The 144179-nt window shown below is 45.3% G+C and overlaps 1 pseudogene; it reads left to right on the plus strand.

Annotated features, from left to right (window-relative positions):
• Window positions 1–54044: 54044 nt before the first annotated feature.
• Window positions 54045–116515, plus strand: LOC136480825 (disease resistance protein Pik-1-like; annotated as a pseudogene).
• The last annotated feature ends 27664 nt before the right edge of the window (window positions 116516–144179 follow it).

Consider the following 144179-nt stretch of genomic DNA (forward strand, 5'->3'; position numbering starts at 1 on the left):
TGTTATAATCTGTACCATAGTGTCGACACAGAATTTTCGTCTCTGTGTCGAGGACACAGGCAGCAAGCTGGAAGGATTCGCTCAATGGAGCAGATCCAACTGGCTTCAGCGCAAGGGTGGTCGATCCTGTGCAATCATCCCGAGACGTGGTAGTCAATTTGACCCTGCAATTGACAAGGAGATAAACCTTATCAGTAATTAAGGGCGGAACGTGCTGGTGTTGCCAGACAGTCCTGAATGTGTGGCTCTGAGAGCCAATATGAGAGGAAATCGACTAAATAGCTGATCCTAGCATGTTCACAAGAATGAATCGATTAAAGCTCCAGGGGTTGTATAAGAAGGATCGGTTATCATTCTAGATAAATGTTGTTTAAGCAAATATTAATCAATGGCAATAAGATATCAATGATGATTGGTTTATACTGAGCCAATGATTACAAGTACCCGAACTCCTTTTATTTAAAGAAACAACTCAACACTTCTTAACCATTTAATAAAGGTAAATCTAATGAACATGTTAGATCTCATCTATCGCCATGACCAGTGGGGCATGAGGTAGAATCATGCAGGCCATAGAAACAACAATAGACTCGATGACCCTAACTCATTACTAATATCAGTGGGGCATGATGCAGAATCATGCAGGCCATAATACCATAACAAGATCATGGGGCTAACAAGTCTTTCAACTTATCTCTACTTCAATGATCTCGTAATGTGAACTATTCGTGAAAGCATTCGATATCGGATAAACAGCCGATTCGGGCATAGCACACAGTTAAGGTCATGCCTTCTCAGGAATAGGTCTACTAACTAACAATCCCCACTCCACGGTGCCAATAGTGGGGTGAGAGGTAGAATCCCATAGGCCGTGATGACGGGCCATGGAACAGTTTTCATTAACTAATAGATCTACTCAAGATCGGACATGCCTTAACCACACACTATGCACAATTAAGATTGACGCAAAACAGCCGATAAAAAACTTAACTCATCGCTTAAGATGTAGATTAGATCAGTTTTAGACTAGCAAACGATGAGCTAAACAAGATATAAGGCCGATCCAGATCAATCTCAATCGGGCATAGTGATATTGCTATAATTAGATAAACAATGAAAGCAATAAGCAATATCGGTAACTTAATGAATCTACCAAAGACTGCCATACTAAGGTAGAGCCGATGAGTTGACCTTGATCTAATTCAAGCAGTGGGGTGTGAGGCAGAATCACACATGCCATACTTGAATTAGACAAGAATCGATAACTAGCCTATACCAGAGTCGCAGTGGGGGTCGACCGGATTGATGCAGCCATACGAACAGAGGTATAAACCATGACAGTACTTACAGACAAGCAATGGAGGTTGACTGGATCGATGCAGCCATACTCGCTGAAGAACTCGCCGAGATCTACTCTACTCCTACTCCTAAGGAGTGGCTGGAGCCGAAAAAAGTAATTGACTTTGTATTTGATTGATTGATTGATTTTACAATAGCCGAGTTTTGGTATTTATACCCGGAGTCTAAACATGAACCTTACTCGAGTATGACTCAATACAATCTTTGGTATAATGAAAATATTCCTAATTTAAGATAACTTGGACTCTAATCTTTCCCTTTTTGTAGAGTCCAGTATGTCTCGTCCCAGCGCCGATCGTAGCCTCTGTCGTCATCTGCTGGCGCTATCTGAAGAAAGCCGACTCTAGTGCATCCGAATCAACTAGTTCCGATCTCCACGCAGCTGATTCCTTGATGATGACATGATTTTTGTTAGCTTCCGAACCCCTGTAACTCTTCTTCCAAATTTTGGTGTAAACACATGCCCCCCAATTTTGGAATAAAAAATAAATTTATTCCAAAATTATCACGTCATCATCTTCGATGGGTCTACAGTCATGGGTAGAGAATCTTGATCTGGGGTCTATTGTTTGTCGCTGCCTATGTCAGCTCATGAGCCCATGCTTCACAACTTTTATGAGAGCATCATCGCTTCACGGGCACTTGGATTCATCCTTCAATATTGTCTTCAATATTGACTCATCGCCAGCTTCCCAGTTGTCCGAGGAGGCAGATCGATAATGATGATATAATCGCTTCCATTGATCAGACTGATCAAAGTTTAACCAACTGTCTTTCCCTCGCGGAGTCGGCTTTGGCCATGATTCAAATCCGATCGTCCTCCGAGGCCGATCTGAGGGAACGGTTGGCCAGGGCTGAAGTCAGAATCACAGGTAAGATGGCTACCGCAACTTCTTTCGCTTTTCCTTAACTTTGCCTCCGAGACCTTCTGATCAATCCTTCCTTTGAATTTTTTAGATCTAACTGCCCAGTTGGAAAGCCTTCAATCAGCCACAGACCACGCGGCGGGATTTGTCAATGCTAGGGGCGCCGTTCCGGTAATCCGCTTGCATGACATCCCAAACCGCGTTAGGGAGTTTGCTCTCCATGGCGATTGTCATGGTGCTGCCACAGCGTTGCCTACTGCACAAACCCGCTCAGGTCACAATCTTCGGCTCCTTCCTCATGGTTTTCCAGATGCAGTGCCTCCCGAGGATCATGAGCATTGGATTAAGGAATTCTTTAGTGCCGCCAACTCTGTAGCTTTCAATACTTTGGCCGATGATGTAGTGAGCAAATTGTTTTCCGGCCCGTAGCTTGTAATAGGTGATTTTTAGCAAACAATTCCCTCATCTCTTATTTCATATTATACGTATCACTTCATCCATGTTTGCTTTCCCCCTATAGGCGATACGCATCGTACCAGCTTCTTTTCCTTTGCGCTCAATTTTTTTTGTACTAGAGGCGATACCTTTCTGATATTGGCTATTAGAGCTGTTGACCGAACAAATCAGCTACTTAAGTGTTAATCCAAACGCTAGGATAATATTTCTTTAGATATTTCCCATTGATTGCTCAGCCGAACTCTTCTTCTCCTCCTAGTGTCTCCAAAATATAAGCATTACCGGGTACACAACGTTTGATCCGATAAGACCCTTCCCAATTGGGTGACCATTTGCCAAACTTACTGTCCTTTGACCCGATCGGCAATTTCACTTTCCACACCAAATCTCCTTTAAAAATTGCTTATTCTTGACCCTTTTATTGTAATACTTTGCGACCTTCAATTTATTGGCTTCAATATTTTCAAGAGCGCGCAGCCGAAGGCAACTTAAGTCTTCTAAGTCGTCCATAAGACCTTTGTAGACTTCGACTGTCAAATCATTTTGTAGCATAACATGCCTCGATCCGGTCTGCATTTCCCAAGGAAGGACTGCGTTATGGCCATACACAAGCTCATAAGGTGATGTTTTAATTGATCCATGATAGGTCATCCTGTATTCCCATAGTGCCTCATTAAGCGTTGAATGCCACTTCTTGGGTTGTTCCTCAATTTTCTTCTTGATCAGCTTAATCATAGTCTGATTGGACGCCTCTGCCTGACCATTAGCCTCAGCATAGTAAGGAGATGAATTTAGCAGCTTGATCCCCATACTGGCAGCAAAATCTCTAAATTCTTCTGATGTGAACATGGTCCCTTGATCGGTAGTGATGGTTTGAGGAATCCAAAACGATACACAATATGCTCCTTGATGAAATCAACCATGTTTTTTGAAGTTACTGCTTTCAAGGGGACTGCTTCAACCCACTTGGTGAAGTAATCTGTTGCTACCAATATGAACTTATGTCCCTTGCTCGAGGGTGGAAAGATCTGGCCAATTAAATCAATTCCCCAGCCCCGAAACGGCCATGGCTTGATTATTGGGTTCATGGCCGATGCAGGCGACTTCTAGATATTACCAAAACATTGACAGTCTTGGCATCCCTTGTAATATTCAAAACAATCTTCTAATATTGTTGGCTAGAAATATCCAGTTCTGCGGATAATCCATTTCATCTTATAAGCCGATTGATGAGCTCCACATGTCCCTTCATGCACTTCGTCCATCAATCCTTAGCCTCTTCTTGATTCAGGCATTTGAGTAAGGCTCTGTCGATCATTTTATAATACAGCTAATCATCCAGCAAAACATATTTAGTTGATTTATACCTTAGCTTTCTGGTAACTTTTCGTGATAGATCTCTAAGGTAGTCTACTATCTCAACTCTCCAGTCATTATCCAAGGTTTCATTGCTCAAGATTTCTTGAATTACTCGATAACCTGATGCACTTTGAGCCAAACGGTTAGCTTCTTGATTTTGTGCCCTCGGAATGTGCTAAAATGAGACATGAGCAAACTCTTGGAGCAACCTCTGACACTTGTCATAATATCTCCTCAAAGTGTCTTCCTTGCACTCGTATAGGCCGATCAACTGATTAATAATTAATAGTGAGTCTCCAAATATTTCAATTGCTTCGGCCTTTACCTCATGAAGAAGTTGAATCACTCTTAGAACAACCTCATATTCTGCCCGATTGTTGGTAACCATTGGCTCGGTTGGAAAGGCAAACTCAAAATTTGCCCCTCGAGGCGAAATAATAACAATACCAATGCCACCACCTTGCTTGCAAGATGATCCATCGAAGAATAACAACCAAGGTACCAGTTCTATATAATTCATGCTTGGTTTATGATGTCGGGTGACAAAATCGGCTATTACCTGCCCTTTGACTGCTTTAGCCGATTCGTACCTCAAGTCAAGCTCTGATAACACGAGAATCCATTTTCCCACTCTCCCATTTAGTATTGGCAGTGATAACATGTGCTTAATTACATCAGCCTTGGAAACAACCATACATTCGGCCGACAATAAGTAATGTCTCAACTTGGTGCAAGAGAAATATAAGCACAAGCATAACTTTTCGGTGGGAGAATATCTTGTCTCTGGATCTAGAAGTTTCCTGCTTAGATAGAAAACCACTCACTCCTTTCCTTCAAACTCTTGCATCAGGGCCGAGCCAATTGTTTTGTCATCGGCCGATATGTACAACTTGTAAGGCTTACCCTGCTGCGGAGGAACTAGCACGGGTGGACGCTTCATATACTCTTTTATCTCTTCAAACGCCTTCTGTTGTATGTCACCCCATCTGAATTCTTGATCATTTTTTAATTTCAACAAGGGAGAAAATGGAGGAACCCTTTCCGACAAATTTGAAATAAACCTTCAGATGAAATTAATCTTGCTAAGCAAAGATTGCAACTCTGTCTTAGTAGTCGAGGGCACCGCATCGTCAATTGCTTTCATGCTCTTCTGACCGACCTCAATCCCTTTCTCATGGACCATAAAACCCAAGAATTGCCCAACTGATACCCGAAAGGCATACTTATTAGGATTCATCTTCAGACCATGTGTTCTTGTGCATTCTAGAGTCTCCCGCAAATTAGCTAGATGCTCTTTGTATCCTTTTGATTTTATCATCACATCATCAATGTAGATTTCAACAATCCTGCCGATCAACTTATGAAAAATATAATTCATTGCCCTTTGATAAGTGGCACCAGTATTCTTCAGACCGAAGGTCATCACAACCCATTCGAACAAGCCGATTGCGCCAGGGCACCTAAAAGCGGTCTTCGCTACATCCTCTTTAGCCATGAAAATTTGGTTGTACCCTGCATTGCCATCCATGAAGCTAATAACCTTGTGCCCGGCTACTGCATCTACTAACATATCGGCTATCGGCATTGGATAACCATCTATGGGTGTGGCTTTGTTCAGATCCCTGAAATCAATGCAAACTCTTAATTTTCCATTCTTCTTGTATACAGGGACAATATTCAATATCCACTCTGCATATCGGCATGGTCAGGTGACCTTCGCCTCTAGTAGCCTTTCTGTCTCTTTTTTAATATCATTAAGCACATTCGGATTGAATCTCCTTGGAGCTTGCTTGAATGGCCGATATCCAGGTTTGATTGGCAACCGATGCTCAACAATTGACCGGTCTAAACCAGGCATTTCATAGTATTCCCAAGCAAAGCATTCTTTAAACTCTTTCAATAAATTAATTAATTCCTGCTTATACTTCGGATCTAATTTAGCACTTACATACGTCGGCCTAGGTCTGTCTCCAGAGCCAATATCCACTTCTTCCAATTCATCAGCCAACGTGAAGCCGTGCCCTAATTTACCATCTGTACCATCTATTGGATTATCCATTAAAACAAACTTTCAAAGCCGACTGCTTGGATCGTCTGTGGGCTTTCACCATTGATTCTGAACTCTGACGACAACAGAAAAACCATTCGAATATTAGTCGATGGTTGCTTTCTATCGGCTATTTGCTTGGCATGCCATACTTGAGCTTTACTGGATGCCAGAGTCCGTTCCAACTCCTTATTCCTTAGGCGTTGCATTCTTCTCTTCTGGCTCCTTGTTAAACCTTTGGGGCACCATTGGCCTTCCTGCCAAACATGTTCCCTCTGATTGTTTCCTTCTTCATGATCAGCCCAGTCTTGGTCAACAACTCTCTTTCCCAGTTGATGATGAATACTTTTATTTTTTAAGCGTCGATCCATGCTATTATGATGATATGCATTCTGGGCATGGATAGACCGGCGGTTGATTTGAGATTGCCTAAACTCCCAATATTGATTACTACATTCTGGACCGTTATGTCTGGTAGGCAATTTTAAACTTTTGTTCCAGCAGTATCTGAAGAAAGGACAATTCCAGTGCGATTTGGCTTGCTTCCTTTCATACCCCTCTTCTTCCAATTGACGCTGGTATTCTTGATCCGCTAACCATTGCTGATAATCTTTTTCCTTCTACCGCCGCCACTTATTCAATAGGATCCGAGATGTGACTCGCGGCCTCGTCGCTCCATCCTTTGATGTTCCCCCTGCTCGTATTGGCTCTTCTGCTGATCACGATGTTTTTTAACCTCTCTGTATTCATTAGCCGATATTTGCATCTTGGGATCGACTGTTCCATCTTTTCTTGATTTGGCCGATGTTAGGACCTTAGTTTTTCCTTTGAATATCCCAACATCAACCATATTTTGATCTCCTAGGAAAGGATCATCATCAACTTTCATCTTCCGAGGCGTATCGAACTTGAGTCTCCCTTGCTGAATAGCCCTCTGTATATGCTACCGGAAAATTCTGCACTCATTAGTGGAATGAGAAGTAGCATTATGGAACTTGCAGAACTTCTTATTCTTCAACTGTTCAGGGGACAACATAACATGATTGTCCGGCAATTTGATCTGGCCCTTCTCAAGTAAAAAGTCAAAGAGCTTGTCTGATTTCGTGACATCAAAGTCATAGCTCTCATCGACTCCTCTTCCCCAAGGATTTTGCACCATAACTGTCTTCTTGCTCTAATTCCATTCAGCTGTAGCAACCTCCTCTTCTTCATCTTCATAGCCGTCATCTGCTGAGTATGGATCATAAGCTTCGGCTACGGTGGTATTTTTCTAGAATCGAGTGTCTCTGCACATACTCTGGAATTGGCTGTTGAGCGCTGCTACTCGTTGAGCCAATTGACCCAAGTTGTCAAATTCTTGTCCTAGCAGCTTTTCCTTCCACATTGGCAGCATTCCTTGGACAGCTAAAGCAGCTAGCTAATCATCGGCCAAAGTCAATGAGAAGCACAAATTCCTAGTCTCTCGGAATATTTGAAGAAACTCAGTGCCTGATTCATTAGTCCTCTGTCTCATGGTCGTCAGATCGGTGATCTTCTTTTCTCTAGTCCCATTGTAAAAATATGTATGAAACTTCTTCTCTGGGTCAGCCCAATTGGCAATGGAGTTTATTGGTAGTGACGAGAACCAAGTGAACGCTAGCCCTGACAGGGATAAGGAGAAAAAACGAACCCGATGGGCATCCTCAACTGATGCTTCACCCAATTATGTAAGATACCGACTGACATGTTCTATTGTGGTTGTACTGTCTTGACCAGTGAACTTGGCAAACTCTAGGAGCCTACAATTTGTAGGAAGAGCGACCAAATCATACCATTCTGGATATGGACATTTGTATGAAAAGGTCAGCCCCTTCGGCTTCAAACCGAACTGATTCTTCATCATCTCGGTCACCTTTAGCAGCAACTCATCAGCTTGCGGATTTGGATTTCTTGGTACTTGCTGACCCATCTATGGATTGAAATCTCGCGTGCCTTGATATCCTGGATTTGGCATCATGTGGAGGGTGTTATAATCCGTGCCATAGTGACAGCCTTGTGGAATCTCAGTCTGTTGGGTCCTTTGCTGGCTTGCTGCTTGAAGTCTCTGATTATAGACATAAGGATCTATATCTCCAAGGATCTTTTGAATTGATGGTGCTATTTTTTGAGCTGACGATGGTATGTGGCCTGATGTGCCAAAATTGATCATCTAGTTTTGACTTTGCCCCGTTGGCTATTGTACATGTTGTATTGACGGTCCAGGATTGCCTGGAGTTTGTTCAGATGAACCTTGAAGTGTCTAGACATCACCATTACCAGCTGGTACTGCTTCTTGATGGCTGGTACCAAATTGATTAGTCCCTTGAGTCGACAGATCTGGAATGTTGTAACAAGTTGATCCAACCTGACCAACTGGAATCCCATGAATCGCCTCTTTCATGGCGTTGTGAAATGCGTCAATGAAAGCTTCATTGCGGCTTGATATGGCATCACGAACAGATTTGTCTATGGCTTCTATAAAGAAACACCTGTCTTCAGCTTCAACTGTATCTGTCTACCCATGTAGTAGAACCTTTGGTACTGGAAATTTCTAAATAATTGTGCTGTCACGTGTTTTGGTGTAGGACAACAAACACTTCTTCTGAAATTCTTCTATAGCCTTGCTAATGGTATCCTTATTCTCATCAGGTAGGTCTTCATAGTGTACCATAAGGATGTTGTCATTGTTGTGAGCCGCCATGACGATTGTGGTGTCCCACCGGGCGTGCCAGAAACGTGCGTCGACATAGAATTTTTGTCTCCGTGCCGAGGACACACGCAACAAGCCGAAAGAATCCGCTCAATGGAGCAGATCCGCCTGGCTTCAGTGCAAGGGTGGTCGATCCTACGCAATCCTCCCGAGACGTGCCCGTCAATTTGACCCTGCAATTGACAAGGAGAGAAAGCTTATCAGTAATTAAGGGCAGAACGTGCCGGTGTTGCCAGACAGTCTCGAATGTGCGGCTCTGAGAGCCGATATGAGAGGAAATCGACTAAGTAGCCGATCCCAGCATGTTCACAAGAATGAATCGATTAAAGCTCGTGGGGTTGTATAAGAAGGATAGGTTATCATTCAGGATAAATGTGTAACACCCAAATTTTCAGTCTTTTTGAAATAAGAAAACTCGATTTAATTATGTTATTATGTGAACATTGAAATATAGGAAAGAAATAATTTTTGTGAAAATAAAATCAAATATAAGGTTAATAACATGTTGATGCACTCATGCTGGAGCATTGTATTTAATATGTTGAGTGGTTTTTGATTTAAACTCAAAAGGATTCAAAACTTATTTGAAAATACATTTGGAAATTTGGTTTGGAAAAAGAAAAAGGAAATTACCTTTCCTTTCCCTCCCTTCCTCAATTTCGGTCCATGGCCTTTTTCTGCCCCGCGCTAGCCCAGCAGACCGCCGCCATGCGCGCCTTCCCTTTCCCCCTCTCCCGTTCCTGCTTGGGCCGGCCCAACCGGGCGAGTTGGAAACCGCCGCGCCCTCCTCTTTCCCTCAGCGGCTGACGTCCTGGCCCCGCTTGTTAGCTCCTCCCCCGACCTCCTTCCGCGCGTCCCGCAACCGCCCGCGCGCGCCTAGAGCAACCGCCGCCCCGCGCCCGCTCTTCTCGCGACGTGGGCGCGTCCTCCCTGCGCCCGGCCTCTATAAAACGGCGCCGAGCCCGTCGTCGCCCCTCTCTGTTGCCCCTGCTCCCTCCTTTGCGCTCGCTGTGCACGGAAGACGCAACCGCCGCGACGCCGAGGTCCGCCGTTGTAACATCCTAAAATTTGCATTCTTTTAAAATAGCTAAATATGATTTATTTATGCAAATATGTGAGCATTAAAAGATAGGGAAATAATAAATTTTGTGGAATTAAAATTTAAAAATAAGGTTAGAAACTTTTTGATGCATACATGCTGCTGCATATCATTTTGTGAATGTTAGGAATTTATTAAATATTTCAAAAAGAATTGAAATTTGAATTTAAAAAGGGATTTGGAAAATTGTAGAAAAAGAAAAGAATCATTTTCCCCCTCCCTTCTTGAATTTCGGCCCGCTGGCCTTCTCTCCTTCACCCGCAGCCTAGCTTTTCCCCGGCCCAGCTCGCCTCCCCGCATCGCTCGGGCCAGCGCCGCTGCCAGCCCAGCCCAGCCGAACGGCCTGGCCGCAACCGCCGCCCACGCTCCTCCCCTGCCGCTGACGCCCGGGCCCCACTTGTCGGCGCCGTCCCCTTCCCCGCACGGCTCGACAACCGTCCGCGCCCGGCGCTGCAGCAACCGCTGCCCACGACGGGCGTCGTGGGAGCATCCCCCCCCCCCCCCCCGCTCCTCGGCTCTATTAAATAGCAGCCGAGCCTCTCCCCCGCACGCCCCTGCTGTGCCCCGCTCTCTCTCGCGCTCGCCATGCTCGGGAACCACCGCAGCAGCAGCGCCGAGGATCGCTGACCGCCCCTCCACGCGGATTGCCGTCCCTGAGCCGCCTCCGTCTCCTATTTTCTCCGGGGTGAGATTCGTCGTGCCCTCCTCTCTCTCCCCTACCTTTTCCCTTGGTATTTTGTGGCGTGTATGGCCGTGTCAAGTGCGTCGGCGAGCTCCTCGTCGTCGGCAATGGCGCCCCGCCGCAGAAGTCACTGTTCCGGCCGGCCACCTTCATCTCTCCCTCCTCTGATCAAATCCGATCCGTTCGTTTCTAATCCAACGGCCGAGATCATCCGATACCCCTTCGCGTGGCTGATTTTCTAAAGAGACCCTCGGTTTTCATCTAATAGAACCCGCAGACCAAGGCATAGTTTCCCGAATGCGCATTCTCGTTTGGAAAACGTAAACCTCCCGGCTTAAGTCAAAATTATGTTTTCAGTATTTACAGAAATGCCATTTGAACTGTTTCGCTTATAAAATTGTCGTTTTAGCTCCAAATTGATCCATTCAAATCGCGTTAGCTTCGTAATTTCATAAGCTACATGTTAGAACTACTGTTAGTCAAGTTTGGAACTTTTTAATTTCATGATTAGATTTAATTAAATATATGGCTATAGGAAAACCCGTTTAAATCATAACTTTCGCATTTTAGCTCCGTTTTACGTGAACTTCGCGTTGAAGTGATTGTAGCGAGACGTAGATTATTTCTACAAACATTTTATCTTGTTTTCAATACTGTTGGTGTACTGTTCTAATGATAGGAATGTTTGCCTTGCATGAATGCTTTTGGAATGTTGTATGTTGCCGTGTTGGTCGCGTTCAGACGGTGAGGAAAACATTGGAGACCAAGAACTCTTCGACGACCAGCAGGACCAGGACGAGTTTGTGAACCAAGGCAAGTATAGCATGGGCCTACCTTGATGTCCTATTTCACTTTAATCAATTACTCATTTGCATGTGTCTAATTTTGATACCCGTAAGGACATCCTAGTGATTGTTTATCCTGTTCCTTGTCTCCTATGGGTTAAATGCATATGGGTAGATTGCTAGTGCTCTAACTGAACTTGATATACATGATGATGAATGATTCTATGGAACTAAGAGTTTAACATGATTTATAACAACTATTCCATAGGGCGAAAGTGCAAATGACCTTTGTTCATGTTGCTCCCAGCCCTCCATAAGGACTTATCTGTCGGCAAAAGCTGGGACTGACAGTGCAACCGGGAGAGTCATATGGCTCTGACTTTAGCTCAGTAATAGGAACTTTTCTAGCTAGTTAGAGGTTACCTTTTTGGCACAAATGGGGCTTGCCACGTTGGGTATAGGGCTGCCGCTATTCCTATGAGTATAGCCGCGATGGATATGTGCCATAGGAAAGGGGGGTTCCTACATCTGCCTGCCAAGGAAACCTAGCGGCCCTAACTGGTTAGCAAAACCTATGAAATGGCTTCATAGTGTACCCTGCCTGCTCACCTTGGCAGTGACATGGGAGTAATTAACCCAGGCATATGGGGATCACGACTCGCGGTGAATGTGCACCACCTCTGCAGAGGGTAACAAACTGTTGTAACAACCGCGCTCACAGTCACGAGCGGCTCGAAAAACTCACAGAGTAACTGGATACTTGATGATGTTCATTTAAGATGTTCTATGATGATATACGATACACTTTACATTGATATATGTTCTTATGGGATTAAATGGGAGCTTAAGCATAACTTGATAATATCTGATAATAAAAGCTTGTCGTACTAAAAATGCTAACTGTAGTAAACCAGAGTCAATCCTTTTTGAGCTTCATAACCCCATGTTAGCTTGTTAAGTACAGAATGTACTTACACTTGTTTATTTTCTTTATTTGGATAAAAATCCCGGATGGGTAACAGATGACAACGGGTATGAGGAATTCCCCGAGGATTTTTAGGCTTGTGGTCAACCAGTTGACCTTCCCTGTGATGGTGTTCCACGAGAGTGTTATCCTTTACTATTCCGCTGTGTTGTGTAAGACTACTTAATGTTATTATTTGTGATGTAAGAGACACTGTGATGATACTTTATATGATTTGTCGACTTGTGTGTGTGACTGATTCCTGGGCACACATGAGTATTGTGCATTCAATTTTATCCTTAAAATTGGGTGTGACAGCCGTTCGTCCTCCGCGTGGTCCGCCGTCCTCGAGCCGCCTCCGTCCTCGTTTTTCCCCACGGTGAGAACCCCCGTGCTCCCCTCTTTCTCCCCATGCCAGTAATTCTTTGTTTCACGACCTCTAGGGCTCTAACCGCGTACGTCCGTGAGCTCTTGCTCACCGGCCATGGTGACCGCCGCGTCGGCTCTCTCCTCCGGCCGCCGTATAGGCGTAGCCGAGATCCCCTACTCCCCCGCTGACCCCCGGTGCTTTTGGTTGCGCCAACCGTGGCCCGAGGCCCGAGATATCCGCTCGTCGGCGTGTTCTTTGCCGCCGCCCATGGAGCTTGCTGCCAGAGCTACCGTTCTTGGCCAGTTCCTCCTCTCTCCCCCTCACTGATGTAATCTGAGCCGTTCATTTCAAATCCAACGGCCACCAGAGGCTGATACCCCTTCACGGGTGGATTTGCTAAAGAGCCCCCTGATTTCGCTTAATAGAACCCACCATCCTTAGCACATTTCCCTGAGTATGCTTTCCCCTTTTGAAAACGTAAACTAAACTGTTTTAGTCCAAAGTACGTTTTCAGTATTTATAGAAACGCCATTTGTACTGTTTTGCTTATAAAATCGTCGTTTTAACTCCGAATTGATCCGTTCAAATTGCGTTAGCTTCGTAATTTCATAATCTATGTGTTAGTACCACTGTTAATCAAGTTTGCAACTTTTAAATTTCATGATTAGTTTTAATTACATAAAGTGCTATAGAAAACCCCGTTTAATTCATAACTTTCATGTTTTAGCTCTGATTTTCGTGAACTTCGCGTTGACGTGATCGTAGCGAGACGTAGATTATTTTCATAAACATAAGGACCAGTAGGACCAGCAAGAGTTTGTGAACCAAGGCAAGTATAGCATGGGCCTACCTTGATGTCCTATTTACTTTAATCATTTCCTCATGTGCATGTGTCTAATTTTGATAACCATAAGGACATTCTTGTCATTTGATGACTTGTTCCCTTGACTTCTATGGGTTAATTGCATATGGGTAGACTGCTAGTGCTCTAACTAAACATGAACTATTCAATGGTTAATGGTTCTATGGAACTAAAAGTATAACGTGATTTGTAACAACTGATCCATAGGGCGAAGGTGCAAATGACTTTTGATCATGTTGCTATTGGCCCTCCATAAGGACTTATCTGTCGGCAAAAGCTGGGACTAACAGTGCAACCATGAGAGTCATATGGCTCTGACTTTGGCTTAGTAATAGGACCTTTTCTAGCTTGTTAGAGGTTACCTTTATGGCGCAAAAGGGGCTTGCCACATTGGGTATAGGGCTGCCTCTGTTCCTATGTGTATAGCCGTGATGGATATGTGCCATAGGAAAGGGGGGTTCCTACATCTGCCTGCCGAGGAAACCGAGCGGCCCTAACTTGTTAGAGAAACCTATGAAATGGCTTCATAGTGTACCCTGCCCGCTCACCTTGGTAGTGACATGGGAGTAATTAACCCGGGCATATGGGAATCACGACTCGCGGTGAATGTGCACCACCTCTGCAGAGGGTAACAAACTATTATAACAGCCGTGCTCAGCGGCCCGGAAAACTCACAGAATAATTGGTTACCCAATGTTGTTCAATTATGATGGTTTATGATGATATGATCCAAATGATGCTGATATCTGATTAAGTGGGTTTAAAAGGGAGCTTAAGCATAACTTGATTATACTTGTTAATAAAATTTGGACATACTAAAAATGCTAACTGCAGTAAACCAGTGTCATCTTTTTTGAGCTTCATAACCCCATGTTATCTTGTTAAGTACGGGAAGTACTTACGCTTGTTTATTTCTATATTAGGATAAAAATCCTGGATGGGTAACAGATGACAACGGGTATGAGGAAATCCCTGAGGATTATTAGGCTTGTGGTCAACTAGTTGACCTCCCCTGTGATGGTGTTCCACGTGAGAGAGTTATCTTTTATTTTCCGCTGTGATGTATAAGACTAAGTATTGTTATTATCGTGATGTAAGATACACTGTGATGATACTCTCCTATAATTTGTCAGCTTGTGTGTGTGATTGATCCCTGGGCACACATGAGTTAGTGCATTCAATTTTATCCTTAAAATTGGGTGTGACAAATTGGTATCAGAGCCAGGTTGACTGTAGGACGCAAGCCCAGTTAGAAACGGTCGTTTTAGCATCTTTGCTCCTCTGGTTTCTTGCTTACTGTCTTATTCTTGTTATTTTATTAAAACATTTATGCTTTTCATACCTTAATCTATTATATAAAATTGTTGATTCTAATTCTATCTCACTTTAAATCTATAGATGTCTCATAACCCGAAGACTGCCCGCCTCAGCACTGCTGGCTATCATGCCTTGTTCACCCCACGTGCTCCACAGGCGGAGAAGGAGATTGTGATCATCTCCGACGATGAGGAGATGGCTACCCCAACACCTTCATCTGCTCCTACTCCAGCTGTTGCACCGGTCTATCCTGTTGTAGCTACACCTGAGGAGTCATTGGCTACTTCACCTACACCTGCGCCATCCCCAGCTGTCCCTGTGGTGGATGAGGAGATAGGCTGGAAGTGCAAGTACTACTTCAAGCCAGCCCCAGAGACGGCCTACTAGCACACCCTCCTCACCCATGTGCTGGACGACTACTACCCCGATCTACACGCCTCCATCAGCTATCATTGTGCAGAGTACCAGCATCCTTTGGAGGCAACGTTTTGGAAGGTAGAGCTGGTGGTTACTGCATGGAATGATATAAATAATGGACATGAGGTGGAGACCGTCCACCGTGCCACTGCCAGGAGGGCCCATGCCTTGGATGGCATGGAAGATGCAGCGCAGGACGCCTACATCTACTACCATGGTCGTCGCTTTGAGGCCATGAGGGAGGATCGTTTTAGGTTCCTTCCTCGCAATGATCATGAGGGTGTTTGGCAGGTCTTGGCTCCACCAGAGAGTGACCCAACTCTAGAAGCAACGGTGCAGCATGTCCATGCCATGCAGGGGGTGGATGAAGAAGTCAAAGGAGAGCTGCGTGCATCACAGAGGGCCGAGAGACGCCTCCAGAAGCAAGTTGATGAACTACGTGCTCAACTTGGGCAGCCATCGATCTACAAGAAGAAGCGCCGGTCGTTCACCATGATTGACACCGCCCCATAGGTGTTAGGTGCCTTGATTTGGATTACAACGTCGTTAGTTCGTGTTTCATATTTAGTCTTGTTTGGTCTTGTGAACTTGGATGATTAGATGTTTTAATTTGTGAACTTGGTTGATTTGGAGTTATTGTTTGCTGGAAGTTTGTGGGCATGTCCACAACTTCCATAGATTGGAACCTTAAGTTTAGAGGAAATCTTAATGCAGATGGTTTGCTTTATCTTATCGCTGATGTGCTGTTTTCTGGAGCAGCCTGTGTTCTTTATCTTGTATCTTAAAATCTAGGCTGTCAAAAATTCTGAAATTTTTGTGGAGATAACTAGACTTCTGTATCTTTCTAATGTCTCTAGAATCACGTCAATAGCTGTCACACCCAATTTTAAGGATAAAATTGAATGCACAATACTCATGTGTGCCCAGGAATCAGTCACACACACAAGTCAACAAATCATATAAAGTATCATCATAGTGTCTCTTACATCACAAATAATAACATTAAGTAGTCTTACACAACACAGCGGAATAGTAAAGGATAACACTCTCGTGGAACACCATCACAGGGAAGGTCAACTGGTTGACCACAAGCCTAAAAATCCTCGGGGAATTCCTCATACCCGTTGTCATCTGTTACCCATCCGGGATTTTTATCCAAATAAAGAAAATAAACAAGTGTAAGTACATTCCGTACATAACAAGCTAACATGGGGTTATGAAGCTCAAAAAGGATTGACTCTGGTTTACTGCAGTTAGCATTTTTAGTACGACAAGCTTTTATTATCAGATATTATCAAGTTATGCTTAAGCTCCCATTTAATCCCATAAGAACATATATCAGTGTAAAGTGTATCGTATATCATCATAGAACATCTTAAATGAACATCATCAAGTATCCAGTTATTCTGTGAGTTTTCCGGGCCGCTCGTGACCATGAGCACGGCTGTTATAACAGTTTGTTACCCTCTGCAGAGGTGGTGCACATTCACCGCGAGTCGTGATCCACATATGCCCGGGTTAATTACTCCCATGTCACTGCCAAGGTGAGCGGGCAGGGTACACTATGAAGCCATTTCATAGGTTTCGCTAACCAGTTAGGGCCGCTAGGTTTCCTTGGCAGGCAGATGTAGGAACCCCCCTTTCCTATGGCACATATCCATCGCGGCTATACTCATAGGAACAGAGGGTAACATACAACATTCCAAAAGTATTCATGCAAAGCAAACATTCCTATTATTAGAACAGTACACCAATAGTATAGAAAACAAGTTAAAACATTTGTGAAGATAATCTACGTCTTGCTACGATCACGTCAACGTGAAGTTCACGAAAAACAGAGCTAAAATGTGAAAGTTATGATTTAAACGGGTTTTCCTATAGCAATATATTTAATTAAATCTAACCATGAATTTTAAAAGTTCCAAACTTGACTAACAGTGGTTCTAACATGTAGGTTATGGAATTACGAAGCTAACGCGATTTGAATGGATCAATTCGGGGCTAAAACGACAATTTTATAAGCGAAACAGTTCAAATGGCATTTCTGTAAATACTGAAAACGTATTTTTGACTTGAGCCGTGAAGTTTACGTTTTCCAAACGAGATTGCGCATTCGGGAAACTACGCCTTGGACTGCGGGTTAGGACTTAGAAAAGTCCAGGGTCTCTTTTGCAAATCAGCCACGCGAAGGGGAATCGGATGATCTCGGCCGTTGGATTAGAAACGAGCGGCCAAGAATGATTCCGGGGGAAGGGAGAAGAAAGTGCCGGCCGGAACAGTGACTTCCGCTGCGGGGCGCCATTGCCGGCGGCGTGGAGGTCTCGGACGCGCGTGGTTAGTGGGCTAGGGTTCACCAAATGAAAAACCGAGCTCACCGAGGTATGCGGGGGAAGAAGGGGGTCTCAGCCATGCCGATACGGCGGCCAGGAACAGCGGGTAGCGCGGTGGCTGCCATGGCCGGCGGCCAAGGCTTGCGGAGCTCGCGGCCAGGGCTCTAGAAGACAAGAAAAACGAAAACAACGGTACCGAGAAATAGAGGGAGGCCAGGGGGTTCTCACCACGGGGAAGAAGGAGGCTGGGGAAGCTCGGCAGCGGCGGTCCGTGCGAAGGCATGGTCGGCGGCCGGCGGAGATCCTCCTTGCGGCGGCTGTGGGCTGCCAAGGTGTGAACGCGAGAGAAAAACGGTGCGGGGACAGCAGGGGGCGCGCGGGGGCTCGGCTGCTATTTAACAGAGCCGAGGAGCGGGGGGGGGGGGGGACGCTCCCACGACGCCAGTCGTGGGCGGCGGTTGCTGCAGCGCCAGGCGCGGACGGTTGCCGAGCCGCGCGGGGAAGGAGACGGCGCCGACAAGTGGGGCCTGGGCATCAGCGGCTGGGGAGGAGCGTGGGTGGCGGTTGTGGCCAGGCCATTCGGCTGGGCTGGGCCGGCAGCGGCGCTGGGCCGAGCGAGGCGGGGAGGCGAGCTGGGCTGCGGGGCTGGGCCGCGGGGAAAGGAGAGAAGGCCAGCGGCCGAAATTCAAGAAGGAAGGGGAATAAAAATGATTCTTTTCTTTTTTTCTTTTTCTACAATTTTCCAAATCCCTTTTTAAATTCAGATTTCAATTCTTTTTGAAATCTTTTACAAATTCCAAGCATTCACAAAATGATATGCAGCAGCATGTATGCATCAAAAAGTTTCTAACCTTATTTTTAAATTTTAATTCCACAAAATTTATTATTTCCCTATCTTTTAATGCACACACATTTGCTTAAATAAATCATATTTACTAATTTTAAAAGAATGCAAATTTTAGGATGTTACAATTCTACCCCCCTTAAGATGAATCTCGTCCTCGAGATTCGGGTGATTGCTTACTCAAACAGTTGGGGATAAGTCTTTCTTAGATCCTCTTCTCTTTCCCAAGTAGCCTCATCCTCTGTATATCGATTTCACTGCACCTTGCACATCTTTACTGTTCGGCTTCTTGTAACTCTTTCGGCAGTTTCCAAGATCGTTATCGGATACTCTTCATAAGTAAGATCTTCCTTGACAGCAAGTTCTTCCAAAGGAATCTGTTCTTCTGGTACCCTCAAACACTTTTTCAATTGGGAAACATGGAACACGTCGTGCACACCTGACAAACTCTCAGGCAGTTCCAACTGATAAGCTACTTCTCCACGTCTCTCTAGGATCTTAAAAGGTCCTATATACCTTGGTGCTAATTTTTCCTTCATATTGAATCTTCTCACACTTCTCATTGGTGACACCTTCAAGTACACATAATCACCAATCTCGAAAGTCAGCTCTCTTCTGCGGGTATCAGCGTAACTCTTCTATCGGGACTGAGCTACTCTCAAATTGTCTCTAATCATTCTCACTTGTTCTTCCGCGTCTCTAAGGACATCGGGACCAAACACTTGAGTTTCTCCAGTCTGATTCCAAAACAAAGGCGTTCTACACTTACGTCCATACAACGCCTCGAAAGGTGCCATCTTGAGACTCTTCTGATAACTGTTGTTATACGAGAACTCTGCGTAAGGCAGACTCTTATCCCAACTATCACCATACTGAAGTGCACAAGCTCTCAACATATCTTCCAAAATCTGGTTGATCCTTTCAGTCTATCCATCAGTTTGCGGGTGGTAAGCAGAACTGAAATTCAACTTTGTTCCCAAAGATCTATGTACTTTATGCCAGAATTGCGATGTAAATTGGGTGCCTCTATCCGACACAATTTTCTTGGGAACACCATGTAAGCACACTATTCTTTCCATGTACAACTCTGCTAATCTTGCACCATTATAGGTAGTCTTGACTGGTAAAAAGTGAGCAACCTTGGTGAGTCGATCCACTATTACCCATATTGAATCATAACCTCTTTGAGTGCGGGGCAGTCCTACAATAAAATCCATATCAACTTCTTCCCATTTCCATTCAGGAATCTTCATTGGTTGTAGTAACCCTGCAGGTCTTTGATGCTCAGCTTTCACTCTTTGACAAGTGTCACACAAAGCCACATATTCTGCCACATCTCTCTTCAAACCATACCACCAATACTTCTCCTTGAGATCCAAGTACATCTTGGTACTTCCAGGATGTATAGAGTAAGCAGACTCATGGGCCTCTTGTAGAATTGCATCTCGGATAGCTTTCACTTCAGGTACACATATCCTTTTCCCGAACCAAAGAGTACCATTCTCATCCATTCTGAATCCGGGTGCCTTTCCAAGCACTACATTCTCTGCTATCTCTTTAAGTTTTTCATCCTCCAATTGACCTTTGCGTATCTCTTTTTCCAAAGTAGGCTCTATCACCAATTCCATAGCATTAGTGACCAGGCCCAAGTTGAGATACTCCATTTCAGCACATAACTCTGCTGACATAGATGTTATCTGAAGTCCATTGGCATAGCTCTTTCTGCTAAGTGCATCCGCTATGACGTTTGCCTTTCCCGGGTGATAATGCACTTCCAAATCATAGTCTTTGATCAATTCCAACCAACGACGTTGTCTCAGATTCAAATATGATTGGGTAAAGATATACTTCAAACTCTTACGATTAGTATAGATATCACTCTTATGTCCAATCAGATAATGTCTCCAGATCTTCAAAGCATGAACCACAGCTGCCAATTCCATGTCATGAGTAGGATAATTCAACTCATGCTTCCTCGATTGTCTAGATGCATATGCCACCACTCTTCCTTCTTGCATAAGCACACATCCAAGACCCAAACGGGATGCATCACAATATATAGAGAAGTTCTTGCTTAAATCAGGCAAGATTAATACTGGAGTTGTAGTCAATCTCTTCTTTAGCTCTTCAAAGTTTGTCTGACATTTATCCGACCATACATACTTAGCATTCTTTTCCAACAGAGCTGTCATAGGCTTGGCTAGCTTGGAAAAACCTTCAATGAACCTTCGGTAATATCCAGCTAATCCCAAAAAGCTTCGTATCTCACTTACAGTTGTTGGTGTTTTCCAATTCAGTACATCTTGCACTTTGCCTGGATCCACTGCTATTCCACCATTGGAAACAACATGACCCAGAAAAGAGACTTCCCTTAACCAAAACTCACACTTGCTCCGCTTAGTGTACAACTTATGTTCTCTAAGCTTTTGCAAGACCAACCTTATGTGTTCAGCATGTTCTTCTTCAGTCTTAGAGAATATTAGTATGTCATCTATGAATACTACCACAAATTTATCCAGAAACTCCATGAACACCTTATTCATCAGATACATGAAGTATGCCGGTGCATTGGTCAATCCAAAAGACATAACGGTGTACTCATATAATCCATACCGTGTAGTGAATGATGTCTTGGGTATGTCCGAGTTCCGAATCTTAAGCAGATGATAACCAGATCGGAGATAAATCTTGGAGAACACATGAGATCCTCTCAACTGATCAAACAAATCATCAATACTAGGCAAAGGGTATTTATTCTTGATGGTAACCTAATTAAGTGAGCGGTAATCCACACACATCCGTTGACTACCATCCTTCTTATCCACAAAGATCATAGGTGCCCCCCATGGGGAAGAACTGGGGCGTATGAAACCTTTTTCTTGCAACTCTTTTAGTTGTTTCTTAAGCTCTTCTAATTCATTAACTCCCATTCTATATGGACGTTTAGCTATTGGTGCAGTTCCAGGTAATAATTCAATAATGAATTCAATGTCTCGGTCAGGTGGCATACCTGGCAAGTCATTGGGGAAGACATCCGGGAGCTCCTCCACGACATGATCTTGTTCATTGACTTCACCATCTAGCTGGTTCACTGTGGCTGTAGGCTAAGCTTGCACTACCACTTCTACACAGATTCTATCTCCCTTGAGTGATGTCACAACCACAGATTTCTCCTGACACTGAATCACTGCCCGGTGTTGTTTCATCCAATCCATTCCCAGAATAAGATCAATTCCCGCTGTTCTCAACACAATAGGCTTCACTTTGAAGTCTACCCCCCTTAAGGAAATGCTAGTTGAGGGGCTCCAATAAGAAGCGGGCATACTACCTCCCGAGGAATTTACTAGTATGGGGTTTTTCATGGCACACAAAGGTATGCTATGCATTCTAACAAAAGCTTGGGAGATAAAAGAATGCGAAGCACCAGAATCAAAAAGTACGGTAGCAGAAATAGAGTTGATGCTGAACGTACCCAACATGACCTCAGGCGTCTCCTGAGCTGCATCAGATGACACATAGTTCACCTTCGTAGTGTGAGGTGGTCGGGCGTTGAACTTCTGATTGCTGGTCTGGTTCTGAGGTGCTTGTTGGTTCTGCTTCTTAGGGCACTGATGAGCATAGTGACCTACTTCTCCGCATCGGTAGCAGGCATTGGGATTGTTGGGTGCACCACTCTTCATAGGAGCATTGTTGGGCACTCCTTGGCGTGTTGCAGGATTGCTGGTCTGTTGCGGGGGACGCTGATTTCCAAACTGTTGCTGGTACTGAGGGCGTTGCTGGAACTGGTTCCGCTGAGGATACTGACCACGGTTTCCCTGGTGTGTTGGTCCTTGATTCCTCTGCTGGAAACCTTGCTGGGGATAAGCACGTGGGCGAGTGTTGCTTCCAGAAGCTTGCCCTTGGAGCCTTCTCTTCTTAGCTTCCATCTCCTTGCGCTTATCGTCAATCACGATTGCGCGATTCACCAAAGACTGGAAGTTAGGGTAAGTATTAGACATCAGCTGGAGCTGTAGTCCATCATAGAGTCCCTTGAGGAAACGGCGTTGCTTATCCTTGTCATCCGCTACATCATTAGGAGCGTAGCGTGATAGTTGTGCGAACTTGTCCTGATACTCCGCCACAGTCATTGATCCTTGCTTGAGAGATCTGAATTCTTCCTGCTTCAGTTCCACTAGTCCATCAGGAATATGGTATGACCGGAAATTGTCCTTGAATTCCTGCCAAGTGATAGCAGGAGCATTGTTGGGACGTCCAAACGGGAATGATTCCCACCAATCCTGAGCAGCTCCTTGGAGTTGCCCGGAAGCGTACAACACCTTCTCAAGGTCGTTGCATTGTGCTATGTTCAGTTGTTTCTCCACAGCACGCAACCAATCATCTGCCTCCATAGGATCTGAGGCATGGGTGAACACCGGTGGTCGACCTTTCATAAACTCTCCATGCTTATCTCTGACCTGAACAGGCGGTGGTCCTCTTGCAGGTTCATTGTCCAAGCGCTGCATCATAGCTTGCATCAGCTACGCTTGCATTCCCAATATCTGTTCCATGGTCATAGGTGGCGGTGGTGGATTTATGAGAGCATCACGCCCACGACCACGGCCTCTGCCTCTTCCTCCTCTTGCGGCCATTTGTTCTCCAACAAATGTGCAAAATTTAGAGATTTTTCCAATTATAGAGAGCTTACAAAAGATAAGAAACAATGCTGAGAATTTTCTGGACAAGATTCAAATTCAGCAGTTCAGTAAAACTGTTATAACTCGAGTTTCAGAGATCCAACAGAGGTGCACAAAGATTCGTTAGAAAGCTTAGGACATCAGCTACAACTTTCATTTAGATCACTTTTACAGATTCTGACACACACATGGTCAAAAGTAGAGCTAAACTGAAACTGTTCTGAGTTCCAGACAGTGCAGGAACTTCAACTTGTGTCAGCTAGATCTTCCAAACCTGAGCAGCTATTGACGTGATTCCAGAGACATTTGAAAGATACAGAGGTCTAGTTATCTCCACAAAAATTTCAGAATTTTTATCATCCCAGATTTCGAGATACCAGATAAAGAACACAGGCTGCTCCAGAAATCAGCACAGCAGAGATAAGATAAAGCGAAACATCTGCATTAAGATTTCATTCTAACTTAAAGTTCCCATCTAAGGAAGTTGTGGACATGCCCACAAAGTTCCAACAATCAAGCAAATACCAAATCAACCAAGTTCACAAATTAAACATCTAATCATCCAAGTTCACAAGACCAAACAAGACTAAATAAGTAACACGAACTAACGACGTGGTAATCTAGATCAAGGCACCTAACACCTATGGAGCGGTGTCAATCATGGTGAAGGACTGGCGCTTCTTCTTGTAGATCGAAGGCTGCCCAAGTTGTGCTCGAAGTTCATCCACTTGCTTCTGAAGACGTCTCTGCGCCCTCTGAGATGCACGCAGTTCTCCTTTGACTTCCTCATCCACTCCCTGCATAGCGTGGACATGCTGCACCGTTGCTTCCAGAATTGGGTCATTCTCTGGTGGAGCCAAAACCTGCCAAACACCCTCATGATCATTTCGAGGAAGGAACCTGAAGCGATCCTCCCTCATGGCCTCAAAGCGACGACCATGGTAGTGGATGTAGGCATTCTGTGCTGCATCCTCCATGCCATCCAAAGCATGGGCTCTCCTGGCAGGGGCACAGTGGACAGTCTCCACCTCATGTCCATTCTTGATATCGTTCCAAGCGGTGACCACCAGCTCTACCTTCCAGAAGGTAGCCTCCAATGGATGCTGGTACTCGGCGCAGTGGTAGCTGATGGAGGCGTGCAAGTCGGGGTAGTAGTCGTCCAGCATGTGAGTGAGGAGAGTGTGGTAGTAGGCTGTCTCTGGAGCTAGCTTGAAGTAGTACTTGCACATCCAGCCAATCTCCTCCTCCACCACGGGAACAGCTGGGGAGGGTGCAGGTGTAGGGGAAGTAGCCGTCGACTCCTCAGGTGTAGCTACAACAGGATAGACTGGCACGACGACTGGTGTAGGAGCAGGTGTAGGCGTCGGTGTAGCCATCTCCTCGTCGTCGGAGATGATCACAATCTCCCTCTCCGCCTGTGGGGCACGCGGGGTGAACATGGCACGATAGCCAGCGATGCTGAGGCGAGCAGTCTTCGGATTATGAGACATCTATAGATTTAAAGTGAGATAGAATTAGAATCAACAATTTTAAATAATAGATTAAGGTATGAAAAGCATAAATGTTTTAATAAAATAACAAGAATAAGATAGTAAGCAAGAAACCAGAGGAGCAAAGATGCTAAAACGACCATTTTCTAACTAGGCTTGCATCCTACAGTCAACACGGCTCTGATACCAATTTGTCACACCCAATTTTAAGGATAAAATTGAATGCACAATACTCATGTGTGCCTAGGAATCAGTCACACACAAAAGTTGACAAATCATATAAAGTATCATCACGGTGTCTCTTACATCACAAATAATAACATTAAGTAGTCTTACACAACACAGCAGAATAGTAAAGGATAACACTCTCGTGGAACACCATCACAGGGAAGGTCAACTGGTTGACCACAAGCCTAAAAATCCTCGGGGAATTCCTCATAACCGTTGTCATCTGTTACCCATCCGGGATTTTTATCCAAATAAAGAAAATAAACAAGTGTAAGTACATTCCATACTTAACATGCTAACATGGGGTTATGAAGCTCAAAAAGGATTGACTCTGGTTTACTGCAGTTAGCATTTTTAGTACGACAAGCTTTTATTATCAGATATTATCAAGTTATGCTTAAGCTCCCATTTAATCCCATAAGAACATTTATCAGTGTAAAGTGTATCGTATATCATCATAGAACATCTTAAATGAACATCATCAAGTATCCAGTTATTCTGTGAGTTTTCCGGGCCGCTCATGACCGTGAGCACGGCTGTTATAATAGTTTGTTACCCTCTGCAGAGGTGGTGCACATTCACCGCGAGTCGTGATCCCCATATGCCCGGGTTAATTACTCCCATGTCACTGCCAAGGTGAGCGGGCAGGGTACACTATGAAGCCATTTCATAGGTTTCACTAACCAGTTAGGGCCGCTAGGTTTCCTTGGCAGGCAGATGTAGGAACCCCCCTTTCCTATGGCACATATCCATCGCGGCTATACTCATAGGAACAGAGGCAGCCCTATACCCAATGTGGCAAGCCCCATTTGCCCCAAAAAGGTAACCTCTAACTAGCTAGAAAAGTTCCTATTACTGAGCTAAAGTCAGAGCCATATGACTCTCCCGGTTGCACTGTCAGTCCCAGCTTTTGCCGACAGATAAGTCCTTATGGAGGGCTAGGAGCAACATGAACAAAGGTCATTTGCACTTTCGCCCTATGGAACAGTTGTTATAAATCATGTTAAACTCTTAGTTCCATAGAATCATTCATCATCATGTATATCAAGTTCAGTTAGAGCACTAGCAATCTACCCATATGCATTTAACCCATAGGAGACAAGGAACAGGATAAACAATCACTAGGTTATCCTTACGGTTATCAAAATTAGACACATGCAAATGAGTAATTGATTAAAGTGAAATAGGACATCAAGGAAGGCCCATGCCATACTTGCCTTGGTTCACAAACTCTTGCTGGTCCTACCGGTCGTCGAAGAATTCCTGATCCACAACGTTCTCCTCACCGTCTGAACGCGACCACACGGCAACATACAACATTCCAAAAGCATTCATGCAAAGAAAACATTCCTATTATTAGAACAGTACACCAATAGTATAGAAAACAATTTAAAACATTTGTGAAAATAATCTACGTCTTGCTACGATCACGTCAACGCGAAGTTCACGAAAAACAGAGCTAAAATGCGAAAGTTATGATTTAAACGGGTTTTCCTACAGCAATATATTTAATTAAATCTAACCATGAATTTTAAAAGTTCCAAACTTGACTAACAGTGGTTCTAACATGTAGGTTATGGAATTACGAAGCTAGCGCGATTTGAATGGATCAATTCGGAGCTAAAACGACAATTTTATAAGCGAAACAGTTCAAATGGCATTTTTGTAAATACTGAAAACGTATTTTTGACTTAAGCCGTGAAGTTTACGTTTTCCAAACGAGACTGCGCATTCAGGAAACTACGCCTTGGACTGCGGGTTAGGACTTAGAAAAGTCTAGGGTCTCTTTTGCAAATCAGCCACGCGAAGGGGTATCGGATGATCTCGGCCGTTGGATTAGAAACGAGCGGCCAAGAATGATTTTGGGGGAAGGGGAGAAGAAAGTGTCGGCCGGAACAGTGCCTTCCGCGGCGGGGCGCCATTGCCGGTGGCATGGAGGTCTCGGACGCGCGCGGTTAGTGGGCTAGGGTTCACCAAATGAAAAACCGAGCTCACCGGAGTATGCAGGGGAAGAAGGGGTCTCGGCCATGCCGATACGGCGGCCGGGAACAGCGGGTAGCGCGGTGGCCGCCATGGCCGGCGGCCAAGGCTTGCAGAGCTCGTGGCCAGGGCTCTAGAAGACAAGAAAAACGAAAACAACGGTACCGGGAAATAGAGGGAGGCCAGGGGGTTCTCACCGCGGGGAAGAAGGAGGACGGGGAAGCTCGGCGGCGGCGGTCCGTGCGATGGCGTGGTCGGCGGCCGGCGGAGATCCTCCTTGTGGCGGCTGTGGGCTGTCGAGGCGTGAATGCGAGAGAAAAACGGCGCGGGGACAGCAGGGGGCGCGCGGGGGCTCGACTGCTATTTAACAGAGCCGAGGAGCAGGGGGGACGCTCCCACGACGCCAGTTGTGGACGGCGGTTGCTGCAGCGCCGGGCGCGGACGGTTGCCGAGCCGCGCGGGGAAGGAGACGGCGCCGACAAGTGGGGCCCGGGCGTCAGCGGCTGGGGAGGAGCGTGGGCGGCGGTTGCGGCCAGGCCGTTCGGCTGGGCTGGGCCGGCAGCGGCGCTGGGCCGAGCGAGGCGGGGGCAGCGAGCTAGGCTGGGGCTGGCGCTGGGCCGCGGGGCTGGGCCGCGGGGAAAGGAGAGAAGGCCAGCGGCCGAAATTCAAGAAGGAAGGGGAATAAAAATGATTCTTTTCTTTTTTTTCTTTTTCTACAATTTTCCAAATCCCTTTTTAAATTCAGATTTCAATTCTTTTTGAAATCTTTAACAAATTCCAAGCATTCACAAAATGATATGCAGCAGCATGTATGCATCAAAAAGTTTCTAACCTTATTTTTAAATTTTAATTCCACAAAATTTATTATTTCCCTATCTTTTAATGCACACACATTTGCTTAAATAAATCATATTTACTAATTTTAAAAGAATGAAAATTTTAGGATGTTACATTAGCTGTTCAGGTTTGTGAGATCTAACTATCACAAGTTGATGTTCCTGCGCAGACTGGAACCCAGAACAGATTCGGTTTAGCTCTATTTTTGACCATGTGTATTTCAGAATCTGTAAAACTGATCTAAATAAAAGTTGTAGCTGATCTCCTAAGATTTCCAACCATTCTTGGTACACCTCTGTTGGATCTCTGAAACTCAAGTTATGATAGATTTACTGAACTGCTATTTTTGGAATCTTGTCCAGAAAATTCTCAGCATTGTTTCTTATCTTTTGTAAGCTCTCTATAATTTGGAAATCTCTAAAATTTGCGCATTTGTTGGAAAATAGATGGCCGCAAGAGGAGGAAGAGGCAGAGGCCGTGGTCGCGGGCGTGATGCTCTCATAAATCCACCACCACCGCCACCTGTGACCATAGAACAATTAATGGGAATGCAAGCGCAGTTGATGCAAGCTATGATGCAGCGCTTGGATAATGAACCTGCAAGACGGCCACCACCTGTTCAGGTCAGGGACAAGCATGGAGAGTTTATGAAGGTTCGTCCACCAGTGTTCACTCATGCCTCAGATCCTATGGAGGTAGATGATTGGTTGCGTATTGTAGAGAAGCAACTTAACATAGCACAATGCAACAATCTTGAGAAGGTGTTGTATGCTTCTGGACAACACCAGGGAGCAGCTCAGGATTGGTGGGATTCTTTCCAGTATGGACGTCCCAACAACGCTCCTGCTATCACCTGGCAGGAATTCAAGGACAACTTCCAGTCATATCATATCCCTGATGGACTCGTGGAATTGAAGCAGAAGGAATTCAGGTCCCTCAAGCAAGGATCCATGACTGTGGCGGAGTATCATGACAAGTTTGCTCAACTGTCTCGTTATGCTCCAAATGATGTAGCTAAGGACAAGGATAAGCAATGTCGTTTCCTCAAGGGACTCTATGATGGACTGCAGCTTCTGCTGATGTCCAACACCTACCCTAACTTTTAGACTTTGGTGAACCGCGCTATTGTGATTGACGATAAGCGCAAAGATATGGAAGCCAAGAAGAGGAGGCTTCAAGGGCAAGCTTCTGGAAGTAACACCCGCCCGCGTGCATATCCACAGCAGGGTTTTCAACAAAGGAATCAAGGACCATCTAACCAGGTAAATCGTGTCAGTATCCTCAACGTAATCAGTTCCCGCAACGCCCTCAGTACCAGCAATAGTATGGTAATCAGCGTCCCCCGCAACAGACTGGCAATCTGGCAACACACCAGGGACCATCCAACAATGCTCCTGTGAAGAGTGGTGCACCCAATAACCCCAATGCATGCTACCACTGTGGAGAAGTAGGTCACTATGCTCATCAGTGTCCAAAGAAGCAGAACCAGCAAGCACCTCAGAACCAGACTGGCAATCAGAAGTTCAATGCCCGACCAGCTCACACTGCGAAGGTGAATTATGTGTCATCTGATGTAGCTCAGGAGACGCCCGAGGTCATGTTGGGTACGTTCAATGTCAACTCTATCTCTGCTATAGTACTTTTTGATTCTGGTGCTTCGCATTCTTTTATTTCCCAAGCTTTTGTTAGAATGCATAGCATACCTTTGTGTGCCATGAAAAACCCCATACTAGTAAATTCACCGGGAGGTAGTATGCCCGCTTCATATTGGAGTCCCTCAACTAGCATTTCCTTAAGGGGGTAGACTTCAAAGTGAAACCAATTGTGTTGAGAACAGCGGGAATTGATCTTATTCTAGGAATGGATTGGATGAAACAACACCGGGCAGTGATCCAGTGTTAGGAGAAATCTGTGGTTGTGACATCACTCAATGGAGATAGAATCTATGTAGAAGTGATAGTGCAAGCTCAGCCTACAACCACTGTGAATCAGTTGGATGGTGATGCCAATGAACAAGATCGTGTAGTGGAGGAGTTCCCGGATGTCTTCCCCGATGACTTGCCAGGTATGCCACCTGACCGAGACATTGAATTCATTATTGAATTATTACCTGGAACTGCACCAATAGCTAAACGTCCATATAGAATGGGGGTTAATGAATTAGAAGAGCTTAAGAAACAACTAAAAGAGTTGCAAGAAAAAGGTTTCGTACGCCCCAGTTCTTCCCCATGGGGGGCACCTATGATCTTTGTGGATAAGAAGGATGGTAGTCAACGGATGTGTGTGGATTACCGTTCACTTAATGAGGTTACAATCAAGAATAAATACCCTTTGCCTAGGATTGATGACTAGTTTGATCAGTTGAGAGGAGCCTATGTGTTCTCCAAGATTGATCTCCGCTCAGGATACCATCAGCTTAAGATTCGAAACTCAGACATTCCCAAGACAGCATTCGCTACACGGTATGGCTTGTATGAGTATACCATTATGTCTTTTGGATTGACCAATGCACCTGCATACTTTATGTATCTGATGAATAAGGTGTTCATGGAGTTTCTGGATAAATTTGTGGTGGTATTCATAGATGACATACTGATATTCTCCAAGACTGAAGAAGAACATGCTGAACATATAAGGTTAGTCTTGCAAAAGCTTAGAGAACATAAGTTGTACGCTAAGCGGAGCAAGTGTGAGTTTTGGTTGAAGGAAGTCTCTTTTCTGGGTCATGTTGTCTCCAATGGTGGAATAGCAGTGGATCCAGGCAAAGTACAAGATGTGTTGAATTGGAAACCACCAACCAATGTAAGTGAGATTCGTAGCTTTTTGGGATTGGCTGGATACTACAGGAGGTTCATTGAAGGTTTTTCCAAACTTGCTAAGCCTAAAATAGCTCTGCTGGAAAAGATTGCTAAGTTTGTATGGTCGGATAAATGCCAGGCAAACTTTGATGAGCTAAAGAAGAGATTGACTACAGCTCTAGTATTGATTTTGCCCGACTTAAGCAAGAACTTCTCTATCTATTGTGATGCATCCCGTTTGGGTCTTGGATGTGTGCTTATGCAAGAAGGAAGAGTGGTGGCATATGCATCTAGACAACTGAGGAAGCATGAGTTGAATTACCCTACTCATGACTTGGAATTGGTAGCTGTGGTTCACGCTTTGAAAATCTGGAGACATTATCTAATTTGGCATAAGAGTGATATCTATACAGATCATAAGAGTTTGAAGTATATCTTTACCCAATCAGATCTGAATCTGAGACAATGTCGTTGGTTAGAATTGATCAAAGACTATGACTTGGAAGTGCATTATCATCCAGGAAAAGCAAACGTCGTAGCTGATGCACTTAGTAGGAAGAGTTATGTTAATGGACTTGGGATGACATTTATGTCAGCAGAGTTGTGTGCTGAAATGGAGCATCTCAACTTGAGTTTTGTCACTAATGCAATGGAATTGGTGATAGAGCCTACATTGGAACAAGAGATACGCAAAGGTCAATTGGAGGATGAAAAACTAAAAGAGATAGCGGAGAATGTAGTGCTTGGAAAGGCACCAGGATTTAGGATGGATGAGAATGGTACTCTTTGGTTTGGGAAAAGGATATGTGTACCTGAAGTGAAGACTATCTGTGATGCAATTCCGCAAGAGGCCCATGAGTCTGCCTATTCCATACATCCCGGAAGTACAAAGATGTATTTGGATCTCAAGGAGAAGTATTGGTGGTATGGTTTGAAGAGAGATGTGGCAGAGTATGTGGCTTTGTGTGACACTTGTCAAAGAGTGAAAGATGAGCATCAAAGACCTACAGGGTTGCTACAACCAATGAAGATTCCTGAATGGAAATGGGAAGAAGTTGGTATGGATTTTATCGTAGGTTTGCCCCGCACTCAAAGAGGTTATGATTCAATATGGGTAATAGTGGATCGACTCACCAAGGTTGCTCACTTTTTACCAGTCAAGACTACCTATACGGGTGCAAGGTTAGCAGAGTTGTACATGGAAAGAATAGTGTGTTTACATGGTGTTCCCAAGAAGATTGTGTCAGATAGAGGCACTCAGTTTACATCGCAATTCTGGCATAAAGTGCACAGATCTTTGGGGACAAAGTTGAATTTCAGTTCTGCTTACCACCGCCAAACTGATAGATAGACTGAAAGGATCAATCAGATTTTGGAAGATATGTTGAGAGCTTGTGCACTACAGTATGGTGATAGTTGGGATAAGAGTCTGCCATATGCAGAGTTCTCGTGTAACAACAGTTATCAGAAGAGTCTTAAGATGGCACCTTTCGAGGCACTGTATGGACGTAAATGTAGAACGCCTTTGTTCTAGAATCAGACTGGTGAAACTCAAGTGTTTGGACCCGATGCCCTTAGAGACGCGGAACAACAAGTGACAATGATTAGAGATAACTTAAGAGTGGCTCAGTCCCGACAGAAGAGTTACGCTGATACTCGTAGAAGAGAGCTGACTTTCAAAGTTGGTGATTACGTGTACTTGAAGGTGTCTCCAATGAGAAGTGTGAAAAGATTCAATATGAAGGGAAAGTTAGCACCAAGGTATATTGGACCTTTTAAGATCTTAGAGAGACGTGGAGAAGTAGCCTATCAATTGGAACTGCCTGAAAGTTTGTCAGGTGTGCATGATGTGTTCCATGTTTCTCAATTGAAAAAGTGTTTGAGGGTACCAGAAGAGCAGATCCCTTTGGAAGAGCTTGCTGTTAAGGAAGATCTTATATATGAAGAGTATCCGATAAAGATCTTGGAAACTGCCGAAAGAGTTACAAGAAGCCGAACTATAAAGATGTGCAAGGTGCAGTGGAATCGGTATATAGAGGATGAGGCTACTTGGGAAAGAGAAGAGGATCTGAGAAAGTCTTATCCCCAACTGTTTGAGTAAGCAATCACCCGAATCTCGAGGACGAGATTCATCTTAAGGGGGGTAGAATTGTAACACCCAAAATTTCAGTCTTTTTGAAATAAGAAAACTCGATTTAATTATGTTATTATGTGAACATTGAAATATAGGAAAGAAATATTTTTTTGTGAAAATAAAATCAATATAAGGTTAATAACATGTTGATGCACTCATGCTGGAGCATTGTATTTAATTTGTTGAGTGGTTTTTGATTTAAACTCAAAAGGATTCAAAACTTATTTGAAAATACATTTGGAAATTTGGTTTGGAAAAAGAAAAAGGAAATTACCTTTCCTTTCCCTCCCTTCCTCAATTTCGGCCCATGGCCTTTTTCTCCCCCGCGCCAGCCCAGCAGACCACCGGCCCGCGTGCCTTCCCTTTCCCCCTCTCCCATTCCTGCTTAGGCCAGCCCAACCGGGCGAGTTGGAAACCGCCGCGCCGTCCTCTTTCCCTCAGTGGCTGACGTCCTAGCCCCGCTTGTTAGCTCCTCCCCCCACCTCCTTCCGCATGTCCCGCAACCGCCCGCGCGCGCCTGGAGCAACTGCTGCCCCGCGCCCGCTCTTCTCGCGACGTGGGCGCGTCCTCCCCGGGCCCGGCCTCTATAAAACGGCGCCGAGCCCGTCGTCGCCCCTCTATTGCCCCCGAACCCTCCTTCGCGCTTGCTGTGCACGGAAGAAGCAACCGCCGTGACGCTGAGGTCCGTCGTTCGTCCTCCGCACGGTCCGCCATCCTCGAGCTGCCTCCGTCCTCGTTTTCCCCCGAGGTGAGAACCCCCGTGCTCCCCTCTTTCTCCCCATGCCAGTAATTCTTTGTTTCATGGCGTCTAGGGCTCTAACAGTGTATGCCCGTGAGCTCTTGTTCACCGGCCATGGCGACCGCCGCGTCGGCTCTCTCCTCTGGCCGCCGTATAGGCCTAGCCGAGATCCCCTGCTCCCCCGCTGACCCCCGGTGCTTTCGGTTGCGCCAACCGTGGCCCGAGGCCCGAGATATCCGCTCGCCGGCGTGTTCTTTGCCACCGGCCATGGAGCTTGCCGCCGGAGATACTGTTCCTGGCCGGTTCCTCCTCTCTCCCCCTCACTGATCTAATCTGAGCCGTTCATTTCAAATCCAATGGCCACCAGAGGCCGATACCCCTTCGCGGGTGGATTTGCTAAAGAGCCCCCTGATTTCGCTTAATAGAACCCGCCATCCTTAGCGCATTTCCCTGAGTACACTTTCCCCTTTTGAAAACGTAAACTAAACTGTTTTAGTCCAAAGTACGTTTTCAGTATTTACAGAAATGCCATTTGTACTGTTTTGCTTATAAAATCATCGTTTTAACTCCGAATTGATCCGTTCAAATTGCGTTAGCTTCGTAATTTCATAATCTATGTGTTAGTACCACTGTTAGTCAAGTTTGCAACTTTTAAATTTCATGATTAGTTTTAATTACATAAAGTGCTATAGAAAACCCCTTTTAGTTCATAACTTTCGCGTTTTAGCTCCGATTTTCGTTAACTTCGCGTTGACGTGATCGTAGCGAGACGTAGATTATTTTCATAAACATTTTATCTTGTTTTCTATACTATTGGTGTACTGTTGTAACCATAGGATTGTTTGCTTTGCATGAATGCCTATGGAATGTTGTATGTTGCCGTGTTTGTCACGTTCAGACGATGAGGAGAACGTTGGAGATCAAGAGTTCTTCGACGACCAGTAGGACCAGCAAGAGTTTGTGAACCAAGGCAAGTATAGCATGGGCCTACCTTGATTAACTATAAGGACATTCTAGTCATTTGATGACTTGTTCCCTTGACTCCTATGTGTTAATTGCATATGGGTAGACTGCTAGTGCTCTAACTAAACGTGAACTATACGATGGTTAATGGTTCTATGGAACTAAAAGTATAACGTGATTTGTAACAACTAATCTATAGGGCAAAGGTGCAAATGACTTTTGATCATGTTGCTCCCGGCCCTCCATAAGGACTTATCTGTCGGCAAAAGCTGGACTGACAGTGCAACCATGAGAGTCATATGGCTCTGACTTTAGCTCAGTAATAGGACCTTTTCTAGCTTGTTAGAGGTTACCTTTATGGCGCAAAAGGGGCTTGCCACATTGGGTTTAGGGCTGCCTCTGTTCCTATGTGTATAGCCGTAATGGATATGTGCCATAGGAAAGGGGGGTTCCTACATCTGCCTACCGAGAAAACCGAGCAGCCCTAACTTGTTAGAGAAACCTATGAAATGGCTTCATAGTGTACCCTACCCGCTCACCTTGGCAGTGACATGGGAGTAATTAACCCGGGCATATGGGAATCACGACTCGCGGTGAATGTGCACCACCTCTGCAGAGGGTAACAAACTGTTATAACAGCCGTGCTCACGGTCACGAGCGGCCTGGAAAACTCACAGAATAATTGGTTACTCAATGTTGTTCAATTATGATGGTTTATGATGATATGATCAAAATGATGCTGATATCTGATTAAGTGGGTTTAAAAGGGATCTTAAGCATAACTTGATTATACTTGTTAATAAAATTTGGACATACTAAAAATGCTAACTGCAGTAAACCAGTGTCATCTTTTTTGAGCTTCATAACCCCATGTTATCTTGTTAAGTACGGGAAGTACTTACGCTTGTTTATTTCTATATTAGGATAAAAATCCCGGATGGGTAACAGATGACAACGGGTATGAGGAAATCCCTGAGGATTATTAGGCTTGTGGTCAACCGGTTGACCTCCCCTGTGATGGTGTTCCATGTGAGAGAGTTATCTTTTATTTTCCGCTGTGATGTATAAGACTAAGTATTGTTATTATCGTGATGTAAGATACACTGTGATGATACTCTCCTATAATTTGTCAGCTTGTGTGTGTGATTGATCCCTGGGCACACATGAGTTAGTGCATTCAATTTTATCCTTAAAATTGGGTGTGACAAATTGGTATTAGAGCCAGGTTGACTATAGGACGCAAGCCTAGTTAGAAACGGTCGTTTTAGTATCTTTGCTCCTCTGGTTTCTTGCTTACTGTCTTATTCTTGTTATTTTATTAAAACATTTATGCTTTTCATACCTTAATCTATTATATAAAATTGTTGATTCTAATTCTATCTCACTTTAAATCTATAGATGTCTCATAACCCGAAGACTGCCCGCCTCAGCACTGCTGGCTATCATGCCTTGTTCACCCCACGTGCTCCACAGGCGGAGAAGGAGATTGTGATCATCTCCGACGATGAGGAGATGGCTACCCCGACACCTGCATCTGCTCCTACTCCAGCTGTTGCACCGGTCTATCCTGTTGTAGCTACACCTGAGGAGTCATCGGCTACTTCACCTACACCTGCGCCATCCCCAGCTGTCCCTGTGGTGGATGAGGAGATAGGCTAGAAGTGCAAGTACTACTTCAAGCCAGCCCCAGAGACGGCCTACTAGCACACCCTCCTCACCCATGTGCTGGACGACTACTACCCCGATCTGCACGCCTCCATCAGCTATCATTGTGCAGAGTACCAGCATCCTTTGGAGGCAATGTTTTGGAAGGTAGAGCTGGTGGTTACTGCATGGAATGATATAAAGAATGGACATGAGGTGGAGACCGTCCACCGTGCCACTGCCAGGAGGGCCCATGCCTTGGATGGCATGGAAGATGCAGCGCAGGACGCCTACATCTACTACCATGGTCGTCGCTTTGAGGCCATGAGGGAGGATCGTTTCAGGTTCCTTCCTCGCAATGATCATGAGGGTGTTTGGCAGGTCTTGGCTTCACCAGAGAGTGACCCAACTCTAGAAGCAACGGTGCAGCATGTCCATGCCATGCAGGGGGTGGATGAAGAAGTCAAAGGAGAGCTGCGTGCATCACAGAGGGCCGAGAGACGCCTCCAGAAGCAAGTTGATGAACTACGTGCTCAACTTGGGCAGCCATCGATCTACAAGATGAAGCGCTGGTCGTTCACCATGATTGACACCGCCCCATAGGTGTTAGGTGCCTTGATTTGGATTACAACATCGTTAGTTCGTGTTTCATATTTAGTCTTGTTTGGTCTTGTGAACTTGGATGATTAGATGTTTTAATTTGTGAACTTGGTTGATTTGGAGTTTGATTGTTTGCTGGAAGTTTGTGGGCATGTCCACAACTTCCTTAGATTGGAACCTTAAGTTTAGAGGAAATCTTAATGCAGATGGTTTGCTTTATCTTATCTCTGCTGTGCTGTTTTCTGGAGCAGCCTGTGTTCTTGTTCTTGTATCTTAAAATCTGGGCTGTCAAAAATTCTGAAATTTTTGTGGAGATAACTAGACTTTTGTATCTTTCAAATGTCTCTAGAATCTCGTCAATAGCTGTTCAGGTTTGTGAGATCTAACTATCACAAGTTGATGTTCCTGCGCAGACTGGAACCCAGAACAGATTCGGTTTAGCTCTATTTTTGACCATGTGTATTTCAGAATCTGTAAAAGTGATCTAAATAAAAGTTGTAGCTGATCTCCTAAGATTTCCAACCGTTCTTGGTACACCTCTGTTGGATCTATGAAACTCAAGTTATTAATCAATTGGGTGTGACAAAATTGGGTGTGACAAAATGTTGTTTAAGCAGATATTAATCAATGGCAATAAGATATCAATGATGATTGGTTTATACTGAGCCAATGATTACAAGTAACCAAACTCCTTTTATTTAAAGAAACAACTCAACACTTCTTAACCATTTAATAAAGGTAAATCTATTGAACATGTTAGATCTCATCTATCGCCATGACCAGTGGGGCATGAGGCAGAATCATGCAGGCCGTAGAAACAACAATAGACTCGACGACCCTAACTCATTACTAATATCAGTGGGGCATGAGGCAGAATCATGCAGGTCGTAATACCATAACAAGATCATGGGGCTAACACATCTTTCAACTTATCTCTACTTCAATGATCTCGTAATGTGAACTGTTCATGAAAGCATTCGATATCGGCTAAATAGCTGATTTAGGCATAGCGCACAGTTAAGGTCATGCCTTCTCAGGAACAGGTCTACTAACTAACAATCCCCACTCCACGGTGCCAATAGTGGGGTGAGAGGTAGAATCCCACAGGCCGTGATGACGGGCCATGGAACGGTTTTCATTAACTAATAGATCTACTCAAGATCGGACATGCCTTAACCACACACTATGCACGATTAAGATTGATGCAAAACAGCCGATAAAAAACATAACTCATCGCTTAAGATGTAGATTAGATCAGTTTTAGACTAGCAAATGATGAGTTAAACAAGATATAAGGCCGATCCAAATCAATCTCAATCGGGCATAGTGACATTGTTGTAATTAGATAAACAATGAAAGCAATAAGCAATATCAGTAACTTAATGAATCTACCAAAGACTATCATACTAAGGTAGAGCCGATAACTTGACCTTGATCTAATTCAAGCAGTGGGGTATGAGGTAGAATCACATAGGCCATACTTGAATTAGACAAGAATGGATAACTAGCCTATACCAGAGTCGCAGTGGGGGTCGACCGGATTGATGCAGCCATACGAACAAAGGTATAAACCATGACGGTACTTATAGACAAGCAGTGGATGTCGATCGGATCAATGCAGCCGTACACGCTGAAGAACTCGCCGAGATCTACTCTACTCCTACTCCTAAGGGGTGGCCAGAGCAAAAAAAAAGTAATTGACTTTGTATTTGATTGATTGATTGATTTTACAATAGCCGGGGTTTGGTATTTATACCCGGAGTCTAAACATGAACCTTACCCGAGTACGACTCAATACAATCTTTGGTATAATGAAAATATTCCTAATTTAAGATAACTTCGACTCTAATCTTCCCCTTTTTGTACAGTCCAGTATGTCTCGTCCCAGCACCGATCGTAGCCTCTATCGTCATCTGCTGGCGCTATCTGAAGAAAGCTGACTCTAGTGCATCCGAATCAACTAGTTCCGATCTCCACGTAGCTGATTCCTTGATGATGACATGATTTTCGGGAGCTTCCGAACCCCTGTAACTCTTCTTCCAAATTCTAGTGTAAACACATGGTGATAACCCTATGGGATCTCTATCTGCTGGGTCCTTTGCTGGCTTGCTGCTTGAAGTCTCTGATTATAGACATAAGGATCTATATCTCTACGGATCCTTTGAATTGAGGGTGCTATTTTTTGAACCGACAACGGTATGTGGCCTGATGTGCTAAAATTGATCACCTAGTTCTGACCTTGGCCCGCTGGCTGTTCCACATGCTGTACTGACGGTCCAGGATTATACTCTATCTGATTCGTAGTAGTACCTTGAGCTTGTTCAGATGAACCCTGAACTGCATGGACATCACCATTACCAGCTAGTGCTGCTTCTTGATGGCTGGTACCAACTTGATTAGTCCCTTGGGTCGACGGATCTGGAATGTTGTAATAAGCCGGCCCAACTTGACCAACTGGAATCCCATGAATCGCTTCTTTCATGGCATTGTGGAATGTGTCCAAGAAAGCTTCATTACGGCTTGATATGGCATCACAAATAGATTTGTCTACAACTTTCGTAAAGAAACATCTGTCTTTAGCTTCAGTTGTATCTGTCTGCCCATGTAATAGAACTCTTGGTAGTGGAAATTTCTAAACAATTGTGTTGTCGCGTGTTTTGGTGTAGGACAACAAACATTTGCTCTAAAATTCTTCTGTAGCTTTGCTGATGACACCTTTATCTCCATCAGGTAGATCTTCATAATGTATCATAAGGATGTCGTTGTTGTTGTGAACCGCCATGACGATTGTGGTGTCCCACCGGGCGTGCTAGAAACGTGTGTCGACACAGAATTTCATCCCGTGCCGAGGACACACGAGCAAGCCGGAAGGGTCCACTCGATGGAGCTAGAGATCTGCATAGCTTCAGCGCAGGGGTGGTCGATCCTGCACACTCCTCCCGAGACGTGCTAGTCAATTTGACCCTGTAATTGACAAGGAGAGAAAGTTTATTAGTAATTTAGGGCGAAACATGCCAGTGTTGCCAGACAGTCCCGAATATGTGGCTCTGAGAGCCGATATGAAAGGAGATCGACTAAATAGTCGATTCCAGCATATTCATAAGAATGAATCCATTAAAGCTCATGGGGTTGTGTAAGAAGAATCGATTATCGTTCAGGATGAATATCATTCTTTAGACAAATATTGGTCAATGGCAATAAGATATTAACAATAATTAGCTTATACTGAGCTAATGACTGCAAGTAATCGAACCCTTTATAAAAGAAACAGTTCATCATCATTCAACCATTTAATAGGGATAAATCTAATGAACATATTAGATCTCATCTATCGCTATGACTAGTGGGGCATGAGGCAGAATCATGTAGGCCATAGAAACAACAATAGACTCGACGACCCTAACTTATTACCAATATCAGTGGGGCATGAGGCAGAATCATGCATGCCATAATACAATAATAAGATCATGGGGCTAACACATCTTTCAACCCATCGCTACTTCAACGGTCTCATGGCGTGAACTGTTCGTGAAAGCACTCGATATTGGCTAAAACAACCGATTCAGGCATAGCGCACAGTTAAGATCATGCCCTCTCAGAAACATATCTACCAAACAGCGATCCCCACTCCACGGTGCTAACAGAAGGGTGTGAGGCACAATCACACATGCCGTGATAACGGGCCATGGAACAGTTTTCGCTAGCCAATAGATCTACTTAAGATCAAACACATCTTAACCGCACAGTATGCACGATTAAGATTGGCACAATCTTGGAAGCCTACGAGTTCCCGCGCTCTTCTCCCAAATTTTGGTGTAAACAGAAATATAGGAAAATAAATTTTTTCATTAAATTAAAATTTATCATAGGGCTTAGGAACATGGTTGTGCATACATGCCAGTGCATTTGATTTATTGTAATGAGTGGTTGAATTCAAAATTTGAAATGAATTTAAAATGCTTTTAAACTTGGCTTTGAAGTAAAAGAAAAGAAGGAAAAGAAAATTTGGAAATAAAAGGGTTTAAAAAGGGGTAAACTTTATTTTTGAGAACTTACCAAAATTTATTATTTTTAATTAAGTTGAAAAGTGTATTTGAAACCCTATTCAAATTTGTTTTGATTCATGTTTGAATTCGGTTTGAAAATTAAAAAGGAAAATAGAAAAGAAAATTTGGAAAAGTATTTTCCATTACTCTCCCCACTCCCCTCCTATTCGGCCTGTTGGCCATTTCTCCGCGCGTAGGCCCAGTTCACTCACTTCCTCTCCTCCTCTTCTAGCCCGAAGCAGCCCAGCTCCTCCTCTTCTGACCTCGGCCCAGTTCTTTCTCTTTCCCAAGTGGCCTGTTTCCATTCTCCCGCAGCGGCCCAGCGTCATCCGCTCCCACTCTGCTCGTGGGCAAGCCTAGCCCCGAAGCTGCCGTGCACGTGTCTCCTTCATCTCTCTGTTTGTCTAGCGAACCGACCCCACGCCCTGTGTCGCTGACGATGCGGCCCCGCATGTCAGCTAGTTCCTCTTCCTCCTATCGTCGCTGCTCTAGACTCCGCCGCTGCCATGGACTTCTTGTCCTCGCCGCTCCCGACTCCTCCCCTGCCTTGCGCCCTATGCTGCCCAGCCCCGTATAAGCTGAGCCTCACCCTGCGCCGCCTCCCTACTCCACCCTCCAGCGCTGCAGCCACCTTCACTGAGCCGCCCATGCCCTATGTCAGCGTCGCCGCGAGAGCTGCCGCCGCGTCAGGCCCCGCACCCGCCTTGTTCTGTCTTCGCCTCCGAGGTTGCCCTAGGTGAGTCCGTCGTCGCCCCCTCTCTCTCCCGTTGTCTTCGGTTCATCAAACCGTGGCTCATAGGACCTTTTACGTGAACTCCGGCGAGGCCGTGCTCACCCGGCCATGGCGCCGCCGCCTGGAAACTGCACGCCGGCGACTTCTTCTTCCCGTCTCACTCTCGGCCGTCCATCTAGAAATCTATGGCTCTGATTAGAAGATACCGATTCGTGGACATTTTTGCTAAAGAGTCCCTCAGTTTCTTCAAAATAGAACCCGCGGTCCAAAGCGCCATCACAGATTACGTTTTCTTCTTTGGAAAGCGTAGTTTCTTCGGTTTAGATCTAAAATACGTTTTCACTTATTTACAGATTTGCCACTGATTTTGTTTTAGCCGTAACTTCTCCGTTTTAACTCTGATTTCACCCGTTCAACTTGCGTTAGGTTCGTAATTTCATAATATACATGTTCATACTACTGTTAGGTATGTTTTCAACTTTTGAAATTCGAGGTTAGATTTAATCTATTGTTTTATTAAAGGAAATCTTATTTAATTCATATCTTCTACGTTTTAGCTTCGTTTTGACCCATTCATATTGCGTTACATTCGTAGTGATGAGATCGACGTGTTAGTAACAGTGTGTACTATATTACTATTTCTAAAGTTTCATGGTTTAAATCATATCTTGATTAATAATTATGCAACTGGGTTTTATAAATAAAACATGATTTGTTTTACTTTAGTTTTATAATTCAAATCTAAATTTGACTTAATTCAATTTATATTATGTATAAAATATCTTATATATATTTAAGATGAATGAAGCCTATAGTTTTCTTTTCCATGTATAAAGTAAATCTCTAGGTAGTTGTATCTTTTCAACCGTAGCTCCGATTAGAGTGCTTCTCGCGACTGTGTGTTCATAGCGATGCGTATAATCGTGTTTCAAACTCTTTTACTTATTTTTCTATGATTGGCGTATTGTTCTGATTTAGTTCTATTGTTTGCTTCGTGTATGATTGCATGGATGCTTGTGTGGTACTTTATGATCTTGTCCAGTCGGTGAGTTATACTTGGTGAATCAAGAAGCAAATCTTTGAAGTTTTGGACTTAAAGAAGGATCTAAGTTTAAGGCAAGTATAGCATGAGATCTTCCTTGTTGTCCTATACAACTTTAATCATTTAATTCATGCTACATGTGTCTACCTTGACTGCCACTAAGGATTTCCTAGTACTTTGTTACCCTATACCTTTATACCTTTGGGTTATTGCATTGGGTAGTTTGATGCTAGTGCTCAACTACAACCATGATATTGTAACTTGACTAATGGTATATGCAATAAACACTAAAAGATGCTTTTTTGCAACATGGAAACAGGGGGCTGGAGTGTTAGCTACTTTCTAAATGCTCTAGATTCCTCTCCCCAAGGACTTATCTGTAAGTGATCATCCGGGACTTACAGTACAGTAGTGAGGGCTATATGGCTCTGGCTTTAGCTCCGTATGAGGACCTTTTCTAGCTTGTTAGAGGTTACCTTTATGGCACAAGAGGGGCTCCGGTCTGTATGATCTCGGCCTGCTAAGAGGGTGCACTTTGGTTTCTTTGTATTTTGTTAGTCACTCCTTGGAGGGGGCTTCATGCTTAGTAATTGGGAAACCTTAGCGGCCCTAACTTGTTAGACGAACCTTTGAAAGGCTTCATAGTAAACCCTGCCGACCTTCCTTGAAAGTGGATCAAGAGATTAGCTACCTCGGGCGAAAGGGTAAATCATGACTCACAGCGAAAGTGTACAACCTCTGCAGAGTGTAAAACTGGTATATTAGCCATGCTCACAGTCACGAGCGGCCTTGGAACATTTCTGGAATAGATGATCATTAATGGTTAATGATGATGAACACTGATGATAAAGATGCTCCCTAATGATTAATTGTTTATGCTATTCATTATTCATGTTTACCTGATCATGTGTTTATATGGGCTTGAGATAAACTTGTTGCTACTCCTATGCTAAAATTGTGACCATTAAAAGCTAATTGCAGTTAAACCAGTGTCCGCCTTTTGAGCCTCATGAACCCTGTGTTATATTTGTTGAGTACGACATGTACTTACGTTTGCTTTATTTTTCACATATTTGGATAAAAATCCTAGATGGGTACCAGATTGCTAGAGTTGGGAGGAATTAGGCTTGTGGTCAACTAGTCAGTTATCCCTGTGGATTTGGAGTACTCGCCTGAAGATCGGAGTTGTCTTTCCGCTCTCTATACTCTAAGGTTATAATCTTTATACTAATACGCTATATATTTAAGCATTGTCTTTTGATATTACCCTTATTTGTAGCTACATGTGAGATTTGATTTCCTGGGCTCACATATGGTGTGTATCTGGTTTTGTTCTTAAAATCGGGTGTCACAAAGTGGTATCAGAGCAATGCTGACTGTAGGATGCAAGCCTAGTAGAAACTAGTCGTTTTAAGGTTTAGAAGTTGCTACAAAAACCCTTGCTCTATGAACCTTGATATTTTCTTCTCTACTATGTCTGTGCCCAGCCTTGTTATTCATCTCTACCTTGTGCTTATTTTAAAGTCTTTGTTCTCATCTTCACTCCTTAGTTTGATATGCTTTTAGAAATGTCCCTCACCACCTTCTTGCGTAATATGAAGATAAGTCTTAGGATTATTACCCCTAGCATAAAGAGGACGATAGTATCATAAGTTGAGTCAATGATTGAATTGTGCATCTTTATTGCTTGTTGAATTGTCATTATGCTTATGATTGTTTTGAATCTTTGTAATGATTGCAATGATCTTGTTTGGTGTTCCCACAATTTCATTTAGTTTACAGGCCTAAGGTATAAGGATTAGTGAAATAAATAGTGGGTTGTGGTATTCTTCTCTTTCCTCTATCCTGTCTTTTCGGAGCAGTCTGCACTCTTCGGCTTATATCTCTATTCTTGGACAATCAAAAATCATAAGAAAATTCTGGACAATAGTAGACTTCAATATCTTTCTCTGAGAGCAAGAATCAGCTTGATAAATATCTTGGTTATGGAGATACAAAAATCACAAAGCGATACATTTGTGCTGTTTGGAACCTGGAACAGTTTCTCTTGTGCACTATTTTCGACCAAGTTAACTGCAGAATTTGGAAAAGTGTTCTATAAGGAAGTTGTGGAAAATTTTATAAGATTTAAAGCAGTATAAGATACAACTTAATTGAATTAACATAATGAGAGTTACAGTTGTTTTACCGCACTGCTGTTTTTTCTGCTCGCGAGGAATTTTCAGATTTCTTGTTTTTGCCCATACACACGAATCTCATTGGGATGTCAGAACATCATGATACTAGTTAGATCATCTGGAAGATGGTGCAAGCTACCATTTTTGTGTCCCCTAGTTGATCTTTTCTTAAGGGGGTAGCTAAGTTGAAGGATTTGTAAGATGAAGTTTCTGATATTCTAGCGCTTCGTTTGAAAGTATTAGTTATCTCTAGGGTTTGTTGTTCTCTTGTCTCAATTGCCATCGATCCTATCTTGTCATCTCTTGAAGCTACAATTAAGGATGTTATGAATGACTGAATTCTAATTCGTACATGTTGAAAACAGATGGTTGCTACTAGGAGAAGTGCTTCACAAGGTGCTGGAAGGAATCCTACCAATTCTAATCCACCGCCATCCAATTCCCCATCTGTAGAGCAAGCCTTGATGACGCGGACTCAGTTATTACAGGCTATTGCCCAAAGTGTGTTGGACAACCCGCATCAAACGCCACCTACTGACAAGCGTAGTGAGTTTATGAAAGGACATCCACCGACATTCTCTCATACAAGCAAACCACTAGAAGCTGATGACTGGCTTAGAGCTGTGGAGCGACAATTGGACATAGCTCGTGTGGTGACCATGAAAAGGTGCTTTATGCTTCCTATCAATTGCAAGGAACTGCCCAAGATTGGTGGGAGTCATTTGAGTATGGGCGTCCCATCAATGCTCCTGCTATCACCTGGCAGGAATTCAAGGAGAATTTCAGGTCCTACCATGTCCCGTTAGGTGAGGTAGAACTTAAGCAAGAAGAGTTCCTCAACTTGAAGGAAGGATCTATGTCAGTGTGTGAGTATCATAACCGGTTCACTCAATTGTCATGCTATGCTCCAAAAGAGGTGGATAGTGATGCTAAAAAGCAAAAACATTTTTTGAAAGGACTGAATGATGGTTTGCAACTATAGTTGATGACCGTGGTGTATGCCGACTATCAAACATTGGTGGACATAGCAATTGTAATTGAGAACAAGCGTCGAGAGATGGAAGAGAAGAAGAGAAAATGTGATCTTCAACGCCAGATAAGAAATACTCGTCTCCATTTCGCTACACAACCAGAATATCAGTCACACCCTATGAATCTGCTTGTAAGTAATGATCAAGATCAGTATCATCAACCTAATGATGAAGTGCAGTATTTTAGTTCTCAAGAGCCATGTCTGTCCTCTCCCACTATCACCTTGATAACGACAAATACTTCTAGTAGTAAGGAAGGATATGATTGTGGTGAGATTGAACCCTATAAGAATGATTGTCTTGAGAAGTTTGTTGAGAGTAATCAAAGCTAGAATCAACAGCAGTAGGAGCCAGAATAGAATGTCCATAAGGAGCAAGAGCAAGGCAAGAAGTTAAAGCAAAACTACATTCAAGGCAGGTTGAACAATGTGGATCTGATTTCCACTCATGGGGCTAAGGAGGTTGTTCATGGTTTGATTGCACTAAGCTCAAACACTGCTATGGTGTTATTTGACCCTAGTGCATCACATTCATTCATCTCTAGGGAATATGTGGAAGAACATAAGATAACTATGCTTCTGATGAGGAAACCCCTAATAATTAACTTTCTAGGAGGAGAAAACAAGGCAAACCATTTATGCCCAAAAGTTAGTCTTAACATAAAAGGGAAGAACTTCAAGGCAAACCTTATAGTCTTGGAGTTAAAGGACATTAATGTTGTCCTTGGAAATGGATGGTTATCTACTTGCAAAGGAGTGATTAAGTATGCACAGCGTTCGGTGCTTCTAACCACACCGTCAGGAGAAAGAATTGAGCATGTGGGTATTCAACCTACACCTAAGGAATACGAGAATGACCTATTAGAAGGTGCATCCTGTGAGGATAGTAAAGTGGACTATGAGTTTTTAGATGTTAGTGTAAAGGAGCTATCGGCACAAAATTTCGTCCCGTGCCGAGGGCACATGAGCAAGCCGGAAGGGTTGGCTCGATGGAGCTGGAGATCCGCCTAGCTTCAGCATAGGGATGGTCGATCCTGCGCACTCCTCCCAAGACGTGCCAGTCAATTTGACCCTGCAATTGACAAGGAGAGAAAGTTTATTAGTAATTTAGGGCGGAACTTGCCGGTGTTACCAGACAGTCCTGAATGTGCGGTTCTGAGAGCCGATATGAAAGGAGATCGACTAAATAGTCGATTCCAGCATAATCATAAGAATAAATCAGTTAAAGCTAGTGGGGCTATATAAGAAGAATCAGTTATCGTTCATGATCATTATTAAACAAATATTGGTCAATGGCAATAAGATATCAACAAATATTGGTCAACTTGCAGAACTTCTTATTCTTCAACTGGTCAGGGGGCAACATAACATGATTATCGGGCAACTTGATCTGTCCCTTCTCAAGCAAGAAATCAAAGAGCTTGTCTGATTTGGTGACATCAAAGTCATAGCTCTCTTCGACTCCTCTTCCCCAAGGATTTGGCACCATTACTGTCTTTTTGCCCCAATTCCATTCAGCCGCAACAACCTCTTCTTCTTCATCTTCATAGCCATCATCGACTGAGTATGGGTTATAAGCTACGGTCACTATGGTACTCTTCTAGAATCGGGTATCTCTGCGCATAGTTTGGAATTGGCTATTGAGCGTAGCCGCTCGTTGAGCCAATTTACCCAAGTTATCAAATTCTTGTCCCAGCAGTTTTTCTTTCCACATTGGCAATAGTCCTTGAACGGCTAAAGCAGCTAGCTGATCATCAGCCTAGTTTAATGAGAAGCATAAATTTCTAGTCTCTCGGAACCTCTGAAGAAACTCAGTTACCCGATTCATTAGTCTTCTGTCTTATAGTTGTCAGATCGGTTATCTTCTTTTCTCTAATCCCAGTGTAAAAATATGTATGAAACTTCTTCTCTAGGTCAACCCAATTGGCAATGGAATGGATTGGCAGTGATGAAAACCAAGTGAAGGCTGGCCCTGATAGGGACAAGGAGAAGAAACGAACTCAATGGGCCTCCTCAACTGATGAATCGCCCAATTGTGTAAGATATCGACTGACATGTTCTATCGTGCTTGTACTATCTTGGCCAGTGAACTTAGCAAACTCTAGAAGCCTATAATTTGTAGGAAGAGCGACCAAATCATACCATTCTAGGTATAGGCGTTTGTACGAAAAGGTCAGCCCTTTTGGCTTCAGACCAAACTGATTCTTCGTCATCTCGGTCACCTTTATCAACAACTCATCAGCATGTGAATTCAGATTTCTCTGCACCTGCTAACCAATCTGTGGGTTGAAATCCCGTGTACCTTGATACCCTGGATTCGGAATCATGTGAAGGCTGTTATAATCTATGCCATAATAATATCCCTGTGGAATCCCTATCTGCTAGGTCCTTTGCTGGTTTGCTACTTGAAGTCCCTGATTGTAGATATGAGGATCTATATCTCTACGGATCCATTGAATTGATCATGCTATTTTTTGAGCCAACGACGATATGTGGCCTGATGTGCCAAAATTAATCACCTGGTTCTGACCTTGCCCCGTCGGCTGTTGCACATGCTGTACTGACGGTCTAGGATTATACTTTGTTTGATTCGTAGTAGTACCTTGAGCTTGTTCAGATGAGCCTTGAACTGCCTGGATATCACCATTACCAGCTGGTGCTGCTTCTTGATGGCTGGTACCGACTTGATTAGTCCCTTGGGTCGATGGATGTGGAATGTTGTAATAAGTCGGCCCAACTTGACCAACTGGAAACCCATGAATCACCTCTTTCATGGCGTTGTGGAATGTGTCCAAGAAAGCTTCATTATGGCATCACGAACAGATTTGTCTACAACATCCATAAAGAACCGCCTGTCTTTAGCTTCAACTATATCTGTCTACCCATGTAATAGAACTCTTGGTAGTGGATATTTTTGAACAATTGTGTTGTCACGTATTTTGGTGTAGGACAACAAACACTTGGTCTGAAATTCTTCTATAGCTTTGCTGATGACACCATTATCTCTATCAGGTAGATCTTCGTAATGTACCATAAGGATGTCGTTGTTGTTGTGAACCACCATGATGATTGTGGGGTCCCACCGAGCGTGCTAGAAACATGTGTTGTCACGAAATTTCGTCCCGTGCCGAGGGCACATGAGCAAGCTGGAAGGGTCCGCTCGATGGAGCTAGAGATCCGCTTAGCTTCAGCGCAGGGATGGTCGATCCTGCGCACTCCTCCCGAGACGTGCCAATCAATTTGACCCTACAATTGACAAGGAGAGAAAGTTTATGAGTAATTTATGGCAGAACTTGCCGGTGTTACCAGACAGTCCTGAATGTGTGGCGCTGAGAGCCGATATAAAAGGAGATCGACTAAATAGTCGATTCCAGCATATTCATAAGAATAAATCAGTTAAAGCTAGTGGGGTTGTATAAGAAGAATCGGTTATCATTTAGGATCATTATTTAGACAAATATTGGTCAATGGCAATAAGATGTCAACAATAATTAGTTTATGCTAAGCTAATGACTGTAAGTAACATAACCTCTTTTTATATAAAAGAAACAGCTCGTCACCATTCAACCGTTTAATAAAGATAAATCTAATGAACATATTAGATCTCATCTATCGCTATGACCAGTGGGGCATGAGGCAGAATCATGCAGGCCGTAGAAACAACAATAGACTCGATGACCCTAACTTATTACTAATATCAGTGGGGCATAAGGCAGAATCATGCAGGCCGTAATACAATAATAAGATCATGGGGGCTAACACATCTTTCAACATATCCCTACTTCAATGATCTCATGACGCGAACTATTCGTGAAAGCACTCGATATCGGCTAAAACAGCCGATTTAGGCATAGCGCACAGTTAAGGTCATGCCCTATCAGGAATAAATCTATCGAGTGGGGTGGAGGCAGAATCACACAGGCCGTGATAACGGTCCATGGAATGGTTCTCGCTAGCCAACAGATCTACTCAAGATCAGACATGCCTTAACCGCACACTGTGCACGATCAAGATTGACATAAAATAGCCAATAAAATATAACTCATCGTTTAAAATGCAGATTAGATCAGTTTAGATTAACAAACGATGGGTTAAACAAGATATAAGGCCGATCTAGATCAATCTCAATTGGGCGAAGTGATATTACTGTAATTAAATAGATAATGGAAGCTATAAGCAATATCGGTAACTTAATGAATCTATCCGAAGGAACGCCAGCCTTAGATAGAGCCGATAACTTGACCTTAATCTAGTTTGAGCAGTGGAGGTTGACCGGATCGATGCAACCTTACTTGAACTAGACAAGAATTGATAACTAACTTATACCAGAGTCACAGTGGAGGTCGACCGGATCGATGCAGCCGTACGAACAGAAGTATAAGCCATGATCGATCGGATCGATACAACCGTACTTGCTGAAGAACTCGCCGAGATCTACTCTACTCCTACTCCTAAGGGGTGGCCGGAGCCAAAAAAGTAAGTAACTTGTATTTGATTGATTGTGTGTTTTTACAATAGCCAGGGATTTGATATTTATACCAGGGACCTACGTATGACTCCTATCTAAGCATGAATCATCACAATCTTTGGCCCTAGAGAAAACATTCCTAATCTAAGATAACTTGGACTCTAATCTTTCCCTTTTTGTAGAGTCCAACATGCCTTGTCCTAGCGCCGATCGTGGCCTTTGTCGTTATCTGCTGGCACTATCTGAAGGAAGCCGATTGCAGTGTTGCATTCGAATCAGCTGATACCGACCTTCACACGATTGAGTCCTTGATGACATGATCTCGGGAGCTTTCGAGTCCCTATGATTCTTCTCCTAAATTTTGGTGTAAACAGGAGCAAACACCATTGGAGAGACGATCATGCTTATTCAGATTAGCTAACTAGGATCTTAGAATGGCTCTTAATGAAAGATATAACTTAGAAAAAATGAGGATCGAATAAAGGTAGAGTATCTCAGGGACGAGATTCATCTTGAGGGGGGGTAGAATTGTAACACCCTAAAATTTGCCTGTTTTGAAAATAGGTTTAAATTGATTTAATTTTGAATTTTGTGCTCATGAAATATAGGAAAATAAAATTTTTCATTAACTTAAATTTATCATAGGGCTTAGCAACATGGTTGTGCATACATGCCGGTGCATTTGATTTATTGTAATGAGTGGTTGAATTCAAAATTCAAAATGAATTTAAAATTCTTTTAAACTTGGCTTTGAAGTAAAAGAAAAGAAGGAAAAGAAAATTTAGAAATAAAAGGGTTTAAAAAGGGGTAAAGTTTATTTTTGAGAACTTACCAAAATTTATTATTTTTAATTAAGTTGAAAAGTGTATTTGAAACCCTATTCAAATTTGATTTGATTCATGTTTGAATTCGGTTTGAAAATGAAAAAGGAAAATAGAAAAGAAAATTTGGAAAAGTATTTTCCATTACTCTCCCCTCTCCCCTCCTATTCGGCCTATTGGTCCTTTCTCCACGCGCAGGCCTAGTTCACTCTCTTGCTCTCCTCCTCTTCTGCCCCAAAGCAGCCTAGCTCCACCTCTCCTGACCTCGGCCCAGTTCTTTCTCTTTCCCAAGTGGCCTGTTTCCATTCTCCCGCAGCGGCCCAGTGTCATCTGCTCCCACTCCGCTCGTGGGCTGGCCCTGCCCCGAAGCTGCCATGCATGTGTCTCCTTCCCCTCTCTGTTTGTCTGGCGAACCGACCCCGCGCCCTGTGTCACTGACGATGCGGCCCGGCATGTCAGCTACTTCCTCTTCCTCCTATCGTCGCTGCTCCAGACTCCGCCGCTGCCATTGACTTCATGTTCGCGCCGCTCCCGACTCCTCCCCTACCTTGAGCCCTACGCTGCCTGGCCCCATATAAGCCGAGCCATACCCTGTGCCGCCTCCCTACTCCACCCTCCAGCGCCGCAGCCACCTTCGCCGAGCCACCCATGCCCTACGTCAGCGCCGCCGTGAGAGGTGCCGCCTCGTCAGGCCCCGCACCCGCCTTGTTCTTTCTCCGCCGCTGAGGTAGCCCTAGGTGAGTGCGCCGCCGCCCCCTCTCTCTCCCCTTGTCTCTGGTTCATCAAACCGTGGCTCGTAGGACCTTTTACGTCAACTCCGGCGAGGCCGTGCTCACCCGGCCATGGCGCCGCCGCCTGGAAACTGCACGCCGGCGACCTCGTCTTCCTCTCTCACTCTCGGCCGTCCATCTAGAAATCTATGGCTCTGATTAGAAGATACCGATTCACAGACATTTTTGCTAAAGAGTCCCTCGATTTCTTCAAAATAGAACCCACAGTACAAAGCGCAATCCCATATTACGTTTTCTTCTTTGGAAAGCGTAGTTTCTTCGGTTTAGATCTAAAATACGTTTTCACTTATTTATAGATTTGCCGGTGATTTTGTTTTAGCCATAACTTCTCCGTTTTAACTCCGATTTGACCCGTTCAAATTGCGTTAGGTTCATAATTTCATAATCTACATGTTCATACTACTGTTAGGTATGTTTTCAACTTTTGAAATTTGAGGTTAGATTTAATCTATTATTTTATTAAAGGAAATCTTATTTAATTCATATCTTCTACGTTTTAGCTATGTTTTGACCCATTCAAGTTGTGTTAGATTCATAGCGACGAGATCTACGTGTTAGTAACAGTGTGTACCATATTACTATTTCTAAAGTTTCATGGTTTAAATCATATCTTGATTAATAATTATGCAACTGGGTTTTATAAATAAAATATGATTTGTTTTACTTTAGTTTTATAATTCAAATCCAAATTTGACTTAATTCAATTTATATTATGTAAAAAATATCTTATATATATTTAAGATGAATGAAGCCTACAGTTTTCTTTTCCACGTATAAAGTAAATCTCTCGGTAGTTGTATCTTTTCAACCGTAGCACTGATTAGAGTGCTTCTCGCGGCTGTGTATTCGTAGCGATGCGTATAATCGTGTTTCAAACTCTTTTACTTATTTTTCTATGATTGGTGTATTGTTGTGATTTAGTTTTATTGTTTGCTTCATGTATGATTACATGGATGCTTGTGTGATGCTTTATGATCTTGTCCAGTTGGTGAGTTATACGTGGTGACTCCAGAAGCATATCTTTGAAGTTTTGGACTTAAAGAAGGATCTAAGTTTAAGGCAATTATAGCATGGGATCTTCCTTATTGTCCTATACACCTTTAATCATTTAATTCATGCTGCATGGGTCTACCTTGATTGCCACTAATGATTTCCTAGTACTTTGTTACCCTGTACCTTTATACCTTTGGGTTATTGCATTGGGTAGTTTGATGCTAGTGCTCAACTACAACCATGATCTTGTAACTTGACTAATGGTATATGCAATAAACACTAAAGATGCTTTTTAGCAACATGGAAATATGGGGCTGGAGTGATTAGCTACTTTCTAAATGCTCTAGATACCTCTCCCTAAGGACTTATCTGTAAGTGATCATCCGGGACTTACAGTACATCAGTGAGGGCTATATGGATCTGGCTTTAGCTCAGTATGAGGACATTTTCTAGCTTGTTAGACGTTACCTTTATAGTGCAAGAGGGGCTCCGGTTTGTATGATCTCGGCCTGCCAAGAGGGTGCACTTTGGTTTCTTTGTATTTTGTTAGTCACTCCTTAGAGGGGGGTTCATGCTTACTTATAGGGAAACCTTAACGGCCCTAACTTGTTAGACGACCCTTTGAAAGGCTTCATAGTGAACCCTGCCGACCTTCCTTGGAAGTGGGTCAAGAGATTGGTACCTCGGGCGAAAGGGTAAATCACGACTCACGGTGAAAGTGTACAACCTCTGCAGAGTGTAAAACAGGTACATCAGCCGTTCTCACGGTCACGAGCGGCCTTAGAACATTTACGGAATGGATGATCATTAATGGTTAATGATGATGAACACTGATGATAAAGATGCTCCATTATGATTAATTGTTTATGCTATTCATTATTCATGTTTACCTGATCATGTGTTTATATGGGCTTGAGATAAACTTGTTGCTACTCCTATGCTAAAATTGTGACCATTAAAAGCTAATCGCAGTTAAACCAGTGTCAGTGTTTTGAGCCTCATGAATCCCGTGTTATATTTGTTGAGTACGACATGTACTTACGCTTGCTTTATTTTTCACATATTTGGATAAAAATCCCAGATGGGTACCAGATTGCTAGAGTTGGGAGGAATTATGCTTGTGGTCAATCAGTCAGTTGTCCCTGTGGATTTGGAGTACTCGCCTGAAGATCGGAGTTGTCTTTTCGTTGTCTATACTCTGAGGTTATAATCTGTATACTAATACGCTATATATTTAAGCATTGTCTTTTGATATTATCCTTATTTGTAGCTATATGTGAGATTTGATTTTCTATGCTCACATATGGTGTGTATCTGGTTTTGTTCTTAAAACCGGGTGCTACGGTGTTGTGGCCACCGGAGCTAGATCGAAATGGAGCGGGCTACCGTGAATGTTGCCACGGGTGCCTTGGGGCCCGTCCTGCAGAAGCTCACTACTTTGCTGGTCCAAGATCTGTACAGGTCTCGTCTTGGAGCTGGGATCCGCAGCGACATCGAATTCATCAAATCCGAGCTGGCCTCCCTGCACTCCCTTCTTCTCAGAATATGGGAGAGAGAGGATCTTGATACAGAGTGCAAGAACTGGATGGTAGATGCTCGGGAGCTGTCCTACGACATGGACGATGACATTGACGACTTCATCCTCAGTTTGGAGCCCAGCGATGGCGGCGGCCATGGCCGTGGAGACAGCTTCAAGAGCCTATTCCGGAACTTTAAGATCAGAGTAGTGGACGTCTCAAGGCGGTGGCGCGACGAGTGGAGGAGCACTCCTGATGAAGGGGAATTTTTGTATTTTGGTCTCTTTTGAAAACATTTTTTACAAAAAGACCTACGCCAAAACGTTTGCTGAAAATAGATCATTTTTAGGCGTCTTAGGACATGACGCCGAGGTATGAGGGTCGGCGTCGACTGACACGACGCCGAGGTCTTGCCACGTCACGGACGACCCCGGTCGACGGCGACACGATGGCGCATGGGGCCCACTATGTCGGCGTCATGTCAGCCAACGCCATAGGCCCAACCTCGGCGCGGTGTGTCGACGAAATATGGTCGGCAGTCTACCTAGGGGTATGCCCAAGGTAGTAGATTATCGGCAGACAGATGCGCAAGCCTCAAACAAGACGGTGACGCAAGACAGACACGAAGTTTTATCCAGGTTCGGCCGCCAATAAGGCGTAATACCTACGTCCTGCGTCTGATTTGTATTGCTGTATGTCAATGAGAGATATCTTTTAGAGGGGTCCCCTGCCCGCCTTATATAGTCTGGGGAGCAGGGTTACAGATCTGGAAACTAATCCTAGTCAGTTACAATATGCGTCCATCTTTTCACTGGTCGTGTCCCAGTCCTTGTTGAGTTGGTTGATGACCAGAGCCGAATCTCCGTAGACATAGAGACGTTTAACTCCAAGCTCAACCGCGATGCGTAGACCATGCAGGCATGCTTCATACTCGGCGGCATTATTAGATGCTGGGAAATAAATCCTGAGGACGTACCGGAGCTGCTCCTTGGATGGTGACACGAAAAGAACTCCTGCTCCTGCACCGTCAATGTTGAGAGAACCGTCGAAGTACATCGTCCAATATTCGTCGGATCCCGGAGAGGCAGGCGTGCTTAAGTCCGTCCACTCGACGATGAAATCGACGAGCGCCTGAGACTTGATTGTAGTACGGCTTGCAAATTCCATGGAAAGGGGGGATAGCTCCATTGCCCATTTGACGATGCGCCCGTTCGCATCCTTATTGCGGATGATGTCCCCCAAAGGATACTCGGTCATGACCACCACACGATATCCGTCGAAGTAATGCCTCAACTTTCTGGATGTTATCAGTATGGCGTAGAGCAGTTTCTGAATCTGTGGGTACCTGGTCTTGGATTCGTTGAGTACCTCACTAATGAAATAAATTGGCCGCTGTACCTTATAGGCGTGGCCCGGCTCGTCGCGCTCGACGACCATTGTAGTGGAAACCACCCGATCGGTTGCCGCAATGTAAAGTAGGAGAGTTTCGTCTTCTCTCGGAGCAGTAAGTACTGGAGGTGACGTGAGGTACTGTTTTAGCTACGTGAAGGCAGCGTCTGCTTCCTCCGACCACTCAAACTTCTCGGACGCTTTGAGCAGTTTGAAGAACGGTAGGCCTTTTTCTCCTAATCTTGATATGAAATGGCTTAGAGCAGCCATGCAGCCGGTAAGCTTCTGGACATCCTTCACCTTTTTTGGGGGCTTCATGTCTAAGACAGCTTTGACTTTTTCTGGGTTAGGGCGTATGCCGTCGTAACTGACGACGTTGCCGAGCAATATGCCAGAAGGGACACCAAAGATGCACTTCTTTGGGTTTAATTTCCATTGGAACGTATTAAGGGCAGCGAAGGTGCGTTCCAGATTGTCAACAAGGGTATGAGCTTCCTTGGTTTTGACAACTACATCGTCGACGTAAGCCTCGACGAGGCCGTCTTTTATCTCGTCGTTGAGGCAGGCCTGTATAGCGCGTTGGTAGGTAGCACCGGCGTTTTTTGAGCCCGAACGACATAGTCGTGTAGCAGTAGGCGCCGAAAGGCGTGATGAAAGATGTCTTGATCTGGTCGTCCTTTTTGAGAGCGATCTGGTGATAACCAGAGTAGCAATCGAGAAAGGAAAGCAGCTCGCAACCGGCGGTTGAATCTACGACCTCGTCTATGCGAGGTAAGCCAAAGGGGTCCTTAGGGCAGTGTTTGTTGAGATCAGTGTAATCAACGCACATTCTCCATTCATTATTCTTTTTGCGTACAAGAACCGGGTTGGCTAACCATTCCGGATGATACACTTCTTTGATAAATCCGGCTGCCAAAAGCCGTGTAACTTCTACCCTAATCGCCTCCTTTTTGTCGCGAGCGAACCGTCGTAGCTTCTGCTTGATTGGTTTGGCTTTGCTGTTGACATTTAAGGAGTGCTCAATCAAGTCCCGAGGTACACCGGGCATGTCGGAAGGTTTCCATGCAAACACATCCACGTTGCCCCTCAAGAACCTGACGAGCGCGTCTTCCTATTTGGGATCCAGGTTGGCCCCGATGAGGGCCGTTTTGCTGGGATCGCCCTCGACCAGCTGGATCGTCTTGTGCTCCTTGGATCTGATGTTCTTGCGCGGAGCCTCGAGCTCTGGGATCTCCAGGTGGTCGGCCGGGGTCTTCTTAGCGTCGAGCATGGTCTTGGCCATGCGAATAGAGAGGTCGTGGGCCTCTGCTATTTTGAAGATGTCGTCCTCGCAGGTATAAGCTGCGTACACGTTGCCCCTGAGGGTTAAAACTCCTTTCTCAGTAGGCATCTTGAGCACCAGATACCTGTAATGAGGTATGGCCATGAACTTGGTGAGCGACGGTCGACCAAGAATAGCATGGTAGGTGCCGTCGAAGTCAGCGACCACGAAGTTGACGTAGTCGGTGCGGAAGTGGTCCGGAGTCCCAAACTGCACAGGTAGCGTGATCTGCCCGAGAGGTGTGGAGCTCTGTCCGGGGAGAACGCCCCAGAACTGTGCCTCGTACGGCTTCAGGTCCGCCTGGGCTATTTTCAGAGCGGGCAGGCTGTTCTTGAACAGTATATCAATGGAGCTGCCGCCGTCGATCAGTACCCTGTCGAATTGAACCTTGTTGATACAAGGATTGAGGACTAGGGGAAAACGCCCTGGCTCGGGTATGGCGGCCCATTGGTCCTTCCTGCTGAAGTAGATTTCACGGTGAGACCACGGAGGAAGCCGTGGATCGGTGAGAAGGTTGTCGGTGTTTGCCACGTTCAAGCAAGCGCGGGCGAGCAGCTTGCGTTCTCGTTTGGTCTCGATGGACACCTTGCCGCCGATGATGGTGTGTACGCGATCAGTCGGCTTGACGTATTTGTGACGAGGGTCTGCATCGTCGTCGTCGTTGTCCTCGTTGCGTCGTTCCCCCGCGTCGTTAGGCTTGTCGGACGTATCCGGAGCCTGTTGACGCGTGTAGATAGTCTTGAGGACGCGGCAATTCTCCATGGTGTGGTTCGACTTAGGATGGAGCTGGCAGGGCCCCTTCAATGCTTTGGCGTAGTCGTCCTCGTAGTTACGGCGTCCGCCGCCCTTTTTCACGGTATTGACCTCGCCGTCGTCCTCTCGAGCGCGCTTGTTTCTGTAATCGTCACGGCGGTTGCGCCGCTGATTACGTTGATCACGGTGGTCGCGGGAGTCGTTGCGTTGGTTGCGGCGGTCAAAATTGTCGTTCCGACCATGATTACTGCGGTAATCGTCGCGGTGTGGGGGGTGGTCGGAGCGTGGAACCCTTGCTGCTTCTTCAACGATTATCTTTTTAGCGTCGTCAGCGTCCGCATATTTCTTAGCGGTGGCCAAAAGCGCTGTGACCGATTCGGGTCTCTTCCGGAGGAGCTTGTCTCTTAGGGCGTCGTGGAAGCGGAGGCCGGTGACGAAAGCCTCGATTGCTTCGTTGTCGGATATTGATGGGACCTTGATGCGCATCTCTGAGAAACGCCGAACGTACTCGCGCAGTGGTTCATCCTTTCGATCCCGGATCCGCTGCAGATCGTACTTGTTGCCGGGTTGTTCACAAGTAGTGATGAAGTTGTCGATGAAGGCCTGCCTGAGCTCCTGCCAAGAGTCAAAATAGTTCGCTGGCAAGCTAACCAACCATTGGTGACCTGCATGACCAACAGCGACTGGGAAGTAGTTAGACATGACGTGCTCGTCAGCCATGGCTGAGCGGCACGTAGTTTCGTAGAGCATGACCCATAATTCGGGGTTTTCCTTGCCGTCATACTTCTGAAGCTTCTCGAGCTTGAAATTCTTGGGCCATATGACTTGGCGCAGGTGTGGAGTGAACTGCTTCAGACCCGGCGGACCGTGGACGGTGTCATACTCCATACGGCGATAGCTTTCATGGGATGCACGATCGTCGGCTCTCTGGTTGATGCGAGCACGCAGATCACGTCCACCGAGGTGATGGCGGAGATCGTTATTGCCATCGCGGCGATCTCGATTGCCATCTGGGTTAGCCCTGCGACCGTGGTTATCACGGCGATTGTCGCGGTTATCTCGGCGGTTGTCGCCTCGAACGTCGTGGCGGTTATCCTCCCAGCGGCGGTTGTCGTCCCGACCACCATCACGACCACCGTTTCCACCTTGACGGTTGTCTGATGGGTCGTTATTGCGCGAGCCACGTTGGTTGAGTGGCTGTGAGCGACTTGAGTATTGGCGGCTGTGGCTTGATTCGACAGAAACGGATGGAGCCCGGGCTTGGTTCATCTCTACGGTCTGAGCCATAGCAGCCGTCAGGTAAGCTTGTATGTCATCACGGATTACTTGAGTCTCGGGAGTGTTGGGCAGCCGCTGCATTGTTGCCATGGCGACGGCTACGTTGGCGCTTGGGGTCCTGAAGACTTGCTTATCCCCCACCCTGTCGAAAGCATTGTTGAGGTCACGTGGTTGGACCCTCATGCGTCGTGCCTCCTGGTCTGCTTCAGCTTCGGTTTGCCGGCGATTAAACCGGTCAATGTTGCGTGCTTCACGTGCAGTCTTCTCTTGTTCTGTTTCGCCAACTGCTGGCGGCTCGTCGTTGCTGACAACATGGATCAAATCCCCCCGTCTTGGCGGGAAAGACGGAAATTGGGGGAAACCCGGGGCGTGGTCTGGTAGATTCAGATCGTATTTGACGCCTTCATCTTCGTGACGCTGAAGCTCGGTGTGGACAGATGCGTTGGACGCTATGCCGGATGAGGAGCTGGAGTCACCCTCTCGGATGGTGTGGACGGATCCTTCCTGATAATCTTCAATCCGGACCATGTTGACGATGTTGCATGACCTCGGCCGGGATCGGTGTACAGGACACAGATCCGAGCGGCGTCGCAGGTTGTACGCGTAGCTGGAGGCAGCGTTTTGCAGGCCGTAGGGCTGGACCTGGTGGTTCTCCGTCGGGGCTTCGTACTCGCAGAGTCGGGGATCCGTCGCGATGTCTGGCCGGCGATGAGCGAAACGCCCCTCAGGAGTTGATACGACCACAAGATCTGTTCCAAGTCGCACAGGACGACTGGTCCGAGCCGGTCGGATAGATCTGTTGTGGAGAGTTGTTACCTGCTCGTTAGGTTGGATTTGAATCGTACTTACCAGAGCTAGGGTTTCAGCGAGTTGGATGCCGACCCGATCAACGGAGTCGAGCAGGTCGGTGTTGTCGATCTGCTTTCCTCTGTAGTGGGGAAGCGGATGACGGGTTGTTGGCGTGGCTGTAGGCGTGGTCGGAGCCAGATGTCCCGTGGTCGGAGCCAGGTCCATCGTGGTCGGAGCCGTGTTCACCGTGGTCGGAGCCGTAGCCGATGCAGGTGAAGTAGTCATCGGCGCGGGCTGAATCCACGCCTCCTCCGCAGTCATGGCGATGGAGTCGTTGGAGCGGGTGGTCCAGGTGATCTGGCCGACGGTGAACGTGAGGCCATTGGGCGTAGCCATGGAGCCGGAGATGATGACCATCTTGTTCGCTTGGAGAGCAGTACGCACACCCCCTACCTGGCGCGCCACTGTCGACGAAATATGGTCGGCAGTCTACCTAGGGGTATGCCCAAGGTAGTAGATTATCGGCAGACAGATGCGCAAGCCCCAAACAAGACGGTGACGCAAGACAGACACGAAGTTTTATCCAGGTTCGGCCGCCAATAAGGCGTAATACCTACGTCCTGCGTCTGATTTGTATTGCTGTATGTCAATGAGAGATATCTTTTAGAGGGGTCCCCTGCCCGCCTTATATAGTCCGGGGAGCAGGGTTACAGATCTGGAAACTAATCCTAGTCAGTTACAATTGCCATATGTGGCCGGATAAGGATTCCTATTCTAACCGACCAGGATCCTGCTTGATCGCCAAATCCGTCTTGATTCCTTGTGCGGGACTCCGATCAGGTTAACTGGGCCGCACGTCATCTTTCGAGTGGACTGAACCCATCGATCCGGGCCAGCCCAAGCTTAGCCGTAAGGGTATAGGGGTTAATACCCCCACACGGTGGGACTACACGCCGAGCTATTGGCACGCGGTCCAGGCGGCCCAACAACGCTTCGTGGCCCAATAGCTTGGCGTGCGATCAGATGACGCCGAGACGCTAACCTCGGCGCGGCCCGACTCAACGCCGAGGTTCGGTCAGAACCCCACCCCACGCATCACGATTCATGAGATCAGAGAAGCATGCATGCAGCTCGATCGGTTTCATTCCACTAGTGATGGAGACATAGGTCATGACGCCGACCACTAAATTTAAATTCTAAGTTGCCCATCTTATGGTAAATTTTATATATCCATCTCACGGTAAAACTAGGGTGTTAGGTTAAATTTAGAGGTCGGCGCCATGACCTATGATGCCGAGACGTTACCTCGGCTTGCCGCAATTCCGCAACAGGCTAGGCAGCGGGCATGCACTACCTCTGGTCTCTGCCGCTCTGAATTGTCTCTCGGCACCCGCAGACAAACATGCCATGTCTCCATCACTAGTGGAATGAAACCGATCGAGCTGCACGCATGCTTCTCTGATCTCACGAATCGTGATGCGTGGGGTGGGGTTCTGATCGAACCTCGGCGTTGAGTCGGGCTGCGCCGAGGTTAGTGTCTCGGCGTCATCTGATTGCACGCCGAGCTATTGGGCCACGAAGCGTTGTTGGGCCGCTGGGCCGCGCGCCGGATGGTGGCAATAGCTCGGCGTGACTCCCCACAGCGCCGAATTTAGGCCTGTGACGTTGGCTGACACGACGCCGACGTAGTGGGCCCCATGCGCCACCGTGTCACCGTCGACCGGGGTCGTCCGTGACGTGGCAAGACCTCGGCGTCGTGTCAGTCGACGCCGACCCTCATACCTCGGCGTCATGTCCTAAGACGCCTAAAATGGTCTATTTTCAGCAAACGTTTTGGCGTAGGTCTTTTTGTAAAAAATATTTTCAAAAGGGACCAAAATACAAAAATTCCAGCTGATGAAGCCATCTCCAGCCACCGTAGCAAGGGGACCGAAGACAGGCTCCTCCACAGGGATGCGTCCGAGCTCGTGGGCATGGATGAACCCAAGGAGCAGCTCCTCAAGTTGCTGCAAGATCACGAAATGGTGTGCATCCATGGGTTTGCTGGGATGGGCAAGACAACCCTTGCTGACCTGGTGTACCACGAAATCGGGCATGAGTTCCAGTGCCGAGCTTTCATTGCACTCTCCAAAATCCCTGATATGCTGGAGGTTCTCCGAGCTGTCCTCAGGCAAGTTACTGATGGTGTACAGTCTTCAGACAGTCGTAGCACAGAAGCAGCAACCGAAGAAAATCTCAGCAATGAAATATTAAGTTTCCTCTCTGACAAGAGGTATGCAAACCTTCAAATCTCTCACTATGTACTATTCATTAGGCACTGTATAAAAATACTAATCACGTTCAATCGGTCAAAACAAGAATATGCGCTTGCACTTATAGAAAAGCTAAAAAATCCTCTATATGTTTTAATTTGAAAGGACTATAAATTATTAGACTCAACGTCAAGCCATGTAAAATGAGATCATCAGATTACTGGGTTGCTCTTTTTTATGATTTACATTAACCTATATAGGCACCCAACATATTCAATATAAAAACATTTCATGTAATTTATACATGGGTTTTTATAAATAACTAGCTGTTACGTGTTAAAACTAGTTCTTGTTCCACTATCATATAATCTATTTGTCATCAAACCAGTGAGGTTGCCGGTTTATGGTTAATTACTTGAACCATTGGTAGCTGATTTACTAGTAGTAATTAAAGGTCCTAGAAAGCCTGTAGTCATACCTCTTGTTTTTTGATGAAAAGTCATACCTCTTGTTGATGATCAAAACTGGTAGATACCTGGCAGTCTTGGAAAACGTTTTTAGTTTTTTTTTTTTTTTGAGATGAGCCCCAATGGCAGAATGGACTTCAACACCGTGTAGCTCTCATTGAGACCATCAAAATGCATATGTGGAATGCATGATTGGAGTCTAGCTGAGAGAGCTATGACAATATGTTCCATGCCGTTGTGATCCAATTCCGTGGGCTCTTCTGTCTTGGCGTCTAGGGTTTCCAAGGCTGTTCGAGTCAGTTAGTCGGCGGTTGGTGGATCCTCAGGCTTAGATCCTCATATCTCCCCCTCCCTGTGAGATCAATCCATCGTGTCCCTATTCCTCGATCTGCTCCACGTTTTGCAGTAGAACTGTGTCCACCAAGCATGTTTTGTAACACCCTAAAATTTGCCTCCTTTGAAAATAGGTTTAAAATGATTTATTTCTAAATTTTATGCTCATGAAATATAGAAAAATAAAATTTGTCAATAAATTAAAATTCATCATAAGGTAGCAACATGTTTGAGCATACATGCTTTTGCATATGATTTATTTGGTTTGAGTGGTTTTGATTGGAAATTTAAAATGGTGTAAATTGCTTTTGCAAATGAAAATGAAAATTTACTTTGAAATAAAAGAAAAGAAAATTTGAAAATAAAAGAAAAATGAGCAAAAGAGTTTCTTTACTCCTCTCTCCTTCTCTCTCTATTTCAGCCCAGCAGGCCATTGGCCCATTTTCTCTTTTTCGTCCCCCGCGCAGGCCCGCTCTCCTCTCTCGCGCATAGGCCCAGTCGCCCGCTCCTGCTCCCGGCGGCCCATCTCCTCTTCCAGTCCAGCAGCGCCACGTCGCAGCTCCAGTCCCCAGCGGCCCATTCCGGAGCAGCCCAAGTCATGGCCCAGCTGCCACGCCGCACGTCCCCTTCCTCTCCCTTGCGCTGATAGGTGGGGCCTCCCTGTCAGGTCCGCCTTCCACCTTCGTCGTGTCCTGCCCGGACTCTACCGCCGCACCGAGTGTTCGTGCTCGCCCCACCTCGCTCGCTTGCCGTGCGCCCCACGCCCTTCGGTCCCATAAATAGCGCCTGAGCTTCTCCGCCCTCGCCTAACCCTATTACAAGCCACCGCTTCGCCCGAGCGCCCGCAGCCGCACCGCAACCTAGCGCCGCCAACGAGCCGCCTGCCATCCCGCGTGGCGCGTCATCCTTGGTTTGCTTCCGCCTCCATTTTCGGCCTTGGTAAGTTCGCCCTCTCTTTCTCTCTCTCTTGGTGTCCTTGCCTTGCGCTATTGTGGACCGTAGATCGGAAACCGAGAACTCCGGCGAGTTCTCTTTGCCCGGCCATGGCGCCGCCGCCATGCAACTCGCCGTTGGCCAACATTCTCTTCCCGTTTCAATCCTGGACGTTCAAATCTAGATCAAGGGCCAGAATTAGAACTTACCCCTTCGGCGGGCAAATTTTCAAAAGAACCCCTCCCTTTTTCAATTATAGAACCCGCAGTCTAAAGCACTTTTTCCATATTACGTTTTCTTCTTTGGAAAGCGTAGTTTCTTCGGTTTAATCCAAAATATGTTTTTCACTTATTTACAGATTTGCCACTGATTTTGTTTTAGCCATAACTTCTCTGTTTTAACTCTGATTTGATCCGTTCAACTTGCGTTAGGTTTGTAATTTCATAATCTACATGTTCATACTACTTTTAGATAGGTTTTCAACTTTTAAAATTCAAGGTTAGATTTAATCTATTATTTTAATAAAGGAAATTTTGTTTAATTCATATCTTCTATGTTTTAACTCCGTTTTAGCCCATTCAAGTTGCGTTGGATTCGTAATAACATAAACTATGCATTGGTAACAATGTTTATCATGTCACTATTTCTAGAATTTCATGGTTTAAATTGTAACTTGAATAATAATTATGCAACTGGATTTTATAAATAAAATATGATTTGTTTTACTTTAGTTTTATAATTCAAATCTAAATTTGACTTAATTCAACTTATAATATTTATAAAATATCTTATATATATAATTTTATATAGTTAAAATAAATAAATCCTATAGTTTTCTTTTCCACGTATAAAGCAAATCTATCAGTAGATGTATCTTTTTCACCGTAGCACCGATTAGCGTGTCTCTCGCATCTGTGTTTTCATAGCGATGCGTAGAATCGTATTTTAAACTCTTCACTTATTTTTCTATGATTGATGTATTGTTCTAATTTAGATCTATTGTTTGCTTCGTGTATGATTGTATGGATGTTTGTGTGGTGCTTTATGATCATGTCCAGTCGGTGAGCTTTACGTGTTGATCAAGAAGGAGTTTCTTTGAAGTTTTGGACTAGAAGAACATCAGAGTTTTAAGGCGAGTATAGCATGGGATCTTCCTTGTTGTCCTATACACCTTTAATCATTTAATTCATACTACATGTGTATACCTTGACTGCCACTAAGGATTTCCTAGTACTTTGTTACCCTGTACCTTGATACCTTCAGGTTATTGCATTGGGTAGTATGATGCTAGTGCTCAACTAAAGCCATGATCTTGTAACTTGACCAATGGATTATGCAATAAACATGAAAAGATGCTTTTTAGCAACATGGAATCTAGGGGCTAGAGCATTGGGCTATTTTTAAGGTGCTCTGGATTCCTCTCCCTAAGGACTTATCTGTAAGTGATCATCCGGGACTTAGAATACAGCTGTGAGGGCTACATGGCTCTGGCTTTAGCTTGGTATGAGGACCTTTTCTAGCTTGTTAGTGGTTACCTTTATTGGCGTAAGAATGGCTTGACGGATCGGGTATAGTGTGGCCTTTGTCCCCTTATGTATAGGTTGTGCGTCATTGTGCCATCGGGAAGGGGGGCTCTACATCTATTTGCCGAGTGAATCTAATGGCCCTAACTTGTTAGACAAACCTTCGAAAGGTTTCATAGTGAACCCTACCGACCTTCCTTGGAAGTGGGTCAAGAGATTAGCTACCTTGGGCGAAAGGGTAAATCACAACTTACAGTGAAAGTGTACAACCTCTGCAGAGTGTAAAACTATTGTATCAGCCGTGCTCACGGTCACGAGCGGCCTTAGAACATTTACGGAATAGATAATCATTAATGGTTAATGATGATGAACACTAATGATACTAATGATAAAGATGCTCACTAATGATTACTATTTATGGTATTCATTATTCATGTTTACCAGATCATGTGTTTATATGGGCTTTTGATAAACTTATTGCTACTCCTATGCTAAAATTGTGACAATTAAAAGCTAATCGCAGTTAAACCAGTGTCAGACTTTTGAGCCTCATGAACCCCATGTTATATTTGTTGAGTACGACATGTACTTACACTTGCTTTATTTTTCACATATTTGGAAAAAAATCCCGGATGGGTACCAGATTGTTAGTCTGGAGGAGTTAGGCTTGTGATCAACCAGTCAGTTATCCCTGTGGAACTAGAGTCTTCACCCGAAGATCGGAGTTGTCTTTCCGTTGTTTGCTGTCTAAGGTTATATCCTTTATACTAAGTATGATATATATTGAACATTGTGTTTTGATATTACCCTTATTTGTAGCTATATGTGAGATTTGACTTCCTGGGCTCACATATGATGCGTATCTGGTTTTGTTCTTAAAACCGGGTGCTATAAAGTGGTATCAGAGCAATACTAACTGTAGGACGCAAGCCTAGTTAGAACTTGATGTTTTAGCATGCTTCCATCTTTGCTTAGTTTTTGCTTTCTTTCTAACCTTGTTATTTGCTAGAAGTTATGCTCACTGCAGCCTCCGTTCTGTTATGAAAACCTTGTCTCTATTCTAAATCTTCTCTCTTCGTCTAAATAGATGGGTCGTAATGAGGAGACCACCAGCATCAAAGGTTAGGAGGATGAAGCTACGTTGCCCATAAGCGCATTCGACAAAGAGAAGTTTGTAGCTATGCAACAAGTACTTGAAGGAATGACTCAATATGGGAGTTCTCCATAGTGCTTGCTACAAGGTCAAACCAATGTACCAAAGGGACTAGTGAAGGGACAAGTGGCAGAAGCTTGGAAGAAAATGAAGTCCAATGAAGGTGTTGATAGCAAGACTCTTGGAAGTCAGGATCCATGCCAGTGTTGTAAGCATTATGGTTTTCCCAGTCTTCAGAACAGGTGTAATAAGAGGGAAGCCAAGATGGACACGAGTTGTGAAGCTAATGTGGATAAGAAGAGAAAGGCAAACCTACTGGAGCCAGTATTGGGAAGCAATCAAGATTCAAGTTCTACTATGTTGCCACAACCAGCTCTAATACCTAGATTGATAAACTCACACTCTAAAGAGTCAGAAGTTTCTCAAGCTAAGATTACTCCACTCTTTCCACATGAGGTATGCATAGATGGGTGGATGATCACCTATAAGTAGTTTCAACCCTGAAAGATCAAGCGAGCTAAAATGCGGTCAAGTCTAACAAAGATGAACCTTTAGAGTCAGCAAGCTCGCAACACACCTAGCAACAATTCTGTGGAGTTTTAAACCACAAAAGATACTGCTAAGATCATGTGTTATTGTTGCCAACAAGAAGGACATTAAGCTAAATTTTGCCCACGGAAGAATCAACAGTTGTACCATAGAAGTGGCCAGAGTCAGATCACTACGAGGTTGCTACCAGAAAGTGTCAGTGATACCCAACCCGAAAGATGCATTCGGTGAGAGTGATGAATGAAGAAGTCATGCTAGACTACCCAAAAACCTTAGTTAAGGAATAGGAGTTTGTGCCCTTTATGTAATAAAAACGATAGTGTCGTAAGTTGAGTCAATGATTGAGTTGTGCACCTTTATTGCCTGTTGAATTGTCATTATGCTTATGATTGTTTTGAATTTTTGTAATGATTGCAATGACCTTGTTGGGTGTTCCCACAATTACATTTAGTTTATAGGCCTAAGGTATAAGGATTAGTGCAATAAATAGTTGGGTTGTGGTATTCTTCTGTTTCCTCTATCCTGTCTTTTCGGAGCAGCCTGCACTCTTCGGATTATATCTCTAATCTTAGATGACCAAAAATCATGAGGAAATTCTGGACAACGGTAGACTTCAATATCTTTCTCTGAGCGTAAGAATCAGCTTGATAGATATTTTGGTTATGGAGATACGAAAAATCATAAGGCCATGCATCTATGCTGTTTCGAACCTAGAACAATTTCTCTTGTGCACTGTTTTCGACTAGGTTAGCTGCAGAATTTGGGAAAGTTCTCTATAAGGAAGTTGTGGAGAATTTGATAAGATTTCCAATGATATAATCTATAACTCCATTGGATTAACATAATGAGAGTTACAGATGTTTTACGGCGCTGCTGTTTTTTTTACTCGTGAGGAATTTCAGATTTCTTGTTCTTGCCATACACAAGAGTATCATTGGGATGTCAGAATGTTGTGATACTAGTTAGCTCATCTAAAAGAAGGAGAAAGCTATGCTTGGAATCCCCTAGTTGGTCCTTTCTTAAGGGGGTAGCCAAGTTGAAGAATTTATAAGATGAAGTGTCCTACGTTCTAGTTTGCGCAGCAGAGGCGTGGTGGTACTCAAAGATGTGAGAGAAACTCAGAGTTTTAAGGAGGTTTGGTTAGAGGTTCAAGGAAGGTTTATCCAAGATCATCAAGATTTTGATAGAGCTACTAGAGAAGCTTTTAAGTTAGTTTGGGTCAAGAGATTAGCTACCTCAGGCGAAAGGGTAAATAATGACTCGCAGTAAAAGTGTACAACCTCTGCAGAGTGTAAAACTGGTATATCAGCCGTGCTCACGGTCACGAGCAGCCTTGGAACCCTTACGGAATAGATGATGAACACTAATGATATGGATGATGAAGATGCTCACTAATGATTACTATTTATGGTATTCATTATTCATGTTTACCTGATCATGTGTTTATATGAGCTTTTGATAAACTTGTTGCTACTCCTATGCTAAAATTGTGATAATTAAAAGCTAATTGCAGTTAAACCAGTGTCAGACTTTTGAGCCTCATGAACCCCATGTTATATTTGTTGAGTACGACATGTACTTACGCTTGCTTTATTTTTCACATATTTGGAAAAAAATCCCGGATGGGTACCAGATTGCTAGTCTGGAGGAGTTAGGCTTGTGATCAACCAGTCAGTTGTCCCTGTGGAACTAGAGTCTTCACCCGAAGATCGGAGTTGTCTTTCCGCTGTTTGCTGTCTAAGGTTATATCCTTTATACTAAGTACGATATATATTGAACATTGTGTTTTGATGTTACCCTTATTTGTAGCTATATGTGAGATTTGACTTCCTAGGCTCACATATGATGCGTATCTGGTTTTGTTCTTAAAACCGGGTGCTATAAAGTGGTATTAGAGCAATGCTAACTGTAGGACGCAAGCCTAGTTAGAACTCGATGTTTTAGCATGCTTCCATCTTTGCTTAGTCTTTGCTTTCTTTCTAACCTTGTTATTTGCTAGAAGTTATGCTCACTGCAGCCTCTGTTCTGTTATGAAAACCTTGTCTCTATTCTAAATCTTCTCTCTTCATCTAAATAGATGGGTCGTAATGAGGAGACCACCAGCATCAAAGGTTAGGAGGACGAAGCTACGTTGCCCATAAGCGCATTTGACAAAGAGAAGTTTGTAGATATGCAACAAGTACTTGAAGGAATGACTCAATATGGGAGTTCTCCATAGTGCTTGCTACAAGGTCAAACCAACGTACCAAAAGGACTAGTGAAGGGACAAGTGGCAGAAGCTTGGAAGAAAATGAAGTCTAATGAAGGTGTTGATAGCAAGACTCTTGGAAGTCAGGATCCATGCCAGTGTTGTAAGCATTATGTTTTTCCCAGTCTTCAAAATAGGTCTAATAAGAGGGAAGCCAAGATGGACACGAGTTGTGAAGCTAATGTGGATAAGAAGAGAAAGGCAAACCTACTGGAGCCAGTATTGGGAAGCAATCAAGATTCAAGTTCTACTATGTTGCCACAACCAGCTCTAATACCTAGACAGATAAACTCACACTCTAAAGAGTCAGAAGTTTCTCAAGCTAAGATTACTCCACTCTTTCCACATGAGGTATGCATAGATGGGTGGATGATCACCTATAAGGAGTTTCAACACTGAAAGATCAAGCGAGCTAAAATGCGGTCAAGTCTAACAAAGATGAACCTTTAGAGTCAACAAGCTCGCAACACACCTAGCAACAATTCTGTGGAGTTTTAAACCACAAAAGATACAGCTAAGATCATGTGTTATTGTTGCCAAAAAGAAGGACATTATGCTAAATTTTGCCCACGAAAGAATCAACAGTTGTACCATAGAAGTGGCCAGAGTCAGATCACTACGAGGTTGCTACCAGAAAGTGTCAGTGATACCCAACCCAAAAGATGCATTCGGTGAGAGTGATGAATGAAGAAGTCATGCTAGACTACCCAAAAACCTTAGTTAAGGAATAGGAGTTTGTGCCTTTTATGTAATAAAAACGATAGTGTCGTAAGTTGAGTCAATGATTGAGTTGTGCACCTTTATTGCCTGTTGAATTGTCATTATGCTTATGATTGTTTTGAATTTTTGTAATGATTGCAATGACCTTGTTGGGTGTTCCCACAATTACATTTAGTTTATAGGCCTAAGGTATAAGGATCAGTGCAATAAATAGTTGGGTTATGGTATTCTTCTGTTTCCTCTATCCTGTCTTTTCGGAGCAGCCTGCACTCTTCGGATTATATCTCTAATCTTAGATGACCAAAAATCATGAGGCAATTCTGGACAACGGTAGACTTCAATATCTTTCTCTGAGCGTAAGAATCAGCTTGATAGATATTTTGGTTATGGAGATACGAAAAATCATAAGGCGATGCATCTATGCTGTTTCGAACCTAGAACAATTTCTCTTGTGCACTGTTTTCGACCAGGTTAGCTGCAGAATTTGGGAAAGTTCTCTATAAGGAAGTTGTGGAGAATTTGATAAGATTTCCAATGGTATAATCTATAACTCCATTGGATTAACATAATGAGAGTTACAGATGTTTTACGGCGCTGCTGTTTTTTTTACTCGTGAGGAATTTCAGATTTGTTGTTCTTGCCATACACAAGAGTATCATTGGGATGTCAGAATGTTGTGATACTAGTTAGCTCATCTAAAAGAAGGAGAAAGCTATGCTTGGAATCCCCTAGTTGGTCCTTTCTTAAGGGGGTAGCCAAGTTGAAGAATTTATAAGATGAAGTGTCCTACGTTCTAGTTTGCGCAGCAGAGGCGTGGTGGTACTCAAAGATGTGAGAGAAACTCAGAGTTTTAAGGAGGTTTGGTTAGAGGTTCAAGGAAGGTTTATCCAAGATCATCAAGATTTTGATAGAGCTACTAGAGAAGCTTTTAAGTTAGTTTGGGTCAAGAGATTAGCTACCTCAGGCGAAAGGGTAAATAATGACTCGCAGTAAAAGTGTACAACCTCTGCAGAGTGTAAAACTGGTATATCAGCCGTGCTCACGGTCACGAGCAGCCTTGGAACCCTTACGGAATAGATGATGAACACTAATGATATGGATGATGAAGATGGTCACTAATGATTACTATTTATGGTATTCATTATTCATGTTTACCTGATCATGTGTTTATATGAGCTTTTGATAAACTTGTTGCTACTCCTATGCTAAAATTGTGATAATTAAAAGCTAATTGCAGTTAAACCAGTGTCAGACTTTTGAGCCTCATGAACCCCATGTTATATTTGTTGAGTACGACATGTACTTACGCTTGCTTTATTTTTCACATATTTGGAAAAAAATCCCGGATGGGTACCAGATTGCTAGTCTGGAGGAGTTAGGCTTGTGATCAACCAGTCAGTTGTCCCTGTGGAACTAGAGTCTTCACCCGAAGATCGGAGTTGTCTTTCCGCTGTTTGCTGTCTAAGGTTATATCCTTTATACTAAGTACGATATATATTGAACATTGTGTTTTGATGTTACCCTTATTTGTAGCTATATGTGAGATTTGACTTCCTAGGCTCACATATGATGCGTATCTGGTTTTGTTCTTAAAACCGGGTGCTATAAAGTGGTATTAGAGCAATGCTAACTGTAGGACGCAAGCCTAGTTAGAACTCGATGTTTTAGCATGCTTCCATCTTTGCTTAGTCTTTGCTTTCTTTCTAACCTTGTTATTTGCTAGAAGTTATGCTCACTGCAGCCTCTGTTCTGTTATGAAAACCTTGTCTCTATTCTAAATCTTCTCTCTTCATCTAAATAGATGGGTCGTAATGAGGAGACCACCAGCATCAAAGGTTAGGAGGACGAAGCTACGTTGCCCATAAGCGCATTTGACAAAGAGAAGTTTGTAGATATGCAACAAGTACTTGAAGGAATGACTCAATATGGGAGTTCTCCATAGTGCTTGCTACAAGGTCAAACCAACGTACCAAAAGGACTAGTGAAGGGACAAGTGGCAGAAGCTTGGAAGAAAATGAAGTCTAATGAAGGTGTTGATAGCAAGACTCTTGGAAGTCAGGATCCATGCCAGTGTTGTAAGCATTATGTTTTTCCCAGTCTTCAAAATAGGTCTAATAAGAGGGAAGCCAAGATGGACACGAGTTGTGAAGCTAATGTGGATAAGAAGAGAAAGGCAAACCTACTGGAGCCAGTATTGGGAAGCAATCAAGATTCAAGTTCTACTATGTTGCCACAACCAGCTCTAATACCTAGACAGATAAACTCACACTCTAAAGAGTCAGAAGTTTCTCAAGCTAAGATTACTCCACTCTTTCCACATGAGGTATGCATAGATGGGTGGATGATCACCTATAAGGAGTTTCAACACTGAAAGATCAAGCGAGCTAAAATGCGGTCAAGTCTAACAAAGATGAACCTTTAGAGTCAACAAGCTCGCAACACACCTAGCAACAATTCTGTGGAGTTTTAAACCACAAAAGATACAGCTAAGATCATGTGTTATTGTTGCCAAAAAGAAGGACATTATGCTAAATTTTGCCCACGAAAGAATCAACAGTTGTACCATAGAAGTGGCCAGAGTCAGATCACTACGAGGTTGCTACCAGAAAGTGTCAGTGATACCCAACCCAAAAGATGCATTCGGTGAGAGTGATGAATGAAGAAGTCATGCTAGACTACCCAAAAACCTTAGTTAAGGAATAGGAGTTTGTGCCCTTTATGTAATAAAAATGATAGTGTCGTAAGTTGAGTCAATGATTGAGTTGTGCACCTTTATTGCCTGTTGAATTGTCATTATGCTTATGATTGTTTTGAATTTTTGTAATAATTGCAATGACCTTGTTGGGTGTTCCCACAATTACATTTAGTTTATAGGCCTAAGGTATAAGGATCAGTGCAATAAATAGTTGGGTTATGGTATTCTTCTGTTTCCTCTATCTTGTCTTTTCGGAGCAGCCTGCACTCTTCGGATTATATCTCTAATCTTAGATGACCAAAAATCATGAGGAAATTCTGGACAACGGTAGGCTTCCATATCTTTCTCTGAGCGTAAGAATCAGCTTGATAGATATTTTGGTTATGGAGATACGAAAATCATAAGGCGATGCATCTATGCTGTTTGGAACCTAGAACAATTTCTCTTGTGCACTGTTTTCGACTAGGTTAGCTGCAGAATTTGGGAAAGTTCTCTATAAGGAAGTTGTGGAGAATTTGATAAGATTTCCAATGGTATAATCTATAACTCCATTGGATTAACATAATGAGAGTTACAGATGTTTTACGGCGCTGCTGTTTTTTTTACTCGTGAGGAATTTCAGATTTCTTGTTCTTGCCATACACAAGAGTATCATTGGGATGTCAGAATGTTGTGATACTAGTTAGCTCATCTAAAACAAGGTGAAAGCTATGCTTGGCATCCCCTAGTTGGTCCTTTCTTAAGGGGGTATCCAAGTTGAAAAATTTACAAGATGAAGTGTCCTACGTTCTAGTTTGCGCAGCAGAGGCGTGATGGTACTCAAAGATGTGAGAGAAACTCGGTGTTTTAAGGAGGTTTGGTTAGAGGTTCAAGGAAGGTTTATCCAAGATCATCAAGATTTTGATAGAGCTACTAGAGAAGCTTTTAAGTTAGTTTGGGTCCAGAGATTAGCTACCTCGGGCGAAAGGGTAAATAATGACTCACAGTAAAAGTGTACAACCTCTGCAGAGTGCAAAACGGGTATATCAGCCGTGCTCACGGTCACGAGCAGCCTTGGAACCCTTACGGAATAGATGATGAACACTAATGATATGGATGATGAAGATGCTCACTAATGATTACTATTTATGTTATTCATTATTCATGTTTACCTGATCATGTGTTTATATGGGCTTTTGATAAACTTGTTGCTACTCCTATGCTAAAATTGTGACAATTAAAAGCTAATCGCAGTTAAACCAGTGTCAGACTTTTGAGCCTCATGAACCCCATGTTATATTTGTTGAGTACGACATGTACTTACGCTTGCTTTATTTTTCACATATTTGGAAAAAAATCCCGGATGGGTACCAGATTGCTAGTCTGGAGGAGTTAGGCTTGTGATCAACCAGTCAGTTATCCCTATGGAACTAGAGTCTTCACCCGAAGATCGGAGTTGTCTTTCCGCTGTTTGCTGTCTAAGGTTATATCCTTTATACTAAGTATGATATATATTGAACATTGCGTTTTGATATTACCCTTATTTGCAGCTATATGTGAGATTTGACTTCCTGGGCTCACATATGTTGCGTATCTGGTTTTGTTCTTAAAACCGGGTGCTATAAAGTGGTATCAGAGCAATGCTAACTGTAGGACGCAAGATTATTTAGAACTCGACGTTTTAGCATGCTTCCATCTTTGCTTAGTCTTTGCTTTCTTTCTAACCTTGTTATTTGCTAGAAGTTATGCTCACTGCAGCCTCCGTTCTGTTATGAAAACCTTGTCTCTATTCTAAATCTTCTCCCTTCGTCTAAATAGATGGGCCGTAATGAGGAGACCACCAGCATCAAAGGTTAGGAGGATGAAGCTACGTTGCCCATAAGCGCATTCGACAAAGAGAAGTTTGTAGCTATGCAACAAGTACTTGAAGGAATGACTCAATATGGGAGTTCTCCATAGTGCTTGCTACAAGGTCAAACCAACATACCAAAGGGACTAGTGAAGGGACAAGTGGCAGAAGCTTGGAAGAAAATGAAGTCCAATGAAGGTGTTGATAGCAAGACTCTTGGAAGTCAGGATCCATGCCAGTGTTGTAAGCATTATGGTTTTCCCAGTCTTCAGAACAGGTCTAATAAGAGGGAAGCCAAGATGGACACGAGTTGTGAAGCTAATGTGGATAAGAAGAGAAAGACAAACCTACTGGAGCCAGTATTGGGAAGCAATCAAGATTCAAGTTCTACTATGTTGCCACAACCAGCTCTAATACCTAGACAGATAAACTCACACTCTAAAGAGTCAGAAGTTTCTCAAGCTAAGATTACTCCAGTCTTTCCACAAGAGGTATGCATAGATGGGTGGATGATCACCTATAAGGAGTTTCAACACTGAAAGATCAAGCGAGCTAAAATGCGGTCAAGTCTAACAAAGATGAACCTTTAGAGTCAGCAAGCTCGCAACACACCTAGCAACAATTCTGTGGAGTTTTAAACCACAAAAGATACAACTAAGATCATGTGTTATTGTTGCCAACAAGAAGGACATTATGCTAAATTTTGCCCACGGAAGAATCAACAGTTGTACCATAGAAGTGGCCAGAGTCAGATCACTACGAGGTTGCTACCAGAAAGTGTCAGTGATACCCAACCCAAAAGATGCATTCGGTGAGAGTGATGAATGAAGAAGTCATGCTAGACTACCCAAAAACCTTAGTTAAGGAATAGGAGTTTGTGCCCTTTATGTAATAAAAATGATAGTGTCGTAAGTTGAGTCAATGATTGAGTTGTGCACCTTTATTGCCTGTTGAATTGTCATTATGCTTATGATTGTTTTGAATTTTTGTAATAATTGCAATGACCTTGTTGGGTGTTCCCACAATTACATTTAGTTTATAGGCCTAAGGTATAAGGATCAGTGCAATAAATAGTTGGGTTATGGTATTCTTCTGTTTCCTCTATCTTGTCTTTTCGGAGCAGCCTGCACTCTTCGGATTATATCTCTAATCTTAGATGACCAAAAATCATGAGGAAATTCTGGACAACGGTAGGCTTCCATATCTTTCTCTGAGCGTAAGAATCAGCTTGATAGATATTTTGGTTATGGAGATACGAAAATCATAAGGTGATGCATCTATGCTGTTTGGAACCTAGAACAATTTCTCTTGTGCACTGTTTTCGACTAGGTTAGCTGCAGAATTTGGGAAAGTTCTCTATAAGGAAGTTGTGGAGAATTTGATAAGATTTCCAATGGTATAATCTATAACTCCATTGGATTAACATAATGAGAGTTACAGATGTTTTACGGCGCTGCTGTTTTTTTTACTCGTGAGGAATTTCAGATTTCTTGTTCTTGCCATACACAAGAGTATCATTGGGATGTCAGAATGTTGTGATACTAGTTAGCTCATCTAAAACAAGGTGAAAGCTATGCTTGGCATCCCCTAGTTGGTCCTTTCTTAAGGGGGTATCCAAGTTGAAAAATTTACAAGATGAAGTGTCCTACGTTCTAGTTTGCGCAGCAGAGGCGTGATGGTACTCAAAGATGTGAGAGAAACTCGGTGTTTTAAGGAGGTTTGGTTAGAGGTTCAAGGAAGGTTTATCCAAGATCATCAAGATTTTGATAGAGCTACTAGAGAAGCTTTTAAGTTAGTTTGGGTCCAGAGATTAGCTACCTCGGGCGAAAGGGTAAATAATGACTCACAGTAAAAGTGTACAACCTCTGCAGAGTGCAAAACGGGTATATCAGCCGTGCTCACGGTCACGAGCAGCCTTGGAACCCTTACGGAATAGATGATGAACACTAATGATATGGATGATGAAGATGCTCACTAATGATTACTATTTATGTTATTCATTATTCATGTTTACCTGATCATGTGTTTATATGGGCTTTTGATAAACTTGTTGCTACTCCTATGCTAAAATTGTGACAATTAAAAGCTAATCGCAGTTAAACCAGTGTCAGACTTTTGAGCCTCATGAACCCCATGTTATATTTGTTGAGTACGACATGTACTTACGCTTGCTTTATTTTTCACATATTTGGAAAAAAATCCCGGATGGGTACCAGATTGCTAGTCTGGAGGAGTTAGGCTTGTGATCAACCAGTCAGTTATCCCTATGGAACTAGAGTCTTCACCCGAAGATCGGAGTTGTCTTTCCGCTGTTTGCTGTCTAAGGTTATATCCTTTATACTAAGTATGATATATATTGAACATTGCGTTTTGATATTACCCTTATTTGCAGCTATATGTGAGATTTGACTTCCTGGGCTCACATATGTTGCGTATCTGGTTTTGTTCTTAAAACCGGGTGCTATAAAGTGGTATCAGAGCAATGCTAACTGTAGGACGCAAGATTATTTAGAACTCGACGTTTTAGCATGCTTCCATCTTTGCTTAGTCTTTGCTTTCTTTCTAACCTTGTTATTTGCTAGAAGTTATGCTCACTGCAGCCTCCGTTCTGTTATGAAAACCTTGTCTCTATTCTAAATCTTCTCCCTTCGTCTAAATAGATGGGCCGTAATGAGGAGACCACCAGCATCAAAGGTTAGGAGGATGAAGCTACGTTGCCCATAAGCGCATTCGACAAAGAGAAGTTTGTAGCTATGCAACAAGTACTTGAAGGAATGACTCAATATGGGAGTTCTCCATAGTGCTTGCTACAAGGTCAAACCAACATACCAAAGGGACTAGTGAAGGGACAAGTGGCAGAAGCTTGGAAGAAAATGAAGTCCAATGAAGGTGTTGATAGCAAGACTCTTGGAAGTCAGGATCCATGCCAGTGTTGTAAGCATTATGGTTTTCCCAGTCTTCAGAACAGGTCTAATAAGAGGGAAGCCAAGATGGACACGAGTTGTGAAGCTAATGTGGATAAGAAGAGAAAGACAAACCTACTGGAGCCAGTATTGGGAAGCAATCAAGATTCAAGTTCTACTATGTTGCCACAACCAGCTCTAATACCTAGACAGATAAACTCACACTCTAAAGAGTCAGAAGTTTCTCAAGCTAAGATTACTCCAGTCTTTCCACAAGAGGTATGCATAGATGGGTGGATGATCACCTATAAGGAGTTTCAACACTGAAAGATCAAGCGAGCTAAAATGCGGTCAAGTCTAACAAAGATGAACCTTTAGAGTCAGCAAGCTCGCAACACACCTAGCAACAATTCTGTGGAGTTTTAAACCACAAAAGATACAACTAAGATCATGTGTTATTGTTGCCAACAAGAAGGACATTATGCTAAATTTTGCCCACGGAAGAATCAACAGTTGTACCATAGAAGTGGCCAGAGTCAGATCACTACGAGGTTGCTACCAGAAAGTGTCAGTGATACCCAACCCGAAAGATGCATTCGGTGAGAGTGATGAATGAAGAAGTCATGCTAGACTACCCAAAAACCTTAGTTAAGGAATAGGAGTTTGTGCCCTTTATGTAATAAAAACGATAGTGTCATAAGTTGAGTCAATGATTGAGTTGTGCACCTTTATTGCCTGTTGAATTGTCATTATGCTTATGATTATTTTGAATTTTTGTAATGATTGCAATGACCTTGTTGGGTGTTCCCACAATTACATTTAGTTTCTAGGCCTAAGGTATAAGGATCAGTGCAATAAATAGTTGGGTTATGGTATTCTTCTGTTTCCTCTATCCTGTCTTTTCTGAGCAGCCCGCACTCTTCGGATTATATCTTTAATCTTAGATGACCAAAAATCATGAGGAAATTCTGGACAACGGTAGACTTCAATATCTTTCTCTGAGCGTAAGAATCAGCTTGATAGATATTTTGGTTATGGAGATATAAAAATCATAAGGCGATGCATCTATGCTGTTTGGAACCTAGAACAATTTCTCTTGTGCACTATTTTCGACCAGGTTAGCTGCAGAATTTGGGAAAGTTCTCTATAAGGAAGTTGTGGAGAATTTGATAAGATTTCCAATGGTATAATCTATAACTCCATTGGATTAACATAATGAGAGTTACAGATGTTTTACGGCGCTGCTGTTTTTTTTCCTCGTGAGGAATTTCAAATTTCTTGTTCTTGCCATACACAAGAGTATCATTGGGATGTCAGAATGTTGTGATACTAGTTAGCTCATCTAAAAGAAGGTGAAAGCTATGCTTGGCATCCCCTAGTTGGTCCTTTCTTAAGGGGGTAGCCAAGTTGAAGAATTTACAAGATGAAGTGTCCTACGTTCTAGTTTGCACAGCAGAGGCGTGGTGGTACTCAAAGATGTGAGAGAAACTCAGAGTTTTAAGGAGGTTTGGTTAGAGGTTCAAGGAAGGTTTATCCAAGATCATCAAGATTTTGATAGAGCTACTAGAGAAGCTTTTAAGTTAGTTTGGGTCAAGAGATTAGCTACCTCGGCCGAAAGGGTAAATAATGACTCACAGTAAAAGTGTACAACCTCTGCAGAGTGTAAAACGGGTATATCAGCCGTGCTCACGGTCACGAGCAGCCTTGGAACCCTTACGGAATAGATGATGAACACTAATGATATGGATGATGAAGATGCTCACTAATGATTACTATTTATGCTATTCATTATTCATGTTTACCTGATCATGTGTTTATATGGGCTTTTGATAAACTTGTTGCTACTCCTATGCTAAAATTGTGACAATTAAAAGCTAATCGCAGTTAAACCAGTGTCAGACTTTTGAGCCTCATGAACCCCATGTTATATTTGTTGAGTACGACATGTACTTACGCTTGCTTTATTTTTCACATATTTGGAAAAAAATCCCGGATGGGTACCAGATTGCTAGTCTGGAGGAGTTAGGCTTGTGATCAACCAGTCAGTTATCCCTGTGGAACTAGAGTCTTCACCCGAAGATCGGAGTTGTCTTTCCGCTGTTTGCTGTCTAAGGTTATATCCTTTATACTAAGTACGATATATATTGAACATTGTGTTTTGATATTACCCTTATTTGCAGCTATATATGAGATTTGACTTCCTGGGCTCACATATGTTGCGTATCTGGTTTTGTTCTTAAAACCGGGTGCTATAAAGTGGTATCAGAGCAATGCTAACTGTAGGACGCAAGATTATTTAGAACTCGACGTTTTAGCATGCTTCCATCTTTGCTTAGTCTTTGCTTTCTTTCTAACCTTGTTATTTGCTAGAAGTTATGCTCACTGCAGCCTCCGTTCTGTTATGAAAACCTTGTCTCTATTCTAAATCTTCTCCCTTCGTCTAAATAGATGGGCCGTAATGAGGAGACCACCAGCATCAAAGGTTAGGAGGACGAAGCTACGTTGCCCATAAGCGCATTCGACAAAGAGAAGTTTGTAGCTATGCAACAAGTACTTGAAGGAATGACTCAATATGGGAGTTCTCCATAGTGCTTGCTACAAGGTCAAACCAACATACCAAAGGGACTAGTGAAGGGACAAGTGGCAGAAGCTTGGAAGAAAATGAAGACCAATGAAGGTGTTGATAGCAAGACTCTTGGAAGTCAGGATCCATGCCAGTGTTGTAAGCATTATGGTTTTCCCAGTCTTCAGAACAGGTCTAATAAGAGGGAAGCCAAGATGGACACGAGTTGTGAAGCTAATGTGGATAAGAAGAGAAAGACAAACCTACTAGAGCCAGTATTGGGAAGCAATCAAGATTCAAGTTCTACTATGTTGCCACAACCAGCTCTAATACCTAGACAGATAAACTCACACTCTAAAGAGTCAGAAGTTTCTCAAGCTAAGATTACTCCACTCTTTCCACATGAGGTATGCATAGATGGGTGGATGATCACCTATAAGGAGTTTCAACACTGAAAGATCAAGCGAGCTAAAATGCGGTCAAGTCTAACAAAGATGAACCTTTAGAGTCAGCAAGCTCGCAACACACCTAGCAACAATTCTGTGGAGTTTTAAACCACAAAAGATACAACTAAGATCATGTGTTATTGTTGCCAACAAGAAGGACATTATGCTAAATTTTGCCCACGGAAGAATCAACAGTTGTACCATAGAAGTGGCCAGAGTCAGATCACTACGAGGTTGCTACCAGAAAGTGTCAGTGATACCCAACCCGAAAGATGCATTCGGTGAGAGTGATGAATGAAGAAGTCATGCTAGACTACCCAAAAACCTTAGTTAAGGAATAGGAGTTTGTGCCCTTTATGTAATAAAAACGATAGTGTCATAAGTTGAGTCAATGATTGAGTTGTGCACCTTTATTGCCTGTTGAATTGTCATTATGCTTATGATTGTTTTGAATTTTTGTAATGATTGCAATGACCTTGTTGGGTGTTCCCACAATTACATTTAGTTTATAGGCCTAAGGTATAAGGATCAGTGCAATAAATAGTTGGGTTATGGTATTCTTCTGTTTCCTCTATCCTGTCTTTTCTGAGCAGCCTGCACTCTTCGGATTATATCTCTAATCTTAGATGACCAAAAATCATGAGGAAATTCTGGACAACGGTAGACTTCAATATCTTTCTGTGAGCGTAAGAATCAGCTTGATAGATATTTTGGTTATGGAGATACGAAAATCATAAGGCGATGCATCTATGCTGTTTGGAACCTAGAACAATTTCTCTTGTGCACTGTTTTCGACTAGGTTAGCTGCAGAATTTGGGAAAGTTCTCTATAAGGAAGTTGTGGAGAATTTGATAAGATTTCCAATGGTATAATCTATAACTCCATTGGATTAACATAATGAGAGTTACAGATGTTTTACGGCGCTGCTGTTTTTTTTACTCATGAGGAATTTCAAATTTCTTGTTCTTGCCATACACAAGAGTATCATTGGGATGTCAGAATGTTGTGATACTAGTTAGCTCATCTAAAAGAAGGTGAAAGCTATGCTTGGCATCCCCTAGTTGGTCCTTTCTTAAGGGGGTAGCCAAGTTGAAGAATTTACAAGATGAAGTGTCCTACGTTCTAGTTTGCACAGCAGAGGCGTGGTGGTACTCAAAGATGTGAGAGAAACTCAGAGTTTTAAGGAGGTTTGGTTAGAGGTTCAAGGAAGGTTTATCCAAGATCATCAAGATTTTGATAGAGCTACTAGAGAAGCTTTTAAGTTAGTTTGGGTCAAGAGATTAGCTACCTCGGCCGAAAGGGTAAATAATGACTCACAGTAAAAGTGTACAACCTCTGCAGAGTGTAAAACGGGTATATCAGCCGTGCTCACGGTCACGAGCAGCCTTGGAACCCTTACGGAATAGATGATGAACACTAATGATATGGATGATGAAGATGCTCACTAATGATTACTATTTATGCTATTCATTATTCATGTTTACCTGATCATGTGTTTATATGGGCTTTTGATAAACTTGTTGCTACTCCTATGCTAAAATTGTGACAATTAAAAGCTAATCGCAGTTAAACCAGTGTCAGACTTTTGAGCCTCATGAACCCCATGTTATATTTGTTGAGTATGACATGTACTTACGCTTGCTTTATTTTTCACATATTTGGAAAAAAATCCCGGATGGGTACCAGATTGCTAGTCTGGAGGAGTTAGGCTTGTGATCAACCAGTCAGTTATCCCTGTGGAACTAGAGTCTTCACCCGAAGATCGGAGTTGTCTTTCCGCTGTTTGCTGTCTAAGGTTATATCCTTTATACTAAGTACGATATATATTGAACATTGTGTTTTGATATTACCCTTATTTGTAGCTATATGCGAGATTTGACTTCCTGGGCTCACATATGCTGCGTATCTAGTTTTGTTCTTAAAACCGGGTGCTATAAAGTGGTATCAGAGCAATGCTAACTGTAGGACGCAAGCCTAGTTAGAACTCGACGTTTTAGCATGCTTCCATCTTTGCTTAGTCTTTGCTTTCTTTCTAACCTCGTTATTTGCTAGAAGTTATGCTCACTGCAGCCTCCGTTCTGTTATGAAAACCTTGTCTCTATTCTAAATCTTCTCTCTTCGTCTAAATAGATGGGTCGTAATGAGGAGACCACCAGCATCAAAGGTTAGGAGGACGAAGCTACGTTGCCCATAAGCGCATTCGACAAAGAGAAGTTTGTAGCTATGCAACAAGTACTTGAAGGAATGACTCAATATGGGAGTTCTCCATAGTGCTTGCTACAAGGTCAAACCAACGTACCAAAGGGACTAGTGAAGGGACAAGTGGCAGAAGCTTGGAAGAAAATGAAGTCCAATGAAGGTGTTGATAGCAAGACTCTTGGAAGTCAGGATCCATGCCAGTGTTGTAAGCATTATGGTTTTCCCAGTCTTCAGAACAGGTCTAATAAGAGGGAAGCCAAGATGGATACGAGTTGTGAAGCTAATGTGGATAAGAAGAGAAAGGCAAACCTACTGGAGCTAGTATTGGGAATCAATCAAGATTCAAGTTCTACTATGTTGCCACAACCAGCTCTAATACCTAGACAGATAAACTCACACTCTAAAGAGTCAGAAGTTTCTCAAGCTAAGATTACTCCACTCTTTCCACATGAGGTATGCATAGATGGGTGGATGATCACCTATAAGGAGTTTCAACACTAAAAGATCAAGCGAGCTAAAATGCGGTCAAGTCTAACAAAGATGAACCTTTAGAGTCAGCAAGCTCGCAACACACCTAGCAACAATTCTGTGGAGTTTTAAACCACAAAAGATACAGCTAAGATCATGTGTTATTGTTGCCAACAAGAAGGACATTATGCTAAATTTTGCCCACGGAAGAATCAACAGTTGTACCATAGAAGTGGCCAGAGTCAGATAACTACGAGGTTGCTACCAGAAAGTGTCAGTGATACCCAACCCGAAAGATGCATTCGGTGAGAGTGATGAATGAAGAAGTCATGCTAGACTACCCAAAAACCTTAGTTAAGGAATAGGAGTTTGTGCCCTTTATGTAATAAAAACGATAGTGTCGTAAGTTGAGTCAATGATTGAGTTGTGCACCTTTATTGCCTGTTGAATTGTCATTATGCTTATGATTGTTTTGAATTTTTGTAATGATTGCAATGACCTTGTTGGGTGTTCCCATAATTACATTTAGTGTATAGGCCTAAGGTATAAGGATCAGTGCAATAAATAGTTGGGTTATGGTATTCTTCTGTTTCCTCTATCCTGTCTTTTCGGAGCAGCCTGCACTCTTCGGATTATATCTCTAATCTTAGATGACCAAAAATCATGAGGAAATTCTGGACAACGGTAGACTTCAATATCTTTCTCTGAGCGTAAGAATCAGCTTGATAGATATTTTGGTTATGGAGATACGAAAATCATAAGGCGATGCATCTATGCTGTTTGGAACCTAGAACAATTTCTCTTGTGCACTGTTTTCGACCAGGTTAGCTGCAGAATTTGGGAAAGTTCTCTATAAGGAAGTTGTGGAGAATTTGATAAGATTTCCAATGGTATAATCTATAACTCCATTGGATTAACATAATGAGAGTTACAGATATTTTACGGCGCTGCTGTTTTTTTCACTCGTGAGGAATTTCAGATTTCTTGTTCTTGCCATACACAAGAGTATCATTGGGATGTCAGAATGTTGTGATACTAGTTAGCTCATCTAAAAGAAGGAGAAAGCTATGCTTGGCATCCCCTAGTTGGTCCTTTCTTAAGGGGGTAGCTAAGTTGAAGAATTTACAAGATGAAGTGTCCAACGTTCTAGTTTGCGCAGCAGAGGCGTGGTGGTACTCAAAGATGTGAGAGAAACTCAGAGTTTTAAGGAGGTTTGGTTAGAGGTTCAAGGAAGGTTTATCCAAGATCATCAAGATTTTGATAGAGCTACTAGAGAAGCTTTTAAGTTAGTTTGGGTCAAGAGATTAGCTACCTCGGGCGAAAGGGTAAATAATGACTCACAGTAAAAGTGTGCAACCTTTGCAGAGTGTAAAACTGGTATATCAGCCGTGCTCACGGTCACGAGCAGCCTTGGAACCCTTACAGAATAGATGATGAACACTAATGATATGGATGATGAAGACGCTCACTAATGATTACTATTTATGCTATTCATTATTCATGTTTACCTGATCATGTGTTTATACGGGCTTTTGATAAACTTGTTGCTACTCCTATGCTAAAATTGTGACAATTAAAAGCTAATCGCAGTTAAACCAGTGTCAGACTTTTGAGCCTCATGAACCCCATGTTATATTTGTTGAGTACGACATGTACTTACGCTTGCTTTATTTTTCACATATTTGGAAAAAAATCCTGGATGGGTACCAGATTTCTAGTCTGGAGGAGTTAGGCTTGTGATCAACCAGTCAGTTATCCCTGTGGAACTAGAGTCTTCACCCGAAGATCGGAGTTGTCTTTCCGCTGTTTGCTGTCTAAGGTTATATCCTTTATACTAAGTATGATATATATTGAACATTGTGTTTTGATATTACCCTTATTTGTAGCTATATGCGAGATTTGACTTCCTGGGCTCACATATGCTGCGTATCTAGTTTTGTTCTTAAAACCGGGTGCTATAAAGTGGTATCAGAGCAATGCTAACTGTAGGACGCAAGCCTAGTTAGAACTCGACGTTTTAGCATGCTTCCATCTTTGCTTAGTCTTTGCTTTCTTTCTAACCTCGTTATTTGCTAGAAGTTATGCTCACTGCAGCCTCCGTTCTGTTATGAAAACCTTGTCTCTATTCTAAATCTTCTCTCTTCGTCTAAATAGATGGGTCGTAATGAGGAGACCACCAGCATCAAAGGTTAGGAGGACGAAGCTACGTTGCCCATAAGCGCATTCGACAAAGAGAAGTTTGTAGCTATGCAACAAGTACTTGAAGGAATGACTCAATATGGGAGTTCTCCATAGTGCTTGCTACAAGGTCAAACCAACGTACCAAAGGGACTAGTGAAGGGACAAGTGGCAGAAGCTTGGAAGAAAATGAAGTCCAATGAAGGTGTTGATAGCAAGACTCTTGGAAGTCAGGATCCATGCCAGTGTTGTAAGCATTATGGTTTTCCCAGTCTTCAGAACAGGTCTAATAAGAGGGAAGCCAAGATGGATACGAGTTGTGAAGCTAATGTGGATAAGAAGAGAAAGGCAAACCTACTGGAGCTAGTATTGGGAATCAATCAAGATTCAAGTTCTACTATGTTGCCACAACCAGCTCTAATACCTAGACAGATAAACTCACACTCTAAAGAGTCAGAAGTTTCTCAAGCTAAGATTACTCCACTCTTTCCACATGAGGTATGCATAGATGGGTGGATGATCACCTATAAGGAGTTTCAACACTAAAAGATCAAGCGAGCTAAAATGCGGTCAAGTCTAACAAAGATGAACCTTTAGAGTCAGCAAGCTCGCAACACACCTAGCAACAATTCTGTGGAGTTTTAAACCACAAAAGATACAGCTAAGATCATGTGTTATTGTTGCCAACAAGAAGGACATTATGCTAAATTTTGCCCACGGAAGAATCAACAGTTGTACCATAGAAGTGGCCAGAGTCAGATAACTACGAGGTTGCTACCAGAAAGTGTCAGTGATACCCAACCCGAAAGATGCATTCGGTGAGAGTGATGAATGAAGAAGTCATGCTAGACTACCCAAAAACCTTAGTTAAGGAATAGGAGTTTGTGCCCTTTATGTAATAAAAACGATAGTGTCGTAAGTTGAGTCAATGATTGAGTTGTGCACCTTTATTGCCTGTTGAATTGTCATTATGCTTATGATTGTTTTGAATTTTTGTAATGATTGCAATGACCTTGTTGGGTGTTCCCATAATTACATTTAGTGTATAGGCCTAAGGTATAAGGATCAGTGCAATAAATAGTTGGGTTATGGTATTCTTCTGTTTCCTCTATCCTGTCTTTTCGGAGCAGCCTGCACTCTTCGGATTATATCTCTAATCTTAGATGACCAAAAATCATGAGGAAATTCTGGACAACGGTAGACTTCAATATCTTTCTCTGAGCGTAAGAATCAGCTTGATAGATATTTTGGTTATGGAGATACGAAAATCATAAGGCGATGCATCTATGCTGTTTGGAACCTAGAACAATTTCTCTTGTGCACTGTTTTCGACCAGGTTAGCTGCAGAATTTGGGAAAGTTCTCTATAAGGAAGTTGTGGAGAATTTGATAAGATTTCCAATGGTATAATCTATAACTCCATTGGATTAACATAATGAGAGTTACAGATATTTTACGGCGCTGCTGTTTTTTTCACTCGTGAGGAATTTCAGATTTCTTGTTCTTGCCATACACAAGAGTATCATTGGGATGTCAGAATGTTGTGATACTAGTTAGCTCATCTAAAAGAAGGAGAAAGCTATGCTTGGCATCCCCTAGTTGGTCCTTTCTTAAGGGGGTAGCTAAGTTGAAGAATTTACAAGATGAAGTGTCCAACGTTCTAGTTTGCGCAGCAGAGGCGTGGTGGTACTCAAAGATGTGAGAGAAACTCAGAGTTTTAAGGAGGTTTGGTTAGAGGTTCAAGGAAGGTTTATCCAAGATCATCAAGATTTTGATAGAGCTACTAGAGAAGCTTTTAAGTTAGTTTGGGTCAAGAGATTAGCTACCTCGGGCGAAAGGGTAAATAATGACTCACAGTAAAAGTGTGCAACCTTTGCAGAGTGTAAAACTGGTATATCAGCTGTGCTCACGGTCACGAGCAGCCTTGGAACCCTTACAGAATAGATGATGAACACTAATGATATGGATGATGAAGACGCTCACTAATGATTACTATTTATGCTATTCATTATTCATGTTTACCTGATCATGTGTTTATACGGGCTTTTGATAAACTTGTTGCTACTCCTATGCTAAAATTGTGACAATTAAAAGCTAATCGCAGTTAAACCAGTGTCAGACTTTTGAGCCTCATGAACCCCATGTTATATTTGTTGAGTACGACATGTACTTACGCTTGCTTTATTTTTCACATATTTGGAAAAAAATCCTGGATGGGTACCAGATTTCTAGTCTGGAGGAGTTAGGCTTGTGATCAACCAGTCAGTTGTCCCTGTGGAACTAGAGTCTTCACCCAAAGATCGGAGTTGTCTTTCCGCTGTTTGCTGTCTAAGGTTATATCCTTTATACTAAGTATGATATATATTGAACATTGTGTTTTGATATTACCCTTATTTGTAGCTATATGTGAGATTTGACTTCCTGGGCTCACATATGATGCGTATCTGGTTTTGTTCTTAAAACCGGGTGCTATAAAGTGGTATCAGAGCAATGCTAACTGTAGGACGCAAGCCTAGTTAGAACTCGACGTTTTAGCATGCTTCCATCTTTGCTTAGTCTTTGCTTTCTTTCTAACCTTGTTATTTGCTAGAAGTTATGCTCACTGCAGCCTCCGTTCTGTTATGAAAACCTTGTCTCTATTCTAAATCTTCTCTCTTCGTCTAAATAGATGGGTCGTAATGAGGAGACCACCAGCATCAAAGGTTAGGAGGACGAAGCTACATTGCCCATAAGCGCATTCGACAAAGAGAAGTTTGTAGCTATGCAACAAGTACTTGAAGGAATGACTCAATATGGGAGTTCCCCATAGTGCTTGCTACAAGGTCAAACCAACGTACCAAAGGGACTAGTGAAGGGACAAGTGGGAGAAGCTTGGAAGAAAATGAAGTCCAATGAAGGTGTTGATAGCAAGACTCTTGGAAGTCAGGATCCATGCCAGTGTTGTAAGCATTATGGTTTTCCCAGTCTTCAGAACAGGTCTAATAAGAGGGAAGCCAAGATGGACATGAGTTGTGAAGCTAATGTGTATAAGAAGAGAAAGGCAAACCTACTGGAGCCAGTATTGGGAAGCAATCAAGATTCAAGTTCTACTATGTTGCCACAACCAGCTCTAATACCTAGACAGATAAACTCACACTCTAAAGAGTCAAAAGTTTCTCAAGCTAAGATTACTCCACTCTTTCCACATGAGGTATGCATAGATGGGTGGATGATCACCTATAAGGAGTTTCAACACTGAAAGATCAAGCGAGCTAAAATGCGGTCAAGTCTAACAAAGATGAACCTTTAGAGTCAGCAAGCTCGCAACACACCTAGCAACAATTCTGTGGAGTTTTAAACCACAAAAGATACAGCTAAGATCATGTGTTATTGTTGCCAACAAGAAGGACATTATGCTAAATTTTGCCCACGGAAGAATCAACAGTTGTACCATAGAAGTGGCCAGAGTCAGATCACTACGAGGTTGCTACCAGAAAGTGTCAGTGATACCCAACCCGAAAGATGCATTCGGTGAGAGTGATGAATGAAGAAGTCATGCTAGACTACCCAAAAACCTTAGTTAAGGAATAGGAGTTTGTGCCCTTTATGTAAAAAAAACGATAGTGTCGTAAGTTGAGTCAATGATTGAGTTGTGCACCTTTATTGCCTGTTGAATTGTCATTATGCTTATGATTGTTTTGAATTTTTGTAATGATTGCAATGACCTTGTTGGGTGTTCCCACAATTACATTTAGTTTATAGGCCTAAGGTATAAGGATCAGTGCAATAAATAGTTGGGTTATGGTATTCTTCTGTTTCCTCTATCCTGTCTTTTCTGAGCAGCCTGCACTCTTCGGATTATATCTCTAATCTTAGATGACCAAAAATCATGAGGAAATTATGGACAACGGTAGACTTCAATATCTTTCTCTGAGCGTAAGAATCAGCTTGATAGATATTTTGGTTATGGAGATACGAAAATCATAAGGCGATGCATCTATGCTGTTTGGAACCTAGAACAATTTCTCTTGTGCACTGTTTTCGACCAGGTTAGCTGCAGAATTTGGGAAAGTTCTCTATAAGGAAGTTGTGGAGAATTTGATAAGATTTCCAATGGTATAATCTATAACTCCATTGGATTAACATAATGAGAGTTACAGATGTTTTACGGCGCTGCTGTTTTTTTTACTCGTGAGGAATTTCAGATTTCTTGTTCTTGCCATACTCAAGAGTATCATTGGGATGTCAGAATGTTGTGATACTAGTTAGCTCATCTAAAAGAAGGTGAAAGCTATGCTTGGCATCCCCTAGTTGGTCCTTTCTTAAGGGGGTAGCCAAGTTGAAGAATTTACAAGATGAAGTGTCCTACGTTCTAGTTTGCGCAGCAGAGGCGTGGTGGTACTCAAAGATGTGAGAGAAACTCAGAGTTTTAAGGAGGTTTGGTTAGAGGTTCAAGGAAGGTTTATCCAAGATCATCAAGATTTTGATAGAGCTACTAGAGAAGCTTTTAAGTTAGTTTGGGTCAAGAGATTAGCTACCTCGGGCGAAAGTGTAAATAATGACTCACAGTAAAAGTGTACAACCTCTGCAGAGTGTAAAATGGTATATCAGCCGTGCTCACGGTCACGAGCAGCCTTGGAACCCTTATGGAATAGATGATGAACACTAATGATATGGATGATGAAGATGCTCACTAATGATTACTATTTATGCTATTCATTATTCATGTTTACCTGATCATGTGTGTATGGGCTTGTGATAAACTTCTTGCTACTCAATTGCTAAAAGTTGACTCATTAAAAGCTAATCGTAGTTAGCCAGTGTCAGCCTTTTAAGCATCATGAACCCCATGTTATATTTGTTGAGTACGACATGTACTTATGCTTGCTTTATTTTTCAATTATTTGGATAAAAATCCCGGATGGGTACCAGATTGCTAGAGTTTGGAGGAATTAGGCTTGTGATCAACCAGTCAGTTGTCCCTATGGATTGGAGTCTTCACCCAAAGATCAGAGTTATCTTTCCGCTATTTGCTGTCTAAGGTTATATCCTTTATACTAAGTACGTTATATATTGAGCATTGTCTTTTGATATTACCCTTATTTGTAGCTATATGTGAGATTTGACTTCCTGAGCTCATATATGGTGCGTATCTAGTTTTGTTCTTAAAACTGGGTGTTACATGTTTGCACCCTGTGTCCACTCCCACGATAACCAACCTGCTAACCCTAGGAATTCTGATCCACAACGAGAGTGTCACTTGTGATCGGCGGCGAGCTGTGGAGAAAGTAGAGCGCCTTATGAGGAGTTTACAGCTGTCAGAGGCAGAGAAGAAGATGGTTCGTATTATTTTGGGTGCGAAGCCAAAGGAGAGGATGGGCGCAAACCCGCTGAGGGCTTTCGAAAAGCTCCTCTCAGAAAGAAGTGTCTTGCCAGAAGCTATTGATCAAGCGGTGGGATGGATTTGGTTCCCAATTAGGGGTATTGAATGTAATGATCTGGGAGACAACTTCTTCCTATTCACCTTTGGTCAGGCGGCGGGGAAACAGAAAGCACTGGAGGAAGGGCCATGGATGGTCTCAAAGGAGTTGTTGGTCGTGGCAGATTTTGATGGGTCTAAAACCCTAGATGAGATTGTCTTCTCATTCGTCTAGGGCTGGGTTAGGGTGGCGAATCTCCCGATGGGTTTGAGGAACAATTCTACATCTAAGGTGATTGGGGATGAGGTGGGCGAGTTTATGAAGATGGAGTGTCTGATGAATGTGCAGCTATCGAGGGAAAGTCCTTATAGATTTGGACTCCTCTAAATCCTATCCAATCTTTGTTCCTAAACCGACTCTATTTCTATTTTCTCAATTTCCTTTCCTTTATTTTAGATCTCTCGGGATACGGGTGTAGGTGGCGCGGCAGAGGGCTGCTCCCCCGCTGGTCATGTGCGCGCTCCCCTGGCGGCGTGGTTGGCCACTGCATGGCCGGACTGGGCCCCTCCTGGGCCTTCCATCAGGTGTATGACAATACTCATATTTTAAAAAGTGTCCATTTCTTTTATTACATAGGTACTTGGTGATAGTTGATGATATCTGGCATTGGCAAGAATGGGAAATCATCAGAAGGGCTCTTCCCGAGGGTGTGCCGAGGTGTCGAATACTGACCACAACTCGTGCCTATGCCATAGCTGAGAAATGTCATCTCACTAAATTCGACAACCGAGGCGCATGTATCTACCGATACGCTGGTATCAATGATGAGGATTATGCTGCCGCGCTATCAAGGAGAGTACTTTATTAGAAGAATGTCCTGAGCATACTTGATAAGAAAGCCCTGAGCGGGTTTCCAGCCCTGAGCAGATTTCTAGCTTGTATGTTTGTCGATCTATTGCTGCCCATCAAGATTGCCGAGATGTCCTGTGGTATGCCACTAGCAGTTGAGTGTTTGTCGTCAGTAGTGGCAAGCAGCATAGAGGAGTGGAATGATATTATTCGACACATGGCAGGCATCCGAAATGACAATGACGTCTTGGACTGGCATGGTTTCCCACTTCAAAGGCGCCTATCACTACCGGAGGCAGCTTCTTTGCCGAGTGTTACACTCGACAAAGGGCGCTCGGTAAACAGTTTATCAGCAAAGACCTCTTTACCGAGTGCACTTTATCGGGCACTCGGCAAAGGAAAGTGGCCGTGATGGCCAGCGCCACCGAGACGGCGGCTTTGCCGAGTGTCAAGGTCAAGCACTCGGCAAAGGTATCCTCTTTGCCAAGTGTCGTTGACTTAGACACTCGGCAAAGGTATCCACTTTGCCGAGTGCCGCCGACAAGACACTCGGCAAACAGTCCACCTTTGCTGAGTGCCTGGCCCGTGGCACTCGTCAAATTTGTGATGTTTGCCTAGTGCAATGGCCATTGCACTCGGCAAAGCATGTTCCTAGGTAGTTCCCAGGTAGTCACTTTGTCGAGTGTCATGGCCATTGCACTCGGCAAAGTGACTGAAAATAGCCTTTTTATTTGTTTTTTACATCCCATCCAAACAAACAGAAGATATATATAACAAACATCACCAACATCACATATATATCATCAACAGCACATATATATCACCAACACCACATATATATCACAAACGTCACATATATAACACAAACGTCACATGTCTCACAATATATCACAAATAAGTTCACAAGTAATCCAAGTGCTCCATCATCGTCAACCACAATTGCAAATAGAAGTACCATTAACAACCACAAGTATCATCACTGATTTGGTGAAGGATTCGCTGAAGCATGAGGATCGTTCGATGCCGCCGATTGATTCTGCACAAAGAAGAAGAGATTGCATGTGTGAGACAAGATAAATATATATCATAAATGAATAAAACTTTCATACTCCACTAGATTTGACCATAAGCATGAACATACAAACTAAAACATTTATACTCACAAGAGTAGAATAGTGAGGAGTTGGAGGTGGAGGTGGAGCGAATGGCGAAGGTGGCGGAACTACACCCATAGCGGTGCCAAGACTTTGCATGTACTGAAGAATCTCCACCATCCTCCACTGCTCGGCCTCCCGCTCGGCCTCCACCCTCTCCATCTTCGCCTGCATCTGCTCCTGTATCCTCCTCTCTTGTTCCAGCTGGGCCTACAATATATTCACCCCAATGTTACAATAATGCAAAGGAAAGGTATGAAAAAACCAATGAATGATGAATAAACCAGGAATAACCTCGAGTGCCTCCACCCGGTGGTGTGAAGTGTCCTGCCAAGGTCATATGGCGGGGCTCCTGCTCGTGCTGCTTGCTCAAATCTAGGAGAGACTGGGAGTAGCATCCGAGTCGATTGCGCCATCGCCAATCCAGTACCGCCCATGCTTCTTGCCTCCTCCCACCCTCATGATGACTTCTCCATCAAGGTCCTCGGTGCTTGGATCGTACTGTGGCCCATGGACCTCCCTTGCCATCGATGTGTACTCACTAAGGCGGTTGTGGATGGTCGCATTGTTGTATACCTCGAGCCCGTCCTCTGGGTTGTAGTCGACGTCGGATGTCACCTTGCCCTTGTGGGCCATAGCAAATGCCTTGAAGATGCAGCTAGGCTGGCCACATTATGACGCCAACTGCGAGAAAAACAACAAGATGATTAGAAATCATGCAGAATTGAGCGTTAGAATAAATAAATGAATTCGCGTACCCATGTTTCTGCGTATCCGCTAAGGCTGCGACTGCCTTGATGGTGTGCTACACCTGGCATCATCAAACGCCACTCCCAGCACAAGTTGTGCGTCTCCTCCCACTCGCGTGAACACCACTTGTCCACCATCTGTTCCTAGCACTGGGGATGCGCGGCGCACCAATAAGGAATTATCTACAGGCCATCAAGTACATGACATATTAGAAGATGAAATTAAGCCTACTTAATCTCAAAAGGAATCAGTATTAATGTTCTATATTTACCTGTAGGTACTGGTCCCGGGTCAGCGTCATGCTCCTTGTGTCCCTTTTGGTGACCTTTGTTCCAAGGATGGTCCTGTGGTAAGTTACGACGGCTTGGATGCACGCCTCGTAATGCATGTCCACGATGAGTTTTTTGCAGCATTTGGTAGCCACCACATCCGCCCTGGCCTTATGTCCGTCCTGGCATCTAAAGAAATCCTGCATACAAACACGATATATCCATTCATTATTTCAAGAATGTCCAATGAATGCGATGCATAGAGCAATGTAGTGCGAGGAGGACTTACCCATAGCTCTTGCTTCACCTGCTCCGCCTTGTTGTTGAATGCCCTACGGGCCCGATCGGCAGCATCGGGGGCGGCGACGTAGTGGTCAAACGAGTAGGCCGGCCCCGTCACTCTGGCGTACTCAACCATGCCAAGGAAGTGCTCCTTGCACAGAAGACCGAGGATGCCATGGACTTGGTGTGTGTGAGCACCTCCACTCGCCACAATCGTCCAGTTCCTGCCCAAGTGATTAAGAAAAATTATTAGTTTCTATTTTGATTTTCAACATATCATATAAAGTAGTGATAACATCTAAAGTTACTTACTTTTCCCCCTCGGGTCGAATCAGTGGGCGTCTCTCTTGAGGTATCGGTCGCTGAGGGAGGCTCATAAGACCTCGCAGGTAGACACTTGACGAACTAGAGGAAGCGGAACCCCCTACTGTCGCCTCCTCCTCCTCGTCCTCATGCGCGTCCTCCTACGCCTCTTCGGTGTCCTCCTAGGGCACCTGCTCCTCCTCCTCCTCCTCACGCGACGGGGCGGCAAGCGACGGCTCCCTCCTACGGCTAGTCCTCCTCCTACTCTCCCCCGGTGCAGCGGTGCTTGTCCTTCGGTACAAGGATGTTAGCTTCCTCATCCCACCGCCCACCATCTTTGTTCAATCACATGCAATTAAAAAGAGTAAACCAATAAGCACAGATAAACAAGAAGTACTTAGAAAGAGATACAAAATAAACAAAACATAATTACAAAATAAAATAGTATTACATGTATTAGAAATAATCTTCATGATCGGGATTAGCTGCATCATAAGTCTCATCATCACTATCAATCATGTCAAAATAATCAACACTATCCGAATGAGCAATGTTGCCATTATCATTGTCTAAATTTAATCGCTCAAACATTTGTAAGTCCTTCACATTTTGCACCTCATCTCCAGCGTCCTCTTCAATAACCGTTTCATTGTCTACTTCCATTCCAATCGCTTCGGTTAAGTCTATCTCAAACCTCCCTTCTAGTCCCTCTTCTTGAAAGAACTCTCTATCATATGTATTTGGGTCTAAGTTGTAATCTTCATCATTTGGGACATACACTTTACCGTGTGGCGATACCCTGTGCACAATATCCCAACCCTTAAGATGCCTTTTGGTTTGACATGCATATGGGAGATAATAAACTTGCGTGGCCTGTTGGGCCATAATATAGACATCGTCTCCTGGTAAGATGGAATCCTGTTGAATTTTGACTAGACCAAGATTACAATATGTCTGTCTCGTTACTTTAGGATCAAACCAATGGCATTTGAATATGATGGGATTAAAAGGTTTGGAACCAAGAAACTTGAGTTCGTATATTTCTTCAATTCTTCCATAATACTCGACCTCATCAACGTCGGGCGTAAAATCTCTAGAACTTGTGGTTCTTCGATTGGGCTGACTCTGCTCGTAGCTTGTTGTGCGAAAGCGATATCCATTCATGTCATAACCGGAAAATGACCTAACCCTATAGGCAAAGCCATCGGCATCCTGTCTCAACTCGGCATGCATAGATCCATCCCTCTAGCCCTACAAGCTCAAGCAGGATACATCATTATATTATTCGCACGTACGAGTAACTTAGAATGTCAAACTAAGTACGAGCTAAATTGGACGGTACCTTCCGTTTGAACCAAGAAATGAAACCGGGCATTCCATTTCCCGCACCCTGTCTAAGAAGGGTATCTAGCTGCTGCGCGGTAGGATCCCTTCATTGACGCCAGAATTCATGAAGAAATTCCCTATACCAAGGAGAAACAAGGGGTTGGATGCAGAATAGTGACAACGTATTTAACAAGTTCGTTGAGAACTTACTGCATGTACGGCGCCACTTCGTCAAGGTTGGTCAACAGTATAGCATGATATGGCACCACTCTTCATGATTCAAGGTCTTGGGGGTCGATGCACTTGCGCTTCCGAGTTTCCCTCGGAAAAGGCTGAGGTTCGATCAATGTTTTCCTAAACGCTAAACGGTAAACAGTCGGTCACCTACCGTTTAGCCATTATTCGGGCAAAATGTCCCATTAAACGGGGTAAACGGCCAATTAAACGGGGTAAACGGGTGATTAAACGGAAACGGCGCACCACTGTGTAGCGTTTACACGGTGTTTAAACGGGCTAAATGACCGTTTAGGCGAACAGTGGGTTCGATTCATTTTTGCCAGCATTGTAACGAGGGGTTGGATTATGCACGCTAGGGAGGTTGCCACCATAGTATGTTGTTGTGAAGTTTGCCACCTCCTCTAGAATGTATGCCTCTGCAATGGAAGCCTCGATTTTGCATTTATTTCTACATTTCTTTCGAAGAACCTTTAGACATCTCTCGATTGGATAGCACCAATGGCCCTGCACGGCCCCCCCATTCAAGCCTCATACGGGAGGTGCAAAATCAAGTGCTGCATCGGATTGAAGAAGCCAAGTGGAAAGATCTTCTCCAACTTATAGAGCAACATAGGTGTCATTCTTTCCAAGTCAGCAATCATGGTCCGAGATAACTCCTTGGCACAAAGCTGGCGAAAGAAATAGCTCAACTCTGCCAGCACTAGCCAGACATGCTCAGGGACATAACCTCGAACCATCGCCGAAAGAAGCCGCTCAATCCATATGTGGTAGTCATGACTCGTCATCCCTAAGACTCGCATAGTAGATAAGTTCACTCCCCTACTTAAATTAGCTGCATACCCATCAGGGAACATTAACGTCTGGATCCATTCTAGTACTTCCCAACTTTGGGGCTTCCTCAAGACAAAATCGGCCTTAGGCCTTCTCCATGTCTTGCCGCGACTAGGAGGCTTCATATGTTGGTTTGATCTATCGCATAACATTGCTAGATCCACTCTAGCCTTAATGTTGTCCTTTGACTTGTCAGGAATGTCCATGATTGTTGCCCAAAGTGCCTCGGCGACATTTTTTTCAGTGTGCAGTACATCAATGTTGTGTGGAAGGAGAAGGTCATCAAAATAGGGGAGCCGAGTCAAGCCCGACTTATGAGTCCAGATATGTTGCTCTCCATATCCCACAAAACCACCTTTTGGATTAACCATGAGACCATCTATCTGTTCACGAACCGTGGCACCAGTCATTATCGGTGGTGCAGGGTCTGTCACTACGACACCTTTCGTAAAGTTCTTGATGTCTCGTCTGAATGCATGGTCAAGAGGGAGGAATTGCCGATGTTTGTCGAACGATGAATACTTGCCACCCTTCTGCATCCAAATGAACCTCAGACCTTCCTTGCATACTGGGCATGGGAACTTCCCGTGAACACACCAGGCGTAGAATATCCCATACGCCAGGAAGTCATGCAGCGAGTAGTGGTACCAATCATGCACTTTGAAGTTTTTCTTTGTAGCTCGGTCGTATGTCCATACCCCTTCCTCCCAAGCATGGATCAATTCAACAATCACAGGCTCTATGAACACACCCATATTATTCCTTAGGTGTCCAGGAATTATCAACGACAAGAATACGTTCTGTCGTTGAAAGCATACGCCGGGGGGGGGAGATTGAGGGGGATAACTGTGGGGGGTACGACCCCGGATACCCACGACAGGCCACATGGGCTATGCCTCTAGGGGCGGCCCAGCCCACGAGAAGGAGCCTTGCGGGGCACGATTCTGCTCGGCGACTCCCGCAAGGCACGGGGAGGATATCCTGAAGATGTTACGAGATCTGATAGGACACGTACGATCCCATGTTTCTTATAATCTGTTATTACTTTCCGGTTATCTCTTAGATCTAACCGACTTGTAACCTTGTCCCCCGGACTATATAAGGCGGGCAGGGACCCCCTATGAAATCACGGCAAATCATACGATAGCTAATACAAACCAACAGACCACAGGAGTAAGGTATTACATCATACTGACGGCCTGAACCTGTATAACTCGTGTGTCTCTGTTACCTTCTTGTTCTTGATTACACGCTCCTCTACCGATCAATCTACCATCGCGGGATACCCCTCGGTGGACTGTCGATGATATTCTATCGACAGTTGGCGCGCTAGGTAGGGGTGTGCGTGCTGTTTCCTTGTCGAACAAGATGGTTTTTTCCACAGGCTCTTCGTCCCTCCCGCAGCCCGGCCAGATCTTCACGGTCGGATCCATCACGTGGGTCATCAACACCGACAGAGTTGGAGAGCTTCTCGAGTCGGCGCAGATCCGTTCTGCGTCGACCACCCTCGCACTTGCAACCACAGATCCAGTCTCAGAACCACTTCCGGGGTCGACTTCATCAGCCACTCGCCGCTCGCTTCCTTGCTACCAGAGGAGGCATGTCAACAATGATGATCTGATCGAGTCTATCGATCGGGTCGGCCTAAAACTCGCCGATTGCCTCTCCATTGCTGAGTCGGCTCTGGACACCGTTGTTCAGCACCGACCACCCTCCGATCCCAATCTGTCGGTGTTCAATGCTCGGCAAACCTCAGGGCTCGCCGCCCTACCCTTCGGGCTCATCAACACCGCCGCTGCGTATCAGGACGCCCTGAGGGGCAAATTCGCCGACCAGCTCCCACCAACCGTCAACATGTTGCACGCCAGCCGGGGTCCCGGAACATCCCTCCAAACTATCCTAGAGGAAAATCCAGACTCCGAGTCTCAAGGGTCCACGGAGCCCCTCGCCGAGACCTTCACCGAGCAACCCCCTCTCCCGCCTTTCCGAGGTGGAGCAATCTTCAACGTCAGCATCGATAGCCCCCCTCGGAACGGCGAAACAGATGAGGAACGCGCCGCCCGAGAAAACAGGAATGCCAACCGCACGCAACGCCGTGATAACAAACGCGCCATTGCGATGGTCAAGGCTGCTCGCGATAACCAGTTCGACTCGTAGGGAAGGCCCCTCCATCGCAACCTCAACGAAGAATTCCTCCGCGTTGACGGCCACGACGTCTTCAAAACTCCGAGTGCCAATCTGGCGGTGGCCGCCAACGAACTTGCACACCTCCCGCAGACGCCCGAGCTTGCCAAGGTCGCCGCTATGCTAAAAGCGGCACACTATCAAGTTATTGAGATCCAAGAGGTTCAGAGACCTTCATGCTCCACAAGCGCGATTCGCCGGTCAACCGATCCTAGATCTAATCGCCGCCCCAGTCAAAGCCATTTCGCCGACCAATCACTACCTCTCCAGGGAGGAGTTGGAGGCCACCACACCGAGCATCATCGCCAGCACGACCAAGAGGTCGAACAAGACGCCTGAGTGCACCTCAGTAACCTTCGGGATGCACGACGGCGTATCGATCAACATCGCTTCGGGCACCATGAAGACGAAGTGTGACGCCGCCAAGATTATGAGCAAGAGTATGGTAACCCAGACTCAGCTCTGGAGCCAATCATCGCTGGCAATACTGCTGATATCGGCGCCGATAACCCGGAAGGGCCCCCTGCGTTCACCAGGGCGCTCCGAACGCTCCAGTGGCCCCGTGGTTTCAAAATCACCCGAGTTGAGCCCTACGAAGGAAGGATGAACCCAACTCAGTGGCTGCAGGCCTACACCACCGCTGTCCACGCCGCCGGAGGACACACCAACGTCATGGCGAATTATCTCCCCGTCATGCTCACGCTAGCCGCCATGAGCTGGTTCACAAGCCTTGCCCCGAACTCCATCGGATCTTGGGAAGATCTAAAGAGAGTCTTCACCGACAACTACATGGCCACATGCAGGCGGCCGGGCACCAAGCATGATCTCAACCGCATCAACCAAAAGCCGTCCGAACTACTCCGCAGCTACATCAGACGCTTCTCCGAGATGAGGAATTCTATTCCCAACATCACGAAAGCCAAAGTCTCACCACCTTCGCCCGAGGACTTCATCACCGTGAACTCCGTTCTAAGTTCAACAGAAAGCCACCTACCGGCATCGGCGAGATGATCACAACCGCCAACCAGTACGCCGACGCCGAGGAAGCGAAGATGCGTTTAAATGAAGATACGGGCACTAATCGCCCGCCTCGCCGCCACGACGACCGCAATGACGACCGACAGCACAACGTTCACCACCACGACGACCGCAACGACAACCGATAGTACAACGATCGCCACTACGATGACCGCAGTTTCCATCGGGACAGCGGATGAGATCAGCCAGATGGATTCAAACCTGGTCAGAATCAGCCGCCGACCGACCAGATCACTTTGTTGCCAACGTCAATGAGCCGCGCGCAAAGCGTAACTACGATGAGCAGTACAAGAAGATCCTCGACGGACCGTGCCCCCTGCACAAGAACGCCAAACACAAGATGAAAGATTGCCTTGGTTTGGCTAAGGAGTTCCAGGAGAAAAAGGACAGCGACGACAATGGTGGGAACGGAGGATGCCAACCACCTAGGGATAATAACAATGCCTTCCAGGACCATGACAAGGTGGTCGCCACCATCTTCGGGGGTTTCGCCTCTAAGGAGAGCAGAAGGGAACGGAAGCTCGCCGTCGACGAGTGCTCGCCATCGCTTCAGAGGAAACTACCGCCAACCCCAGCTATCGCCCGTGGTCTGAAATCCCCATCACCTTCAGTAGGGCCGACCAGTGGGCGGACATACCCTACACAGGGCGTTTTCCCCTCGTCCTTGATGCGACTGTCCAAAAGGTGCTCTTCAGAAAAGTCCTTGTCGACGGTGGAAGCGCTTTGAATCTATTATTCGCCGGGCCCTAAGGGAGCTCGGCCTCGGGACAACAGACCTCACGCCCTTAGACTCCTCCTTCTAGGGTGTGGTACCTGGCAGGGCATCCAGACCACTTGGGGAAATTACCCTACCAGTACAGTTTAGCACGGCAACCAACTACCGAGTGGAGCATATCAACTTTTATGTCGCCGACTTTCGACACCGCCTACCATGCCATACTAGGGCGTCCGGCTCTGACCAAGTTCATGGCCGTTCCGCACTACGCGTATTTGGTGTTGAAGATGCCTTCGCCTGCAGGAGTCCTGTCTCTGCGGGCCAACCTCTCCGTCGCCTACGCCTGCGAGACAGAAAGTCTCGCCCTCGCCGAAGCCACCGACCTCTCCATCCAGATGGCTAGCGTGGTCGCCGAAGCCAAGATGGCATCTGCTGACGACATGGAGATCCCAGAGCCTCCCCGTGCCTCCGCCAAGTCCAAGGAAGTCAAGGAGATCGGCCTCGGCCTCGACGACCCTTCCAAGACGGTGAAAATTGGGGCTCACCTTGACCCCAAATAGGAAAGCGCGCTCGTCTCCTTCCTACGTGCCAACGCCGATGTGTTTGCTTGGAAACCTGCAGACATGCCGGGGGTACCGCGGGAGAAGATCGAGCACTCCTTGAATGTCTCGCCGACCGCTAAACCGATCAAGCAAAAACTTCGCCGATTCGCGCCGGACAAAAAGGAGGCTATTAGGGTAGAAATAAAACGGCTCTTAGCTGCCGGATTTATAAAAGAAGTGTATCATCCAGATTGGTTAGCTAATCCTGTTCTTGTTAAGAAAAAGAATAAAGAATGGAGAATGTGTGTTGATTATACTGATCTTAACAAACACTGCCCTAAAGACCCCTTCGGCCTGCCTCGGATAGACGAGGTTGTAGACTCCACCGCTGGCTGCGAGTTGCTCTCCTTTCTTGACTGTTACTCCGGCTACCATCAGATCTCCCTCAAGGAAGAAGACCAGGTCAAAACGTCGTTCATCACGCCTTTCGGTGCATACTGCTACACCACTATGTCCTTCGGACTAAAGAACGCCGGCGCGACCTACCAAAGGGCTATCCAGACGTGCCTCGACCAACAGATCGGCCGCAACGTCGAAGCCTACATCGATGACAGTGGTCGTCAAGACTAGAACCGCCGACAATCTTATCACCGACCTTGAAGAAACTTTCTCCAACCTAAGCAAATACCGATGGAAGCTGAACCCTTCAAAGTGCATCTTTGGAGTTCCATCCGGTATCCTGCTGGGCTACATCGTCAGCGCTCGGGGCATCGAACCAAACCCTGACAAGGTCTCTGCCATCACCAACATGAAACGGCCGACGTGTGTCAAAGATATACAGAAGCTTACAGGTTGCATGGCTGCGTTAAGCCATTTTATCTCGCGTCTCGGTGAAAAAGGGCTACCTTTCTTCAAGCTCCTCAAGGCCTTCGAGCTTTTTTCTTGGTCAGAGGAGGCAGATACAGCTTTCGAGCAGCTCAAGTTGTTTTTAACAAAACCTCCAATCATGACAGCGCCACGACCAGATGAAACTCTACTGGTTTACATCGCCGCCACCTCTCGCGTTGTCAGTACGGCTATTGTCGTCGAACGCGAGGAAACTGGACACGCCTACAAGGTGCAACGTCCGGTCTATTTCATCAGCGAGGTACTTAATGAGCCCAAAACTCGTTATCCTCAGGTGCAAAAGCTGTTATATGCAATTTTGATTACCTCACGCAAGCTCCGACATTACTTCGAATACTACAAGATCGCCGTGGTCACAGAGTTCCCTCTGGGGGATATTCTCCGCAATAAAGAGGCCAATGGTCGTATCATCAAGTGGGCCGTTGAGCTCGGCACTTACTCCATTGACTTCAGAAGCAGACCAACCGTTAAGTCACAGGCGCTTGCTGATTTCATCGCCGAGTGGACCGAGATCCAAGAACCCATTGCCGCCACTTGCCCCGAGCACTGGGTGATGTACTTCGACGGCGCCCTTAACATCAATGGTGCTGGTGCGGGTATTCTGTTCATCACGCCGACAAAGGATAAACTCCGATATGTTCTTCGCATACATTTTCTGGCCTCCAACAACGCCGCGGAGTACGAAGCATGTCTCCATGGTCTCCGTATAGCCGTCGAGCTCGGCGTCAAACGCCTCATGGTATACGGGGATTCCGCGCTGGTTATCAACCAACTCAATAAGGATTGGTCCTGTTCTAGTGAGAAAATGGACGCATACTGCGCCGAAATTAGAAAAATTGAAGGGAAATTCTACGGTATCGAGTACCACCACGTGGTACGGGATCAAAACCAACCAGCCGACCAGCTATCAAAGATAGGATCTTCTCAGTGCCGTGGCTCCACCAGGGGTTTTCGTCCAAGACCTCCTGGCACCATCTATAAAAGAAGATAAGGAAGTTGTAGAAGTACCCCCCGCCGAGCAGTTGGTACTCGCGGTACCTTTGCCGGTCGCCGATTGGAGGGAACAGTTCATCAAATACCTCTCCAGCGACGAAACACCCGCCGACAAAATCGAATCCGAACGACTAATTCGCCGAAGTAAGCATTACGTGCTGGTAGACGGTAGCCTGATGAGGAAAAGTGCCAAGGAAGGAATACTGCAAAAGTGCATCATCCAAGACGACGGTGTGAAGCTACTTTCCGAAATTCACTCTGGTTCCTGTGGCAATCACGCGGCTTCGAGAACACTGGTCGGCAAAGCTTTCTGGGCAGGTTTTTACTGGCCCACGGCCATTACCGATGCAGAAGATCTCGTTCGACGATGTGAGGGGTGTCAGTTTTTTGCCAAGCAAATACATGTACCGGCACAAGAACTACAGACCATTCCAGCTTCCTGGCCATTCGCATGCTGGGGACTGGATATGATCGGGCCTTTCAAACCAGCGCCAGGAGGTTTCCGGTATGTGTACGTCGCCATTGATAAGTTCTCCAAGTGGATCGAGTACAAACCACTCGTCGCAGCTACTGCTAAGAAAGCAGTCGAGCTCTTTGAAGACATCGTACACAGATTCGGTCTCCCGAACAGCATCATCACCGACCTCGGGACAACTTTTACCGGCCATCATTTTTGGGACTTCTGCGAAGACAGGTGCATCTCTGTTAAATACGTTTCCGTTGCTCATCCTAGAGCTAACGGCCAGGTCGAGCGGGCTAATGGTATGATCCTCGACGCCCTCAAAAAAGGCTCTATCAAAGAGAAGAAAAGCATCCGGGCAGATGGCTCAAAGAACTACCAGCTGTGGTCTGGGGACTGCGCACTCAAGCTAGTCGCAGTACCGGCGTATCTCCATATTTTATGGTCTACGGCTCAGAGGCCATACTCCCAGCGGATATTGCATTCCGAGCACCTAGAGTAGAAAATTATGATGAAGAGCAAGCCACAGCTGTTCGGACAGAAGACATTGATCGGGCTGAGGAAGAACGTCTGATTACTTGCGTTCGCACAGCCAAGTACCTCGAAGGTCTGCGGAGGTATTACAACCGTAACGTCAAAGGTCATTCGTTCGCGATCGGCGACCTCGTCTTACGTCGGAAACAAAAAACCGAAGGGCTTCACAAGCTGTCTTCGCCCTGGGAGGGCCCTTACGTCGTCAAAGGTGTTACTCGGCCAGGGTCTTATCGCTTATGTGACTTAGATGGACTCGATGTTCCCAACTCCTGGCACATAGAGCACCTTATACGTTTCTACCCCTGAAATAACACAGATATGTATTCTTTACTTTCATATTAATAAAGTTCTGGTCTCCATAATTTTCCTCCATTTTTTCATCCATTATAAGTTTCACTTATCGCCATCGGGCTATACGCCACTCATGGCGATCTCCAATACGTTCGCCAAACGCCAATTCGCCGAACACGTTAACTCCAAAATCGCCGAACACGATTACTCCAAAATCGCCGAACACGATTTCTCCAATTCGCCGAACACGTTAACTCCAAAAATCGCCGAACACGATTTCTCCAATTCGCCGAACACGTTAACTCCAAAAATCGCCAACACGATTACTCCAAAAATCGCCGAACACGATTCTCCAATTCGCCGAACACGTTAACTCCAAAATCGCCGAACACGTTAACTCCAAAAATCGCCGAACACGATTCTCCAATCGCCGAACACGTTAACCCAATCGCCGAACACGATTTCTCCAAAAATCGCCTACTATGTTTTCTCCGGGTCACATAGGTTTTCCTACTAAAACAACGACGATTTTGCGCTCCAAATTTCGAAACATAGCCCGCCGATCGTCGAGCAGCACACGTTTTTCCTTCTGTTTTCTATGGAGAAGACCCAGTCTCCGACTACATCCTACACGTGCTTAGGGGCTCCGCGCTCTGCGTTACGGTTGGTCGGCTGTGGTTCCTTGGCCATGCCTGTTCATCCTACACGTGTCAGGGTCTCTGCGCTCGACGTTATGGACTATGGGCTAGTCAAGGCCTAGATTTCAGGCATGAACTAACTGCTCGGACGCCACTTTAACTATTTTTCTCGCCAAGTTACTCAAGTTGGCTGCTGGGCAGCACGTTTTTTCGCACTGATAACTCCGGAGGACACCAAGGCTCTAACATCCCACCAAACGTGCTATGAGCTCCGTGCTCTGCGTGTTGGGCGGTAGGCCACGGTCTTATGATAACGCTTGTTTTTCCAACATACGCATGGGCTCCGCGTTACGGATTACGGCCTAGCTAAGGCATCAAGTTTAGTGAAAACTAACTGATCGAACACTGCTTATATTATGCATAACTGCATCGGGTTGATAATACAACGATTCTTCATCGCCAGATAAATCAAGTGTTACAGGCGGTAATATCCGGGCAGTTTGTTAAGCTTCGCCAACAGTTTCTGTTTCGCCAAACAGGTCTATATCGCCGACAAGCATTTTTGCTACATCCTCAACATCATCCTCCAGCTGCTGGGTTTGCGCGTCGCTCAGCCCATCGGCGAACCCACCACCTATCGACTGGATGTCGACAGACGGATAATGGGACCGAACCACTGCAAGGGCATGAGTAGCGAGCGGTCAAAACAGCGTCGCGGTTGAAGTTTTTGAAGTTCTCCCACGCTGCCTTGCATCTCTGAATGATGGTGTCTGGCCCTTGCTGCCTACTATCAGGACAGGGCGCCGGTTCAACGTCGACGCAGTCGAGTACTGGTTTTATTGCGGCGGTTATAGTGTTGAAGTTGTCCTTCTGGACTTTGGCTTCCTGCACCAGCACATCGAACTGTGCCTTGGTTTTATGTCGATAATCTACAAGAATTACAATGGTTCGTCACGACAAAAAAGTATTACGACATTACTTCCGATCAGGGGGTACCTACCTTTCAATTCTTCGGCCAGTTTATCTGCTCGCTCCGACTCTTTCGCTTTCTCTTGTCGGATTTGCTCGACGGTCTGGCGAAGCTGGTTGAGTTCTGCATCTTGCTCTGCAAGCACAACAGTTAAAAAAATGAACGGCCAACTACTGCAAAGTACATTATGTGAAAAAGAATACCGGATTTCAGCTTGGATACATCCTCGAACTGCTGGCACTTCCGGTCGAGCTGCTTCGGTTTTACTTTTGAGTTCTCCGTTTTTCTTGCCCAACTGCTCGGACATATTTTTTAGTTCCTCGGATACAATCGCCAGCTGCTCGGATGTCTTCTTCAGCTGCTCGGATGCAGCCGTTAGTCGCTCGGACAGAACCCCCTTCTGATGTTCAAGGTCCCGCGAGTTCGACTCCGCAAGGTCCCGCTCGCGCTGGGCCCTCTGAATACTTTTCTTCGAAAGACTTAACGCCTCCCGGAGTCTCTTATTTTCCTCGGCGAGGGGCTCCATCCTCTTCATCAGTTGGTGCCGTTGATCGGCTGTTCGAGCTATCCCCTGCGGATTAACAATGCAAGAGATAAACCTTGATCTCCAACAACATATATCAGTGTTCCAGGTGCGGTACTCACCTCGATTTGAGTCATAACTCCAGCAACGGCGGATTTCAACCTCTTTATTTCCCTGGTGGTGTTTTCTTCCTCGACGACTACTACCTCTTCCCTGCGTTTTCGGAGAATCCGGATGGACTGGGGTTTAGGTGCGGCACGCTCGATCTCCACAACCTCAGTCCTCCTCCGCCGTCGCTTGAGGCACCACTGGGGGGCTCTGTGGTCGGACTGCTGCTCCGACCACTCCTGGCATCCCTGTGGGTGACGACGTTTGCTCCTCGGCCGTTGATGGAGTTGCATCCTTAGCCTCCGGCGCATCAACAACAGCTGCAGTTTCCGCTTCCAAAGTATCGACTTTTTCGGTCGTAGCCTCGGTTGCGGTCGCCGACGCGCCTGTCGTGTGCGCCAACGATTCACCATCGCCAGGACTGCTGGCAGCGGCGGCTGGCCCGTCCTCTGTTCGTCGAGCACTCGGGGACTCCTGGACGGGAGCAGTTGTCATTTTTTCTTCTGAGGTCACGGGCCTCGGCGTCGCCCTGCGTAATATCGGCTTCTCAGTAACCAAGAGAAATCAAGGAACAATATTATTACTCCAAGGCAAATATACTTACGGTTTGGTCTTCCGATTGATTTTCTTGAATCGGCGATGCCTGCCTGATCCCCCAGGCGCGGCTGCTTGGTCTGCTTTATGGGAGGACTCCTGCGCCTCTGCAGCGGGCTGCCGCTCTTCTTGGTGCCCGGGGCCCCCCCTTCTGTGCGTTGTTCTGCGGTTATCCCCTCTTGTTGCTCGGGGACTTCGGTAGTTTGCATCGCCGGACTTCCGTCATTGCTCGAACATAACTTTCCCTTGCTTGCTGCTTGGGAGCTTCAGCATCCGCCGATGCCTCCGTCGTGCTCGGCGGAAGCGCTGACTGGTCCTCGTCATCGTCCGACCACTCTAGCACAGCGTTCTTCGTGGCCGAACTGTTCGGTCTTCACCAAGAGAGATGCTGCCTGGTTTGTGTGCATGAGAGCTTGCGGTTTTTCTCCTTTTTTGGACCGGCTCGTCTACTGCCGGTCTTTTCCCGTGGACCTTCTCTGATACTGGGGATGGACTATCCGACGAGGAGCTCGGCTCCTCCTCTTCGGGCTGTAGCGGCCGCCGAATGTCTACTCCTTTAGGCCAATCGGCTCTCGGCACGTTTGAAAAGTATATTGCCCTATCCTGCGAATGGATCTTTTCATAAGTAAGTCAGTCCTATGCTCGGCAATTGATGCCTGATCGATGCGAAGTGAAAGGGTTACCTGAGGAGGTGGATTGCTGCAGTTGAAAGCCTTCGTTCCTTTTGGCCAGCTGAATGAGACATTGGAAGTAAATAGATCCATGGCACGGTCTATTACTTCTTTCTTCGTCAGACGGTCCGTGTTTTCCTCGGGTACCGTCGTTATCACCTTTAAAGTCGAACGCCGGGTGGGCCCTCTCTTTGCTAGGGTTGGACGCGCCGCACTATGAAGCTAGCTGCAACCAGTTCACCCCTAAGCTCCACGCCCTTAATCAAGTCCAGAAGTTCCATTACTTGCTCCATGTCAGCGTTGTTGGGTCTCTCCGACCAGTTACTATGGTTAACCGGGATGTGATGGACGTCGCATCGAATCATTGGGTGACTTTGTTTGATATAGAACCATCTGGCGTTCCAACCTTTCAGGGAGGTATTCAGCGGAACGTTGATGTATTCGCTGGCCATCCCATCCCTGAGCTATAGGTACACGCCGCCGACCACCTTTGAACCGCTGCCCCCCTTCTTCTTCAGACAGAACAGGTGCCTGAAGAGGTTGAAGTGTGGAAGAATACCGAGAAACGCCTCGCAGAAATGGATAAAGATGGACACATGCAGTATGGTGTTGGGGTGCAGATTGCAGAGGCTAATCGCCCAAAACTCCATAAGATCCCTCAGAAAGGGGTGGACAGGAAACCCTAATCCTCGCCAAAAATAATCTTCAAATACTACAGCCTCATCAGTATGAGGTGTTGGGAAGGGCTCACCAATAGCCGGCCGCCATCCGGCAGTAAGGTGGTCTGACAGCACGCCCGCCGCCACCATCCTGTTTAGATCCACCACCCCCGTTTTCGACGGCACCCATTCCTCGTCGCGGCTGGCTCCGGTGGCCGCCTTCCTCGGCTTTGCGGCTCCTTTTTCGGCGCCATTTCCTCTAGGATTGGTCCTAGGTTGGAGGCGAGTGCTCGCGTTGGTGCGGAATGTGGAGCGCAGGGAGTGCGAAGGCAGGAAGCAGGGCGGATTGACAGAGGTAGGAGGCGATGTGTGTGGCGGCGCGGTTATAAAGCACTTTCCCCACTTTCCCTTGAATCTGAGGGTTTTTGGGAAACCATTCCCGCGATCAGCGCTACTTCGACTCCTCCAAAATGGTTTAATGGGCCGCAACTTGGGCTATCACGTCACAGTAGCCCACGTCGCTCATTTATCGTCGCCACCTATTCTCCGATTTCTCCGCATTTTAATGAGGCTCAGTAACCGATACTACACAGCCATTACTCCGATTTTTTCACCACGGCTTGATTTATCCGATATCTACGCCAGAAACACGGGGACTGGCTACTTGCTCGGACGGTTTACTAATTTCTGAGCCTGGCACCACGTGACTACGTCACCTACTGTCAGGCTCGGGGACTAAGTGGGCACACTTCACCTTGCGGTGAATGTGTTTGTTTTTCATCTCGAGGCTATGCTCGGGAACTGGCTACCTGCTCGGTTGGTTCACTATTTTCTGAGCCTGGCACCACAGTGACTACGTCACCTACTGTCAGGCTCGGGGACTAAGTGGGCACACTTCACCTTGCGGTGAATGTGTTTGTTTCTTCTGAAAGACTCCGAGCCTCTAAAAGATAAAACCAGGTATCTTTACCCTCGTTGTCGGACTCTAAGTGGGCACACTTCATTTTACCATGCAGGAATTTTCAATTTTGGACTTGAGCTCCTTACACCCTTATGACAAGCCGTGCTCAGAACACACTGCTCGGCGATGCTGCACGCTGCTCGGCAGCTGCTCACAACTGCTCGGCGACTCATTATGGTGGTCGGACCATGATTTGGACAGCTTGGTTTTGGTTCGCACCTGCTTGGAAAAGCTCAAGACAGGCGTTGCACAACGGGTACAAGGCGCTCGGGGACTAGCTGTGGGGGGTACGACCCCGGATACCCACGGCAGGCCACATGGGCTACGCCTCCAGGGGCGGCCCAGCCCACGAGAAGGAGCCTTGCGGGGCACGATTCTGCTCGGTGACTCCCGCAAGGCACGGGGAGGATATCCTGAAGATGTTACGAGATCTGATAGGATACGTACGATCCCATGTTTCTTGTAATCTGTTATTACTTTTCGGTTATCTCTCAGATCTAACCGACTTGTAACCTTGCCCCCAGGACTATATAAGGCGGGCAGGGACCCCCTACGAAATCACGGCAAATCATACGATAGCTAATACAAACCAACAGACCATAGGAGTAAGGTATTACGTCATACTGATGGCCTGAACCTGTATAACTCGTGTGTCTCTGTTACCTTCTTGTTCTTGATTACACGCTCCTCTGCCGATCAATCTACCATCGCGGGATACCCCTCGGTGGACTGCCGATGAACATGGGCCAACATGTGTATGGGGCAGCCATCATTCCATAAGGATTGAACCCATCTATTGCCAGCACAACACGTACATTACGAGCCACTTTAGCTTTCTCATGATGAATGCAATCAAAGTGGGTCCATGCTTCACCATCGGATGCATGTACCATCCTGTTAGGATTGTATTGTTTGCCATTTTTGTGCCATGTCATCTGTTTTGCGGATTCCTCGGTCATGTATAGCCGTTGGATCCTTGGTATGAATGGAAGGTGTCGTAGGATTGACACGGGAATATCAAGCTGCCTCTTCTGGCCATCACCAGAATCTACCTCCAGGAACCTAGAGGATTTACACTTTGGACAATACTTTGCTTCCACGTATTCTTTCCTAAATGGGACGCACCCCTTCGGGCAAGCATGTATCTGCTCATACGGCATCTTAAGTGCACAAAGGAGTTTCTGTGACTCGTGCATGCTCTTTGGCAGAAGGTGACCCTCCGGAAGCAGGCTGCCAATAACTGTCAACATACCATCGATGGCGTCTCGAATTAGGCTATACTGGGACTTTAACTCCATTATGCGTCCAATGGAATCCAGTTGAGAAACCTTTGTCTGGCCATGAAGGGGTTTTTGTGCCGCGGCAAACATGTCATAGAACGCCTTTGCGGTTGCCTCTGGCTCCTCCTCCGTACGTCCTTCAGCGAACTGTGCCTCGTGATAGTCATTTAACATGTCTGCTACCCCCGCATCAGCATCATAATCCTCGACGCGTGGTCTCACCACCTCCTCTCTCATACGATCGGCTTCACCATGGTAGACCCACCGGGTATAGTCTGCCGTAAATCCATTCTTCCAAAGATGTTCCCCCATGACCTTCTTCGTTTGTCTTTTCCTGTTTGCACATTTGTTGTAGGGACAACAAATTTTACTCGCTCCTTTAGTAGCCACACCAAATGCCCGTTCCAAGAAAGCATCGGTCTTGTCGATCCATTCATTGGTGACCTGACCCAGACTTGCGCAGCCCGTGTACATCCACTCATGGTCCTCCATCCTCTAACATATATAGCGACGAGTAATATAAACATCAATTGCATCTACACGACGTTCCTACTATCTAATAGGTGAGGATAAGTCCTAATCCCACGCGAGGATCCATAGATGAGGTTAGTTTCCATGCTCTGCTCCTATCCGAGATAGAATTTCGGTAGCACCTCCCCGCTGTTCTCCAAATACACGTCCTGCTAGGGAGAGTGTGTATCCGGAGAACAAAAGGGAGATGATGCCAAAACTCTATCTTGGATCGGAGCAGACCATGGAAACTAACCCCACCTATGTATCTATGGGCTATCCAAAAAACGTGGACAATTCGAAACATATACGGTTTTAGATATGGAAATATCTGCATATTTCCAACCGTATCTCTTTCGAACGGGAGACGCCTAACTGGGTTACGTGATCTACGATCATGATATGGAAAGAGGGGTTATACCTAGGGTGGCGGTGGAGTCAGGCTAGCAGGGCCGTGGCGGGTCGGTGCAGTGGTGAGGCGATGCGGTGCAGGCAGACCCACAGCGGCGAGGAAGGCGATCAGGGTCACCGAGGTACTCCGGCTCTGCTCCGACGGGTTCTTCTCTGCAAAAAAAAGAAACATAAAACTATTGATACAAAATTTTGGCAGCACCTCCCCTGCACGGTGAGGTTTCCAAAACCTACAAGAAAACCAACGGCACGACATGCACATATATTAATTTATGACAAACATCAATCCATGCATCCACAATCCATCCATGCTAAACCTTAGATTTGCAACTGTGCACCATAACCAGCGTCCACGAAGGCACCCTAACCAGGACATCTTAATGTATTCATGCATCCACATCCATCAGGCGGAGACGGCATAGGGGCTCACCACTGCAGAATGGCGACCGAGATGGCCGGATGAGAAGGCGTCGTTGCTTCGGTGGCCTACTTCTCTTCCTCCTTCTTCCTCCCCTCCTCCTCCTCCTCTCTTTCTCCTCCTCCTCCAGTGGCACGGCGTGGGGGGCAGCGTGGGCACGTTTGCGGTGCTGGCGCGGGCAGGGGCGGCGCTGGCGTGGGCGCGCGGGCAGGGGTGGAGCTGGCGCGGGCGTACGGGCGCACGGGCAGGGGCGGCACTGGCGCGGGCGTAGGCGCGCGGGTGGCGCTGGCACGAGCGCACGGGCGGGGGCGGTGGCGGCGCTGGCGCGGGTGTGGGCAGCGGCGGTGTGTGTGGGCCGGTCCAGTCGGCGGGGTTAAATCCCCCCTTTGCCGAGTGCCCCCGATCTGGCACTCGGCAAAGGTTTTTTTTATGTTTTTTAATTCTTTGCCAAGTGCCACCTGGCCTGGCACTCGGCAAGGAGGGGTTTTTTTTAAAAAAAATTCTTTGTCGAGTGCCCCCGATCTGGCACTCGGCAAAGTATTTTTTTCATTTTTTAAAATTCTTTGCCGAGTACCAACCGGGCTGGCACTCGGTAAAGAGGGTTTTTTTTAAAAAAAATTAAAAATCTTTGCCGAGTGCCAGCTGTCCTGACACTCGGCAAAGAGGCTCCTTTGCCGAGTGTCATTTTTTGACATTCGGCTAACCATATTTTTTTTACTTTTGACCTCCAAACTTTTTCTACAGTCCTCATACAATACCTGGTACTCCATGTTCCAATGTAGCACATTTCTTGAACTTTTTCTATATTTCTTTAATTTATTTTATTTAATTGAATTTTTTTGGATAATTCAAATTATAACTGCTAGTCATTCGAATAATGAAAAAAATGAATGGAAAAATGATATTCATGTTATTTAGTATAATGTGAGGCCGTATCCAGGAACAGACCACCAATTTCGAACATCTTATTCACGAAACATGACCACGAACTTGCGGTCGAGTTGTTTTTAAATTCTATAAAAAGCAAACCAAGTCTGAAAATCATGAAACTAGTCAAGATGTCAAGATATCATATGTGGAGGCTGTGATAAAAAATTGAGGAGGTTTCGCGCAAGTTTGTCATGTACGATGCTTACCACCTCGTCGGCCTCTTCATGAAATCATGAAACTTCTTCGGAGATTCTTCGGTTTGCAAGCATCGTACGTGAAAACTTGCGCGAAACATTCTCATTTTTTTTATCACAGCCTTCACATATGATATCATGACATCTTGACAAGTTTCATGATTTTTGGACTTTGTTTGCTTTTTTATAGAATTTAAAAACAACTCGACCACAAGTTCGTGGTCATGTTTCGAGAACAAGATGTTCGAAATTGGTGGTCTGTTCCTGGATATGGCCTCACAATATACTAAATAACATGAATATCATTTTCCATTCATTTTTTTCATTATTCAAATGACTAGCTGTTATAATTTGAATTATCCAAGAAAATTCAATTAAATAAAATAAATTAAAGAAATATAGAAAAAGTCCGAGAAATGTGCCACATTAGAACATGGAGTACCAGGTATTGTACGAGGACTGCAGAAAAAGTTTGGAGGTTAAAAGTGAAAAAAAATATGGTTTGCCGAGTGTAAGGATAAGACACTCAGCAAAGGATTAACGGCGCCTGCCGGCCGTTAACGGAGGCGGCCCTTTGCCGAGTGTTCTGGTTTGCCGAGTGCCGAGCCGTCCTGACACTCGGCAAACTACCTCTTTGCTGAGTGTTATTGTTTGACGAGTGCTCCGCACTCGGCAAACAACCTCTTTGGCGAGTGCCAGTTGTTTGCCGAGTGCTTTCTCTCTGGCACTCGGCAAACAGCCTCTTTACCGAGTGCCCGATAAAAAGCACTCGGCAAAGTCTGGGGCACTCGACAAAGAAGCCGTCTCCGGTAGTGTATGGCACGTGCGGCTGGATGGGCTTCTGAGCAGTAGGTAGTGTATGGCACGTGCGGCTGGATGGGCTTCTGAGCAGTAGTAATAATTATCCGTCGTTGAAACCACTTCCCGAGGGTGTGCCGAGGCGTCGAATACTGACCACAACTCATGCCAATGCCATAGCTGAGAAATGTCATCTCACTAAATTCGACAACCGAGGCGCGCATGTATCTACCGATACGCTGGTATCAATGATGAGGATTATGCTGCCGCGCTATCAAGGACAGTACGTTATCAGAAGAATGTCCTGAGCATACTTGATAAGAAAGCCCTGAGCGGATTTCCAGCTCGTATGTTTGTCGATCTGTTGCTGCCCATCAAGATTGCCGAGATGTGCTGTGGTATGCCACTAGCAGTTGAGTGTTTGTCGTCAGCAGTGGCGAGCAGCATAGATTACCATGACCTGGAGTGGAATGATATTATTCGACACGTGGCAGGCATCCGAAATGACAATGACGTCTTGGACTGGCATGGTTTCCCACTTGAAAGGCGCCTATGGCACGTGCTGCTGGATGGGCTTCTGAGTAGTAGTAATAATTATCCGTCGTTGAAACCACTTGCGGAGAGTCTACGCCTTGGTTACTTCGACCTTCCTCTTCGTCTCAAGACTTGCATGCTGTACTGTAGCATGTACCCAGCAGCCGGCTACTTGAATATTGAAAGGCATGGTCTGGTGAGGAATTGGGTCGCCGAAGGATTTTTTTACCAGCCATCACCAGCAGCACCAGGGGAGGAAGAAGCAGCAGAATGTTGCATTGACGAGCTTCTCTCCAGGGGTCTCCTGCAGCCGGAACCGGAATCATCATCACAAGAGAAGAACAAAGACTACTACAGTGTCCACCCCATGATGCGAGCCTTCCTTGTATGTAGAGCAGAAGAGTTATAATCTTGCTACTTTTCATGAGGACGATAGTTGTTCACCATCCTCGTATGCTGCTGGGGGTCGGTTCCATCGTCGGCTGTCGATCGGTCGGATTCCTGGGAATGCCGGACAGCATTATTTCAGCGATGGATGTATCGCGTACTCGCTCCCTTTTTGTGTATTCTTACCCTTGGCGCCCGGGTGCCGGTCAGTGCCTAGTCCCCTGGGAACAGTTGGATCATTTCCGAGTGCTGAGCATTGAGGGGCTGCCTGCTGGATTACCTCCAGAAACCATTGCCTGGCACATGGGGCGTTCTCAGTGGCTGGGTCTTTTAAGATCTCTACTAGACAAGGGCTCGAACCAAACGCGCCCCCGAAGCAACCGGGTTCCTCTTTGTGATGCTGATCTAGTGGATATCTGTAGTAGGTTGCTCCGGCTGAGGTACCTGGGCCTCAAGGGGACGACCATCAGTGTACTCCCCCCCGCAAATTGAGAGGCTGCAGAATCTGGAGACCCTGGACGTAAGCGACAACAACATCAGAGAGCTGCCGAGAGAAATTGGAAAACTGCACCAGTTGAAGACGTTGGACGTAAGCCACACCAGAGTCAGAGAGCTGCGCTGGTTGTTTCCAAGGTCGGCCTGTACCGTGTTTATTGGTGGTGGTAATAAAGCACTCAAGTTCTCCGCTGACGGAGACTTGCTCATCATGGAATCCTGGAACAAGGGTATTATTTCGTCTTCCCTAGTAAAACCTGCAGAGGAGGACCTGTCCATCGTGCTGTGTGATCATTTGTGTCAACCTCTACCTGTCTCAGGACTCAAGGTTGGCAGCAGAAATATGAGAGTCCCGGTTTGGATCAGACAACACTTGGCTGCTGTTTCCTGCTTGGACATCAGGCTCTGCAAACTGGAGGACGATGACCTTGATTTCCTGTGTAATAAAATGCCCAACCTGCACCTTCTCACACTGAGACTTGAAGTCCTCCCAACAAGGAAACCTATATTCATCACAGGGGAAGGGTTCTCAATGCTGAAGAGCTTCTGCCTAGAATGCCTTTTGCCCATGGTGACCTTCCAACAAGGGGCGATGCCCAAGCTGGAACATCTTGAGTTCAAGTTCTACACCAGCCGAGCATTAACAAGTGAAGACCCTGTGGGGATCAGGCACCTCCTGGCTCCTGAGCCTCAAAAGGGTTGTCTTCCAAAGTTCCCCGAGGTATAAAAGCAACGCTCCGGGTATCAGCATGGTGATTAATAAAGTAAGAGAAGAAGCCAAGGAGCACCCCAACAAGATCACCATTTCCATCAAAGGCAAGGATGAAGAGGTAATCCAGGAGAAGAAGGAGGCCACCACGTCGTCGTCTGCATCAGACAAGATTTCTGAAGAAAACATTGTTACTAGTGGTGGCGCTGGCGGTAGCAGTGGAGCAAGTATGATCGAGACAAGCCTTCCCCCATTCCCTATAATAATGGCAGTGATGATGAAAAGGGAAGCATTATTCCAGTCAAGAGCTACTACCCGTTTGGCGTCACCGAGTGAATTCATCATTCACAGGTAATATATAACTGATGCTGCCTTATTTCAGTATCTTGCGTTATATTGTATCCCCATTCACACATCAGCTGTTAAACGACAACATCTCTAATGCTCGTGTGCTTTGACATATAATTGGCAGGGGTTGATCCTTAACGGCATAACTTTGCGCTGTGGTGGTCTCTTCGTGGAGCTATATATGTATCATCTCGTCCCTGTTTCATGCTTTAATTAATCTATTCAATAAAGATGTAGCACTGTTTCTGTTTCATCACTACATGCAGAAATGACTTGTCAATTTATCGATCCCCTCTGAACAGAGGTGTGTAGATTCAACTGCTGACGCAAGCGATTTTTTTTTTAATTTTAACCCTTTTTTTAATATAATTTTAAATCTAACACTGTCGTTTTTTTAAACTAACACTTTTGGCCGTGCCAATTGCCCTGGCACGGCCAAATGTCTGTGCCGCGCCGTGCATGGTGGCGCGGCACAGGGCTGACGTGGCGCGGGCCGGCCGGGGGGGGGGGCCGGGGGCGCTGACGTGACGGGTCCTGCCGCGCCACCGACCATGGCGCGGCAGTGCCGCGCCCTGATTTGTGGCGCGGCAGGAGCAGATATATACCCTGCGCGCGAGCCCAGCCACCCGCACGCACGCCTACCCTGCCCGCCCGCCCGACGCCCGAACGCCACCGCCGCCGCCGCCAGCCGCCGCCAGCGCCCGCCCGTCCACGCCGCGCACGCGCCCGCCCAGCCTCGCCTTGCCCCGGCCACGCCCGCACGGCCCATCCTCGCCCGCTCGCTCCTAAGGTACCTCCCTCTCGATTTCATATTTTTTTTATTATTATGTAGTATAGTTAGTATTTTTTGTATCTACTATTAGTGTCTTTGACCAAATTTATATAATAGCGTACTAATATTTATGAAACATAATATGTACTATTACATTAAGCATGGAGTATACTTTCGTAATAAACTTATTAGGAGATAGAAATATTGATACCGTTTATTTAGTTTTGATCAAACTTAAACATATTTGACTACTCGAGAAGCAAGATGTGTATTTATTTTGAGACGGAGAGATTACTTGTAATTTTAGAACCAAAGTTTTATATGGATTGATTATGTATTTATTATCTAGTATAGTTAGGATTTTGGGTTTAGAGATTTAGGCTAGTTAGGTTAGTGAATTTGTTTGTGAACTTACTAATGTTAACTTGAATTTTGTTAATTTGAAAACTCTAACGCTTTGTTTATCAATTTGTAACAGGATGGCCCCTCCCACGCAGCACCCGTTGTACCCCATTCTGGAGGTGGAGTACGACGACCAGCACCGAGCACACATCTTGAGTGACAACGACGCAGATGTGTCCTTGCCTCCTTTGAGGCCCCACACTCACACCAGGGCGCATCAGTGGGACGAGCGTTATACGCCGTATATACGGCGTGCCAGCTTCCTCGAGCTTGTCCGTGTTGTCAACCACGGTCTTCCGCCCCTTGATCCAGCACTACTTACTGTAGCTGTGGACAGGTGCGACTGCATTCTTTGTACATAAACTTTCTTGTAACAAATTGGAGGCAACTAACAGTCGTTCTATTCTTATAACAGGTGGAGGCATGAGACCCACACGTTCCACCTACCGTGTGACGAGATGACCTTGACGTTGCAGGACGTCAAGGCTATTTTAGGCCTTCAGTTGGGGGGACTTCCAGTGACAGGGATAGTTGACAACGATCACTGGAGGGAGCTGGTGGCTCAGTTTACTAGTTTTCTTCCACCGAACGACGATGCTTCCAAGAAAAATAAGTGAGTAATTCAAGCCTAGTTAATACTTGCATTGCTTTACAGCTGGCATCGGGTCTCATTTTCTTTGATCAATTACAGGAAAAGTTCCGGTGTTTCATCGTCCTGGATCATAGAGCGCTTTGAGTACTTGGACCCACAAGCTGAGGAGGCATAGATCGACAGGTTCGCTCAAGTGTGGCTCTGGCACTTTCTTGGTGCTTTCCTCTTCCCAGACGCCTCAGGCAACACCATCAGCTGGATCTTCCTTGACATACTTCGCTAGTCGTGGGAGAACATAGCGGGGTACAACTTGGGTAGCGCAGTCCTGGCATGGACGTATCGATAACTATGCGTTGCCTGCCGTCGCACCTCAGGACATGCGAACCTTGGGGGTTGCTCCTACCTACTCCAGGTTTGGTGTTGGGAACGATTGCCCGTTGGGAGGCCCCTTAATAATGATTTACCGGTAAGTACTTCGGTTCATTATATTCTTCCAGGCAGTTAGATATGACGAGATTATTTGTTGCTAATTTATTATCGTGTTCAATGCAGCAATGGAACGGACATGATACACTCCCTACAGCTCTGTATATCTGGATGGAAGCACAGTTAGTTAGAGGGAATGCGTGGTGCAAGTATAGGGAGTATACGAACGGTCTCGACATCCTGACATAGCACCAAGTTACGCTCTCTATACTATCATATCAGTGTCTTCTTCGATGTACACTATATCACAACCTAACACAATTATGAAATTTTAGGTGTTTTGGTGTCCTTGGGATTGTCCGGAGCTCCAGGACTATCTGAGTCCTGTCACTAGGGACGAGTCACATGAGTATCACTGCGACGTCCCTCTTATTTTCTTCCATGTGGTCGAGATTCACTTGCCCATCCGAGTCTGCAGATAGTTTGGAAGAATGACAGGCTGCCCACCACCACTTTACTCCACCGATCAAGTATTGCACGGGTGCGTTATCGATTAATAACAATGCTACAATTCAGAGGTGTGTTTGTTACAACTAATATCGTTTTGTTGTAGGTTTGACCGCAGGAAGAGGTACAAGACCAAGGATTGGAGCGTGACACACAGCTCGTACATCCATTTGTGGCAGACCAGGGTACCACATGTGGTCCTTGCGGGTCCTCTACACGACCAGCACACCTTCGATGAGTATCTGCGGTGGCTTCACAGGTCTACGAGGACACATATCAAGCCTCCGTACACTGACGAGGCGATTGACGAGGACTCGGAGGAAGATGTCATCGAAGATGTGTACGACGTCACCACTAGGGAGAACACACAGCTACAGAGAGCCCTGCTTCAAAGATACGTGGTAAGATACTTGAATGGTACAATTTGTTATCCTTTTGGTATTAAGTATGTGTACTAAAACTGTCCAACCGCGTTTCTATACCCAGGCAACACAATTGTCAAGGCTGTCCAACAAAGCAGCGTTCCGGCTTCACGAGTCTAGAGGGCAGGGGCCAGGCGTTCTCACGGCTTTTGTGGAGGTAAACATAAACTTGTCCGTTTCGAAAATATTTCTTTATTGTATATGCGTTTGGCTAATGAACTAACTTTAACGTCTATTTATGCAGAAGGTGAAGAAGAGCTGCAGGAAGCTAGCTCACAAGTTGAGCTGCATGGACACTCCTTATGAGGAACCGCCACTCCCCGCGTGGTCGGGTGGCACATCTTCAGACTCTTTGAGGACACCAGCCGGCTCTTCTCAGGCGATGACGCAGGGTGCTACTTCCGCGGTGCGTACACCACCACATCATAGCGCTGGAAAGGACCTACAACCGAGGACGAGGAGGACGACGATGACGACGACGACGAACCCCGGGCTTCTGCGGACAGCACGGCCAGTGGGACGAATGGCCGTAGGATGAGATTGGCATGTCTCAACTAGGTGGTGCCCCGTTTGGCACCCAAGGAGCCTCACAGGTACTAACAAAGATATTTTGTTTCAGTACGTAGGCTCCATGAACTAACGATCATAAAGAATTATAGGTAATCGTGCGTATCATATACCTGCAGGGTACGAGCCGTACGCACCGTCGACGCGACCATACTGACGTTGGCTACACTCCCAATGTGTTGCCAACAAATCCGAAGAGACAGAGGCGTCCGAGGGATCCTTACACTTCTGGGTCTTAGTTTGTTTAGGTCAAACGAATATTGACATCCGAAACTTACGGGGTTATTTGGTTATGTTATGTCAAACTTATGTCAAAACAATGAATATGTTATGTGGCAGCTTGTCAACTTGCTTCTTATTCGTTTCGTTGAGTCGTGGCAGCACTGCCGGCGAGATTAAGTACCCTGCGTTCGGGAACCGGCAGTCTCGACGTATCTGGACACCTGTGGCAATTTTTCGTAATTGATTAGTTAAAATGATGCATAACCATATTGTGAAAGATGAAAAACTAATCATTGGCTTATCAAATTCTCTATTCGGCCGTGAAAAAAACTCAACAAAATACGGGCGCGACGCGTTTCGATTCTACCATCCAGGTAGCCCGGGCCGGCGGCAGGCGCAGCGGCCAGGTGGTGTGGCTGCTCGCGCGGTATGGTCGGTCCAGCCGTGCCACACAATAGGACGCGGCACTGCCGCGCCTGGGTCGGTGGCGCGGCAGGACCCGCCACATCAGTGGCCCCCATCCGGTCCGCGCCACGTCAGCCCTGTGCCGCGCCACCATGCATGGCGCGGCACAGGCATTTGGCCGCGCCAGGGCAATAGGCGCGGCCAAAAGTGTTAGTTTTTTTAAAAAAAAAACGACAGTGTTAGATTTAAAATTATATTAAAAAAGGGTTAAAATTAAAAAAATTTCGACGCAAGCTGCATGCTTGTTGCCAGCGTTTGAACTTGTTGATTGTACTGTGTGCTATATATTGTTGTTGACATGTATATGAGAATGCTACTACGTATTTCCTGTATCCGGTATATATTGCCTGAACAATTTGTAATAATTGATGGGATTGTATATGTTTTAATTAGGGTGTGGTTTGCTAAACCTGCACAAAAAACACATTATAATTAACTAATATATTCAAACGGTGGTCTTCCATGTGTGTTAGTATACAGATATTAATACCTGCTGTGGTGATTGGAAGTCTCTCGCTGCCTGTTGTTGTTGGTTCTCTCCGCAAAAATGGAGCATTCTTTTTGGTGGGACTGAATGGCGTCCCGCGCGAGGCGAAACTCTGGTGGCCGAAAGGGCATGGGCCAGGCTGGGCCGACTTCATTTCCTGGTTCTGTGGGGGCGTAAGCATTCCCATCCCAGATTCCCAGTTCCCACGCCATGATGGTGTTAGCATCTCGCTCGGCCAATTAGAGCGAATGAAGAAGGCTCTAGTCACCTCCTGACACGGAATGGAAGTATGCTTGCTGGTCTCACGATCTCTTACATTTAGGTCTGTGTGGGTCGGCGTCTCCTAAAAATGGTTGTGGCTTCTATCGATGAAATATGGTCGGCGGTCTACCTAGGGGTATGCCTAAGGTAGTAGATTATCGGCAGACAGATGCGCAAGCTACAGACAAGATGGTGACGCAAGACAGACACGAGGTTTTATCCAAGTTCGGCCGCCGTGAAGGCGTAATACCTACGTCCTGCGTCTGATTGTATTGCTGTATGTCAATGAGAGGGGTCCCCTGCCCGCCTTATATAGTCTGGGGGGCAGGGTTACAGATCTGGAAACTAATCCTAACCAGTTACAATTGTCATAGGTGGCCGGATAAGGATTCCTATTCTAACCAACCAGGATCTTACTTGATCTCCAAATCTGCCTTGATTCCGTGCGCGGGACTCCAAGTAGATTGGCCGGGCCGCGCGTCGTCTTCTAGTGGGCCAGACCCCCTGGTCCGGGCCGGCCCAAGCCTAGCCGTAAGGGTATAGGGGTTAATACCCCCATAGCTAGTCCCCGAGCACCATGTATTATGTTGCGACACGCCGTTCGATCTTCTTCGGCTAATGCGATCTGTCTTCATGTCATCTCCAACTAGTTGAAACATTGACCAAGCAAATGTGCCAATATTCTGGTCAGCACAGAGAGCAGTAGACCACGATTATAGCCAAAGATTCCTGTTGTCCGAAGAATGCATGGTGCTCTAAAGAAAAAAGAAAAATATTTCTTTCCTGAGCAAGTGTGCCCACTTGTATTTCTTAAAAGAAATGTAAGTGATCCTTGTTCAATAGTATTTATGGCCAACAGTCAGATCGTAGGGGTCGATATAATAAGCACATTCACCGCAAGGTGAAGTGTGCCCACTTAGTCCCCAAGCCTGGTAGTAGGTAACGTAGGCACGTGGTGCCAGGGTCTAAAAAGAATTCCCAATTAAGTTGAGAATCCAATTGTCGTACAAGCGATACGAGATGCACCGGCAGGTGCATCGTACCGATGTAGTCCCCGAGCTTGCTGAAAGGCGAGGTATCAGCCTTGTAGCAAGGTCTAAGTGAGAAAAAATAAATGCCTCTCAACTATATGCGAGTACTAATCACATGTAGCCGAGGAGAGCGGTCTCCGAGCAATGGTCGGAGAGTGGTCGGGGCAGTCCCCGAGCGAAGCATGGGTAAACGACGAATCCCCGAGAATAACCGTAGTCAGTTTAGTCCCCGAGCACGAGGGCGATCGAGACAGTCCCGAGCACGAGAGTGGTCGGAACAGTCCCCGAGCACGATGGTGGTCTGGACAGTCCCCGAGCACGATGGTGGTCTGGACAGTCACCGAGCACAAGGATAGTCGTGACAATCCCCGAGCACGCGAGGGTGGTCGGGATAATCCCCAAGCACAAAAAGTGTGGCAAAAAACCATATGCCACTTGTACTATTATTTCATGTATTTATTTATTTATTTGCTCTAACAAAGTCTGATCTGACACGTCTGGTCAAAGAAGTAGACGGGTATAGCACGTCATACTGCCTTTTTGTCTTGTCAAGCAAACAGTTTCATGGCACCTATCGGTAGGTGCGTCAGCGTGGGCCCTCCCACACTAGCAACGAAGAGGCGCATATATTGGTGTAGATCTCGAGGCTGTGAAAACAACCGTCTACGGCGCGTGCGCACATCTCCCAAGAATCCTGGGCAGACAAAACGGCATAACTCTTGGGTTAAATACAGTATAGGATAGATAAGTTACTATTTACTGAACCCCATTGCCATTCGCAACCGCAGCTTTCTTCTTCCTCTCGCCAACCCTAATACATCCGAAATCGCCACCAATCAATCCGCCGCCATTTCCCCGTTCACCAGCAAGGCCAGAGTCATGGCGAAAAGTGATGCGCAGAAGAAAGCAGGGGTCATGGCGAAGGAATGGTGGAAATCAAAAAGCAACGAGCAGACCATTGAAGACCTCGTCACCATGGGGGTACTCCACAACAAGGAGCTCGCAGGATGGCGTGCGCAGGAGGGCGAGGGGTACCCCGATCCACAACCAGGTGAGATCGTGGTGTTCGAGGATTTCTTTAAATGGGGATTTGGGGTTCCGGTACATCCGTTTCTTCAGGGGCTCTGTCTTTACTATGAGATTGGGATTTGCAATCTGCATCCCAACTCGATCCTCCTTGTCGCCACTTTTATACATCTCTGCGAAGCATATGGCGGCTTCTAGCCCCATTTCGATTTTTTCCACCATCTTTTCTGTCTATGGAAGAAAGGAAGCGGTGGTTCGAAGATAGCCGGGGGTGTGTACCTCAACCTCCGTGATGGCATGAAAGCCCAGTACATGCACTGCCCATGGAACACGTCGCTCGATGACTGGTACAAGAAATGGTTCTACATCCGTGAAGAGCCAAACACGATCACGCTGTGTGACGTGGGCTACATTCCGGAGAAGAGGACAAGCTGGTCAGAGAAGCCCGAGCACCTGGAGCAGATTCAGAAATATTTGGAATGATCCCGTGGAAAAAACTGGATGGTCCAAGCGTGGTCGGGAGCTTCATCAGCCGACGGATCTAGCCCTGCCAGAGGATGGTACATCCTGTCTATGAGTATTAAGGGAGCGTGGACCTCGACGAGACGAGGCAGGGGGCGCTTAACAAAATTGAAGTCAAAGCCAGAATTGGCGAGCTATTTAACTTAGCCGATCCAAATTATGCCAGATTGAGCGACATCGAGCACGCTTTCAAGCTTGCCCGACCTCCCCCAAAGGTAACTCATCTTGCCTTGTACCCATAGTCTTATATTGTGGTAGGATAAGTGGAAACTTAATGTGTTCACTCCCTTTTGTTACCCAGGTTAATGGTCGGGATAGAGCGACAGTGTTTGTGTCGCCACCCCCTGGAGTAGAGTGGCCACAAGGAGCTAATCCCACCACCCAGACCAGCGTCGAGATCGAGGATGAGGACGTCGACTGGGCGGTGCTCGGAGTGGGAGAGGAGGCAGCAACCAAAACCGCTGGTAAACGGCTGGCTGCCCCCAAACAGTCGAAGAAGAGATCAGTAACCACCCTGCTCACTGGGGGGCGCTAAATATCAATGAGCTCGAGGGGGGCCCGGAGGAGAACCCGGCCGGCAAGCGTCGACAGGCGATTTTTGCCTGGCCGGACGATGGTGCAGATGAGGGAGAAGATGCAGACGCCTTTCAACTTGTCCCTCGAAAAAGGAGGAAGCAACTAGAGTCAATGGAGCAAGGAACGCGACCGGCGACGGGAGCGACAACTCGACCGAGCACACCACTGACCACTGTAGCGCCAAGGACAAGCGGCGAAGGGGTCGAGCACCAAGGCCAAGCGACAGTGCTGGATGTAGAGGGAGACCAGGAGTCACCCGCACAACACGTGGAGCAAGTACGGCCGAAGAGACGTGCCTTCTCCACATCATTCTGTGCTTCCAACATGTAAGTATTTGTAACCTTATTATAAGTTAGCAATTTGCATTTAATATGATTGCTTTCTGAACTTATCTCGGATGTACTAGCTCGGCGTCCACTGAAAGTCCAAACCAGCTAGCCGGAAGTGGCGTGGCGCCGCCAATAAGTGTAGACTAGACTGCCCAGTAGCCGACCATCGAGGAACCCATAGTAGAAGATCCGTCGGGGCCTCAGCAAGCAAACAGTCAGACAACAGTCCTCGAGCAGGTGGTCGAGGGAAGAGCCGAGCCGGGCACGAGTGCTCTAAGCACTAAACCTGCTGAGCGGAACACCTCAGCGTCGAGGGTAACAGAGCAGACCGAGGAGCAGCGGCCAGAGGTGAGAGCACAGACCATGTTTATCGACGCTGCAGCCCGTGGGAAGGCTGTGGTGATCATAGATGCTGCTGACGCCGGACCAGCACCAGGACCCGAAGAAGAGCCCGAAGAGGACGAAGTGGAGGAGGTCCTGGGCCATCCGCAAGACAAGCGACAACATGTGTATGTGTCGCGTTGGCGGAACGACCAATGGGTTGTCCATGAGGAAATCCCGGAGGTCGAAGAAACCAAGAAAGTTGAACGGGCGACGAAACGGCTTGTGATGGAGGTGCAGGTAAGCTTCAGCTTCACCCCCTGATCTTGCTGTCTAGTCGTAGACTTAGCTATCTGCACACAGGACTTAATGAAGACCGCAAGGTACCGCAAGAAATGCTTCGACCAGATCGAGGGGATCGCTGCAAGCAACAAGGAGCTGATAGCGGAGGTGGAGCGCTTGCGCCAGCGACTTGAAGCCACCAATCATGAAAAGACAGTGCAAGAGTCCTAGAACTAGAACCTGGTCATCCAGCTCAGTAATAAAGAGCGGGAAAGAACAAGTAAGTAGCCATTTTATCATACCTACTACTAACAAGTGCTGCTGCGTTGTTGGTAGTAACAGCTGTAGTGCAGGCTTAGAAGCTGAAGTGATCCGTCTCCGAGAGGAGAACAGTCGTGTGGTCGGGGAGTGTGATCGCCTAAACGAGGACAATAGAAAACTGGTGCAAGACCAGTCGCAGCTTCGGGACCACACGACCAAGATGATAGAGGAGCTGAAAGGTAAGTTGTCCGACCACCTTTGCTCATTTTTGTTGCCTACCATAGTTTGGCATAGTATAGCGTCTTAACAGCATGTGCGATTTGCAGTTATAAAAATCAATGCAAAGAAGCATCTAGAGGCCGTGATGAAAGACCGTGATGGCTGGAAGGCGCAATGCCAAGAGATCACCAAAGACCGTGACACCTGGAGAAACCGGTGCTAGGAGGTGGCAAAGGGCATTTTGCCGGTTCTTAACCTCATCGATCCGGTGCTAGTAGAAGATGTGCCAAGGACACCGTAGCTGGGATTGATCGAGAGATGCCAAAGGGCATGGGGATGGTTCCAGGAGTTCGTGAAGGAGGCGGGAGAGTACGCAGGCGCACATGTGCTAAGCATGGTACGTGCTCACTACCCCTTGATAGATCTCAAGCGCCTGGAGGCTAGATACCCGAAGGAGGTAGATCTAGACAAGGCTGAGGAGCTACGGATGACCCAGCTGGACTTGTCGGCGAAAATAATTGGCGATATTAACATGTGTGGAGGTGCGACACCACCCATACAAGGAACGCCGTCAACAAGTCAGCTAGGAGCGCCGTCATTTTCAAGCCAACCGGTGAAGCCTGCGGTCTCGACCATCTAGGCATCGGTGGGGCCATCTTCTTCAGCTCGATCAATGCCTAGAGTCCCCGAGACCCTTGTACGATGTCAGTCCCAGCGAGCAGCAGGTGCCGCGTGCCCCGAACCAACCAATAGTATAGGCTATAGCTGTAGAAGAAGATGTAGTTGTGTTATTGTAAACTTGGACCTTTTTAGGTAAGCTTGTAATAACGTAACTGTATATCAACATAAGCTTGTTTGTTTTGTAGAAAACGTGTTTAAGCTCGGTATCGTGTTGATGTAACTAAGTTAGAACTGTGTTGGCGTTCTGTTTAGTTGTACCAGTTTAGTCGACATGTCATCCTGAAAGGTTTGTATGGCCCTAGTTTGTCTTGTGGTCGGAGTGTAAGGTGCGTAGCTTGTGCACACGTAGAAACACACAAGTCAAACCAGAGAGCACCTGCCGATCACCCGTAGCGTAGAGAGCGGATCCCATGCACGCGTTGGGAGGAACCGGAGATAGGGCCTGCTCCGAGAACCCAAGAAGGAATGGTGGTCGGTTTTAACTGGTAGAGTTAGAATAACAATAGACTTCGAAGTGACACATTAGAGTGGTCGGAGAAATCATAATAGCTTTATTGAAATAAATCGAAAGTACAAGAGGGGTACATATCTTAGTAGTTAAGCATAGAAACGCCTAAGCTTGTCGATGTGCCAGGAATTGGGTATGTCTGTTCCGTCTAGGCGAGCTAACCTGTAAGATGTAGGGCGTGTAACCTCCTTGATCATGAAGGGCCCTTCCCATGGGGTTGCGAGTTTGTGGACACCAGCCTGATTCGTCTTCCACTTTAGGACCAGGTCCCCAACCATGAAGAACCGCTCCTTGACGTTCTTGTTGTAGTACCTACGCAACACAGCAAGGTATTTGGCTGTACGTACGCAAGAATCGAGCCGCTTCTCTTCTGCACTATTCACTTCTAGCTCCCAGTACTTCATTGGCCTTGTCTTCGTCGAAGTTCTCTACCCGTGCTGATCTGAAGGCTATATCTGCTGGGAGCACTGCCTCAGCGCCATAAACCATAAAGTATGGTGATACGCCGATATTGCGACTGGGCTAGGTTCTGAGACCCCAGACCACAGGCTGGTAACTCTTTGAGCCATCTTCTAGGAGCTTTGTCATTCTCTCTGTACATCCTCTTCTTAAGTGCGTCCAAGATCATACCATTTGCCCGCTCGACCTGTCCATTAGCTCTAGGGTGTGCCACCGAGATGTATTTTACTACTATGCTCCTTTCATCGCAGAAGTCCCAAAAAACGTTCCCGGTGAACTGAGTACCTAGATCAGTGATGATGTTGTTGGGTATGCCGAAACGGTGGATGACCTGGTCGAGGAACGCGATAGCCTTTTCTGAAGATGCCTTGACCAGGGGCATGTACTCTATCCACTTGGAGAATTTGTCGATCAGCACAAAGACGCATGTAAATTTTCCAGGAGCCGGTTTGAAAGGCCCGATCATATCTAGTCCCCAGCACGCGAAGGGCCAAGAGGACTGGTATAGTCTGAATCTCGTGTACTGGTACGTGGATTCTCTTGGTGAAAAACTGACAACCTTCACAATGGCGGACTAGCTTCTCTGCATCGGCTACGGCTGACGACCAATAGAACCCTGCTTGGAAAGCCTTGCCAACCTAGCGTTCTCGAGGCCGTGTGGTTGCCGCAGGAGCCAGAGTGGATTTTGTCTAGGAGATGTTCACCATCCTCCTGGGTTATACACTTCATCAAGATTTCCTCCTTCGCAGTTCTTGCGCCATAATTTGCCATCGACGAGCAGATACTGCTTACTGCGACGCATCAGGCGTTCGTTTTCTGTCCGATCAGTGTAACCGCTAGCCATCTGTTAGGTATTTGATGAAAGGTACTCTCTAGTCGGGCTCCTTAGTGGTCGGAGGTGGTTTGGTGGTGTTTGACGCCGGAACCGTAGCCACCAATAGCTGGTCTGGAGGCTTGTCGACCTGAGGATCCTCTTCTTTGATGGAGGGCATGAGTAGGTCTTGAACAAATACGCCATGTGGTACTTTGGCTCGGGATGATCCTAACTTTGACAGCGCATCTGCTGCTTGGTTTTTGTCCTCGACCACATGTGTGTACTCGATGCCATAGAACTTGCCTTCCAGCTTTCTGATCGCTTTGCAGTATGCGTCCATCTTTTCGCTGGTCGTATCCCAGTCCTTGTTGAGTTGGTTGATGACCAGAGCCGAGTCTCCTATAGACATAGAGACTGTTTGACACCGAGCTCGACCGCAATGCGCAGACCGTGTAGGCATGCTTCATACTCGGCGGCGTTATTAGACGCCGGGAAATAAATCCTGAGGACATATCAGAGCTGCTCCTTGGATGGTGATACGAAAAGGACTCCTGCTCCTGCGCCGTCGATGTTGAGAGAGCCATCGAAGTACATCTTCCAATACTCGGTGGGCCCCTGAGAGGCAGGTGTGCTTAAGTCTGTCCACTCGACGATGAAATCGACAAGTGCCTGAGACTTGATTGTAGTACGGCTTGCAAATTCCAAGGAGAAAGGGCATAGCTCCATTGCCCATTTGACGATGCGCCCATTTGCATCCTTGTTGCGAATGATGTCTCCCAGAGGGTACTCAGTCATGACCACCACACGATATCCATCGAAGTAGTGTTTCAACTTTCGGGATGTGATTAGTATGGCGTAGATCAGTTTCTGAATCTATGGGTACCTGGTCTTGGATTCATTGAGCACCTCACTAATGAAATAAATTGGTCGCTGTACCTTGTAGACGTGGTCGGGCTCATCGCGCTCGACCACCATGGCAGTGGAGACCACTCGATTAGTTGCCGCAATGTAAAGCAGGAGGGTTTCGTCTTCTCTAGGGAGCAGTGAGGACCGGAGGTGATGTAAGGAATTGTTTCAGCTGTGTAAAGGCAGCGTCTGCTTCCTCCGACCACTCAAACTTCTCGGATGCTTTGAGCAGCTTGAAAAACGGTAGTCCTTTTTCGCCTAATCTTGATATGAAACGACTGAGGGCAGCCATGCATCCGGTAAGCTTCTGAACATCCTTCACCTTTTTGGGCGGCTTCATGTCCAAGACAGCTTTTACCTTCTCTAGGTTAGGGCGTATGCCATCGTGACTGACGACGTTGCCGAGCAATATACCAGATGGAACACCAAAGATGCACTTCTTTGGGTTTAATTTCCATTGGAATGTGTTAAGAGCTGCAAAGGTACGTTCTAGGTTGTCAACAAGGGTGTATGCTTCCTTGGTTTTAACAACTACATCGTCAACATAAGCCTCGACGAGGTCGTCTTTTATCTCGTCTTTGAGGCAGGCCTGTATGGCGCGTTGGTAGGTAGCCCCGGCGTTCTTGAGCCCGAACGACATGGTCGTGTAGCAGTAGGCGCCGAAGGGCGTGATGAAGGATGTCTTGATCTGGTCGTCCTTTTTGAGAGCGATCTGGTGATAACCAGAGTAGCAATCGAGAAAGGAAAGCAACTCGCAACCGGCTAGTTGAATCTACGACCTCGTCTATGCGAGGTAAGCCGAAGGGGTCTTTAGGGCAGTGTTTGTTGAGATCAGTGTAAGTCAACGCACATTCTCCATTCATTATTCTTTTTGCGTACAAGAACCGGGTTGGCTAACCACTCCGGATGATATACTTCTTTGATAAATCCGGCTGCTAAAAGCCATGTAACTTCTACCCTAATAGCCTCCTTTTTGTCGCGAGCGAACCATCGTAGCTTCTGCTTGATGGGTTTGGCCTTGCCATCGACATTTAAGGAGTGCTCGATCAAGTTCCGAGGTACACCGGGCATGTCAGCGGGTTTCCATGCGAACACACTCACGTTGCTTCTCAAGAACCTGACGAGCGCGTCTTCCTATTTAGGATCCAGGTTGGCCCCGATAAGGGCCATTTTGCTGGGATCGCCATCGACCAGCTGGATCGCTTTGTGCTCTTTGGACTTGATGTTCTTGCATGGGGCCTCGAGCTCTGGGATCTCCAGGTGATCGGCTGGGGTCTTCTTGGCGTCGAGCGTGGTCTCGGCCATGCGAATAGAGAGGTCATGAAGCCTCTGCTATTTTGAAGCTGTCATCCTCGTAGGTGTAAGCTGCGTATACGTTGCCCCTGAGAGTTAGAACCCCCTTCTCGGTAGGCATCTTGAGCACCAGATACCTGTAGTGAGGTATGGCCATGAACTTGGTGAGCGCTGGTCGGCCAAGGATAGCATGGTAGGTGCCTTCGAAGTCGGCGACCACTGAAGTTGACGTAGTCGGTGCGGAAGTGGTCTGGGGTACCAAATTGCACAGGTAGCAGTGATCTGCCCGAGAGGTGTGGAGCTCTGTCCGGGGAGAAGCACCCCAGAACTGTGCCTCGTATGGCTTGAGATCAGCCTAGGTTATCTTTAGGGCTGGCAAACTATTCTTGAACAGTATATCGATGGAACTGCCGCCGTCAATCAGCACTCTATCGAACTGACCTTGTTGATACAAGGATCGAGAACCAGAGGAAAATGCCCTGGCTCAGGTATTGTAGCCCATTGGTCCTTTCTGCTGAAGGAGATCTCATGGTGAGACGAAGGAGGGAGCCGCGGGTCAGGCGATGAGGTTGTCGGTATTGGCCACATTCAAGCAAGCGTGGGCGAGCAGCTTGCATTCTCTTTTGGTCTCGATGGACACTCTGCCCCCAATGATGGTGTAGGACGTGGTCGGTTGGCTTGACGTAGTTGTGACGGGGATCTGCGTCTTCATCATCGTTGTCCTCGTTACACTGCTCCCCTACGTCGTTAGGCTTGTCGGATGTATCCGAGCCTGTTGGCGCGTGTAGATAGATTTGAGAACACGGCAATTCTCCATGGTATGGTTTGACTTGGGATGGAGCTGGCAGGGTCCTTTCAATGCTTTGGCATAGTCTTCTTCGTAGTTGCGACGTCCGCCACCTTTTTTAACGGCGTTGACTTCACCGTCATCTTCCCGAGCACGCTTGCCCCTGTAATCGTCACGGCGATTATGCCGCTGATTACGCTGGTCGCGGTGGTCGCGGGAATCATTGCGCTGGTTGCGGCGATCAAAATTAGTCGTTCCGACCATGGTTGCCGTGGTAGTCGTCGATGGTGTGGGGGGTGGTCGAGCAGTGGAACCCTTGCTACTTCTTCGATGATTATCTTTTTAGCATCATCGGCATCCGCATATTTTTTAGCAGTGGCTAGGAGCGCTGTGACCGATTCAGGTCTTTTGCGGAGGAGCTTGTCCCTTAGGGCATCGTGGAAGCAGAGACCAGTGATGAAAGCTTCGATTGCCTCGTTGTCGGAGATTGATGGGACCTTGATGCGCATCTCCGAGAAGCGTCAGACGTACTCGCGCAGTGGCTCATCTTTGCGATCTCGAATCCGCTGCAGATCATATTTGTTGTCGGGTTGTTCGCAAGTAGCAATGAAGTTGTCGATGAATGCTTGCTTGAGCTCTTGCCAAGAATCAAAGTAGTTCGCCGGCAAGCTGACCAGCCATTGGTGGCCTGCATGGCCGATGGCGACTGGGAAGTAATTAGACATGACGTGCTCGTCAGCCATGGCTGATCTGCACGCGGTTTCGTAGAGCATGACCCATAACTCGGGGTTTCCTTGCCGTCGTACTTCTAGAGTTTTTCGAGCTTGAAGTTTTTGGGCCATATGACTTGGCGAAGGTGAGGGGTAAACTGCTTCAAACCCAGAGGGCCGTGGGTGGTATCATATTCCATACGGCGATAGCTTTCGTGGGATGCACGATCGTTGGCTCTTTGGTTAATGCGATCGCGCAGATCGCGTTCTCCGAGGTAATGGCAGGAGATCGTTATTGCCATCACGGCGATCTTGATTGCCCCCCTAGTTGACCCCGCGACTGCGGTTATCATGACGATTATCGCGGTTGTCTCGGCGGTTGTCGTCCTAGTAGTCGCGGCGGTTGTCGTCCCAGTAGTCGTGACGGTTGTCGTCCCTACCACCATCATGATCCACCTGTTTCTGCCTTGACGGTTGTCTGATGGGTCGTTGTTCCACGAGCCATGTTGGTTGGGTGGCTGTGAGCTGACTTGAGTACTGGCGGCTGCGGCTTGATTCGACTGAGACTGGATGGAGCCTGAGCTTGGTTTGCAATCTCTGCGGTCTGGGCCATAGCAGCCTGTCAGGTAAGCTTGTATATCATCACGAACTGCCTGGATTTCCGGGGTATTGGGTAAGTCGTTGCATTGTTGCCATAGCAACAGCTACGTTGGTGCTTGGAGTCTTGAAGACCTGCTTGTCCCCTACCCTATCAAAGGCATTGTTAAGATCGCGTGGCTGGACCTTTATGCGTCGTGCCTCCTCTTTGCCTCGGCTTTGGCTTGTCGGTGATTAAACCGGTTAATGTTGCGTGCTTCGCGTGCTAGCCTTTCTTGTTCTGTTTCGCCAACTGCCGGTGGCTCGTCATTACTGACGATATTGATCAAGTCTCCTCGCCTTGGTGGGAAAGATGGGAATCGTGGGAAACCCGGGGTGTGGTCTGGGATATCCAGATCGTATTCAACTTCTTCATTGTCACGACGCTGGAGCTTAGTGTGGACGGAGCCAATAGATGCGATGCTGGACGGGGAGCTTGAACCGCCCTCTTGAACTGTGTGGACCGACCCTTCTTGATACTCCTCGATCCAAACCATGTTGACGAAGTTGCATGGCTTTGGCCGAGGTCGATGTATAGAACACAGATCAGAGCAGCGTTGTATATTGTGCGCGTAGTTGGAAGCAGTGTTTCGCAGGCCATAGGGCTGAGCCTGGTAGTTCTCCATCGGGGCTTCGCACTCGGAGAGCCAGAGACCCGTCGCGGGGGTTGGTCGGTGATGAACGGAGCGCCCTTCAGGAGTAGACGTGACCACGAGATCCATACCGAGTCGTGCAGGATGACTGGCCCAAGCTGGTCGGGTAGATCTGTTGTGGGTAGTGGTTACCTGCTCGATAGGTTGATTTTGAATTGAATCTACCAGAGCTAGGGTTTCAGCAAGCTTGGTGCCGACCCGATCGATGGAGTCGAGCAGGTCAGTGTTGTCGATCTGCCTCCCTTTGTAGTGAGGAAGCGGACGACGGGTTGTCGGCGTGGCTGAAGACGATGCTGGTGTGGCCGGAGCCAGATCCAACGTGGTCGGAGCCATAGCTGATGCTGGTGATGCAGTGGTCGACACAGATTGGATCCGCGCCTCCTCCGTGGTCATGGCGATGAAGTTGTCGGAGCCAGTGGTTCAGGTGATCTGGCTGATGGTGAACGTGAGGCCGTTCGGCGTAGCCATGGAACCGTGGATGATGACCATCTTGTTCATCTAGAGAGCAGTACGCACACCCCCTACCTGGCGCGCCACTGTCGACGAAATATGGTCGGCAGTCTACCTAGGGGTATGCCCAAGGTAGTAGATTATCGGCAGACAGATGCGCAAGCTACAAACAAGATGGTGACGCAAGACAGACACGAGGTTTTATCTAGGTTCGGCCTCCGTGAAGGCGTAATACCTACGTCCTGCGTCTGATTGTATTGCTGTATGTCAATGAGAGATGTTTTTGAGAGGGGTCCCCTGCCCGCCTTATATAGTCTGGGGGGCAGGGTTACAGATCTAGAAACTAATCCTAACCAGTTACAATTGCCATAGGTGGCCGGATAAGGATTCCTATTCTAACCGACCAGGATCTTGCTTGATCTCCAAGTCTGCCTTGATTCCTTGCGCGGGACTCCGAGCAGATTGGCCGGGCCACGCAGTCGTCTTCTAGTGGGCCAGACCCCTGGTCTGGGCCGGCCCAAGCCTAGCCGTAAGGGTATAGGGGTTAATACCCCCACAGCTTCTCTTCCAGAAATGAACTAGGAGCCACTAAAGCTAAAAAAACGGGCTTCTTCACTGACTTTCACTGACTTTGACTCTTCCAGAAGCCAGAGCCCTGGCCATCAAAGCCTAACATAGTCCTTGTACCATCGTTGCACCTCACTTGAACCTAACCATGATCCATTTCAATATCACTGCAACAGATGCGCTTCATGCATCAGACAACCAATATTATCCATATCTTTTTAGTTTCAAAACTGAAAAACCAGTATTTAAAAAAACATTGAGAATCAATATTTAATCAAGATAACTAAAATATAAAGTTATTACTATTTTATTTAGTTTTTTATCTTAAAAAATCATGTTTAATTTATTGATTATTACTACTTTATTTTATTTGTTTGATTTTAATTGTCCATGGTCCAAGTGTCTCCAATGCATCCATCAGCACAACCTTCCACTACCTGAAACGAAAATACCCGTGTTAGTTTTTCTTGAACCGATAGGGAAAAACCGATAGAATAAATTACTTTTCCTATCAATTATTCTGCCCCAGACAAAAAATACCTAATTTCCTTGTATGTCTTAGTGATGACGACAGAAAATTTTCATTTTGACAAGCGCTGGAGAACGAAACGCCCCTGCCAACTTGGGCCTAGGCTGCGCTGGCATTTCAGCAGGCCCAAAAGTGAGCGGCTTGCCCCGCTGACTTAAGTTATTATATAAAATCAGTTTACAAATTTTGACTCGAGTTTTATGTTATATCAGTATTAGGAATTTAATTGTAAGAAATCTATGTTTTATAAAATAATACTACTATGTTGTGATATAACAAACTCAACATATCGGGTATCTATAAACTAAAATGACTGTTTATAACATTTTAAGGACTAAGGCAGTACCCTATGACCTATAATCGTTTTTAAATAAAATAATAAATAAGAATTTTATATAAAAGATACAATAAGCACTAGATTTAAAACTTAAGCTATGGAAAAATATATGCAATGACTAGATTAAAAGTTGAAAGCTAATTATAGATTAGTGATGGTAGAGAAAAGGATTCAACAAGAGATTATATAACTTAATCTTAGATTTCATCTAAATACATATTACACTAGGAAAAGATAAATACTATAAATTTTCACAAAAATTATAAAAAACTAGACATTAAATGTGTACACTCTAATAAAAATTATAATAATAGCTATTAGATCTAGCTATTTTATTTTCTAAACAATTATCCACCTTTCTGATTGTGTAAAACAATGTAAAGTAACCCATGCACAAATTTATATTTACCCCACCTATGATATTAAGAAATATGGTCTAAAATAAACCTAAATGTGCATCTAGTTACTCAGATGCTATTGTGATAGATAATCTACATAAGCCTTTAAATTTGCATGTAAATTATGACTTATTGTAACACCCTAAAATTTGCATAATTTTAAATAGGAGGAAATGATTTAATTACGCATTTTGTGAGCATTGAAATTTAGGAAAATAATAACTTAGTTAGAATTAAAATCAAATATAGGTCTACATACATGTATTTGCATACATGTTGCTGCATGTTATTTTTGAATTGTGTGGTTTGAAATCAAACTTCTAATTGATTTGAATTTGCATCTCAAAATTGGTTTGGAAAATTAGAAAAGAAAAAGAAGAAATTTCATTTTCCCTCTTCCAATATTCGGCCTGTTGGCCCAGTCCCGCCGGCCCAGCTCCGTCTGTGCGCCACTTCGCCCGCGCGGCCTACTCTCTTCTCCCCCGCGGCCCAACTTCGCTCGGCCCAGCAGCCAGATAAATACTATATTACACTAGAAAAAATACATATAATAAAAAAATTTGTATGATAACATATTACACTAGAAAAAATAAATACTATAAATTTTCACAAAAACTAGAAAAAACTAGACATTAAATGAGCAGACTTTAATAAAAAATGATAACAATAGTTATTGCATATAACTATTTATTTTCTAAACTATTATCCACCTTAGTGATTGTGTAAAACAATATAAAGTAACCCATGCACGAATCTATAATTGCCCTGTAGCACCCGGTTTTAAGAACAAAACCAAATACACACCATATGTGAGCCCAGGAAGTCAAATCTCACATATAGCTACAAATAAGGGTAATATCAAAAGACAATGCTTAAATACCTAGCGTATTAGTATAAAGATTATAATATCAGAGTATAGACAGCGGAAAGACAACTCCGATCTTCAGGCGAAGACTCTAGTTCCACAGGGACAACTGACTGGTTGATCACAAGCCTAATTCCTCCAAACTCTAGCAATCTGGTACCCATCTGGGATTTTTATCCAAATAATTGAAAAGTAAAGCAAGCGTAAGTACATGTCATACTCAACAAATATAACATGGGGTTCATGAGGCTCAAAAGGCTGACACTGGTTAAACTGTGATTAGCTTTTAATGGTCACAATTTTAGTATAGGAGTAGCAACAAATTTATCACAAGCCCATATAAACACATAATCAGGTAAACATAAATAATGAATAGCATAAACAGTAATCATTAGTGAGCATCTTCATCACCAGTATCATCAGGGTTCATCATCATTAACCATTAGTGATCATCTATTCCGTAAGGGTTCTAAGGCTGCTCGTGACCATGAGCACGACTGATATACCAGTTTTACACTCTACAGAGGTTGTACACTTTCACTGTGAGTCATGATTTACCCTTTCGCCCGAGGTAGCTAATCTCTTGACCCACTTTCAAGGAAGGTCGGTAGGGTTCACTATGAAGCCTTTCAAAGGTTCGTCTAACAAGTTAGGGCCATTAGATTCACTCGGCAAACAGATGTAGAGCCCCCTTTCCGATGGCACATTGACACGCAGCCTATACACATGGGGATAGAGGCCGCAGTATACCCAATTCGGCAAGCCATTCTTACGCCAATAAAGGTAACCACTAACATGCTAGAAAAGGTCCTCATACTAAGCTAAAGCCAGAGCCATATAGCCCTCACAGCTGTACTGTAAGTCCCGAATGATCACTTACAGATAAGTCCTTATGGAGAGGAATCTAGAGCACCATAAAAACAACCCAATGCTCTAGCCCCCTGATTCCATGTTGCTAAAAAGCATCTTTTAATGTTTATTGCATAATCCATTAGTCAAGTTACAAGATCATGGTCTTTAATTGAACACTAGCATCATACTATCCAATGCAATAACCAAAGGTATCATGGTACAAGATATCGAATATCTAGGATATCCTTATTGGCAACAAGGTAGACACGTGCAATATGAATTAAGTGATTAAAGGTGAATAGGTAACAAGGATGGTCCCATGCTATACTTGCCTTAACTTGCTTTTCCCCCAAAGCAATACGCTAAAAATCCTTTAGTATTCAACTTTCAATCCTCTGCTTCCAATTCTCAGCTTCTAGTCTTTAGAGAACAGCTTCTTAATCACCATGTAAACCTCACCGATTGACTGAACCATATATCACCACACAAGCATCCATACAATCATACACGAAGCGAACAATAGATCTAAATTAGAACAGTACACCAAACATAAAATCAAGATGAAAAGTTTGTGAAACGAATCTACGTCTCGCTATGAACACAGACGCGAAAAGCACGCTAATCGGAGCTTCGGTGAAAAAGATACATCTACCGATAGATCTGCTTTATACATGGAAAAGAACACTATAGGCTTCATTTATTTTAACTATGTAAAAGCTTATATAAATGGAATTAAGTCAAATTTAGATTCGGATTATAAAACTAAAGTAAAACAAATCATATTTTATTTACAAAACCCAGTTGCATAATTGTTATTTAAGATATGATTCAAACCATGAGATTCGAGTATTAGCGACATGATAAACATTGTTACCAACACGTAGATCTCGTCGCTATGAATCTAACACAACTTGAATGGGCTAAAACGGATCTAAAACGCAAAAGATATGAAATAAATAAGATTTCCTTTATTAAAATAATAGATTAAATCTAACCTCGAATTTTAAAGTGGAAAACACATCTAACAGTGGTATAAACATGTAGGTTATGAAATTACAAACCTAACACAATTTGAACGGGTCAAATCGGAGTTAAAACGGAGAAGATATGAACAAAAGGGTTTCAGTGGCAAAGCTGGGAATATTTTGAACCATTTTCGGATTTAAAATAATTAAAAATCAATTTAAAAACAATCTCTGGACCGAGCGTCATTTTTGGAAAAGTGTAGGGGTCAAAACGCATGATCCAGGGCATTTATTGAAATACTTTTGAATACTATGGGACCGCGGGATTATTTTGGGCAAACAGAGGGACCTTTGTGCTAAAGGTACGGCGGCGGTCGACGCTGACTGGGTCGTCGCCAGCCTGGAGCCACGTGGCGGATCAACATAGGCAGGTTCACGGTGAATCGGCTGGCGTGGCATGGTAGGCGGGGTATGGATCGGATCTAATCTGGATTGTTCATCTAGGATCGGATGGACGGGAGGGGACTGGCGAGGCCGGCCGGCTGGAACAGGACCGACCGTGGCGGCGCCATGGTTGGAGGTGGCTGTGCATGCGGAAAATGACCTATGTGTGACATCCAGCCCAGTTTGGAATTTGGCCCATAGTGGCCCATATGCAAGTTAATGAGATTTTGTAAAGAGTTTAGTCCCACCTTGGTTGTTAAAGGTGGGATAGACCAACACATAAGGCCTCTAGAGTCCATCCCACCATCCCCGGGTTAATCCTTTTACGCGAAGTGAGGACGAAAACGTAAGTGGGATGGTGGTAGGTATGGTTCGCTCAGCATGCAGAGTGGATCTGAGCCGTTTGGACTCTGGGGCGTTACACTATGGGTCACGGTTAACCGAACTAAGAGCACCGGAAGAACAAGGAGATGACGGCGAGCTCGTATATGTGGTTTACCTTGGTGTGGGGCGAACGGAGGAGACTCGGCACACGGCGAGGCGGACGGTGACCACCTGCAGGCATTCAGCAAAGACTGGTGAACAACAGCGAGCAGCAGAGAAAGAGGGGAAAGCGTAGGAAGCTTCATACCCTCGACACGGAACTCGGCAGGAGTACAAGAGCATCGGGAAAGCAACGACGGCGAAGGACTGCGGCGGCGGGTGACTTGCTCCTCGACGAGATTTGTCGACGGCGCAAGGCTGGCTCGGGGCGAAGGCAGAGCGAGATTAGGCGTGGGGTAGGTAGCGGCGGGCACGGGCATCCGGTATTTAAGGGACCGGGCTGCTTGGCGTGCACGGCAACGACGCGGGGCGTGCGCGGACTTGGACGGCGGCGGTGGAGTCCGTGTTGCTCACGAGGTAGGAGGAGGAGCTGACAGACAGGCCCACCGGTCAGTCGGCGACAGAGGAAGAGGAGGCATGCTGGTGGCTTTTGCTGCTGCGGCTGGGCCACGCATTGGGCCGGCCCAAAGCGGGAACGCGGAGGGGGAAAGAGCGGGCCGGTGCTGGGCTACCTGCGGCCACGGGCCAGAAGAGAGAAGAGGGAATTTTCCATTTTCCAAATCTTTTCCATTTTGTTTCCAAATTCAAATCCAAATGCAAACCAAATCAAATTCGAATATGATTTGAAACACACTTTTTAATTCAAATAAAATTGAGAAATTTTGGTAGGTTCTCCAAAAATAAATTTTACACCTTTTTAAATTCTTTTATTTTAAAATTTTCTTTTCTTTCTTTTCTTTTGCTTCGTAGCCATTTTTAATTTCTTTTTAAAAGCATTTCAAACCATTTTGAATTTTAATCTAAACCACTCAATAAAATACATCAAATGCAAGGGCATGTATGCACAAACATGTTGCTAAACCTTATGATGAATTTTAATTGAATGAAAAATTTTATTTTCCTATATTTTATGAGCACAAAATTCAGAAATAAATCATTTTATACCTATTTTCAAAAGAGGCAAATTTTAGGGTGTTACATGCCCCACCTATCACATTAAGAAATATGGTCTAAAAAAACCTAAATGTGCATCTAGTTACTCAGATGCCACTGTAGTAGATAATCTATATGATCCTTTAAATTTGTATGTAAATTATGACTTATGTCGTTAGTAAAAAACTAAAATATCCACACAAATTTACATTTAAATTATCAAATTCTTCATTTAAAAAATATTTGAATACCCATAAACCAAATTTGCTCCCTTTGTTGGCACGCTTCTCGTACAGCTTGGTCATCTTCTCAATGTTTGCGCTTGCTCGATCATGAAGGTTCTTGACAAATTCAGCTCGCTTGCTTGCATCAAAGTTCACACATCCCTGCATAGGCAAAGGAAAAAGATCGATGCGAGTAGTAGGTTTGAAACCATATATAATCTCAAATGGACAAAATTTTGTGGTCGAGTGTACTGCCCTATTGTATGCAAATTCCACATGAGGCAAGCTTTCTTCCCAGATTTTTGGATTCTTCTTTAGGATAGCTCACAACAATGTTGACAATGTGCAGTTCACAACTTCGGTGTGGAGAATAGCAGCCTCGTTCCAAGTTTACTCCATATAGTCTTCCAAAAGTAGCTCAAAACTTGGTGTCACGATCAGACACAATGGTACGTGGCACGCCATGTAGATGCATAATTTCCCTAAAAAATAATTTAGCAATGTGTGAAGCATCATCGCTCTTATGACAGGGAATAAAGTGTGCCATTTTGCTCAAACGATCAACCACAACAAAGATTGAATCTCTCCCCCTCTTGGTTTGAGGTAAACCAAGAACAAAGTCCATAGAGATATCTTCCCATGGTACACTAGTGTAACACCCTAAAAATTGCTCTTTTTGAAATAGGGTTGAAAAGATTTAATTTTAGAATTTTGTGCTCATTAAAACATAGGAAAATAAAAAAATTCATTAATTTAAAAATTTATCATAAGGTAGCAACATGTTTGTGCATACATGCCTCTGCATTTGATTTATTGAGTTGAATGGTTGAATTCAAAATTCAAAATGAATTCAAATTCGCTTTTGAAATGCTTTAGCTTTGAAATAAAAGAAAATTTTGAAAAATAAAGGCATTTTAAAAGTTGTGAAAATTTATTTTTGAAAACTTACCAAAATTTCACATTTTTATTTGAATTGAAAAGTATATTGGAAATAATATTTGAACTTGATTTGATTCATAATTGAAATTGGTTCTGAAATAGGAAATAGAAAAGGATTTGAAAATGGAAAATCTTTTCCCCTCCTCTTTTGGCTGGACGACCCAACTTGCCTTCTCCTGACCCCGCGGCCTAGCTATCTCGGCCCTTTTGCCAACCGCAATCGGTGGCCCACTCTCTCCTGACGTCTCCCACTCTCTCCCACATAGGCCCGCTTCCCCCTCTTGCGCACAGGCCCAGCCGACCGCTCCTCCTCCCGTTTCCCCTCTTTCTCTTTCACGTAGCCGACCCAGCCGCACGCCCCGGCCCAGTCGGCCCAGCCGCGCCACGCGTCCTCTCCCTCTCTCTTGCACCGATAGGTGGGGTTGCCCTGTCAGGGCCATCTGCTACCTCTCATCCTTGCCTCGGACATCCTCATCGCCGCCGCCATGGACTCCGTGTCCGTCCCACCTCCGCATCGGGTCGAGAGCCCCACGCCACCATGTCATCGTCTTGCCGTGCCGCCCATGTCGCTTCGCCCCTATAAATCAGGAGCCCCTATGCCGCCTCGCCTGAGTCGCATGCGCCGCCCTTGCCCTAGCGAGCTCATGCCGTCGTCCGCCGTCCGCCTTCCGAAGCCGCACGCCATCTCTGAGCCATCTTCGGCCGCGTAGTTGCTCTTGGTGAGTTCGCTATCGTACTCTTTATCTCCCTGTCCAATTTTTGAGCCCTTCCGTGGTCCCTAGGGCCCTAGCTGTGCGTGCCGATGAGATGCTCACCGCCGGCCATGGCTGCCACCGCGTCGCCTTTCTTGGTCCGGTGGTGCATTCCCTCCCCAACCGTCCTTACCTGTCCGATCTTAGATGAACCGCCCAGATTAGAACCCGCATACCCCTTCATAACTGGCCCATGAGCACAGTGGTAGACTTGGTCCACAGTCCCATGTTAGCCGGTCCATGGCTGGTTCACCACCCTGGCCCAGTCCCCTTCTGCCACGCGTCGTCCATGTGGACAACGACCGGGTCAATCCCGCTAGCTTCGGCCATTTTACAAAAGAGCCCCTGAGTTTTTATGAAATCACCCGCCATCCTGAGCAGTTCAAAAGTAATTTAAAATATGCCCTAGTTTTTATGTTTTGATCCCTTTGTTTTTCCAAAAATGACGCCCGGTCCACAGGACTATTTTAATTCGGTTTTTAATACAAAATTGATTTCAAAATATTTACGAAAGTACCACTACCTTCTATAAGGCCATATTTTCTCCGTTTTAACTCCGATTTGACCTGTTCAACTTGCGTTAGGTTCATAATTTCATAATATACATGTTCATACTACTGTTAGATATGTTGTCAACATTTAAAAGTCAAGGTTAGATTTAATCTATTATTTTACTAAAGGAAATCTTGTTTAATTCATATCTTCTATGTTTTAGCTCCGAATCGACCCGCTCAAGTTGTGCTAGATTCATTACAACGAGATCTACGTGTTACTAAGAATGTTTATCATGTCACTATTTCTGAAATTTCATGGTTTAAATTCTAATTTGAATAATAATTATGCAACTGGATTTTATAAATAAAATATGATTTGTTTTACTTTAGTACTATAATTCAAATCTAAATTTGACTTAATTCAATTTATATATGCTTTTATATAGTTAAAACACATGAAGCTTATAGTTTTATATTTTCTCTTATGAGTAGATCTTTCGGTAGCCGTTTTTTTTAAACCGTAGCTCCGATTAGGGTGATTTTCGTGTCTGTCTTCGTAGCGATGCGTAGAATCGTGTTCCAAACTCTTTTACTTATTTTTCTATGATTGGTGTACTGTTCTAATTTAGATCTATTGTTTGCTTCATGTATGATTGTATGGATGCTTGTGTGGTGCTTTACGATCATGTCCAGTCGGTGAGTTATACGTGGTGAATCAAGAAGCAGTTCTTTGAAGATTTGGATTGGAGGAAGGATATGAGTTTAAGGCAAGTATAGCATGGGATCTTCCTTGTTGTCCTATACACCTTTAATCATTTAATTCATACTGCATGTGTCTACCTTGACGACCACTAAGGATTTCCTAGTACCTTGTACCTTGTTCCTTGATACCTTTAGGTTATTGCATTAGGTAGTATGATGCTAGTGCTCAACTACAACCATGGTCTTGTAACTTGACTAATGGAATATGCAATAAACATTAAAAGATGCTTTTTAGTAACATGGAACAAGGGGCTAGAGCATTGGGCTATTTTATGGTGCTCTAGATTCATCTCCCTAAGAACTTATCTGTAAGTGATCATCTAGGACTTATAGTACAACTGTGAGGGCTACATGGCTCTGGCTTTAGCTCAGTATTAGGACCTTTTCTAGCTTGTTAGAGGTTACCTTTATTGGTGTAAGAATGGCTTGACGAATCGGGTATAGGACATCCTTTACTCTTATGTGTATAGCCGTGATGGAATTGTGCCATTCGACAGGGGGGTTCCTATATCTGTTTGCTGAGTGAATCTAATGGCCCTAACTTGTTAGACGAACCTTTGAAAGGCTTTATAGTGAACCTTGCTGACCTTCCTTGGTAGTGGGTCAAGAGG

The sequence above is a fragment of the Miscanthus floridulus genome, chromosome 9 (assembly GCF_019320115.1).
Source record: "Miscanthus floridulus cultivar M001 chromosome 9, ASM1932011v1, whole genome shotgun sequence".
NCBI lineage: Eukaryota > Viridiplantae > Streptophyta > Magnoliopsida > Poales > Poaceae > Miscanthus > Miscanthus floridulus.